This window comes from Procambarus clarkii, chromosome 85, assembly GCF_040958095.1.
Source record: "Procambarus clarkii isolate CNS0578487 chromosome 85, FALCON_Pclarkii_2.0, whole genome shotgun sequence".
Taxonomy (NCBI): domain Eukaryota; kingdom Metazoa; phylum Arthropoda; class Malacostraca; order Decapoda; family Cambaridae; genus Procambarus; species Procambarus clarkii.
This window is the reverse complement of record NC_091234.1, coordinates 532,505-676,683: the sequence shown is the minus strand read 5'-3', so window position 1 is coordinate 676,683 and position 144,179 is coordinate 532,505.

Here is a 144,179-nt window from a genome sequence, read left to right as displayed (position 1 = left end):
ACATATGACAATGTTGTTTCCAATAGAAATGATAAAAAACAATGTGTTTTCATCAGAATTACCTATAATGTTCTTGATTTTCCGTTTATATTAACGAGGGAAGATGTACACGTAAAACCACTCTAATCCTGCTGAAACGTCGATATATGCAATAAAAACCGAACTTCTCCCCTTTTCAATATCTTACTCTGTATTTTAACGAGAAACAAATAGATGATTGAAAATGAAGTATTTAAGGTTATTATCTAATCAATTATGTGTTTGCATCATTTTTATCGTATATATATATGAAGTAATGCCCATGGACTGAAAATTCACAAAAACGTGGAAAACGGCAAAATATTGCCTAATTCGATGATATTTTGTTTAAATCACATGAAGGAATAAGAGATGATAATCGTCAAAATATTGCAAAATTCGATGATTTTTCGTACGAAACAAAATGCAAGAAAGCTTTCTTAAAATGCAATATTATGCGAAATTCTGAGATTTGAAGGTCAAATCACATATCGTGATACAACATAAAATAGTATCGAAATATTGGTAAAAATGAATATATTTACGTAATATCAAATTACATGAAAAACGTGAAAAAGTCACTATTTAACCATATTTGAGGATTTTAACTTCAAATCATAGAACAAGGTTTCGTATTATTTAGATCCAAGAAAAGACATATGACAATGTTGTTTCCAATACAAATGATAAAAATCAATGTGTTTTTATTAGAATTAACTAAAATGTTCCTGATTTTCCGTTTATATTACCGATGGAAGATGTATACGTAAAACCGCTCTATTCCGGCTGAAACGTCGATATATGCAATAAAAACCGAACTTCTCCCCTTTTCAATATCTTACTCAGTATTTTAACGAGAAACAAATAGTTGATTGAAAATGAAGTATTTAAGGTTATTATCTAATCAATTATATGTTTGCATCATTTTTATCGTATAAATATCAATTAATACCCTTGGACTGAAAATTCACAAAAACGTGGAAAACGGCAAAATATTGCCTAATTCGATGATATTTTATTTAAATCACATGAAGGAAAAGGGGATGATAAACGTCAAAATATTGGTAAATTCGATGATTTTTCGTACGAAACAAAATGGAAGAAAACTTGCTTAAAATGCAATATTATGCAAAATTCTGAGATTTGAAGGCCAAATCACATATCGTGATACTACATGAAATAGTATCTGTTGTGTTTTCATATTGGTAAAAATGAATATATTTACGTAATATCAAACTACATGAAAAACGTGAAAAAAGTCACTATTTTACCATATTTGAGGATTTTACCTTCAAATCATAGAGCGAGGTTTCGAATTATTTAGTTCCAAGAAAAGACATATGACAATGTTGTTTCCAATACAAATGATAAAAAACAATGTGTTTTCATTAGAATTAACTATAATGTTCTTGATTTTCCGTTTATATTAACGAGGGAAGATGTACACGTAAAACCGCTCTAATCCAGATGAAACGTCGATATATGCAATAAAAACCGAACTTCTCCCCTTTTCAATATCTTACTTAGTATTTTAACGAGAAACAAATAGATGATATAAAATGAAGTATGTAAGGTTATTATCTAATCAATTATGTGTTTGCATCATTTTTATCGTATATATATATGAAGTAATACCTATGGACTGAAAATTCACAAAAACGTGGAAAACTGCAAAATATTGCCTAATTCGATGATATTTTGTTTAAATCACATGAAGGAAAAGGGGATGATAAACGTCAAAATATTGCTAAATTCGATGATTTTTCGTACGAAACAAAATGCAAGAAAACTTTCTTAAAATGCAATATTTTGCGAAATTCTGAGATTTGAAGGCCAAATCACATATCGTGATACTACATAAAATAGTATCGGAATATTGGTAAAAATTAATATATTTACGTAATATCAAACTACACGAAAAACGTGAAAAAAGTCACTATTTAACCATATTTGAGGATTTTAACTTCAAATCATAAAGCGAGGTTTCGTATTATTTAGATCCAAGAAAAGACATATGACAATGTTGTTTCCAATACAAATGATAAAAATCAATGTGTCTCCATTAGAATTAACTAAAATGTTCCTGATTTTCCGTTTATATTACCGATGGAAGATGTACACGTAAAACCGCTCTAATCCGGCTGAAACGTCAATATATGCAATAAAAACCGAACTTCTCCCCTTTTCAATATCTTACTCAGTATTTTAACGAGAAACAAATAGTTGATTGAAAATGAAGTATTTAAGGTTATTGTCTAATCAATTATGTGTTTGCATCATTTTTATCGTATATATATGAATTAATACCCATGGACTGAAAATTCACAAAATCGTGGAAAACGGCAAAATATTGCCTAATTCGATGATATTTTATTTAAATCACATGAAGGAAAAGGGGATGATAAACGTTTAAATATTGCTAAATTCGATGATTTTTCGAACGAAACAAAATGCAACAAAACTTGCTTAAAATGCAATATTATGCTAAATTCTGAGATTTGAAGGCCAAATCACATATCGTGATACTACATGAAATAGTATCGAAATATTGGTAAAAATGAATATATTTACGTAATATCAAACTACATGAAAAACGTGAAAAAAGTCACTATTTTACCATATTTGAGGATTTTACCTTTAACATAGAGCGAGGTTTCGAATTATTTAGTTCCAAGAAAAGACATATGACAATGTTGGTTCCAATACAATTGATAAAAAACAATGTGTTTTCATTAGAATTAACTATAATGTTCTTGATTTTCCGTTTATATTAACGAGGGAAGATGTACACGTAAAACCGCTCTAATCCGGCTGAAACGTCGATATATGCAATAAAAACCGAACCTCTCCCCTTTTCAATATCTTACTCAGTATTTTAACGAGAAACAAATAGATGATTGAAAATGAAGTATTTAAGGTTATTATCTAATCAATTATGTGTTTGCATCATTTTTATCGTATATATATGAAGTAATACCCATGGACTGAAAATTCACAAAAACGTGGAAAACGGCAAAATATTGCCTAATTCGATGATATTTTGTTTAAATCACATGAAGGAAAAGATGATAAACGTCAAAATATTGCAAAATTCGAAGATTTTTCGTACGAAACAAATTGCAAGAAAGCTTTCTTAAAATGCAATATTATGCGAAATTCTGAGATTTGAAGGTCAAATCACATATCGTGATACTACATAAAATAGTATCGAAATATTGGTAAAAATGAATATATTTACGTAATATCAAACTACATGAAAAACGTGAAAAAAGTCACTATTTAACCATATTTGAGGATTTTAACTTCAAATCATGGAACAAGGTTTCGTATTATTTAGATCCAAGAAAAGACATATGACAATGTTGTTTCCAATACAAATGATAAAAATCAATGTGTTTTCATTAGAATTAACTAAAATGTTCCTGATTTTCCGTTTATATTACCGATGGAAGATGTATACGTAAAACCGCTCTATTCCGGCTGAAACGTCGATATATGCAATACAAACCGAACTTCTCCCCTTTTCAATATCTTACTCAGTATTTTAACGAGAAACAAATAGATGATTGAAAATGAAGTATTTAAGGTTATTATCTAATCAATTATGTGTTTGCATCATTTTTATCGTATATATATCAATTAATACCCATGGACTGAAAATTCACAAAAACGTGGAAAACGGCAAAATATTGCCTAATTCGATGATATTTTATTTAAATCACATGAAGGAAAAGGGGATGATAAAGGTCAAAATATTGGTAAATTCGATGATTTTTCGTACGAAACAAAATGCAAGAAAACTTGCTTAAAATGCAATATTATGCAAAATTCTGAGATTTGTAGGCCAAATCACATATCGTGATACTAGATGAAATAGTATCGAAATATTGGTAAAAATGAATATATTTACGTAATATCAAACTACATGAAAAACGTGAAAAAAGTCACTATTTTACCATATTTGAGGATTTTACCTTCAAATCATAGAGCGAGGTTTCGAATTATTTAGTTCCAAGAAAAGACATATGACAATGTTGTTTCCAATACAAATGATAAAAAACAATGTGTTTTCATTAGAATTAACTATAATGTTCTTGATTTTCCGTTTATATTAACGAGGGAAGATGTACACGTAAAACCGCTCTAATCCAGCTGAAACGTCGATATATGCAATAAAAACCGAACTTCTCCCCTTTTCAATATCTTACTTAGTATTTTAACGAGAAACAAATAGATGATATAAAATGAAGTATGTAAGGTTATTATCTAATCAATTATGTGTTTGCATCATTTTTATCGTATATATATATGAAGTAATACCTATGGACTGAAAATTCACAAAAACGTGGAAAACTGCAAAATATTGCCTAATTCGATGATATTTTATTTAAATCACATGAAGGAAAAGGGGATGATAAACGTCAAAATATTGCTAAATTCGATGATTTTTCGTACGAAACAAAATGCAAGAAAACTTGCTTAAAATGCAATATTTTGCGAAATTCTGAGATTTGAAGGCCAAATCACATATCGTGATACTACATAAAATAGTATCGAAATATTGGTAAAAATGAATATATATCAAACTACATGAAAAACGGTAAAAAAGTCAGTATTTAACCATATTTGAGGATTTTAACTTCAAATCATAGAGCGAGGTTTCGTATTATTTAGATCCAAGAAAAGACATATGACAATGTTGTTTCCAATACAAATGATAAAAATCAATGTGTTTTCATTAGAATTAACTAAAATGTTCCTGATTTTCCGTTTATATTACCGATGGAAGATGTACACGTAAAACCGCTCTATTCCGGCTGAAACGTCGAAATATGCAATAAAAACAAAACTTCTCCCCTTTTCAATATATTACTCAGTATTTTAGCGAGAAACAAATAGTTGATTGAAAATGAAGTATTTAGGGTTATTATCTAATCAATTATGTGTTTGTATCATTTTTATCGTATATATATTGAATTAATACCCATAGAATGAAAATTCACAAAAACGTGGAAAAACGGCAAAATATTGCCTAATTCGATGATATTTTGTTTAAATCAAATAAAGGAAAGGGATGATAAACGTCAAAATATTGCTAAATTCGATGATTTTTCGTACGAAACAAAATGCAAGAAAACTTGCTTAAATGCAATATTATGCGAAATTCTGAGATTTAAAGGCCAAATCACATATCGTGATACTACATGAAATAGTATCGGAATATTGGTAAAAATGAATATATTTGCGTAATATCAAACTACATGATTAACGTGAAAAAGTCACTTTTTTACCATATTTGAGGATTTTACCTTCAAATCATAGAGCGAGGTTTCGAATTATTTAGTTCCAGGAAAAGACATATGACAATGTTGTTTCCAATAGAAATGATAAAAAACAATGTGTTTTCATCAGAATTACCTATAATGTTCTTGATTTTCCGTTTATATTAACGAGGGAAGATGTACACGTAAAACCACTCTAATCCTGCTGAAACGTCGATATATGCAATAAAAACCGAACTTCTCCCCTTTTCAATATCTTACTCAGTATTTTAACGAGAAACAAATAGATGATTGAAAATGAAGTATTTAAGGTTATTATCTAATCAATTATGTGTTTGCATCATTTTTATCGTATATATATATGAAGTAATGCCCATGGACTGAAAATTCACAAAAACGTGGAAAACGGCAAAATATTGCCTAATTCGATGATATTTTGTTTAAATCACATGAAGGAATAAGAGATGATAATCGTCAAAATATTGCAAAATTCGATGATTTTTCGTACGAAACAAAATGCAAGAAAGCTTTCTTAAAATGCAATATTATGCGAAATTCTGAGATTTGAAGGTCAAATCACATATCGTGATACAACATAAAATAGTATCGAAATATTGGTAAAAATGAATATATTTACGTAATATCAAATTACATGAAAAACGTGAAAAAGTCACTATTTAACCATATTTGAGGATTTTAACTTCAAATCATAGAACAAGGTTTCGTATTATTTAGATCCAAGAAAAGACATATGACAATGTTGTTTCCAATACAAATGATAAAAATCAATGTGTTTTTATTAGAATTAACTAAAATGTTCCTGATTTTCCGTTTATATTACCGATGGAAGATGTATACGTAAAACCGCTCTATTCCGGCTGAAACGTCGATATATGCAATAAAAACCGAACTTCTCCCCTTTTCAATATCTTACTCAGTATTTTAACGAGAAACAAATAGTTGATTGAAAATGAAGTATTTAAGGTTATTATCTAATCAATTATATGTTTGCATCATTTTTATCGTATAAATATCAATTAATACCCTTGGACTGAAAATTCACAAAAACGTGGAAAACGGCAAAATATTGCCTAATTCGATGATATTTTATTTAAATCACATGAAGGAAAAGGGGATGATAAACGTCAAAATATTGGTAAATTCGATGATTTTTCGTACGAAACAAAATGCAAGAAAACTTGCTTAAAATGCAATATTATGCAAAATTCTGAGATTTGAAGGCCAAATCACATATCGTGATACTACATGAAATAGTATCGAAATATTGGTAAAAATGAATATATTTTCGTAATATCAAACTACATGAAAAACGTGAAAAAAGTCACTATTTAACCATATTTGAGGATTTTAACTTCAAATCATAGAGCGAGGTTTCGTATTATTTAGATCCAAAAAAAGACATATGACAATGTTGTTTCCAATACAAATGATAAAAAACAATGTGTTTTCATTAGAATTAACTATAGTGTTCTTGATTTTCCGTTTATATTAACGAGGGAAGATGTACACGTAAAACCGCTCTAATCAGGCTGAAACGTCGATATATGCAATAAAAACCGAACTTCTCCCCTTTTCAATATCTTACTCAGTATTTTAACGAGAAACAAATAGATGATTGAAAATGAAGTATTTAAGGTTATTATCTAATCAATTATGTGTTTGCATCATTTTTATCGTATATATATGAATTAATAGCCATGGACTGAAAATTCACAAAAACTTGGAAAACGGCAAAATATTGCCTAATTCGATGACATTTTATTTAAATCACATGAAGGAAAAAGGGATGATAAACGTCGAAATATTGCTAAATTCGATGATTTTTCGTACGAAACAAAATGCAAGAAAACTTGCTTAAAATGCAATATTATGCGAAATTCTGTGATTTCAAGGCCAAATCACATATCGTGATACTACATGAAATAGTATCGGAATATTGGTAAAAATGAATATATTTACGTAATATCAAACTACACGAAAAACGTGAAAAAAGTCACTATTTAACCATATTTGAGGATTTTAACTTCAAATCATTAAGCGAGGTTTCGTATTATTTAGATCCAAGAAACGACATATAACAATGTTGTTTCCAATACAAATGATAAAAATCAATGTGTTTTCATTAGAATTAACTAAAATGTTCATGATTTTCCGTTTATATTACCGATGGAAGATGTACACGTAAAACCGCTCTAATCCGGCTGAAACGTCGATATATGCAATAAAAACCGAACTTCTCCCCTTTTCAGTATCTTACTCAGTATTTTAACGAGAAACAAATAGTTGATTGAAAATGAAGTATTTAAGGTTATTGTCTAATCAATTATGTGTTTGCATCATTTTTATCGTATATATATGAATTAATACCCATGGACTGAAAATTCACAAAATCGTGGAAAACGGCAAAATATTGCCTAATTCGATGATATTTTATTTCAATCACATGAAGGAAAAGGAAAAGGAAAAGGGGATGATAAACGTTTAAATATTGCTAAATTCGATGATTTTTCGAACGAAACAAAATGCAACAAAACTTGCTTAAAATGCAATATTATGCTAAATTCTGAGATTTGAAGGCCAAATCACATATCGTGATACTACATGAAATAGTATCGAAATATTGGTAAAAATGAATATATTTACGTAATATCAAACTACATGAAAAACGTGAAAAAAGTCACTATTTTACCATATTTGAGGATTTTACCTTTAACATAGAGCGAGGTTTCGAATTATTTAGTTCCAATAAAAGACATATGACAATGTTGGTTCCAATACAATTGATAAAAAACAATGTGTTTTCATTAGAATTAACTATAATGTTCTTAATTTTCCGTTTATATTAACGAGGGAAGATGTACACGTAAAACCGCTCTAATCCGGCTGAAACGTCGATATATGCAATAAAAATCGAATTTCTCCCCTTTTCAATATCTTACTCAGTATTTTAACGAGAAACAAACAGATGATTGAAAATGAAGTATTTAAGGTTATTATCTAATCAATTATGTGTTTGCATCCTTATTTATCGTATATATATGAAGTAATACCCATGGACTGAAAATTCACAAAAACGTGGAAAACGGCAAAATATTGCCTAATTCGATGATATTTTGTTTAAATCACATGAAGGAAAAGGAGATGATAAACGTCAAAATATTGCAAAATTCGAAGATTTTTCGTACGAAACAAAATGCAAGAAAGCTTTCTTAAAATGCAATATTATGCGAAATTCTGAGATTTGAAGGTCAAATCACATATCGTGATACTACATAAAATAGTATCGAAATATTGGTAAAAATGAATATATTTACGTAATATCAAACTACATGAAAAACGTGAAAAAAGTCACTATTTAACCATATTTGAGGATTTTAACTTCAAATCATAGAACAAGGTTTCGTATTATTTAGATCCAAGAAAAGACATATGACAATGTTGTTTCCAATATAAATGATAAAAATCAATGTGTTTTCATTAGAATTAACTAAAATGTTCCTGATTTTCCGTTTATATTACCGATGGAAGATGTATACGTAAAACCGCTCTATTCCGGCTGAAACGTCGATATATGCAATATAAACCGAACTTCTCCCCTTTTCAATATCTTACTCAGTATTTTAACGAGAAACAAATAGTTGATTGAAAATGAAGTATTTAAGGTTATTATCTAATCAATTATGTGTTTGCATCATTTTTATCGTATATATATCAATTAATACCCATGGACTGAAAATTCACAAAAACGTGGAAAACGGCAAAATATTGCCTAATTCGATGATATTTTATTTAAATCACATGAAGGAAAAGAGGATGATAGAGGTCAAAATATTGGTAAATTCGATGATTTTTCGTACGAAACAAAATGCAAGAAAACTTGCTTAAAATGCAATATTATGCAAAATTCTGAGATTTGTAGGCCAAATCACATATCGTGATACTAGATGAAATAGTATCGAAATATTGGTAAAAATGAATATATTTACGTAATATCAAACTACATGAAAAACGTGAAAAAAGTCACTATTTTACCATATTTGAGGATTTTACCTTCAAATCATAGAGCGAGGTTTCGAATTATTTAGTTCCAAGAAAAGACATATGACAATGTTGTTTCCAATACAAATGATAAAAATCAATAAGTTTTCATTAGAATTAACTAAAATGTTCCTGATTTTCCGTTTATATTACCGATGGAAGATGTACACGTAAAACCGCTCTATTCCGGCTGAAACGTCGATATATGCAATAAAAACAGAACTTCTCCCCTTTTCAATATATTACTCAGTATTTTAGCGAGAAACAAATAGTTGATTGAAAATGAAGTATTTAGGGTTATTTTCTAATCAATTATGTGTTTGTATCATTTTTATCGTATATATATTGAATTAATACCCATAGAATGAAAATTCACAAAAACGTGGAAAAACGGCAAAATATTGCCTAATTCGATGATATTTTGTTTAAATCAAATAAAGGAAAGGGGATGATAAACGTCAAAATATTGCTAAATTCGATGATTTTTCGTACGAAACAAAATGCAAGAAAACTTGCTTAAAATGCAATATTATGCGAAATTCTGAGATTTAAAGGCCAAATCACATATCGTGATACTACATGAAATAGTATCGGAATATTGGTAAAAATGAATATATTTGCGTAATATCAAACTACATGATTAACGTGAAAAAGTCACTTTTTTACCATATTTGAGGATTTTACCTTCAAATTAAAGAGCGAGGTTTCGAATTATTTAGTTCCAGGAAAAGACATATGACAATGTTGTTTCCAATAGAAATGATAAAAAACAATGTGTTTTCATCAGAATTACCTATAATGTTCTTGATTTTCCGTTTATATTAACGAGGGAAGATGTACACGTAAAACCAATCTAATCCTGCTGAAACGTCGATATATGCAATAAAAACCGAACTTCTCCCCTTTTCAATATCTTACTCAGTATTTTAACGAGAAACAAATAGATGATTGAAAATGAAGAATTTAAGGTTATTATCTAATCAATTATGTGTTTGCATCATTTTTATCGTATATATATGAATTAATAGCCATGGACTGAAAATTCACAAAAACTTGGAAAACGGCAAAATATTGCCTAATTCGATGACATTTTATTTTAATCACATGAAGGAAAAAGGGATGATAAACGTCGAAATATTGCTAAATTCGATGATTTTTCGTACGAAACAAAATGCAAGAAAACTTGCTTAAAATGCAATATTATGCGAAATTCTGTGATTTCAAGGCCAAATCACATATCGTGATACTACATGAAATAGTATCGGAATATTGGTAAAAATGAATATATTTACGTAATATCAAACTACACGAAAAACGTGAAAAAAGTCACTATTTAACCATATTTGAGGATTTTAACTTCAAATCATAGAGCGAGGTTTCGTATTATTTAGATCCAAGAAAAGACATGACAATGTTGTTTCCAATACAAATGATAAAAATCAATGTTTTCATTAGAATTAACTAAAATGTTCCTGATTTTCGGTTTATATTACCAATGGAAGATATATACGTAAAACCGCTCTATTCCGGCTGAAACGTCGATATGTGCAATACAAACCGAACTTCTCCCCTTTTCAATATCTTACTCAGTATTTTAACGAGAAACAAATAGTTGATTGAAAATGAAGTATTTAAGGTTATTATCTAATCAATTATGTGTTTGCATCATTTTTATCGTATATATATCAATTAATACCCATGGACTGAAAATTCACAAAAACGTGGAAAACGGCAAAATATTGCCTAATTCGATGATATTTTATTTAAATCACATGAAGGAAAAGGGGATGATAAAGGTCAAAATATTGGTAAATTCGATGATTTTTCGTACGAAACAAAATGCAAGAAAACTTGCTTAAAATGCAATATTATGCAAAATTCTGAGATTTGTAGGCCAAATCACATATCGTGATACTAGATGAAATAGTATCGAAATATTGGTAAAAATGAATATATTTACGTAATATCAAACTACATGAAAAACGTGAAAAAAGTCACTATTTTACCATATTTGAGGATTTTACCTTCAAATCATAGAGCGAGGTTTCGAATTATTTAGTTCCAAGAAAAGACATATGACAATGTTGTTTCCAATACAAATGATAAAAAACAATGTGTTTTCATTAGAATTAACTAAAATGTTCCTGATTTTCCGTTTATATTACCGATGGAAGATGTACACGTAAAACCGCTCTATTCCGGCTGAAACGTCGATATATGCAATAAAAACCGAACTTCTCCCCTTTTCAATATCTTACTCAGTATTTTAACGAGAAACAAATAGATGATTGAAAATGAAGTATTTAAGGTTATTATCTAATCAATTATATGTTTGCAACCTTATTTATCGTATATATATATGAAGTAATACCCATTGACTGAAAATTCACGAAAACGTGGAAAACGGCAAAATATTGCTTAATTCGATGATATTTTGTTTAAATCACATGAAGGAAAAGGGGATGATAAACGTCAAAATATTGCTAAATTCGATGATTTTTCGTACGAAACAAAATGCAAGAAAGCTTTCTTAAAATGCAATATTATGCGAAATTCTGAGATTTGAAGGTCAAATCACATATCGTGATACTACATAAAATAGTATCGAAATATTGGTAAAAATGAATATATTTAAGTAATATCAAACTATATGAAAAACGTGAAAAAAGTCACTATTTAACCATATTTGAGGATTTTAACTTCAAATCATAGAACAAGGTTTCGTATTATTTAGATCCAAGAAAAGACATATGACAATGTTGTTTCCAATACAAATGATAAAAATCAATGTGTTTTCATTAGAATTAACTAAAATGTTCCTGATTTTCCGTTTATATTACCGATGGAAGATGTACACGTAAAACCGCTCTATTCCGGCTGAAACGTCGATATATGCAATAAAAACCGAACTTCTCCCCTTTTCAATATCTTACTCAGTATTTTAACGAGAAACAAATAGTTGATTGAAAATGAAGTATTTAAGGTTATTATCTAATCAATTATGTGTTTGCATCATTTTTATCGTATATATATCAATTAATACCCATGGACTGAAAATTCACAAAAACGTGGAAAACGGCAAAATATTGCCAAATTCGATGATATTTTATTTAAATCACATGAAGGAAAAGGGGATGATAAACGTCAAAATATTGCTAAATTCGATGATTTTTCGTACGAAACGAAATGCAAGAAAACTTGCTTAAAATGCAATATTATGCGAAATTCTGAGATTTGAAGGCCAAATCACATATCGTGATACTACATGAAATAGTATCGAAATATTGGTAAAAATGAATATATTTACGTAATATCAAACTACATGAAAAACGTAAAAAAAGTCACTATATAACCATATTTGAGGATTTTAACTTCAAATCATAGAGCGAGGTTTCGTATTATTTAGATCCAAAAAAAGACATATGACAATGTTGTTTCCAATACAAATGATAAAAAACAATGTGTTTTCATTAAAATTAACTATAGTGTTCTTGATTTTCCGTTTATATTAACGAGGGAAGATGTACACGTAAAACCGCTCTAATCAGGCTGAAACGTCGATATATGCAATAAAAACCGAACTTCTCCCCTTTTCAATATCTTACTCAGTATTTTAACGAGAAACAAATAGATGATTGAAAATGAAGTATTTAAGGTTATTATCTAATCAATTATGTGTTTGCATCATTTTTATCGTATATATATGAATTAATAGCCATGGACTGAAAATTCACAAAAACTTGGAAAACGGCAAAATATTGCCTAATTCGATGACATTTTATTTAAATCACATGAAGGAAAAAGGGATGATAAACGTCGAAATATTGCTAAATTCGATGATTTTTCGTACGAAACAAAATGCAAGAAAACTTGCTTAAAATGCAATATTATGCGAAATTCTGTGATTTCAAGGCCAAATCACATATCGTGATACTACATGAAATAGTATCGGAATATTGGTAAAAATGAATATATTTACGTAATATCAAACTACACGAAAAACGTGAAAAAAGTCACTATTTAACCATAATTGAGGATTTTAACTTCAAATCATAAAGCGAGGTTTCGTATTATTTAGATCCAAGAAAAGACATATGACAATGTTGTTTCCAATACAAATGATAAAAATCAATGTGTTTTCATTAGAATTAACTAAAATGTTCCTGATTTTCCGTTTATATTACCGATGGAAGATGTACACGTAAAACCGCTCTAATCCGGCTGAAACGTCGATATATGCAATAAAAACCGAACTTCTCCCCATTTCAATATCTTACTCAGTATTTTAACGAGAAACAAATAGTTGATTGAAAATGAAGTATTTAAGGTTATTGTCTAATCAATTATGTGTTTGCATCATTTTTATCGTATATATATGAATTAATACCCATGGACTGAAAATTCACAAAATCGTGGAAAACGGCAAAATATTGCCTAATTCGATGATATTTTATTTAAATCACATGAAGGAAAAGGGGATGATAAACGTTTAAATATTGCTAAATTCGATGATTTTTCGAACAAAACAAAATGCAAGAAAACTTGCTTAAAATGCAATATTATGCTAAATTCTGAGATTTGAAGGCCAAATCACATATCGTGATACTACATGAAATAGTATCGAAATATTGGTAAAAATGAATATATTTTCGTAATATCAAACTACATGAAAAACGTGAAAAAAGTCACTATTTAACCATATTTGAGGATTTTAACTTCAAATCATAGAGCGAGGTTTCGTATTATTTAGATCCAAAAAAAGACATATGACAATGTTGTTTCCAATACAAATGATAAAAAACAATGTGTTTTCATTAGAATTAACTATAGTGTTCTTGATTTTCCGTTTATATTAACGAGGGAAAATGTACACGTAAAACCGCTCTAATCAGGCTGAAACGTCGATATATGCAATAAAAACCGAACTTCTCCCCTTTTCAATATCTTACTCAGTATTTTAACGAGAAACAAATAGATGATTGAAAATGAAGAATTTAAGGTTATTATCTAATCAATTATGTGTTTGCATCATTTTTATCGTATATATATGAATTAATAGCCATGGACTGAAAATTCACAAAAACTTGGAAAACGGCAAAATATTGCCTAATTCGATGACATTTTATTTAAATCACATGAAGGAAAAAGGGATGATAAACGTCGAAATATTGCTAAATTCGATGATTTTTCGTACGAAACAAAATGCAAGAAAACTTGCTTAAAATGCAATATTATGCGAAATTCTGTGATTTCAAGGCCAAATCACATATCGTGATACTACATGAAATAGTATCGGAATATTGGTAAAAATGAATATATTTACGTAATATCAAACTACACGAAAAACGTGAAAAAAGTCACTATTTAACCATATTTGAGGATTTTAACTTCAAATCATAAAGCGAGGTTTCGTATTATTTAGATCCAAGAAAAGACATGACAATGTTGTTTCCAATACAAATGATAAAAATCAATGTTTTCATTAGAATTAACTAAAATGTTCCTGATTTTCGGTTTATATTACCGATGGAAGATGTATACGTAAAACCGCTCTATTCCGGCTGAAACGTCGATATGTGCAATACAAACCGAACTTCTCCCCTTTTCAATATCTTACTCAGTATTTTAACGAGAAACAAATAGTTGATTGAAAATGAAGTATTTAAGGTTATTATCTAATCAATTATGTGTTTGCATCATTTTTATCGTATATATATCAATTAATACCCATGGACTGAAAATTCACAAAAACGTGGAAAACGGCAAAATATTGCCTAATTCGATGATATTTTATTTAAATCACATGAAGGAAAAGGGGATGATAAAGGTCAAAATATTGGTAAATTCGATGATTTTTCGTACGAAACAAAATGCAAGAAAACTTGCTTAAAATGCAATATTATGCAAAATTCTGAGATTTGTAGGCCAAATCACATATCGTGATACTAGATGAAATAGTATCGAAATATTGGTAAAAATGAATATATTTACGTGATATCAAACTACATGAAAAACGTGAAAAAAGTCACTATTTTACCATATTTGAGGATTTTACCTTCAAATCATAGAGCGAGGTTTCGAATTATTTAGTTCCAAGAAAAGACATATGACAATGTTGTTTCCAATACAAATGATAAAAAACAATGTGTTTTCATTAGAATTAACTAAAATGTTCCTGATTTTCCGTTTATATTACCGATGGAAGATGTACACGTAAAACCGCTCTATTCCGGCTGAAACGTCGATATATGCAATAAAAACCGAACTTCTCCCCTTTTCAATATCTTACTCAGTATTTTAACGAGAAACAAATAGATGATTGAAAATGAAGTATTTAAGGTTATTATCTAATCAATTATATGTTTGCAACCTTATTTATCGTATATATATGAAGTAATACCCATTGACTGAAAATTCACGAAAACGTGGAAAACGGCAAAATATTGCTTAATTCGATGATATTTTGTTTAAATCACATGAAGGAAAAGGGGATGATAAACGTCAAAATATTGCTAAATTCGATGATTTTTCGTACGAAACAAAATGCAAGAAAGCTTTCTTAAAATGCAATATTATGCGAAATTCTGAGATTTGAAGGTCAAATCACATATCGTTATACTACATAAAATAGTATCGAAATATTGGTAAAAATGAATATATTTAAGTAATATCAAACTACATGAAAAACGTGAAAAAAGTCACTATTTTACCATATTTGAGGATTTTACCTTCAAATCATAGAGCGAGGTTTCGAATTATTTAGTTCCAAGAAAAGACATATGACAATGTTGGTTCCAATACAATTGATAAAAAACAATGTGTTTTCATTAGAATTAACTATAATGTTCTTGATTTTCCGTTTATATTAACGAGGGAAGATGTACACGTAAAACCGCTCTAATCCGGCTGAAACGTCGATATATGCAATAAAAACCGAACTTCTCCCCTTTTCAATATCTTACTCAGTATTTTAACGAGAAACAAATAGATGATTGAAAATGAAGTATTTAAGGTTATTATCTAATCAATTATGAGTTTGCATCATTTTTATCGTATATATATGAATTAATAGCCATGGACTGAAAATTCACAAAAACTTGGAAAACGGCAAAATATTGCCTAATTCGATGACATTTTATTTAAATCACATAAAGGAAAAAGGGATGATAAACGTCGAAATATTGCTAAATTCGATGATTTTTCGTACGAAACAAAATGCAAGAAAACTTGCTTAAAATGCAATATTTTGCGAAATTCTGTGATTTCAAGGCCAAATCACATATCGTGATACTACATGAAATAGTATCGGAATATTGGTAAAAATGAATATATTTACGTAATATCAAACTACACGAAAAACGTGAAAAAAGTCACTATTTAACCATATTTGAGGATTTTAACTTCAAATCATAAAGCGAGGTTTCGTATTATTTAGATCCAAGAAAAGACATGACAATGTTGTTTCCAATACAAATGATAAAAATCAATGTTTTCATTAGAATTAACTAAAATGTTCCTGATTTTCGGTTTATATTACCGATGGAAGATGTACACGTAAAACCGCTCTATTCCGGCTGAAACGTCGATATATGCAATAAAAACAGAACTTCTCCCCTTTTCAATATCTTACTAAGTATTTTGACGAGAAGCAAATAGTTGATTGAAAATGAAGTATTTTAGGTTATTATCTAATCAATTATGTGTTTGCATCATTTTAATCGTATATATAATGAATTATTACCCATAGACTGAAAATTCACAAAAACGTGGAAAAACGGCAAAATATTGCCTAATACGATGATATTTTGTTTAAATCAAATAAAGGAAAAGGGGATGATAAACGTCAAAATATTGCTAAATTCGATGATTTTTCGTACGAAACAAAATGCAAGAAAACTTGCTTAAAATGCAATATTATGCGAAATTCTGAGATTTGAAGGCCAAATCACAGATCGTGATACTACATGAAATAGTATTGAAATATTGGTAAAAATGAATATATTTGCGTAATATCAAACTACACGATTAACGTGAAAAAGTCACTATTTTACCATATTTGAGGATTTTACCTTCAAATCATAGAGCGAGGTTTCGTATTATTTAGTTCCAAGAAAAGACATGACAATGTTGTTTCCAATACAAATGATAAAAAACAATGTGTTTTCATTCGTATTAACTATAATGTTCTTGATTTTCCGTTTATATTAACGAGGGAAGATGTACTTGTAAAACCGCTCTAATCCGGCTGAAACGTCGATATATGCAATAAAAACCGAACTTCTCCCCTTTTCAATATCTTAATCAGTATTTTAACGAGAAACAAATATATGAAAATATATGAAATATATGAAACATATATTTTCAAATAGATTGAAAATGAAGTATTTAAGGTTATTATCTAATCAATTATGTGTTTGTATCATTTTTATCGTATATATAATGAATTATTACCCATAGATTGAAAATTCACAAAAACGTTGAAAAACGGCAAAATATTGCCTAATTCGATGATATTTTGTTTAAATCAAATAAAGGAAAAGGGATGATAAACGTCAAAATATTGCTAAATTCGATGATTTTTCGTACGAAACAAAATGCAAGAAAACTTGCTTAAAATGCAATATTATGCGAAATTCTGAGATTTGAAGGCCAAATCACATATCGTGATACTACATGAAATAGTATCGAAATATTGGTAAAAATGAATATATTTGCGTAATATCAAACTACATGATTAACGTGAAAAAGTCACTATTTAACCATATTTGAGGATTTTACCTTCAAATCATAGAGCGAGGTTTCGTATTATTTAGTTCCAGGAAAAGACATATGACAATGTTTTTTCCAATACAAATGATAAAAAACAATGTGTTTTCATCAGAATTACCTATAATGTTCTTGATTTTCCGTTTATATTAACGAGGGAAGATGTACACGTAAAACCGCTCTAATCCGGCTGAAACGTCGATATATGCAATAAAAATCGAATTTCTCCCCTTTTCAATATCTTACTCAGTATTTTAACGAGAAACAAACAGATGATTGAAAATGAAGTATTTAAGGTTATTATCTAATCAATTATGTGTTTGCATCCTTATTTATCGTATATATATGAAGTAATACCCATGGACTGAAAATTCACAAAAACGTGGAAAACGGCAAAATATTGCCTAATTCGATGATATTTTGTTTAAATCACATGAAGGAAAAGGGGATGATAAACGTCAAAATATTGCTAAATTCGATGATTTTTCGTACGAAACAAAATGCAAGAAAGCTTTCTTAAAATGCAATATTATGCGAAATTCTGAGATTTGAAGGTCAAATCACATATCGTGATACTACATAAAATAGTATCGAAATATTGGTAAAAATGAATATATTTAAGTAATATCAAACTATATGAAAAACGTGAAAAAGTCACTATTTAACCATATTTGAGGATTTTAACTTCAAATCATAGAACAAGGTTTCGTATTATTTAGATCCAAGAAAAGACATATGACAATGTTGTTTCCAATACAAATGATAAAAATCAATGTGTTTTCATTACAATTAACTAAAATGTTCCTGATTTTCCGTTTATATTACCGATGGAAGATGTATACGTAAAACCGCTCTATTCCGGCTGAAACGTCGATATATGCAATAAAAACCGAACTTCTCCCCTTTTCAATATCTTACGCAGTATTTTAACGAGAAACAAATAGTTGATTGAAAATGAAGTATTTAAGGTTATTATCTAATCAATTATGTGTTTGCATCATTTTTATCGTATATATATCAATTAATACCCATGGACTGAAAATTCACAAAAACGTGGAAAACGGCAAAATATTGCCAAATTCGATGATATTTTATTTAAATCACATGAAGGAAAAGGGGATGATAAACGTCAAAATATTGCTAAATTTGATGATTTTTCGTACGAAACGAAATGCAAGAAAACTTGCTTAAAATGCAATATTATGCGAAATTCTGAGATTTGAAGGCCAAATCACATATCGTGATACTACATGAAATAGTATCGAAATATTGGTAAAAATGAATATATTTACGTAATATCAAACTACATGAAAAACGTGAAAAAAGTCACTATATAACCATATTTGAGGATTTTAACTTCAAATCATAGAGCGAGGTTTCGTATTATTTAGATCCAAAAAAAGACATATGACAATGTTGTTTCCAATACAAATGATAAAAAACAATGTGTTTTCATTAGAATTAACTATAGTGTTCTTGATTTTCCGTTTATATTAACGAGGGAAGATGTACACGTAAAACCGCTCTAATCAGGCTGAAACGTCGATATATGCAATAAAAACCGAACTTCTCCCCTTTTCAATATCTTACTCAGTATTTTAACGAGAAACAAATAGATGATTGAAAATGAAGTATTTAAGGTTATTATCTAATCAATTATGTGTTTGCATCATTTTTATCGTATATATATGAATTAATAGCCATGGACTGAAAATTCACAAAAACTTGGAAAACGGCAAAATATTGCCTAATTCGATGACATTTTATTTAAATCACATGAAGGAAAAAGGGATGATAAACGTCGAAATATTGCTAAATTCGATGATTTTTCGTACGAAACAAAATGCAAGAAAACTTGCTTAAAATGCAATATTATGCGAAATTCTGTGATTTCAAGGCCAAATCACATATCGTGATACTACATGAAATAGTATCGGAATATTGGTAAAAATGAATATATTTACGTAATATCAAACTACACGAAAAACGTGAAAAAAGTCACTATTTAACCATAATTGAGGATTTTAACTTCAAATCATAAAGCGAGGTTTCGTATTATTTAGATCCAAGAAAAGACATATGACAATGTTGTTTCCAATACAAATGATAAAAATCAATGTGTTTTCATTAGAATTAACTAAAATGTTCCTGATTTTCCGTTTATATTACCGATGGAAGATGTACACGTAAAACCGCTCTAATCCGGCTGAAACGTCGATATATGCAAAAAAACCGAACTTCTCCCCATTTCAATATCTTACTCAGTATTTTAACGAGAAACAAATAGTTGATTGAAAATGAAGTATTTAAGGTTATTGTCTAATCAATTATGTGTTTGCATCATTTTTATCGTATATATATGAATTAATACCCATGGACTGAAAATTCACAAAATCGTGGAAAACGGCAAAATATTGCCTAATTCGATGATATTTTATTTAAATCACATGAAGGAAAAGGGGATGATAAACGTTTAAATATTGCTAAATTCGATGATTTTTCGAACGAAACAAAATGCAAGAAAACTTGCTTAAAATGCAATATTATGCTAAATTCTGAGATTTGAAGGCCAAATCACATATCGTGATACTACATGAAATAGTATCGAAATATTGGTAAAAATGAATATATTTACGTAATATCAAACTACATGAAAAACGTGAAAAAAGTCACTATTTTACCATATTTGAGGATTTTACCTTCAAATCATAGAGCGAGGTTTCGAATTATTTAGTTCCAAGAAAAGACATATGACAATGTTGGTTCCAATACAATTGATAAAAAACAATGTGTTTTCATTAGAATTACCTATAATGTTCTTGATTTTCCGTTTATATTAACGAGGGAAGATGTACACGTAAAACCGCTCTAATCCGGCTGAAACGTCGATATATGCAATAAAAACCGAACTTCTCCCCTTTTCAATATCTTACTCAGTATTTTAACGAGAAACAAATAGATGATTGAAAATGAAGTATTTAAGGTTATTATCTAATCAATTATGAGTTTGCATCATTTTTATCGTATATATATGAATTAATAGCCATGGACTGAAAATTCACAAAAACTTGGAAAACGGCAAAATATTGCCTAATTCGATGACATTTTATTTAAATCACATAAAGGAAAAAGGGATGATAAACGTCGAAATATTGCTAAATTCGATGATTTTTCGTACGAAACAAAATGCAAGAAAACTTGCTTAAAATGCAATATTTTGCGAAATTCTGTGATTTCAAGGCCAAATCACATATCGTGATACTACATGAAATAGTATCGGAATATTGGTAAAAATGAATATATTTACGTAATATCAAACTACACGAAAAACGTGAAAAAAGTCACTATTTAACCATATTTGAGGATTTTAACTTCAAATCATAAAGCGAGGTTTCGTATTATTTAGATCCAAGAAAAGACATGACAATGTTGTTTCCAATACAAATGATAAAAATCAATGTTTTCATTAGAATTAACTAAAATGTTCCTGATTTTCGGTTTATATTACCGATGGAAGATGTACACGTAAAACCGCTCTATTCCGGCTGAAACGTCGATATATGCAATAAAAACAGAACTTCTCCCCTTTTCAATATCTTACTAAGTATTTTGACGAGAAGCAAATAGTTGATTGAAAATGAAGTATTTTAGGTTATTATCTAATCAATTATGTGTTTGCATCATTTTAATCGTATATATAATGAATTATTACCCATAGACTGAAAATTCACAAAAACGTGGAAAAACGGCAGAATATTGCCTAATACGATGATATTTTGTTTAAATCAAATAAAGGAAAAGGGGATGATAAACGTCAAAATATTGCTAAATTCGATGATTTTTCGTACGAAACAAAATGCAAGAAAACTTGCTTAAAATGCAATATTATGCGAAATTCTGAGATTTGAAGGCCAAATCACAGATCGTGATACTACATGAAATAGTATTGAAATATTGGTAAAAATGAATATATTTGCGTAATATCAAACTACACGATTAACGTGAAAAAGTCACTATTTTACCATATTTGAGGATTTTACCTTCAAATCATAGAGCGAGGTTTCGTATTATTTAGTTCCAAGAAAAGACATGACAATGTTGTTTCCAATACAAATGATAAAAAACAATGTGTTTTCATTCGTATTAACTATAATGTTCTTGATTTTCCGTTTATATTAACGAGGGAAAATGTACACGTAAAACCGCTCTAATCAGGCTGAAACGTCGATATATGCAATAAAAACCGAACTTCTCCCCTTTTCAATATCTTACTCAGTATTTTAACGAGAAACAAATAGATGATTGAAAATGAAGAATTTAAGGTTATTATCTAATCAATTATGTGTTTGCATCATTTTTATCGTATATATATGAATTAATAGCCATGGACTGAAAATTCACAAAAACTTGGAAAACGGCAAAATATTGCCTAATTCGATGACATTTTATTTAAATCACATGAAGGAAAAAGGGATGATAAACGTCGAAATATTGCTAAATTCGATGATTTTTCGTACGAAACAAAATGCAAGAAAACTTGCTTAAAATGCAATATTATGCGAAATTCTGTGATTTCAAGGCCAAATCACATATCGTGATACTACATGAAATAGTATCGGAATATTGGTAAAAATGAATATATTTACGTAATATCAAACTACACGAAAAACGTGAAAAAAGTCACTATTTAACCATATTTGAGGATTTTAACTTCAAATCATAAAGCGAGGTTTCGAATTATTTAGTTCCAAGAAAAGACATATGACAATGTTGTTTCCAATACAAATGATAAAAAACAATGTGTTTTCATTAGAATTAACTAAAATGTTCCTGATTTTCCGTTTATATTACCGATGGAAGATGTACACGTAAAACCGCTCTATTCCGGCTGAAACGTCGATATATGCAATAAAAACCGAACTTCTCCCCTTTTCAATATCTTACTCAGTATTTTAACGAGAAACAAATAGATGATTGAAAATGAAGTATTTAAGGTTATTATCTAATCAATTATATGTTTGCAACCTTATTTATCGTATATATATGAAGTAATACCCATTGACTGAAAATTCACGAAAACGTGGAAAACGGCAAAATATTGCTTAATTCGATGATATTTTGTTTAAATCACATGAAGGAAAAGGGGATGATAAACGTCAAAATATTGCTAAATTCGATGATTTTTCGTACGAAACAAAATGCAAGAAAGCTTTCTTAAAATGCAATATTATGCGAAATTCTGAGATTTGAAGGTCAAATCACATATCGTGATACTACATAAAATAGTATCGAAATATTGGTAAAAATGAATATATTTAAGTAATATCAAACTATATGAAAAACGTGAAAAAAGTCACTATTTAACCATATTTGAGGATTTTAACTTCAAATCATAGAACAAGGTTTCGTATTATTTAGATCCAAGAAAAGACATATGACAATGTTGTTTCCAATACAAATGATAAAAATCAATGTGTTTTCATTAGAATTAACTAAAATGTTCCTGATTTTCCGTTTATATTACCGATGGAAGATGTATACGTAAAACCGCTCTATTCCGGCTAAACGTCGATATATGCAATAAAAACCGAACTTCTCCCCTTTTCAATATCTTACTCAGTATTTTAACGAGAAACAAATAGTTGATTGAAAATGAAGTATTTAAGGTTATTATCTAATCAATTATGTGTTTGCATCATTTTTATCGTATATATATCAATTAATACCCATGGACTGAAAATTCACAAAAACGTGGAAAACGGCAAAATATTGCCAAATTCGATGATATTTTATTTAAATCACATGAAGGAAAAGGGGATGATAAACGTCAAAATATTGCTAAATTCGATGATTTTTCGTACGAAACGAAATGCAAGAAAACTTGCTTAAAATGCAATATTATGCGAAATTCTGAGATTTGAAGGCCAAATCACATATCGTGATACTACATGAAATAGTATCGAAATATTGGTAAAAATGAATATATTTACGTAATATCAAACTACATGAAAAACGTGAAAAAAGTCACTATATAACCATATTTGAGGATTTTAACTTCAAATCATAGAGCGAGGTTTCGTATTATTTAGATCCAAAAAAAGACATATGACAATGTAGTTTCCAATACAAATGATAAAAAACAATGTGTTTTCATTAGAATTAACTATAGTGTTCTTGATTTTCCGTTTATATTAACGAGGGAAGATGTACACGTAAAACCGCTCTAATCAGGCTGAAACGTCGATATATGCAATAAAAACCGAACTTCTCCCCTTTTCAATATCTTACTCAGTATTTTAACGAGAAACAAATAGATGATTGAAAATGAAGTATTTAAAATTATTATTATCTAATCAATTATGTGTTTGCATCATTTTTATCGTATATATATGAATTAATAGCCATGGACTGAAAATTCACAAAAACTTGGAAAACGGCAAAATATTGCCTAATTGTTGACATTTTATTTAAGTCACATGAAGGAAAAAGGGATGATAAACGTCGAAATATTGCTAAATTCGATGATTTTTCGTACGAAACAAAATGCAAGAAAACTTGCTTAAAATGCAATATTATGCGAAATTCTGTGATTTCAAGGCCAAATCACATATCGTGATACTACATGAAATAGTATCGGAATATTGGTAAAAATGAATATATTTACGTAATATCAAACTACACGAAAAACGTGAAAAAAGTCACTATTTAACCATAATTGAGGATTTTAACTTCAAATCATAAAGCGAGGTTTCGTATTATTTAGATCCAAGAAAAGACATATGACAATGTTGTTTCCAATACAAATGATAAAAATCAATGTGTTTTCATTAGAATTAACTAAAATGTTCCTGATTTTCCGTTTATATTACCGATGGAAGATGTACACGTAAAACCGCTCTAATCCGGCTGAAACGTCGATATATGCAATAAAAACCGAACTTCTCCCCATTTCAATATCTTACTCAGTATTTTAACGAGAAACAAATAGTTAATTGAAAATGAAGTATTTAAGGTTATTGTCTAATCAATTATGTGTTTGCATCATTTTTATCGTATATATATGAATTAATACCCATGGACTGAAAATTCACAAAATCGTGGAAAACGGCAAAATATTGCCTAATTCGATGATATTTTATTTAAATCACATGAAGGAAAAGGGGATGATAAACGTTTAAATATTGCTAAATTCGATGATTTTTCGAACGAAACAAAATGCAAGAAAACTTGCTTAAAATGCAATATTATGCTAAATTCTGAGATTTGTAGGCCAAATCACATATCGTGATACTACATGAAATAGTATCGAAATATTGGTAAAAATGAATATATTTACGTAATATCAAACTACATGAAAAACGTGAAAAAAGTCCCTATTTTACCATATTTGAGGATTTTACCTTCAAATCATAGAGCGAGGTTTCGAATTATTTAGTTCCAAGAAAAGACATATGACAATGTTGGTTCCAATACAATTGATAAAAAACAATGTGTTTTCATTAGAATTAACTATAATGTTCTTGATTTTCCGTTTATATTAACGAGGGAAGATGTACACGTAAAACCGCTCTAATCCGGCTGAAACGTCGATATATGCAATAAAAACCGAACTTCTCCCCTTTTCAATATCTTACTCAGTATTTTAACGAGAAACAAATAGATGATTGAAAATGAAGTATTTAAGGTTATTATCTAATCAATTATGAGTTTGCATCATTTTTATCGTATATATATGAATTAATAGCCATGGACTGAAAATTCACAAAAACTTGGAAAACCGCAAAATATTGCCTAATTCGATGACATTTTATTTAAATCACATAAAGGAAAAAGGGATGATAAACGTCGAAATATTGCTAAATTCGATGATTTTTCGTACGAAACAAAATGCAAGAAAACTTGCTTAAAATGCAATATTTTGCGAAATTCTGTGATTTCAAGGCCAAATCACATATCGTGATACTACATGAAATAGTATCGGAATATTGGTAAAAATGAATATATTTACGTAATATCAAACTACACGAAAAACGTGAAAAAAGTCACTATTTAACCATATTTGAGGATTTTAACTTCAAATCACAAAGCGAGGTTTCGTATTATTTAGATCCAAGAAAAGACATGACAATGTTGTTTCCAATACAAATGATAAAAATCAATGTTTTCATTAGAATTAACTAAAATGTTCCTGATTTTCGGTTTATATTACCGATGGAAGATGTACACGTAAAACCGCTCTATTCCGGCTGAAACGTCGATATATGCAATAAAAACAGAACTTCTCCCCTTTTCAATATCTTACTAAGTATTTTGACGAGAAGCAAATAGTTGATTGAAAATGAAGTATTTTAGGTTATTATCTAATCAATTATGTGTTTGCATCATTTTTATCGTATATATATGAATTAATACCCATGGACTGAAAATTCACAAAATCGTGGAAAACGGCAAAATATTGCCTAATTCGATGATATTTTATTTAAATCACATGAAGGAAAAGGGGATGATAAACGTTTAAATATTGCTAAATTCGATGATTTTTCGAACGAAACAAAATGCAAGAAAACTTGCTTAAAATGCAATATTATGCTAAATTCTGAGATTTGAAGGCCAAATCACATATCGTGATACTACATGAAATAGTATCGAAATATTGGTAAAAATGAATATATTTACGTAATATCAAACTACATGAAAAACGTGAAAAAAGTCACTATTTTACCATATTTGAGGATTTTACCTTCAAATCATAGAGCGAGGTTTCGAATTATTTAGTTCCAAGAAAAGACATATGACAATGTTGGTTCCAATACAATTGATAAAAAACAATGTGTTTTCATTAGAATTAACTATAATGTTCTTGATTTTCCGTTTATATTAACGAGGGAAGATGTACACGTAAAACCGCTCTAATCCGGCTGAAACGTCGATATATGCAATAAAAACCGAACTTCTCCCCTTTTCAATATCTTACTCAGTATTTTAACGAGAAACAAATAGATGATTGAAAATGAAGTATTTAAGGTTATTATCTAATCAATTATGAGTTTGCATCATTTTTATCGTATATATATGAATTAATAGCCATGGACTGAAAATTCACAAAAACTTGGAAAACCGCAAAATATTGCCTAATTCGATGACATTTTATTTAAATCACATAAAGGAAAAAGGGATGATAAACGTCGAAATATTGCTAAATTCGATGATTTTTCGTACGAAACAAAATGCAAGAAAACTTGCTTAAAATGCAATATTTTGCGAAATTCTGTGATTTCAAGGCCAAATCACATATCGTGATACTACATGAAATAGTATCGGAATATTGGTAAAAATGAATATATTTACGTAATATCAAACTACACGAAAAACGTGAAAAAAGTCACTATTTAACCATATTTGAGGATTTTAACTTCAAATCATAAAGCGAGGTTTCGTATTATTTAGATCCAAGAAAAGACATGACAATGTTGTTTCCAATACAAATGATAAAAATCAATGTTTTCATTAGAATTAACTAAAATGTTCCTGATTTTCGGTTTATATTACCGATGGAAGATGTACACGTAAAACCGCTCTATTCCGGCTGAAACGTCGATATATGCAATAAAAACAGAACTTCTCCCCTTTTCAATATCTTACTAAGTATTTTGACGAGAAGCAAATAGTTGATTGAAAATGAAGTATTTTAGGTTATTATCTAATCAATTATGTGTTTGCATCATTTTAATCGTATATATAATGAATTATTACCCATAGACTGAAAATTCACAAAAACGTGGAAAAACGGCAAAATATTGCCTAATACGATGATATTTTGTTTAAATCAAATAAAGGAAAAGGGGATGATAAACGTCAAAATATTGCTAAATTCGATGATTTTTCGTACGAAACAAAATGCAAGAAAACTTGCTTAAAATGCAATATTATGCGAAATTCTGAGATTTGAAGGCCAAATCACAGATCGTGATACTACATGAAATAGTATTGAAATATTGGTAAAAATGAATATATTTGCGTAATATCAAACTACACGATTAACGTGAAAAAGTCACTATTTTACCATATTTGAGGATTTTACCTTCAAATCATAGAGCGAGGTTTCGTATTATTTAGTTCCAAGAAAAGACATGACAATGTTGTTTCCAATACAAATGATAAAAAACAATGTGTTTTCATTCGTATTAACTATAATGTTCTTGATTTTCCGTTTATATTAACGAGGGAAGATGTACTTGTAAAACCGCTCTAATCCGGCTGAAACGTCGATATATGCAATAAAAACCGAACTTCTCCCCTTTTCAATATCTTAATCAGTATTTTAACGAGAAACAAATATATGAAAATATATGAAATATATGAAACATATATTTTCAAATAGATTGAAAATGAAGTATTTAAGGTTATTATCTAATCAATTATGTGTTTGTATCATTTTTATCGTATATATAATGAATTATTACCCATAGATTGAAAATTCACAAAAACGTTGAAAAACGGCAAAATATTGCCTAATTCGATGATATTTTGTTTAAATCAAATAAAGGAAAAGGGATGATAAACGTCAAAATATTGCTAAATTCGATGATTTTTCGTACGAAACAAAATGCAAGAAAACTTGCTTAAAATGCAATATTATGCGAAATTCTGAGATTTGAAGGCCAAATCACATATCGTGATACTACATGAAATAGTATCGAAATATTGGTAAAAATGAATATATTTGCGTAATATCAAACTACATGATTAACGTGAAAAAGTCACTATTTAACCATATTTGAGGATTTTACCTTCAAATCATAGAGCGAGGTTTCGTATTATTTAGTTCCAGGAAAAGACATATGACAATGTTTTTTCCAATACAAATGATAAAAAACAATGTGTTTTCATCAGAATTACCTATAATGTTCTTGATTTTCCGTTTATATTAACGAGGGAAGATGTACACGTAAAACCGCTCTAATCCGGCTGAAACGTCGATATATGCAATAAAAATCGAATTTCTCCCCTTTTCAATATCTTACTCAGTATTTTAACGAGAAACAAACAGATGATTGAAAATGAAGTATTTAAGGTTATTATCTAATCAATTATGTGTTTGCATCCTTATTTATCGTATATATATGAAGTAATACCCATGGACTGAAAATTCACAAAAACGTGGAAAACGGCAAAATATTGCCTAATTCGATGATATTTTGTTTAAATCACATGAAGGAAAAGGGGATGATAAACGTCAAAATATTGCTAAATTCGATGATTTTTCGTACGAAACAAAATGCAAGAAAACTTGCTTAAAATGCAATATTAAGCGAAATTCTGATATTTGAAGGCCAAATCACATATCGTGATACTACATGAAATAGTATCGAAATATTGGTAAAAATGAATATATTTACGTAATATCAAACTACATGAATAACGTGAAAAAAGTCACTATTTAACCATATTTGAGGATTTAAACTTCAAATCATAGAGCGAGGTTTCGTATTATTTAGTTCCAAGAAAAGACATATGACAATGTTGTTTCCAATACATATGATAAAAAACAATGTGTTTTCATTAGAATTAACTAAAATGTTCCTGATTTTCCGTTTATATTACCGATGGAAGATGTACACGTAAAACCGCTCTAATCCGGCTGAAACGTCGATATATGCAATAAAAACCGAACTTCTCCCCTTTTCAATATCTTACTCAGTATTTTAACGTGAAAAAAATAGATGATTGAAAATGAAGTATTTAAGGTTATTATCTAATCAATTATGTGTTTGCATCATTTTTATCGTATATATATGAATTAATACCCATGGACTGAAAATTCACAAAAACGTGGAAAACGGCAAAATATTGCCTAATTCGATGATATTTTGTTTAAATCACATGAAGGAAAAGGGGATGATAAACGTCAAAATATTGCTAAATTCGATGATTTTTCGTACGAAACAAAATGCAAGAAAACTTGCTTAAAATGCAATATTATGCGAAATTCTGTGATTTCAAGGCCAAATCACATATCGTGATACTACATGAAATAGTATCGGAATATTGGTAAAAATGAATATATTTACGTAATATCAAACTACATGAAAAACGGTAAAAAAGTCACTATTTAACCATATTTTAGGATTTTAACTTCAAATCATAGAGCGAGGTTTCGTATTATTTAGATCCAAGAAAAGACATATGACAATGTTGTTTCCAATACAAATGATAAAAATCAATGTGTTTTCATTAGAATTAACTAAAATGTTCCTGATTTTCCGTTGATATTACCGATGGAAAATGTACACGTAAAACCGCTCTATTCCGGCTGAAACTTCGATATATGCAATAAAAACAGAACTTCTCCCCTTTTCAATATCTTACTCAGTATTTTAACGAGAAACAAATAGTTGATTGAAAATGAAGTATTTAAGGTTATTATCTAATCAATTATGTGTTTGCATCATTTTTATCGTATATATATGAAGTAATACCCATGGACTGAAAATTCACAAAAACGTGGAAAACGGCAAAATATTGCCTAATTCGATGATATTTTGTTTAAATCACATGAAGGAAAAGGAGATGATAAACGTCAAAATATTGCTAAATTCGATAATTTTTCGTACGAAACAAAATGCAAGAAAACTTGCTTAAAATGCAATATTATGCGAAATTCTAAGATTTGAAGGCCAAATCACATATCGTGATACTACATGAAATAGTATCGAAATATTGGTAAAAATGAATATATTTGCGTAATATCAAACTAAATGATTAACGTGAAAAAGTCACTTTTTTACCATATTTGAGGATTTTACCTTCAAATCATTGAGCGAGGTTTAGTATTATTTAGTTCCAGGAAAAGACATATGACAATGTTGTTTCCAATACAAATGATAAAAAAACAATGTGTTTTCATTAGAATTACCTATAATGTTCTTGATTTTCCGTTTATATTAACGAGGGAAGATGTACACGTAAAACCGCTCTAATCCGGCTGAAACGTCGATATATGCAATAAAAATCGAATTTCTCCCCTTTTCAATATCTTACTCAGTATTTTAACGAGAAACAAACAGATGATTGAAAATGAAGTATTTAAGGTTATTATCTAATCAATTATGTGTTTGCATCCTTATTTATCGTATATATATTAATTAATACCATGGACTGAAAATTCACAAAATCGTGGAAAACGGCAAAATATTGCCTAATTCGATGATATTTTATTTAAATCACATGAAGGAAAAGGAAAAGGAAAAGGGGATGATAAACGTTTAAATATTGCTAAATTCGATGATTTTTCGAACGAAACAAAATGCAACAAAACTTGCTTAAAATGCAATATTATGCTAAATTCTGAGATTTGAAGGCCAAATCACATATCGTGATACTACATGAAATAGTATCGAAATATTGGTAAAAATGAATATATTTACGTAATATCAAACTACATGAAAAACGTGAAAAAAGTCACTATTTTACCATATTTGAGGATTTTACCTTTAACATAGAGCGAGGTTTCGAATTATTTAGTTCCAAGAAAAGACATATGACAATGTTGGTTCCAATACAATTGATAAAAAACAATGTGTTTTCATTAGAATTAACTATAATGTTCTTGATTTTCCGTTTATATTAACGAGGGAAGATGTACACGTAAAACCGCTCTAATCCGGCTGAAACGTCGATATATGCAATAAAAACCGAACCTCTCCCCTTTTCAATATCTTACTCAGTATTTTAACGAGAAACAAATAGATGATTGAAAATGAAGTATTTAAGGTTATTATCTAATCAATTATGTGTTTGCATCATTTTTATCGTATATATATGAAGTAATACCCATGGACTGAAAATTCACAAAAACGTGGAAAACGGCAAAATATTGCCTAATTCGATGATATTTTGTTTAAATCACATGAAGGAAAAGGAGATGATAAACGTCAAAATATTGCAAAATTCGAAGATTTTTCGTACGAAACAAAATGCAAGAAAGCTTTCTTAAAATGCAATATTATGCGAAATTCTGAGATTTGAAGGTCAAATCACATATCGTGATACTACATAAAATAGTATCGAAATATTGGTAAAAATGAATATATTTACGTAATATCAAACTACATGAAAAACGTGAAAAAAGTCACTATTTAACCATATTTGAGGATTTTAACTTCAAATCATAGAACAAGGTTTCGTATTATTTAGATCCAAGAAAAGACATATGACAATGTTGTTTCCAATACAAATGATAAAAATCAATGTGTTTTCATTAGAATTAACTAAAATGTTCCTGATTTTCCGTTTATATTACCGATGGAAGATGTATACGTAAAACCGCTCTATTCCGGCTGAAACGTCGATATATGCAATATAAACCGAACTTCTCCCCTTTTCAATATCTTACTCAGTATTTTAACGAGAAACAAATAGTTGATTGAAAATGAAGTATTTAAGGTTATTATCTAATCAATTATGTGTTTGCATCATTTTTATCGTATATATATCAATTAATACCCATGGACTGAAAATTCACAAAAACGTGGAAAACGGCAAAATATTGCCTAATTCGATGATATTTTATTTAAATCACATGAAGGAAAAGGGGATGATAAAGGTCAAAATATTGGTAAATTCGATGATTTTTCGTACGAAACAAAATGCAAGAAAACTTGCTTAAAATGCAATATTATGCAAAATTCTGAGATTTGTAGGCCAAATCACATATCGTGATACTAGATGAAATAGTATCGAAATATTGGTAAAAATGAATATATTTACGTAATATCAAACTACATGAAAAACGTGAAAAAAGTCACTATTTTACCATATTTGAGGATTTTACCTTCAAATCATAGAGCGAGGTTTCGAATTATTTAGTTCCAAGAAAAGACATATGACAATGTTGTTTCCAATACAAATGATAAAAATCAATGTGTTTTCATTAGAATTAACTAAAATGTTCCTGATTTTCCGTTTATATTACCGATGGAAGATGTACACGTAAAACCGCTCTATTCCGGCTGAAACGTCGATATATGCAATAAAAACAGAACTTCTCCCCTTTTCAATATATTACTCAGTATTTTAGCGAGAAACAAATAGTTGATTGAAAATGAAGTATTTAGGGTTATTATCTAATCAATTATGTGTTTGTATCATTTTTATCGTATATATATTGAATTAATACCCATAGAATGAAAATTCACAAAAACGTGGAAAAACGGCAAAATATTGCCCAATTCGATGATATTTTGTTTAAATCAAATTAAGGAAAGGGGATGATAAACGTCAAAATATTGCTAAATTCGATGATTTTTCGTACGAAACAAAATGCAAGAAAACTTGCTTAAAATGCAATATTATGCGAAATTCTGAGATTTAAAGGCCAAATCACATATCGTGATACTACATGAAATAGTATCGGAATATTGGTAAAAATGAATATATTTGCGTAATATCAAACTACATGATTAACGTGAAAAAGTCACTTTTTTACCATATTTGAGGATTTTACCTTCAAATCATAGAGCGAGGTTTCGAATTATTTAGTTCCAGGAAAAGACATATGACAATGTTGTTTCCAATAGAAATGATAAAAAACAATGTGTTTTCATCAGAATTACCTATAATGTTCTTGATTTTCCGTTTATATTAACGAGGGAAGATGTACACGTAAAACCACTCTAATCCTGCTGAAACGTCGATATATGCAATAAAAACCGAACTTCTCCCCTTTTCAATATCTTACTCAGTATTTTAACGAGAAACAAATAGATGATTGAAAATGAAGTATTTAAGGTTATTATCTAATCAATTATGTGTTTGCATCATTTTTATCGTATATATATATGAAGTAATGCCCATGGACTGAAAATTCACAAAAACGTGGAAAACGGCAAAATATTGCCTAATTCGATGATATTTTGTTTATATCACATGAAGGAATAGGAGATGATAAACGTCAAAATATTGTAAAATTCGATGATTTTTCGTACGAAACAAAATGCAAGAAAGCTTTCTTAAAATGCAATATTATGCGAAATTCTGAGATTTGAAGGTCAAATCACATATCGTGATACTACATAAAATAGTATCGAAATATTGGTAAAAATGAATATATTTACGTAATATCAAACTACATGAAAAACGTAAAAAAAGTCACTATTTAACCATATTTGAGGATTTTAACTTCAAATCATAGAACAAGGTTTCGTATTATTTAGATCCAAGAAAAGACATATGACAATGTTGTTTCCAATACAAATGATAAAAATCAATGTGTTTTTATTAGAATTAACTAAAATGTTCCTGATTTTCCGTTTATATTACCGATGGAAGATGTATACGTAAAACCGCTCTATTCCGGCTGAAACGTCGATATATGCAATAAAAACCGAACTTCTCCCCTTTTCAATATCTTACTCAGTATTTTAACGAGAAACAAATAGTTGATTGAAAATGAAGAATTTAAGGTTATTATCTAATCAATTATATGTTTGCATCATTTTTATCGTATATATATCAATTAATACCCTTGGACTGAAAATTCACAAAAACGTGGAAAACGGCAAAATATTGCCTAATTCGATGATATTTTATTTAAATCACATGAAGGAAAAGGGGATGATAAACGTCAAAATATTGGTAAATTCGATGATTTTTCGTACGAAACAAAATGCAAGAAAACTTGCTTAAAATGCAATATTATGCAAAATTCTGAGATTTGAAGGCCAAATCACATATCGTGATACTACATGAAATAGTATCGAAATATTGGTAAAAATGAATATATTTACGTAATATCAAACTACATGAAAAACGTGAAAAAAGTCACAATTTTACCATATTTGAGGATTTTACCTTCAAATCATAGAGCGAGGTTTCGAATTATTTAGTTCCAAGAAAAGACATATGACAATGTTGTTTCCAATACAAATGATAAAAAACAATGTGTTTTCATTAGAATTAACTATAATGTTCTTGATTTTCCGTTTATATTAACGAGGGAAGATGTACACGTAAAACCGCTCTAATCCAGCTGAAACGTCGATATATGCAATAAAAACCGAACTTCTCCCCTTTTCAATATCTTACTCAGTATTTTAACGAGAAACAAATAGATGATTGAAAATGAAGTATTTAGGGTTATTATCTAATCAATTATGTGTTTGCAACCTTATTTATCGAATATATATGAAGTAATACCCATTGACTGAAAATTCACAAAAACGTGGAAAACGGCAAAATATTGTCTAATTCGATGATATTTTGTTTAAATCACATGAAGGAAAAGGGGATGATAAACGTCAAAATATTGCTAAATTCGATGATTTTTCGTACGAAACAAAATGCAAGAAAACTTGCTTAAAATGCAATATTATGCGAAATTCTGAGATTTGAAGGCCAAATCACATATCGTGATACTACATGAAATAGTATCGAAATATTGGTAAAAATGAATATATTTTCGTAATATCAAACTACATGAAAAACGTGAAAAAAGTCACTATTTAACCATATTTGAGGATTTTAACTTCAAATCATAGAGCGAGGTTTCGTATTATTTAGATCCAAAAAAAGACATATGACAATGTTGTTTCCAATACAAATGATAAAAAACAATGTGTTTTCATTAGAATTAACTATAGTGTTCTTGATTTTCCGTTTATATTAACGAGGGAAAATGTAGACGTAAAACCGCTCTAATCAGGCTGAAACGTCGATATATGCAATAAAAACCGAACTTCTCCCCTTTTCAATATCTTACTCAGTATTTTAACGAGAAACAAATAGATGATTGAAAATGAAGAATTAAAGGTTGTTATCTAATCAATTATGTGTTTGCATCATTTTTATCGTATATATATGAATTAATAGCCATGGACTGAAAATTCACAAAAACTTGGAAAACGGCAAAATATTGCCTAATTCGATGACATTTTATTTAAATCACATGAAGGAAAAAGGGATGATAAACGTCAAAATATTGCAAAATTCGAAGATTTTTCGTACGAAACAAAATGCAAGAAAGCTTTCTTAAAATGCAATATTATGCGAAATTCTGAGATTTGAAGGTCAAATCACATATCGTGATACTACATAAAATAGTATCGAAATATTGGTAAAAATGAATATATTTACGTAATATCAAACTACATGAAAAACGTGAAAAAAGTCACTATTTAACCATATTTGAGGATTTTAACTTCAAATCATAGAACAAGGTTTCGTATTATTTAGATCCAAGAAAAGACATATGACAATGTTGTTTCCAATACAAATGATAAAAATCAATGTGTTTTCATTAGAATTAACTAAAATGTTCCTGATTTTCCGTTTATATTACCGATGGAAGATGTATACGTAAAACCGCTCTATTCCGGCTGAAACGTCGATATATGCAATACAAACCGAACTTCTCCCCTTTTCAATATCTTACTCAGTATTTTAACGAGAAACAAATAGTTGATTGAAAATGAAGTATTTAAGGTTATTATCTAATCAATTATGTGTTTGCATCATTTTTATCGTATATATATCAATTAATACCCATGGACTGAAAATTCACAAAAACGTGGAAAACGGCAAAATATTGCCTAATTCGATGATATTTTATTTAAATCACATGAAGGAAACGGGGATGATAAAGGTCAAAATATTGGTAAATTCGATGATTTTTCGTACGAAACAAAATGCAAGAAAACTTGCTTAAAATGCAATATTATGCAAAATTCTGAGATTTGTAGGCCAAATCACATATCGTGATACTAGATGAAATAGTATCGAAATATTGGTAAAAATGAATATATTTACGTAATATCAAACTACATGAAAAACGTGAAAAAAGTCACTATTTTACCATATTTGAGGATTTTACCTTCAAATCATAGAGCGAGGTTTCGAATTATTTAGTTCCAAGAAAAGACATATGACAATGTTGTTTCCAATACAAATGATAAAAAACAATGTGTTTTCATTAGAATTAACTAAAATGTTCCTGATTTTCCGTTTATATTACCGATGGAAGATGTACACGTAAAACCGCTCTATTCCGGCTGAAACGTCGATATATGCAATAAAAACCGAACTTCTCCCCTTTTCAATATCTTACTCAGTATTTTAACGAGAAACAAATAGATGATTGAAAATGAAGTATTTAAGGTTATTATCTAATCAATTATATGTTTGCAACCTTATTTATCGTATATATATGAAGTAATACCCATTGACTGAAAATTCACGAAAACGTGGAAAACGGCAAAATATTGCTTAATTCGATGATATTTTGTTTAAATCACATGAAGGAAAAGGGGATGATAAACGTCAAAATATTGCTAAATTCGATGATTTTTCGTACGAAACAAAATGCAAGAAAGCTTTCTTAAAATGCAATATTATGCGAAATTCTGAGATTTGAAGGTCAAATCACATATCGTGATACTACATAAAATAGTATCGAAATATTGGTAAAAATGAATATATTTAAGTAATATCAAACTATATGAAAAACGTGAAAAAAGTCACTATTTAAACATATTTGAGGATTTTAACTTCAAATCATAGAACAAGGTTTCGTATTATTTAGATCCAAGAAAAGACATATGACAATGTTGTTTCCAATACAAATGATAAAAATCAATGTGTTTTCATTAGAATTAACTAAAATGTTCCTGATTTTCCGTTTATATTAACGAGGGAAGATGTACATGTAAAACCGCTCGAATCCAGCTGAAACGTCGATATATGCAATAAAAACCGAACTTCTCCCCTTTCAATATCTTACTCAGTATTTTAACGAGAAACAAATAGATGATTGAAAATGAAGTATTTAAGGTTATTATCTAATCAATTATGTGTTTGCAACCTTATTTATCGTATATATATGAAGTAATACCCATTGACTGAAAATTCACAAAAACGTGGAAAACGGCAAAATATTGTCTAATTCGATGATATTTTGTTTAAATCACATGAAGGAAAAGGGGGATGATAAACGTCAAAATATTGCTAAATTCGATGATTTTTCGTACGAAACGAAATGCAAGAAAACTTGCTTAAAATGCAATATTATGCGAAATTCTGAGATTTGAAGGCCAAATCACATATCGTGATACTACATGAAATAGTATCGAAATATTGGTAAAAATGAATATATTTACGTAATATCAAACTACATGAAAAACGTGAAAAAAGTCACTATATAACCATATTTGAGGATTTTAACTTCAAATCATAGAGCGAGGTTTCGTATTATTTAGATCCAAAAAAAGACATATGACAATGTTGTTTCCAATACAAATGATAAAAAACAATGTGTTTTCATTAGAATTAACTATAGTGTTCTTGATTTTCCGTTTATATTAACGAGGGAAGATGTACACGTAAAACCGCTCTAATCAGGCTGAAACGTCGATATATGCAATAAAAACCGAACTACTCCCCTTTTCAATATCTTACTCAGTATTTTAACGAGAAACAAATAGATGATTGAAAATGAAGTATTTAAGGTTATTATCTAATCAATTATGTGTTTGCATCATTTTTATCGTATATATATGAATTAATAGCCATGGACTGAAAATTCACAAAAACTTGGAAAACGGCAAAATATTGCCTAATTCGATGACATTTTATTTAAATCACATGAAGGAAAAAGGGATGATAAACGTCGAAATATTGCTAAATTCGATGATTTTTCGAACGAAACAAAATGCAAGAAAACTTGCTTAAAATGCAATATTATGCGAAATTCTGTGATTTCAAGGCCAAATCACATATCGTGATACTACATGAAATAGTATCGGAATATTGGTAAAAATGAATATATTTACGTAATATCAAACTACACGAAAAACGTGAAAAAAGTCACTATTTAACCATATTTGAGGATTTTAACTTCAAATCATAAAGCGAGGTTTCGTATTATTTAGATCCAAGAAAAGACATATGACAATGTGGTTTCCAATACAAATGATAAAAATCAATGTGTTTTCATTAGAATTAACTAAAATGTTCCTGATTTTCCGTTTATATTACCGATGGAAGATGTACACGTAAAACCGCTCTAATCCGGCTGAAACGTCGATATATGCAATAAAAACCGAACTTCTCCCCATTTCAATATCTTACTCAGTATTTTAACGAGAAACAAATAGTTGATTGAAAATGAAGTATTTAAGGTTATTGTCTAATCAATTATGTGTTTGCATCATTTTTATCGTATATATATGAATTAATACCCATGGACTGAAAATTCACAAAATCGTGGAAAACGGCAAAATATTGCCTAATTCGATGATATTTTATTTAAATCACATGAAGGAAAAGGGGATGATAAACGTTTAAATATTGCTAAATTCGATGATTTTTCGAACGAAACAAAATGCAAGAAAACTTGCTTAAAATGCAATATTATGCTAAATTCTGAGATTTGAAGGCCAAATCACATATCGTGATACTACATGAAATAGTATCGAAATATTGGTAAAAATGAATATATTTACGTAATATCAAACTACATGAAAAACGTGAAAAAAGTCACTATTTTACCATATTTGAGGATTTTACCTTCAAATCATAGAGCGAGGTTTCGAATTATTTAGTTCCAAGAAAAGACATATGACAATGTTGGTTCCAATACAATTGATAAAAAACAATGTGTTTTCATTAGAATTAACTATAATGTTCTTGATTTTCCGTTTATATTAACGAGGGAAGATGTACACGTAAATCCGCTCTAATCCAGCTGAAACGTCGATATATGCAATAAAAACCGAACTTCTCCCCTTTTCAATATCTTACTCAGTATTTTAACGAGAAACAAATAGATGATTGAAAATGAAGTATTTAAGGTTATTATCTAATCAATTATGAGTTTGCATCATTTTTATCGTATATATATGAATTAATAGCCATGGACTGAAAATTCACAAAAACTTGGAAAACGGCAAAATATTGCCTAATTCGATGACATTTTATTTAAATCACATGAAGGAAAAAGGGATGATAAACGTCGAAATATTGCTAAATTCGATGATTTTTCGTACGAAACAAAATGCAAGAAAACTTGCTTAAAATGCAATATTTTGCGAAATTCTGTGATTTCAAGGCCAAATCACATATCGTGATACTACATGAAATAGTATCGGAATATTGGTAAAAATGAATATATTTACGTAATATCAAACTACACGAAAAACGTGAAAAAAGTCACTATTTAACCATATTTGAGGATTTTAACTTCAAATCATAAAGCGAGGTTTCGTATTATTTAGATCCAAGAAAAGACATGACAATGTTGTTTCCAATACAAATGATAAAAATCAATGTTTCATTAGAATTAACTAAAATGTTCCTGATTTTCGGTTTATATTACCGATGGAAGATGTACACGTAAAACCGCTCTATTCCGGCTGAAACGTCGATATATGCAATAAAAACAGAACTTCTCCCCTTTTCAATATCTTACTAAGTATTTTGACGAGAAGCAAATAGTTGATTGAAAATGAAGTATTTTAGGTTATTATCTAATCAATTATGTGTTTGCATCATTTTAATCGTATATATAATGAATTATTACCCATAGACTGAAAATTCACAAAAACGTGGAAAAACGGCAAAATATTGCCTAATACGATGATATTTTGTTTAAATCAAATAAAGGAAAAGGGGATGATAAACGTCAAAATATTGCTAAATTCGATGATTTTTCGTACGAAACAAAATGCAAGAAAACTTGCTTAAAATGCAATATTATGCGAAATTCTGAGATTTGAAGGCTAAATCACAGATCGTGATACTACATGAAATAGTATTGAAATATTGGTAAAAATGAATATATTTGCGTAATATCAAACTACACGATTAACGTGAAAAAGTCACTATTTTACCATATTTGAGGATTTTACCTTCAAATCATAGAGCGAGGTTTCGTATTATTTAGTTCCAAGAAAAGACATGACAATGTTGTTTCCAATACAAATGATAAAAAACAATGTGTTTTCATTCGTATTAACTATAATGTTCTTGATTTTCCGTTTATATTAACGAGGGAAGATGTACATGTAAAACCGCTCTAATCCGGCTGAAACGTCGATATATGCAATAAAAACCGAACTTCTCCCCTTTTCAATATCTTACTCAGTATTTTAACGTGAAAAAAATAGATGATTGAAAATGAAGTATTTAAGGTTATTATCTAATCAATTATGTGTTTGCATCATTTTTATCGTATATATATGAATTAATACCCATGGACTGAAAATTCACAAAAACGTGGAAAACGGCAAAATATTGCCTAATTCGATGATATTTTGTTTAAATCACATGAAGGAAAAGGGGATGATAAACGTCAAAATATTGCTAAATTCGATGATTTTTCGTACGAAACAAAATGCAAGAAAACTTGCTTAAAATGCAATATTATGCGAAATTCTGTGATTTCAGGCCAAATCACATATCGTGATACTACATGAAATAGTATCGGAATATTGGTAAAAATGAATATATTTACGTAATATCAAACTACATGAAAAACGGTAAAAAAGTCACTATTTAACCATATTTTAGGATTTTAACTTCAAATCATAGAGCGAGGTTTCGTATTATTTAGATCCAAGAAAAGACATATGACAATGTTGTTTCCAATACAAATGATAAAAATCAATGTGTTTTCATTAGAATTAACTAAATGTTCCTGATTTTCCGTTGATATTACCGATGGAAAATGTACACGTAAAACCGCTCTATTCCGGCTGAAACGTCGATATATGCAATAAAAACAGAACTTCTCCCCTTTTCAATATCTTACTCAGTATTTTAACGAGAAACAAATAGTTGATTGAAAATGAAGTATTTAAGGTTATTATCTAATCAATTATGTGTTTGCATCATTTTTATCGTATATATATGAAGTAATACCCATGGACTGAAAATTCACAAAAACGTGGAAAACGGCAAAATATTGCCTAATTCGATGATATTTTGTTTAAATCACATGAAGGAAAAGGAGATGATAAACGTCAAAATATTGCTAAATTCGATAATTTTTCGTACGAAACAAAATGCAAGAAAACTTGCTTAAAATGCAATATTATGCGAAATTCTAAGATTTGAAGGCCAAATCACATATCGTGATACTACATGAAATAGTATCGAAATATTGGTAAAAATGAATATATTTGCGTAATATCAAACTAAATGAATTAACGTGAAAAAGTCACTTTTTACCATATTTGAGGATTTTACCTTCAAATCATAGAGCGAGGTTTAGTATTATTTAGTTCCAGGAAAAGACATATGACAATGTTGTTTCCAATACAAATGATAAAAAAACAATGTGTTTTCATTAGAATTACCTATAATGTTCTTGATTTTCCGTTTATATTAACGAGGGAAGATGTACACGTAAAACCGCTCTAATCCGGCTGAAACGTCGATATATGCAATAAAAATCGAATTTCTCCCCTTTTCAATATCTTACTCAGTATTTTAACGAGAAACAAACAGATGATTGAAAATGAAGTATTTAAGGTTATTATCTAATCAATTATGTGTTTGCATCATTTTTATCGTATATATATGAATTAATACCCATGGACTGAAAATTCACAAATCGTGGAAAACGGCAAAATATTGCCTAATTCGATGATATTTTATTTAAATCACATGAAGGAAAAGGAAAAGGAAAGGGGATGATAAACGTTTAAATATTGCTAAATTCGATGATTTTTCGAACGAAACAAAATGCAACAAAACTTGCTTAAAATGCAATATTATGCTAAATTCTGAGATTTGAAGGCCAAATCACATATCGTGATACTACATGAAATAGTATCGAAATATTGGTAAAAATGAATATATTTACGTAATATCAAACTACATGAAAAACGTGAAAAAAGTCACTATTTTACCATATTTGAGGATTTTACCTTAACATAGAGCGAGGTTTCGAATTATTTAGTTCCAAGAAAAGACATATGACAATGTTGGTTCCAATACAATTGATAAAAAACAATGTGTTTTCATTAGAATTAACTATAATGTTCTTGATTTTCCGTTTATATTAACGAGGGAAGATGTACACGTAAAACCGCTCTAATCCGGCTGAAACGTCGATATATGCAATAAAAACCGAACCTCTCCCCTTTTCAATATCTACTCAGTATTTTAACGAGAAACAAATAGATGATTGAAAATGAAGTATTTAAGGTTATTATCTAATCAATTATGTGTTTGCATCATTTTATCGTATATATATGAAGTAATACCCATGGACTGAAAATTCACAAAAACGTGGAAAACGGCAAAATATTGCCTAATTCGATGATATTTTGTTTAAATCACATGAAGGAAAAGGAGATGATAAACGTCAAAATATTGCAAAATTCGAAGATTTTTCGTACGAAACAAAATGCAAGAAAGCTTTCTTAAAATGCAATATTATGCGAAATTCTGAGATTTGAAGGTCAAATCACATATCGTGATACTACATAAAATAGTATCGAAATATTGGTAAAAATGAATATATTTACGTAATATCAAACTACATGAAAAACGTGAAAAAAGTCACTATTTAACCATATTTGAGGATTTTAACTTCAAATCATAGAACAAGGTTCGTATTATTTAGATCCAAGAAAAGACATATGACAATGTTGTTTCCAATACAAATGATAAAAATCAATGTGTTTTCATTAGAATTAACTAAAATGTTCCTGATTTTCCGTTTATATTACCGATGGAAGATGTATACGTAAAACCGCTCTATTCCGGCTGAAACGTCGATATATGCAATATAAACCGAACTTCTCCCCTTTTCAATATCTTACTCAGTATTTTAACGAGAAACAAATAGTTGATTGAAAATGAAGTATTTAAGGTTATTATCTAATCAATTATGTGTTTGCATCATTTTTATCGTATATATATCAATTAATACCCATGGACTGAAAATTCACAAAAACGTGGAAAACGGCAAAATATTGCCTAATTCGATGATATTTTATTTAAATCACATGAAGGAAAAGGGGATGATAAAGGTCAAAATATTGGTAAATTCGATGATTTTTCGTACGAAACAAATGCAAGAAAACTTGCTTAAAATGCAATATTATGCAAATTCTGAGATTTGTAGGCCAAATCACATATCGTGATACTAGATGAAATAGTATCGAAATATTGGTAAAAATGAATATATTTACGTAATATCAAACTACATGAAAACGTGAAAAAAGTCACTATTTTACCATATTTGAGGATTTTACCTTCAAATCATAGAGCGAGGTTTCGAATTATTTAGTTCCAAGAAAAGACATATGACAATGTTGTTTCCAATACAAATGATAAAAATCAATGTGTTTTCATTAGAATTAACTAAATGTTCCTGATTTTCCGTTTATATTACCGATGGAAGATGTACACGTAAAACCGCTCTAATTCCGGCTGAAACGTCGATATATGCAATAAAAACAGAACTTCTCCCCTTTTCAATATATTACTCAGTATTTTAGCGAGAAACAAATAGTTGATTGAAAATGAAGTATTTAGGGTTATTATCTAATCAATTATGTGTTTGTATCATTTTTATCGTATATATATTGAATTAATACCCATAGAATGAAAATTCACAAAACGTGGAAAAACGGCAAAATATTGCCTAATTCGATGATATTTGTTTAAATCAAATTAAGGAAAGGGGATGATAAACGTCAAAATATTGCTAAATTCGATGATTTTTCGTACGAAACAAAATGCAAGAAACTTGCTTAAAATGCAATATTATGCGAAATTCTGAGATTTAAAGGCCAAATCACATATCGTGATACTACATGAAATAGTATCGAATATTGGTAAAAATGAATATATTTGCGTAATATCAAACTACATGATTAACGTGAAAAAGTCACTTTTTTACCATATTTGAGGATTTTACCTTCAAATCATAGAGCGAGGTTTCGAATTATTTAGTTCCAGGAAAAGACATATGACAATGTTGTTTCCAATAGAAATGATAAAAAACAATGTGTTTTCATCAGAATTACCTATAATGTTCTTGATTTTCCGTTTATATTAACGATGGAAGATGTACACGTAAAACCACTCTAATCCTGCTGAAACGTCGATATATGCAATAAAAACCGAACTTCTCCCCTTTTCAATATCTTACTCAGTATTTTAACGAGAAACAAATAGATGATTGAAAATGAAGTATTTAAGGTTATTATCTAATCAATTATGTGTTTGCATCATTTTTATCGTATATATATATGAAGTAATGCCCATGGACTGAAAATTCACAAAAAACGTGGAAAACGGCCAAATATTGCCTAATTCGATGATATTTTGTTTAAATCACATGAAGGAATAGGAGATGATAAACGTCAAAATATTGTAAAATTCGATGATTTTTCGTACGAAACAAAATGCAAGAAAGCTTGCTTAAAATGCAATATTATGCGAAATTCTGAGATTTGAAGGTCAAATCACATATCGTGATACTACATAAAATAGTATCGAAATATTGGTAAAAATGAATATATTTACGTAATATCAAACTACATGAAAAACGTAAAAAAAGTCACTATTTAACCATATTTGAGGATTTTAACTTCAAATCATAGAACAAGGTTTCGTATTATTTAGATCCAAGAAAAGACATATGACAATGTTGTTTCCAATACAAATGATAAAAATCAATGTGTTTTTATTAGAATTAACTAAAATGTTCTGATTTTCCGTTTATATTACCGATGGAAGATGTATACGTAAAACCGCTCTATTCCGGCTGAAACGTCGATATATGCAATAAAAACCGAACTTCTCCCCTTTTCAATATCTTACTCAGTATTTTAACGAGAAAACAAATAGTTGATTGAAAATGAAGAATTTAAGGTTATTATCTAATCAATTATATGTTTGCATCATTTTTATCGTATATATATCAATTAATACCCTTGACTGAAAATTCACAAAAACGTGGAAAACGGCAAAATATTGCCTAATTCGATGATATTTTATTTAAATCACATGAAGGAAAAGGGGATGATAAACGTCAAAATATTGGTAAATTCGATGATTTTTCGTACGAACAAAATGCAAGAAAACTTGCTTAAAATGCAATATTATGCAAATTCTGAGATTTGAAGGCCAAATCACATATCGTGATACTACATGAAATAGTATCGAAATATTGGTAAAAATGAATATATTTACGTAATATCAAACTACATGAAAAACGTGAAAAAAGTCACAATTTTACCATATTTGAGGATTTTACCTTCAAATCATAGAGCGAGGTTTCGAATTATTTAGTTCCAAGAAAAGACATATGACAATGTTGTTTCCAATACAAATGATAAAAACAATGTGTTTTCATTAGAATTAACTATAATGTTCTTGATTTTCCGTTTATATTAACGAGGGAAGATGTACACGTAAAACCGCTCTAATCCAGCTGAAACGTCGATATATGCAATAAAAACCGAACTTCTCCCCTTTTCAATATCTTACTCAGTATTTTAACGAGAAACAAATAGATGATTGAAAATGAAGTATTTAGGGTTATTATCTAATCAATTATGTGTTTGCAACCTTATTTATCGAATATATATGAAGTAATACCCATTGACTGAAAATTCACAAAAACGTGGAAAACGGCAAAATATTGTCTAATTCGATGATATTTTGTTTAATCACATGAAGGAAAAGGGATGATAAACGTCAAAATATTGCTAAATTCGATGATTTTTCGTACGAAACAAAATGCAAGAAAACTTGCTTAAAATGCAATATTATGCGAAATTCTGTGATTTCAAGGCCAAATCACATATCGTGATACTACATGAAATAGTATCGGAATATTGGTAAAAATGAATATATTTACGTAATATCAAACTACATGAAAAACGGTAAAAAAGTCACTATTTAACCATATTTTAGGATTTTAACTTCAAATCATAGAGCGAGGTTTCGTATTATTTAGATCCAAGAAAAGACATATGACAATGTTGTTTCCAATACAAATGATAAAAATCAATGTGTTTTCATTAGAATTAACTAAAATGTTCCTGATTTTCCGTTGATATTACCGATGGAAATGTACACGTAAAACCGCTCTATTCCGGCTGAAACGTCGATATATGCAATAAAAACAGAACTTCTCCCCTTTTCAATATCTTACTCAGTATTTTAACGAGAAACAAATAGTTGATTGAAAATGAAGTATTTAAGGTTATTATCTAATCAATTATGTGTTTGCATCATTTTTATCGTATATATATGAAGTAATACCCATGGACTGAAAATTCACAAAAACGTGGAAAACGGCAAAATATTGCCTAATTCGATGATATTTTGTTTAAATCACATGAAGGAAAAGGAGATGATAAACGTCAAAATATTGCTAAATTCGATAATTTTTCGTACGAAACAAAATGCAAGAAAACTTGCTTAAAATGCAATATTATGCGAAATTCTAAGATTTGAAGGCCAAATCACATATCGTGATACTACATGAAATAGTATCGAAATATTGGTAAAAATGAATATATTTGCCGTAATATCAAACTACATGATTAACGTGAAAAAGTCACTATTTTACCATATTTGAGGATTTTACCTTCAAATCATAGAGCGAGGTTTAGTATTATTTAGTTCCAGGAAAAGACATATGACAATGTTGTTTCCAATACAAATGATAAAAAAACAATGTGTTTTCATTAGAATTACCTATAATGTTCTTGATTTTCCGTTTATATTAACGAGGGAAGATGTACACGTAAAACCGCTCTAATCCGGCTGAAACGTCGATATATGCAATAAAAATCGAATTTCTCCCCTTTTCAATATCTTACTCAGTATTTTAACGAGAAACAAACAGATGATTGAAAATGAAGTATTTAAGGTTATTATCTAATCAATTATGTGTTTGCATCATTTTATCGTATATATATGAATTAATACCCATGGACTGAAAATTCACAAAATCGTGGAAAACGGCAAAATATTGCCTAATTCGATGATATTTTATTTAAATCACATGAAGGAAAAGGAAAGGAAAGGGATGATAAACGTTTAAATATTGCTAAATTCGATGATTTTTCGTACGAAACAAAATGCAACAAAACTTGCTTAAAATGCAATATTATGCTAAATTCTGAGATTTGAAGGCCAAATCACATATCGTGATACTACATGAAATAGTATCGAAATATTGGTAAAAATGAATATATTTACGTAATATCAAACTACATGAAAAACGTGAAAAAAGTCACTATTTTAACCATATTTGAGGATTTTACCTTTCAATCATAGAGCGAGGTTTCGATTATTTAGTTCCAAGAAAAGACATATGACAATGTTGGTTCCAATACAATGATAAAAACAATGTGTTTTCATTAGAATTAACTATAATGTTCTTGATTTTCCGTTTATATTAACGAGGGAAGATGTACACGTAAAACCGCTCTAATCCGGCTGAAACGTCGATATATGCAATAAAAACCGAACTTCTCCCCTTTTCAATATCTTACTCAGTATTTTAACGAGAAACAAATAGATGATTGAAAATGAAGTATTTAAGGTTATTATCTAATCAATTATGTGTTTGCATCATTTTTATCGTATATATATGAAGTAAATACCCATGGACTGAAAATTCACAAAAACGTGGAAAACGGCAAAATATTGCCTAATTCGATGATATTTTGTTTAAAATCACATGAAGGAAAAGGAGATGATAAACGTCAAAATATTGCATAAATTCGAGATTTTTCGTACGAAACAAAATGCAAGAAAGCTTTCTTAAAATGCAATATTATGCGAAATTCTGAGATTTGAAGGTCAAATCACATATCGTGATACTACATAAAATAGTATCGAAATATTGGTAAAAATGAATATATTTACGTAATATCAAACTACATGAAAAACGTGAAAAAAGTCACTATTTAACCATATTTGAGGATTTTAACTTCAAATCATAGAACAAGGTTTCGTATTATTTAGATCCAAGAAAAGACATATGACAATGTTGTTTCCAATACAATGATAAAAATCAATGTGTTTTCATTAGAATTAACTAATAATGTTCCTGATTTTCCGTTTATATTACCGATGGAAGATTGTATACGTAAAACCGCTCTATTCCGGCTGAAACGTCGATATATGCAATATAAACCGAACTTCTCCCCTTTTCAATATCTTACTCAGTATTTTAACGAGAAACAAATAGTTGATTGAAAATGAAGTATTTAAGGTTATTATCTAATCAATTATGTGTTTGCATCATTTTTATCGTATATATATCTAATTAATACCCATGGACTGAAAATTCACAAAAAACGTGGAAACGGCAAAATATTGCCTAATTCGATGATATTTTATTTAAATCACATGAAGGAAAAGGGGATGATAAAGGTCAAAATATTGCTAAATTCGATGATTTTTCGTACGAAACAAAATGCAAGAAAACTTGCTTAAAATGCAATATTATGCGAAATTCTGAGATTTGTAAGGCCAAATCACATATCGTGATACTAGATGAAATAGTATCGAAATATTGGTAAAAATGAATATATTTACGTAATATCAAACTACATGAAAAACGTGAAAAAAGTCACTATATTTACCATATTTGAGGATTTTACCTTCAAATCATAGAGCGAGGTTTCGAATTATTTAGTTCCAAGAAAAGACATATGACAATGTTGTTTCCAATACAAATGATAAAAAATCAATGTGTTTTCATTAGAATTAACTATAATGTTCCTGATTTTCCGTTTATATTACCGATGGAAGATGTACACGTAAAACCGCTCTAATCCGGCTGAAACGTCGATATATGCAATAAAAACAGAACTTCTCCCCTTTTCAATATATTACTCAGTATTTTAGCGAGAAACAAATAGTTGATTGAAAATGAAGTATTTAAGGGTTATTATCTAATCAATTATGTGTTTGCTATCATTTTTATCGTATATATATGAATTAATACCCATAGACTGAAAATTCACAAAAACGTGGAAAAACGGCAAAATATTGCCTAATTCGATGATATTTTGTTTAAATCAAATTAAGGAAAAGGGATGATAAACGTCAAAATATTGCTAAATTCGATGATTTTTCGTACGAAACAAAATGCAAGAAAACTTGCTTAAAATGCAATATTATGCGAAATTCTGAGATTTAAAGGCCAAATCACATATCGTGATACTACATGAAATAGTATCGGAATATTGGTAAAAATGAATATATTTGCGTAATATCAAACTACATGATTAACGTGAAAAAGTCACTTTTTACCATATTTGAGGATTTACCTTCAAATCATAGAGCGAGGTTTCGAATTATTTAGTTCCAGGAAAAGACATATGACAATGTTGTTTCCAATAGAAATGATAAAAAACAATGTGTTTTCATCAGAATTACCTATAATGTTCTTGATTTTCCGTTTATATTAACGAGGGAAGATGTACACGTAAAACCACTCTAATCCTGCTGAAACGTCGATATATGCAATAAAAACCGAACTTCTCCCCTTTTCAATATCTTACTCAGTATTTTAACGAGAAACAAATAGATTGATTGAAAATGAAGTATTTAAGGTTATTATCTAATCAATTATGTGTTGCATCATTTTTATCGTATATATATGAAGTAATGCCCATGGACTGAAAATTCACAAAAACGTGGAAAACGGCCAAATATTGCCTAATTCGATGATATTTTGTTTAAATCACATGAAGGAAATAGGAGATGATAAACGTCAAAATATTGTAAATTCGATGATTTTTCGTACGAAACAAAATGCAAGAAAGCTTTCTTAAAATGCAATATTATGCGAAATTCTGAGATTTGAAGGTCAAATCACATATCGTGATACTACATGAAATAGTATCGAAATATTGGTAAAAATGAATATATTTACGTAATATCAAACTACATGAAAAACGTGAAAAAAGTCACTATTTAACCATATTTGAGGATTTTAACTTCAAATCATAGAGCGAAGGTTTCGTATTATTTAGATCCAAGAAAAGACATATGACAATGTTGTTTCCAATACAAATGATAAAAAATCAATGTGTTTTCATTAGAATTAACTAAAATGTTCCTGATTTTCCGTTTATATTACCGATGGAAGATGTACACGTAAAACCGCTCTATTCCGGCTGAAACGTCGATATATGCAATAAAAAACCGAACTTCTCCCCTTTTCAATATCTTACTCAGTATTTTAACGAGAAACAAATAGATGATTGAAAATGAAGTATTTAAGGTTATTATCTAATCAATTATGTGTTTGCATCATTTTTATCGTATATATATGAATTAATACCCATGGACTGAAAATTCACAAAAACGTGGAAAACGGCAAAATATTGCCTAATTCGATGATATTTTAGTTTAAATCACATGAAGGAAAAGGGGATGATAAACGTCAAAATATTGCTAAATTCGATGATTTTTCGTACGAAACAAAATGCAAGAAAACTTGCTTAAAATGCAATATTATGCGAAATTCTGAGATTTGAAGGCCAAATCACATATCGTGATACTACATGAAATAGTATCGAAATATTGGTAAAAATGAATATATTTACGTAATATCAAACTACATGAAAAACGTGAAAAAAGTCACTAATTTAACCATATTTGAGGATTTTAACTTCAAATCATAGAGCGAGGTTTCGTAATTATTTAGTTCCAAGAAAAGACATATGACAATGTTGTTTCCAATACAAATGATAAAAAACAATGTGTTTTCATTAGAATTAACTATAATGTTCTGATTTTCCGTTTATATTAACGATGGAAGATGTACACGTAAAACCGCTCTAATCCGGCTGAAACGTCGATATATGCAATAAAAACCGAACTTCTCCCCTTTTCAATATCTTACTCAGTATTTTAACGAGAAAAAAATAGATGATTGAAAATGAAGTATTTAAGGTTATTATCTAATCAATTATGTGTTTGCATCATTTTTATCGTATATATATGAATTAAAACCCATGGACTGAAAATTCACAAAAACGTGGAAACGGCAAAATATTGCCTAATTCGATGATATTTTGTTTAAATCACATGAAGGAAAAGGGGATGATAAACGTCAAATATTGCTAAATTCGATGATTTTTCGTACGAAACAAAATGCAAGAAAACTTGCTTAAAATGCAATATTATGCGAAATTCTGTGATTTCAAGGCCAAATCACATATCGTGATACTACATGAAATAGTATCGGAAATATTGGTAAAAATGAATATATTTACGTAATATCAAACTACATGAAAAACGGTAAAAAAGTCACTATTTAACCATATTTTAGGATTTTAACTTCAAATCATAGAGCGAGGTTTCGTATTATTTAGATCCAAGAAAAGACATATGACAATGTTGTTTCCAATACAAATGATAAAAATCAATGTGTTTTCATTAGAATTAACTAAAATGTTCCTGATTTTCCGTTGATATTACCGATGGAAAATGTACACGTAAAACCGCTCTATTCCGGCTGAAACGTCGATATATGCAATAAAAACAGAACTTCTCCCCTTTTCAATATCTTACTCAGTATTTTAACGAGAAACAAATAGTTGATTGAAAATGAAGTATTTAAGGTTATTATCTAATCAATTATGTGTTTGCATCATTTTTTATCGTATATATATGAAGTAATACCCATGGACTGAAAATTCACAAAAACGTGGAAAACGGCAAAATATTGCCTAATTCGATGATATTTTGTTTAAATCACATGAAGGAAAAGGAGATGATAAACGTCAAAATATTGCTAAATTCGATAATTTTTCGTACGAAACAAAATGCAAGAAAACTTGCTTAAAATGCAATATTATGCGAAATTCTAAGATTTGAAGGCCAAATCACATATCGTGATACTACATGAAATAGTATCGAAATATTGGTAAAAATGAATATATTTGCGTAATATCAAACTAAATGATTAAACGTGAAAAAGTCACTATTTTACCATATTTGAGGATTTTACCTTCAAATCATAGAGCGAGGTTTAGTATTATTTAGTTCCAAGGAAAAGACATATGACAATGTTGTTTCCAATACAAATGATAAAAAAACAATGTGTTTTCATTAGAATTACCTATAATGTTCTTGATTTTCCGTTTATATTAACGAGGGAAGATGTACACGTAAAACCGCTCTAATCCGGCTGAAACGTCGATATATGCAATAAAAATCGAACTTCTCCCCTTTTCAATATCTTACTCAGTATTTTAACGAGAAACAAACAGATGATTGAAAATGAAGTATTTAAGGTTATTATCTAATCAATTATGTGTTTGCATCATTATTTATCGTATATATATGAATTAATACCCATGGACTGAAAATTCACAAAATCGTGGAAAACGGCAAAATATTGCCTAATTCGATGATATTTTATTTAAATCACATGAAGGAAAAGGAAAAGGAAAAGGGGATGATAAACGTTTAAATATTGCTAAATTCGATGATTTTTCGAACGAAACAAAATGCAACAAAACTTGCTTAAAATGCAATATTATGCTAAATTCTGAGATTTGAAGGCCAAATCACATATCGTGATACTACATGAAATAGTATCGAAATATTGGTAAAAATGAATATATTTACGTAATATCAAACTACATGAAAAACGTGAAAAAAGTCACTATTTTACCATATTTGAGGATTTTACCTTTAACATAGAGCGAGGTTTCGAATTATTTAGTTCCAAGAAAAGACATATGACAATGTTGGTTCCAATACAATTGATAAAAAACAATGTGTTTTCATTAGAATTAACTATAATGTTCTTGATTTTCCGTTTATATTAACGAGGGAAGATGTACACGTAAAACCGCTCTAATCCGGCTGAAACGTCGATATATGCAATAAAAACCGAACCTCTCCCCTTTTCAATATCTTACTCAGTATTTTAACGAGAAACAAATAGATGATTGAAAATGAAGTATTTAAGGTTATTATCTAATCAATTATGTGTTTGCATCATTTTTATCGTATATATATGAAGTAATACCCATGGACTGAAAATTCACAAAAACGTGGAAACGGCAAAATATTGCCTAATTCGATGATATTTTGTTTAAATCACATGAAGGAAAAGGAGATGATAAACGTCAAAATATTGCAAAATTCGAAGATTTTTCGTACGAAACAAAATGCAAGAAAGCTTTCTTAAAATGCAATATTATGCGAAATTCTGAGATTTGAAGGTCAAATCACATATCGTGATACTACATAAAATAGTATCGAAATATTGGTAAAAATGAATATATTTACGTAATATCAAACTACATGAAAAACGTGAAAAAAGTCACTATTTAACCATATTTGAGGATTTTAACTTCAAATCATAGAACAAGGTTTCGTATTATTTAGATCCAAGAAAAGACATATGACAATGTTGTTTCCAATACAAATGATAAAAATCAATGTGTTTTCATTAGAATTAACTAAAATGTTCCTGATTTTCCGTTTATATTACCGATGGAAGATGTATACGTAAAACCGCTCTATTCCGGCTGAAACGTCGATATATGCAATATAAACCGAACTTCTCCCCTTTTCAATATCTTACTCAGTATTTTAACGAGAAACAAATAGTTGATTGAAAATGAAGTATTTAAGGTTATTATCTAATCAATTATGTGTTTGCATCATTTTTATCGTATATATATCAATTAATACCCATGGACTGAAAATTCACAAAAACGTGGAAAACGGCAAAATATTGCCTAATTCGATGATATTTTATTTAAATCACATGAAGGAAAAGGGGATGATAAAGGTCAAAATATTGGTAAATTCGATGATTTTTCGTACGAAACAAAATGCAAGAAAACTTGCTTAAAATGCAATATTATGCAAAATTCTGAGATTTGTAAGGCCAAATCACATATCGTGATACTAGATGAAATAGTATCGAAATATTGGTAAAAATGAATATATTTACGTAATATCAAACTACATGAAAAACGTGAAAAAAGTCACTATTTTACCATATTTGAGGATTTTACCTTCAAATCATAGAGCGAGGTTTCGAATTATTTAGTTCCAAGAAAAGACATATGACAATGTTGTTTCCAATACAAATGATAAAAATCAATGTGTTTTCATTAGAATTAACTAAAATGTTCCTGATTTTCCGTTTATATTACCGATGGAAGATGTACACGTAAAACCGCTCTATTCCGGCTGAAACGTCGATATATGCAATAAAAACAGAACTTCTCCCCTTTTCAATATATTACTCAGTATTTTAGCGAGAAACAAATAGTTGATTGAAAATGAAGTATTTAGGGTTATTATCTAATCAATTATGTGTTTGTATCATTTTTATCGTATATATATTGAATTAATACCCATAGAATGAAAATTCACAAAAACGTGAAAAACGGCAAAATATTGCCTAATTCGATGATATTTTGTTTAAATCAAATTAAGGAAAGGGGATGATAAACGTCAAAATATTGCTAAATTCGATGATTTTTCGTACGAAACAAAATGCAAGAAAACTTGCTTAAAATGCAATATTATGCGAAATTCTGAGATTTAAAGGCCAAATCACATATCGTGATACTACATGAAATAGTATCGGAAATATTGGTAAAAATGAATATATTTGCGTAATATCAAACTACATGATTAACGTGAAAAAAGTCACTATTTTACCATATTTGAGGATTTTACCTTCAAATCATAGAGCGAGGTTTCGAATTATTTAGTTCCAGGAAAAGACATATGACAATGTTGTTTCCAATACAAATGATAAAAATCAATGTGTTTTTATTAGAATTAACTAATAATGTTCCTGATTTTCCGTTTATATTACCGATGGAAGATGTATACGTAAAACCGACTCTAATTCCGGCTGAAACGTCGATATATGCAATAAAAACCGAACTTCTCCCCTTTTCAATATCTTACTCAGTATTTTAACGAGAAACAAATAGTATGATTGAAAATGAAGAATTTAAGGTTATTATCTAATCAATTATATGTTTGCATCATTTTTATCGTATATATATCAATTAATACCCTTGGACTGAAAATTCACAAAAACGTGGAAAACGGCAAAATATTGCCTAATTCGATGATATTTTATTTAAATCACATGAAGGAAAAGGGATGATAAACGTCAAAATATTGGTAAATTCGATGATTTTTCGTACGAAACAAAATGCAAGAAAACTTGCTTAAAATGCAATATTATGCAAATTCTGAGATTTGAAGGCCAAATCACATATCGTGATACTACATGAAATAGTATCGAAATATTGGTAAAAATGAATATATTTACGTAATATCAAACTACATGAAAAACGTGAAAAAAGTCACAATTTTACCATATTTGAGGATTTTACCTTCAAATCATAGAGCGAGGTTTCGAATTATTTAGTTCCAAGAAAAGACATATGACAATGTTGTTTCCAATACAAATGATAAAAAACAATGTGTTTTCATTAGAATTAACTATAATGTTCTTGATTTTCCGTTTATATTAACGAGGGAAGATGTACACGTAAAACCGCTCTAATCCAGCTGAAACGTCGATATATGCAATAAAAACCGAACTTCTCCCCTTTTCAATATCTTACTCAGTATTTTAACGAGAAACAAATAGATGATTGAAAATGAAGTATTTAGGGTTATTATCTAATCAATTATGTGTTTGCAACCTTATTTATCGAATATATATGAAGTAATACCCATTGACTGAAAATTCACAAAAACGTGGAAAACGGCAAAATATTGTCTAATTCGATGATATTTTGTTTAAATCACATGAAGGAAAAGGGGATGATAAACGTCAAAATATTGCTAAATTCGATGATTTTTCGTACGAAACAAAATGCAAGAAAACTTGCTTAAAATGCAATATTATGCGAAATTCTGAGATTTGAAGGCCAAATCACATATCGTGATACTACATGAAATAGTATCGAAATATTGGTAAAAATGAATATATTTTCGTAATATCAAACTACATGAAAAACGTGAAAAAAGTCACTATTTAACCATATTTGAGGATTTTAACTTCAAATCATAGAGCGAGGTTTCGTATTATTTAGATCCAAAAAAAGACATATGACAATGTTGTTTCCAATACAAATGATAAAAAAACAATGTGTTTTCATTAGAATTAACTATAGTGTTCTTGATTTTCCGTTTATATTAACGAGGGAAAATGTAGACGTAAAACCGCTCTAATCAGGCTGAAACGTCGATATATGCAATAAAAACCGAACTTCTCCCCTTTTCAATATCTTACTCAGTATTTTAACGAGAAACAAATAGATGATTGAAAATGAAGAATTAAAGGTTGTTATCTAATCAATTATGTGTTTGCATCATTTTTATCGTATATATATGAATTAATAGCCATGGACTGAAAATTCACAAAAACTTGGAAAACGGCAAAATATTGCCTAATTCGATGACATTTTATTTAAATCACATGAAGGAAAAAGGGATGATAAACGTCAAAATATTGCAAAATTCGAAGATTTTTCGTACGAAACAAAATGCAAGAAAGCTTTCTTAAAATGCAATATTATGCGAAATTCTGAGATTTGAAGGTCAAATCACATATCGTGATACTACATAAAATAGTATCGAAATATTGGTAAAAATGAATATATTTACGTAATATCAAACTACATGAAAAACGTGAAAAAAGTCACTATTTAACCATATTTGAGGATTTTAACTTCAAATCATAGAACAAGGTTTCGTATTATTTAGATCCAAGAAAAGACATATGACAATGTTGTTTCCAATACAAATGATAAAAATCAATGTGTTTTCATTAGAATTAACTAAAATGTTCCTGATTTTCCGTTTATATTACCGATGGAAGATGTATACGTAAAACCGCTCTATTCCGGCTGAAACGTCGATATATGCAATACAAACCGAACTTCTCCCCTTTTCAATATCTTACTCAGTATTTTAACGAGAAACAAATAGTTGATTGAAAATGAAGTATTTAAGGTTATTATCTAATCAATTATGTGTTTGCATCATTTTTATCGTATATATATCAATTAATACCCATGGACTGAAAATTCACAAAAACGTGGAAAACGGCAAAATATTGCCTAATTCGATGATATTTTATTTAAATCACATGAAGGAAACGGGGATGATAAAGGTCAAAATATTGGTAAATTCGATGATTTTTCGTACGAAACAAAATGCAAGAAAACTTGCTTAAAATGCAATATTATGCAAAATTCTGAGATTTGTAGGCCAAATCACATATCGTGATACTAGATGAAATAGTATCGAAATATTGGTAAAAATGAATATATTTACGTAATATCAAACTACATGAAAAACGTGAAAAAAGTCACTATTTTACCATATTTGAGGATTTTACCTTCAAATCATAGAGCGAGGTTTCGAATTATTTAGTTCCAAGAAAAGACATATGACAATGTTGTTTCCAATACAAATGATAAAAAACAATGTGTTTTCATTAGAATTAACTAAAATGTTCCTGATTTTCCGTTTATATTACCGATGGAAGATGTACACGTAAAACCGCTCTATTCCGGCTGAAACGTCGATATATGCAATAAAAACCGAACTTCTCCCCTTTTCAATATCTTACTCAGTATTTTAACGAGAAACAAATAGATGATTGAAAATGAAGTATTTAAGGTTATTATCTAATCAATTATATGTTTGCAACCTTATTTATCGTATATATATGAAGTAATACCCATTGACTGAAAATTCACGAAAACGTGGAAAACGGCAAAATATTGCTTAATTCGATGATATTTTGTTTAAATCACATGAAGGAAAAGGGGATGATAAACGTCAAAATATTGCTAAATTCGATGATTTTTCGTACGAAACAAAATGCAAGAAAGCTTTCTTAAAATGCAATATTATGCGAAATTCTGAGATTTGAAGGTCAAATCACATATCGTGATACTACATAAAATAGTATCGAAATATTGGTAAAAATGAATATATTTAAGTAATATCAAACTATATGAAAAACGTGAAAAAAGTCACTATTTAAACATATTTGAGGATTTTAACTTCAAATCATAGAACAAGGTTTCGTATTATTTAGATCCAAGAAAAGACATATGACAATGTTGTTTCCAATACAAATGATAAAAATCAATGTGTTTTCATTAGAATTAACTAAAATGTTCCTGATTTTCCGTTTATATTAACGAGGGAAGATGTACATGTAAAACCGCTCGAATCCAGCTGAAACGTCGATATATGCAATAAAAACCGAACTTCTCCCCTTTCAATATCTTACTCAGTATTTTAACGAGAAACAAATAGATGATTGAAAATGAAGTATTTAAGGTTATTATCTAATCAATTATGTGTTTGCAACCTTATTTATCGTATATATATGAAGTAATACCCATTGACTGAAAATTCACAAAAACGTGGAAAACGGCAAAATATTGTCTAATTCGATGATATTTTGTTTAAATCACATGAAGGAAAAGGGGGATGATAAACGTCAAAATATTGCTAAATTCGATGATTTTTCGTACGAAACGAAATGCAAGAAAACTTGCTTAAAATGCAATATTATGCGAAATTCTGAGATTTGAAGGCCAAATCACATATCGTGATACTACATGAAATAGTATCGAAATATTGGTAAAAATGAATATATTTACGTAATATCAAACTACATGAAAAACGTGAAAAAAGTCACTATATAACCATATTTGAGGATTTTAACTTCAAATCATAGAGCGAGGTTTCGTATTATTTAGATCCAAAAAAAGACATATGACAATGTTGTTTCCAATACAAATGATAAAAAACAATGTGTTTTCATTAGAATTAACTATAGTGTTCTTGATTTTCCGTTTATATTAACGAGGGAAGATGTACACGTAAAACCGCTCTAATCAGGCTGAAACGTCGATATATGCAATAAAAACCGAACTACTCCCCTTTTCAATATCTTACTCAGTATTTTAACGAGAAACAAATAGATGATTGAAAATGAAGTATTTAAGGTTATTATCTAATCAATTATGTGTTTGCATCATTTTTATCGTATATATATGAATTAATAGCCATGGACTGAAAATTCACAAAAACTTGGAAAACGGCAAAATATTGCCTAATTCGATGACATTTTATTTAAATCACATGAAGGAAAAAGGGATGATAAACGTCGAAATATTGCTAAATTCGATGATTTTTCGAACGAAACAAAATGCAAGAAAACTTGCTTAAAATGCAATATTATGCGAAATTCTGTGATTTCAAGGCCAAATCACATATCGTGATACTACATGAAATAGTATCGGAATATTGGTAAAAATGAATATATTTACGTAATATCAAACTACACGAAAAACGTGAAAAAAGTCACTATTTAACCATATTTGAGGATTTTAACTTCAAATCATAAAGCGAGGTTTCGTATTATTTAGATCCAAGAAAAGACATATGACAATGTGGTTTCCAATACAAATGATAAAAATCAATGTGTTTTCATTAGAATTAACTAAAATGTTCCTGATTTTCCGTTTATATTACCGATGGAAGATGTACACGTAAAACCGCTCTAATCCGGCTGAAACGTCGATATATGCAATAAAAACCGAACTTCTCCCCATTTCAATATCTTACTCAGTATTTTAACGAGAAACAAATAGTTGATTGAAAATGAAGTATTTAAGGTTATTGTCTAATCAATTATGTGTTTGCATCATTTTTATCGTATATATATGAATTAATACCCATGGACTGAAAATTCACAAAATCGTGGAAAACGGCAAAATATTGCCTAATTCGATGATATTTTATTTAAATCACATGAAGGAAAAGGGGATGATAAACGTTTAAATATTGCTAAATTCGATGATTTTTCGAACGAAACAAAATGCAAGAAAACTTGCTTAAAATGCAATATTATGCTAAATTCTGAGATTTGAAGGCCAAATCACATATCGTGATACTACATGAAATAGTATCGAAATATTGGTAAAAATGAATATATTTACGTAATATCAAACTACATGAAAAACGTGAAAAAAGTCACTATTTTACCATATTTGAGGATTTTACCTTCAAATCATAGAGCGAGGTTTCGAATTATTTAGTTCCAAGAAAAGACATATGACAATGTTGGTTCCAATACAATTGATAAAAAACAATGTGTTTTCATTAGAATTAACTATAATGTTCTTGATTTTCCGTTTATATTAACGAGGGAAGATGTACACGTAAATCCGCTCTAATCCAGCTGAAACGTCGATATATGCAATAAAAACCGAACTTCTCCCCTTTTCAATATCTTACTCAGTATTTTAACGAGAAACAAATAGATGATTGAAAATGAAGTATTTAAGGTTATTATCTAATCAATTATGAGTTTGCATCATTTTTATCGTATATATATGAATTAATAGCCATGGACTGAAAATTCACAAAAACTTGGAAAACGGCAAAATATTGCCTAATTCGATGACATTTTATTTAAATCACATGAAGGAAAAAGGGATGATAAACGTCGAAATATTGCTAAATTCGATGATTTTTCGTACGAAACAAAATGCAAGAAAACTTGCTTAAAATGCAATATTTTGCGAAATTCTGTGATTTCAAGGCCAAATCACATATCGTGATACTACATGAAATAGTATCGGAATATTGGTAAAAATGAATATATTTACGTAATATCAAACTACACGAAAAACGTGAAAAAAGTCACTATTTAACCATATTTGAGGATTTTAACTTCAAATCATAAAGCGAGGTTTCGTATTATTTAGATCCAAGAAAAGACATGACAATGTTGTTTCCAATACAAATGATAAAAATCAATGTTTTCATTAGAATTAACTAAAATGTTCCTGATTTTCGGTTTATATTACCGATGGAAGATGTACACGTAAAACCGCTCTATTCCGGCTGAAACGTCGATATATGCAATAAAAACAGAACTTCTCCCCTTTTCAATATCTTACTAAGTATTTTGACGAGAAGCAAATAGTTGATTGAAAATGAAGTATTTTAGGTTATTATCTAATCAATTATGTGTTTGCATCATTTTAATCGTATATATAATGAATTATTACCCATAGACTGAAAATTCACAAAAACGTGGAAAAACGGCAAAATATTGCCTAATACGATGATATTTTGTTTAAATCAAATAAAGGAAAAGGGGATGATAAACGTCAAAATATTGCTAAATTCGATGATTTTTCGTACGAAACAAAATGCAAGAAAACTTGCTTAAAATGCAATATTATGCGAAATTCTGAGATTTGAAGGCTAAATCACAGATCGTGATACTACATGAAATAGTATTGAAATATTGGTAAAAATGAATATATTTGCGTAATATCAAACTACACGATTAACGTGAAAAAGTCACTATTTTACCATATTTGAGGATTTTACCTTCAAATCATAGAGCGAGGTTTCGTATTATTTAGTTCCAAGAAAAGACATGACAATGTTGTTTCCAATACAAATGATAAAAAACAATGTGTTTTCATTCGTATTAACTATAATGTTCTTGATTTTCCGTTTATATTAACGAGGGAAGATGTACATGTAAAACCGCTCTAATCCGGCTGAAACGTCGATATATGCAATAAAAACCGAACTTCTCCCCTTTTCAATATCTTACTCAGTATTTTAACGTGAAAAAAATAGATGATTGAAAATGAAGTATTTAAGGTTATTATCTAATCAATTATGTGTTTGCATCATTTTTATCGTATATATATGAATTAATACCCATGGACTGAAAATTCACAAAAACGTGGAAAACGGCAAAATATTGCCTAATTCGATGATATTTTGTTTAAATCACATGAAGGAAAAGGGGATGATAAACGTCAAAATATTGCTAAATTCGATGATTTTTCGTACGAAACAAAATGCAAGAAAACTTGCTTAAAATGCAATATTATGCGAAATTCTGTGATTTCAAGGCCAAATCACATATCGTGATACTACATGAAATAGTATCGGAATATTGGTAAAAATGAATATATTTACGTAATATCAAACTACATGAAAAACGGTAAAAAAGTCACTATTTAACCATATTTTAGGATTTTAACTTCAAATCATAGAGCGAGGTTTCGTATTATTTAGATCCAAGAAAAGACATATGACAATGTTGTTTCCAATACAAATGATAAAAATCAATGTGTTTTCATTAGAATTAACTAAAATGTTCCTGATTTTCCGTTGATATTACCGATGGAAAATGTACACGTAAAACCGCTCTATTCCGGCTGAAACGTCGATATATGCAATAAAAACAGAACTTCTCCCCTTTTCAATATCTTACTCAGTATTTTAACGAGAAACAAATAGTTGATTGAAAATGAAGTATTTAAGGTTATTATCTAATCAATTATGTGTTTGCATCATTTTTATCGTATATATATGAAGTAATACCCATGGACTGAAAATTCACAAAAACGTGGAAAACGGCAAAATATTGCCTAATTCGATGATATTTTGTTTAAATCACATGAAGGAAAAGGAGATGATAAACGTCAAAATATTGCTAAATTCGATAATTTTTCGTACGAAACAAAATGCAAGAAAACTTGCTTAAAATGCAATATTATGCGAAATTCTAAGATTTGAAGGCCAAATCACATATCGTGATACTACATGAAATAGTATCGAAATATTGGTAAAAATGAATATATTTGCGTAATATCAAACTAAATGATTAACGTGAAAAAGTCACTTTTTTACCATATTTGAGGATTTTACCTTCAAATCATAGAGCGAGGTTTAGTATTATTTAGTTCCAGGAAAAGACATATGACAATGTTGTTTCCAATACAAATGATAAAAAAACAATGTGTTTTCATTAGAATTACCTATAATGTTCTTGATTTTCCGTTTATATTAACGAGGGAAGATGTACACGTAAAACCGCTCTAATCCGGCTGAAACGTCGATATATGCAATAAAAATCGAATTTCTCCCCTTTTCAATATCTTACTCAGTATTTTAACGAGAAACAAACAGATGATTGAAAATGAAGTATTTAAGGTTATTATCTAATCAATTATGTGTTTGCATCATTTTTATCGTATATATATGAATTAATACCCATGGACTGAAAATTCACAAAATCGTGGAAAACGGCAAAATATTGCCTAATTCGATGATATTTTATTTAAATCACATGAAGGAAAAGGAAAAGGAAAAGGGGATGATAAACGTTTAAATATTGCTAAATTCGATGATTTTTCGAACGAAACAAAATGCAACAAAACTTGCTTAAAATGCAATATTATGCTAAATTCTGAGATTTGAAGGCCAAATCACATATCGTGATACTACATGAAATAGTATCGAAATATTGGTAAAAATGAATATATTTACGTAATATCAAACTACATGAAAAACGTGAAAAAAGTCACTATTTTACCATATTTGAGGATTTTACCTTTAACATAGAGCGAGGTTTCGAATTATTTAGTTCCAAGAAAAGACATATGACAATGTTGGTTCCAATACAATTGATAAAAAACAATGTGTTTTCATTAGAATTAACTATAATGTTCTTGATTTTCCGTTTATATTAACGAGGGAAGATGTACACGTAAAACCGCTCTAATCCGGCTGAAACGTCGATATATGCAATAAAAACCGAACCTCTCCCCTTTTCAATATCTTACTCAGTATTTTAACGAGAAACAAATAGATGATTGAAAATGAAGTATTTAAGGTTATTATCTAATCAATTATGTGTTTGCATCATTTTTATCGTATATATATGAAGTAATACCCATGGACTGAAAATTCACAAAAACGTGGAAAACGGCAAAATATTGCCTAATTCGATGATATTTTGTTTAAATCACATGAAGGAAAAGGAGATGATAAACGTCAAAATATTGCAAAATTCGAAGATTTTTCGTACGAAACAAAATGCAAGAAAGCTTTCTTAAAATGCAATATTATGCGAAATTCTGAGATTTGAAGGTCAAATCACATATCGTGATACTACATAAAATAGTATCGAAATATTGGTAAAAATGAATATATTTACGTAATATCAAACTACATGAAAAACGTGAAAAAAGTCACTATTTAACCATATTTGAGGATTTTAACTTCAAATCATAGAACAAGGTTTCGTATTATTTAGATCCAAGAAAAGACATATGACAATGTTGTTTCCAATACAAATGATAAAAATCAATGTGTTTTCATTAGAATTAACTAAAATGTTCCTGATTTTCCGTTTATATTACCGATGGAAGATGTATACGTAAAACCGCTCTATTCCGGCTGAAACGTCGATATATGCAATATAAACCGAACTTCTCCCCTTTTCAATATCTTACTCAGTATTTTAACGAGAAACAAATAGTTGATTGAAAATGAAGTATTTAAGGTTATTATCTAATCAATTATGTGTTTGCATCATTTTTATCGTATATATATCAATTAATACCCATGGACTGAAAATTCACAAAAACGTGGAAAACGGCAAAATATTGCCTAATTCGATGATATTTTATTTAAATCACATGAAGGAAAAGGGGATGATAAAGGTCAAAATATTGGTAAATTCGATGATTTTTCGTACGAAACAAAATGCAAGAAAACTTGCTTAAAATGCAATATTATGCAAAATTCTGAGATTTGTAGGCCAAATCACATATCGTGATACTAGATGAAATAGTATCGAAATATTGGTAAAAATGAATATATTTACGTAATATCAAACTACATGAAAAACGTGAAAAAAGTCACTATTTTACCATATTTGAGGATTTTACCTTCAAATCATAGAGCGAGGTTTCGAATTATTTAGTTCCAAGAAAAGACATATGACAATGTTGTTTCCAATACAAATGATAAAAATCAATGTGTTTTCATTAGAATTAACTAAAATGTTCCTGATTTTCCGTTTATATTACCGATGGAAGATGTACACGTAAAACCGCTCTATTCCGGCTGAAACGTCGATATATGCAATAAAAACAGAACTTCTCCCCTTTTCAATATATTACTCAGTATTTTAGCGAGAAACAAATAGTTGATTGAAAATGAAGTATTTAGGGTTATTATCTAATCAATTATGTGTTTGTATCATTTTTATCGTATATATATTGAATTAATACCCATAGAATGAAAATTCACAAAAACGTGGAAAAACGGCAAAATATTGCCTAATTCGATGATATTTTGTTTAAATCAAATTAAGGAAAGGGGATGATAAACGTCAAAATATTGCTAAATTCGATGATTTTTCGTACGAAACAAAATGCAAGAAAACTTGCTTAAAATGCAATATTATGCGAAATTCTGAGATTTAAAGGCCAAATCACATATCGTGATACTACATGAAATAGTATCGGAATATTGGTAAAAATGAATATATTTGCGTAATATCAAACTACATGATTAACGTGAAAAAGTCACTTTTTTACCATATTTGAGGATTTTACCTTCAAATCATAGAGCGAGGTTTCGAATTATTTAGTTCCAGGAAAAGACATATGACAATGTTGTTTCCAATAGAAATGATAAAAAACAATGTGTTTTCATCAGAATTACCTATAATGTTCTTGATTTTCCGTTTATATTAACGAGGGAAGATGTACACGTAAAACCACTCTAATCCTGCTGAAACGTCGATATATGCAATAAAAACCGAACTTCTCCCCTTTTCAATATCTTACTCAGTATTTTAACGAGAAACAAATAGATGATTGAAAATGAAGTATTTAAGGTTATTATCTAATCAATTATGTGTTTGCATCATTTTTATCGTATATATATATGAAGTAATGCCCATGGACTGAAAATTCACAAAAACGTGGAAAACGGCCAAATATTGCCTAATTCGATGATATTTTGTTTAAATCACATGAAGGAATAGGAGATGATAAACGTCAAAATATTGTAAAATTCGATGATTTTTCGTACGAAACAAAATGCAAGAAAGCTTTCTTAAAATGCAATATTATGCGAAATTCTGAGATTTGAAGGTCAAATCACATATCGTGATACTACATAAAATAGTATCGAAATATTGGTAAAAATGAATATATTTACGTAATATCAAACTACATGAAAAACGTAAAAAAAGTCACTATTTAACCATATTTGAGGATTTTAACTTCAAATCATAGAACAAGGTTTCGTATTATTTAGATCCAAGAAAAGACATATGACAATGTTGTTTCCAATACAAATGATAAAAATCAATGTGTTTTTATTAGAATTAACTAAAATGTTCCTGATTTTCCGTTTATATTACCGATGGAAGATGTATACGTAAAACCGCTCTATTCCGGCTGAAACGTCGATATATGCAATAAAAACCGAACTTCTCCCCTTTTCAATATCTTACTCAGTATTTTAACGAGAAACAAATAGTTGATTGAAAATGAAGAATTTAAGGTTATTATCTAATCAATTATATGTTTGCATCATTTTTATCGTATATATATCAATTAATACCCTTGGACTGAAAATTCACAAAAACGTGGAAAACGGCAAAATATTGCCTAATTCGATGATATTTTATTTAAATCACATGAAGGAAAAGGGGATGATAAACGTCAAAATATTGGTAAATTCGATGATTTTTCGTACGAAACAAAATGCAAGAAAACTTGCTTAAAATGCAATATTATGCAAAATTCTGAGATTTGAAGGCCAAATCACATATCGTGATACTACATGAAATAGTATCGAAATATTGGTAAAAATGAATATATTTACGTAATATCAAACTACATGAAAAACGTGAAAAAAGTCACAATTTTACCATATTTGAGGATTTTACCTTCAAATCATAGAGCGAGGTTTCGAATTATTTAGTTCCAAGAAAAGACATATGACAATGTTGTTTCCAATACAAATGATAAAAAACAATGTGTTTTCATTAGAATTAACTATAATGTTCTTGATTTTCCGTTTATATTAACGAGGGAAGATGTACACGTAAAACCGCTCTAATCCAGCTGAAACGTCGATATATGCAATAAAAACCGAACTTCTCCCCTTTTCAATATCTTACTCAGTATTTTAACGAGAAACAAATAGATGATTGAAAATGAAGTATTTAGGGTTATTATCTAATCAATTATGTGTTTGCAACCTTATTTATCGAATATATATGAAGTAATACCCATTGACTGAAAATTCACAAAAACGTGGAAAACGGCAAAATATTGTCTAATTCGATGATATTTTGTTTAAATCACATGAAGGAAAAGGGGATGATAAACGTCAAAATATTGCTAAATTCGATGATTTTTCGTACGAAACAAAATGCAAGAAAACTTGCTTAAAATGCAATATTATGCGAAATTCTGTGATTTCAAGGCCAAATCACATATCGTGATACTACATGAAATAGTATCGGAATATTGGTAAAAATGAATATATTTACGTAATATCAAACTACATGAAAAACGGTAAAAAAGTCACTATTTAACCATATTTTAGGATTTTAACTTCAAATCATAGAGCGAGGTTTCGTATTATTTAGATCCAAGAAAAGACATATGACAATGTTGTTTCCAATACAAATGATAAAAATCAATGTGTTTTCATTAGAATTAACTAAAATGTTCCTGATTTTCCGTTGATATTACCGATGGAAAATGTACACGTAAAACCGCTCTATTCCGGCTGAAACGTCGATATATGCAATAAAAACAGAACTTCTCCCCTTTTCAATATCTTACTCAGTATTTTAACGAGAAACAAATAGTTGATTGAAAATGAAGTATTTAAGGTTATTATCTAATCAATTATGTGTTTGCATCATTTTTATCGTATATATATGAAGTAATACCCATGGACTGAAAATTCACAAAAACGTGGAAAACGGCAAAATATTGCCTAATTCGATGATATTTTGTTTAAATCACATGAAGGAAAAGGAGATGATAAACGTCAAAATATTGCTAAATTCGATAATTTTTCGTACGAAACAAAATGCAAGAAAACTTGCTTAAAATGCAATATTATGCGAAATTCTAAGATTTGAAGGCCAAATCACATATCGTGATACTACATGAAATAGTATCGAAATATTGGTAAAAATGAATATATTTGCGTAATATCAAACTAAATGATTAACGTGAAAAAGTCACTTTTTTACCATATTTGAGGATTTTACCTTCAAATCATAGAGCGAGGTTTAGTATTATTTAGTTCCAGGAAAAGACATATGACAATGTTGTTTCCAATACAAATGATAAAAAAACAATGTGTTTTCATTAGAATTACCTATAATGTTCTTGATTTTCCGTTTATATTAACGAGGGAAGATGTACACGTAAAACCGCTCTAATCCGGCTGAAACGTCGATATATGCAATAAAAATCGAATTTCTCCCCTTTTCAATATCTTACTCAGTATTTTAACGAGAAACAAACAGATGATTGAAAATGAAGTATTTAAGGTTATTATCTAATCAATTATGTGTTTGCATCATTTTTATCGTATATATATGAATTAATACCCATGGACTGAAAATTCACAAAATCGTGGAAAACGGCAAAATATTGCCTAATTCGATGATATTTTATTTAAATCACATGAAGGAAAAGGAAAAGGAAAAGGGGATGATAAACGTTTAAATATTGCTAAATTCGATGATTTTTCGAACGAAACAAAATGCAACAAAACTTGCTTAAAATGCAATATTATGCTAAATTCTGAGATTTGAAGGCCAAATCACATATCGTGATACTACATGAAATAGTATCGAAATATTGGTAAAAATGAATATATTTACGTAATATCAAACTACATGAAAAACGTGAAAAAAGTCACTATTTTACCATATTTGAGGATTTTACCTTTAACATAGAGCGAGGTTTCGAATTATTTAGTTCCAAGAAAAGACATATGACAATGTTGGTTCCAATACAATTGATAAAAAACAATGTGTTTTCATTAGAATTAACTATAATGTTCTTGATTTTCCGTTTATATTAACGAGGGAAGATGTACACGTAAAACCGCTCTAATCCGGCTGAAACGTCGATATATGCAATAAAAACCGAACCTCTCCCCTTTTCAATATCTTACTCAGTATTTTAACGAGAAACAAATAGATGATTGAAAATGAAGTATTTAAGGTTATTATCTAATCAATTATGTGTTTGCATCATTTTTATCGTATATATATGAAGTAATACCCATGGACTGAAAATTCACAAAAACGTGGAAAACGGCAAAATATTGCCTAATTCGATGATATTTTGTTTAAATCACATGAAGGAAAAGGAGATGATAAACGTCAAAATATTGCAAAATTCGAAGATTTTTCGTACGAAACAAAATGCAAGAAAGCTTTCTTAAAATGCAATATTATGCGAAATTCTGAGATTTGAAGGTCAAATCACATATCGTGATACTACATAAAATAGTATCGAAATATTGGTAAAAATGAATATATTTACGTAATATCAAACTACATGAAAAACGTGAAAAAAGTCACTATTTAACCATATTTGAGGATTTTAACTTCAAATCATAGAACAAGGTTTCGTATTATTTAGATCCAAGAAAAGACATATGACAATGTTGTTTCCAATACAAATGATAAAAATCAATGTGTTTTCATTAGAATTAACTAAAATGTTCCTGATTTTCCGTTTATATTACCGATGGAAGATGTATACGTAAAACCGCTCTATTCCGGCTGAAACGTCGATATATGCAATATAAACCGAACTTCTCCCCTTTTCAATATCTTACTCAGTATTTTAACGAGAAACAAATAGTTGATTGAAAATGAAGTATTTAAGGTTATTATCTAATCAATTATGTGTTTGCATCATTTTTATCGTATATATATCAATTAATACCCATGGACTGAAAATTCACAAAAACGTGGAAAACGGCAAAATATTGCCTAATTCGATGATATTTTATTTAAATCACATGAAGGAAAAGGGGATGATAAAGGTCAAAATATTGGTAAATTCGATGATTTTTCGTACGAAACAAAATGCAAGAAAACTTGCTTAAAATGCAATATTATGCAAAATTCTGAGATTTGTAGGCCAAATCACATATCGTGATACTAGATGAAATAGTATCGAAATATTGGTAAAAATGAATATATTTACGTAATATCAAACTACATGAAAAACGTGAAAAAAGTCACTATTTTACCATATTTGAGGATTTTACCTTCAAATCATAGAGCGAGGTTTCGAATTATTTAGTTCCAAGAAAAGACATATGACAATGTTGTTTCCAATACAAATGATAAAAATCAATGTGTTTTCATTAGAATTAACTAAAATGTTCCTGATTTTCCGTTTATATTACCGATGGAAGATGTACACGTAAAACCGCTCTATTCCGGCTGAAACGTCGATATATGCAATAAAAACAGAACTTCTCCCCTTTTCAATATATTACTCAGTATTTTAGCGAGAAACAAATAGTTGATTGAAAATGAAGTATTTAGGGTTATTATCTAATCAATTATGTGTTTGTATCATTTTTATCGTATATATATTGAATTAATACCCATAGAATGAAAATTCACAAAAACGTGGAAAAACGGCAAAATATTGCCTAATTCGATGATATTTTGTTTAAATCAAATTAAGGAAAGGGGATGATAAACGTCAAAATATTGCTAAATTCGATGATTTTTCGTACGAAACAAAATGCAAGAAAACTTGCTTAAAATGCAATATTATGCGAAATTCTGAGATTTAAAGGCCAAATCACATATCGTGATACTACATGAAATAGTATCGGAATATTGGTAAAAATGAATATATTTGCGTAATATCAAACTACATGATTAACGTGAAAAAGTCACTTTTTTACCATATTTGAGGATTTTACCTTCAAATCATAGAGCGAGGTTTCGAATTATTTAGTTCCAGGAAAAGACATATGACAATGTTGTTTCCAATAGAAATGATAAAAAACAATGTGTTTTCATCAGAATTACCTATAATGTTCTTGATTTTCCGTTTATATTAACGAGGGAAGATGTACACGTAAAACCACTCTAATCCTGCTGAAACGTCGATATATGCAATAAAAACCGAACTTCTCCCCTTTTCAATATCTTACTCAGTATTTTAACGAGAAACAAATAGATGATTGAAAATGAAGTATTTAAGGTTATTATCTAATCAATTATGTGTTTGCATCATTTTTATCGTATATATATATGAAGTAATGCCCATGGACTGAAAATTCACAAAAACGTGGAAAACGGCCAAATATTGCCTAATTCGATGATATTTTGTTTAAATCACATGAAGGAATAGGAGATGATAAACGTCAAAATATTGTAAAATTCGATGATTTTTCGTACGAAACAAAATGCAAGAAAGCTTTCTTAAAATGCAATATTATGCGAAATTCTGAGATTTGAAGGTCAAATCACATATCGTGATACTACATAAAATAGTATCGAAATATTGGTAAAAATGAATATATTTACGTAATATCAAACTACATGAAAAACGTAAAAAAAGTCACTATTTAACCATATTTGAGGATTTTAACTTCAAATCATAGAACAAGGTTTCGTATTATTTAGATCCAAGAAAAGACATATGACAATGTTGTTTCCAATACAAATGATAAAAATCAATGTGTTTTTATTAGAATTAACTAAAATGTTCCTGATTTTCCGTTTATATTACCGATGGAAGATGTATACGTAAAACCGCTCTATTCCGGCTGAAACGTCGATATATGCAATAAAAACCGAACTTCTCCCCTTTTCAATATCTTACTCAGTATTTTAACGAGAAACAAATAGTTGATTGAAAATGAAGAATTTAAGGTTATTATCTAATCAATTATATGTTTGCATCATTTTTATCGTATATATATCAATTAATACCCTTGGACTGAAAATTCACAAAAACGTGGAAAACGGCAAAATATTGCCTAATTCGATGATATTTTATTTAAATCACATGAAGGAAAAGGGGATGATAAACGTCAAAATATTGGTAAATTCGATGATTTTTCGTACGAAACAAAATGCAAGAAAACTTGCTTAAAATGCAATATTATGCAAAATTCTGAGATTTGAAGGCCAAATCACATATCGTGATACTACATGAAATAGTATCGAAATATTGGTAAAAATGAATATATTTACGTAATATCAAACTACATGAAAAACGTGAAAAAAGTCACAATTTTACCATATTTGAGGATTTTACCTTCAAATCATAGAGCGAGGTTTCGAATTATTTAGTTCCAAGAAAAGACATATGACAATGTTGTTTCCAATACAAATGATAAAAAACAATGTGTTTTCATTAGAATTAACTATAATGTTCTTGATTTTCCGTTTATATTAACGAGGGAAGATGTACACGTAAAACCGCTCTAATCCAGCTGAAACGTCGATATATGCAATAAAAACCGAACTTCTCCCCTTTTCAATATCTTACTCAGTATTTTAACGAGAAACAAATAGATGATTGAAAATGAAGTATTTAGGGTTATTATCTAATCAATTATGTGTTTGCAACCTTATTTATCGAATATATATGAAGTAATACCCATTGACTGAAAATTCACAAAAACGTGGAAAACGGCAAAATATTGTCTAATTCGATGATATTTTGTTTAAATCACATGAAGGAAAAGGGGATGATAAACGTCAAAATATTGCTAAATTCGATGATTTTTCGTACGAAACAAAATGCAAGAAAACTTGCTTAAAATGCAATATTATGCGAAATTCTGTGATTTCAAGGCCAAATCACATATCGTGATACTACATGAAATAGTATCGGAATATTGGTAAAAATGAATATATTTACGTAATATCAAACTACATGAAAAACGGTAAAAAAGTCACTATTTAACCATATTTTAGGATTTTAACTTCAAATCATAGAGCGAGGTTTCGTATTATTTAGATCCAAGAAAAGACATATGACAATGTTGTTTCCAATACAAATGATAAAAATCAATGTGTTTTCATTAGAATTAACTAAAATGTTCCTGATTTTCCGTTGATATTACCGATGGAAAATGTACACGTAAAACCGCTCTATTCCGGCTGAAACGTCGATATATGCAATAAAAACAGAACTTCTCCCCTTTTCAATATCTTACTCAGTATTTTAACGAGAAACAAATAGTTGATTGAAAATGAAGTATTTAAGGTTATTATCTAATCAATTATGTGTTTGCATCATTTTTATCGTATATATATGAAGTAATACCCATGGACTGAAAATTCACAAAAACGTGGAAAACGGCAAAATATTGCCTAATTCGATGATATTTTGTTTAAATCACATGAAGGAAAAGGAGATGATAAACGTCAAAATATTGCTAAATTCGATAATTTTTCGTACGAAACAAAATGCAAGAAAACTTGCTTAAAATGCAATATTATGCGAAATTCTAAGATTTGAAGGCCAAATCACATATCGTGATACTACATGAAATAGTATCGAAATATTGGTAAAAATGAATATATTTGCGTAATATCAAACTAAATGATTAACGTGAAAAAGTCACTTTTTTACCATATTTGAGGATTTTACCTTCAAATCATAGAGCGAGGTTTAGTATTATTTAGTTCCAGGAAAAGACATATGACAATGTTGTTTCCAATACAAATGATAAAAAAACAATGTGTTTTCATTAGAATTACCTATAATGTTCTTGATTTTCCGTTTATATTAACGAGGGAAGATGTACACGTAAAACCGCTCTAATCCGGCTGAAACGTCGATATATGCAATAAAAATCGAATTTCTCCCCTTTTCAATATCTTACTCAGTATTTTAACGAGAAACAAACAGATGATTGAAAATGAAGTATTTAAGGTTATTATCTAATCAATTATGTGTTTGCATCATTTTTATCGTATATATATGAATTAATACCCATGGACTGAAAATTCACAAAATCGTGGAAAACGGCAAAATATTGCCTAATTCGATGATATTTTATTTAAATCACATGAAGGAAAAGGAAAAGGAAAAGGGGATGATAAACGTTTAAATATTGCTAAATTCGATGATTTTTCGAACGAAACAAAATGCAACAAAACTTGCTTAAAATGCAATATTATGCTAAATTCTGAGATTTGAAGGCCAAATCACATATCGTGATACTACATGAAATAGTATCGAAATATTGGTAAAAATGAATATATTTACGTAATATCAAACTACATGAAAAACGTGAAAAAAGTCACTATTTTACCATATTTGAGGATTTTACCTTTAACATAGAGCGAGGTTTCGAATTATTTAGTTCCAAGAAAAGACATATGACAATGTTGGTTCCAATACAATTGATAAAAAACAATGTGTTTTCATTAGAATTAACTATAATGTTCTTGATTTTCCGTTTATATTAACGAGGGAAGATGTACACGTAAAACCGCTCTAATCCGGCTGAAACGTCGATATATGCAATAAAAACCGAACCTCTCCCCTTTTCAATATCTTACTCAGTATTTTAACGAGAAACAAATAGATGATTGAAAATGAAGTATTTAAGGTTATTATCTAATCAATTATGTGTTTGCATCATTTTTATCGTATATATATGAAGTAATACCCATGGACTGAAAATTCACAAAAACGTGGAAAACGGCAAAATATTGCCTAATTCGATGATATTTTGTTTAAATCACATGAAGGAAAAGGAGATGATAAACGTCAAAATATTGCAAAATTCGAAGATTTTTCGTACGAAACAAAATGCAAGAAAGCTTTCTTAAAATGCAATATTATGCGAAATTCTGAGATTTGAAGGTCAAATCACATATCGTGATACTACATAAAATAGTATCGAAATATTGGTAAAAATGAATATATTTACGTAATATCAAACTACATGAAAAACGTGAAAAAAGTCACTATTTAACCATATTTGAGGATTTTAACTTCAAATCATAGAACAAGGTTTCGTATTATTTAGATCCAAGAAAAGACATATGACAATGTTGTTTCCAATACAAATGATAAAAATCAATGTGTTTTCATTAGAATTAACTAAAATGTTCCTGATTTTCCGTTTATATTACCGATGGAAGATGTATACGTAAAACCGCTCTATTCCGGCTGAAACGTCGATATATGCAATATAAACCGAACTTCTCCCCTTTTCAATATCTTACTCAGTATTTTAACGAGAAACAAATAGTTGATTGAAAATGAAGTATTTAAGGTTATTATCTAATCAATTATGTGTTTGCATCATTTTTATCGTATATATATCAATTAATACCCATGGACTGAAAATTCACAAAAACGTGGAAAACGGCAAAATATTGCCTAATTCGATGATATTTTATTTAAATCACATGAAGGAAAAGGGGATGATAAAGGTCAAAATATTGGTAAATTCGATGATTTTTCGTACGAAACAAAATGCAAGAAAACTTGCTTAAAATGCAATATTATGCAAAATTCTGAGATTTGTAGGCCAAATCACATATCGTGATACTAGATGAAATAGTATCGAAATATTGGTAAAAATGAATATATTTACGTAATATCAAACTACATGAAAAACGTGAAAAAAGTCACTATTTTACCATATTTGAGGATTTTACCTTCAAATCATAGAGCGAGGTTTCGAATTATTTAGTTCCAAGATAAGACATATGACAATGTTGTTTCCAATACAAATGATAAAAATCAATGTGTTTTCATTAGAATTAACTAAAATGTTCCTGATTTTCCGTTTATATTACCGATGGAAGATGTACACGTAAAACCGCTCTATTCCGGCTGAAACGTCGATATATGCAATAAAAACAGAACTTCTCCCCTTTTCAATATATTACTCAGTATTTTAGCGAGAAACAAATAGTTGATTGAAAATGAAGTATTTAGGGTTATTATCTAATCAATTATGTGTTTGTATCATTTTTATCGTATATATATTGAATTAATACCCATAGAATGAAAATTCACAAAAACGTGGAAAAACGGCAAAATATTGCCTAATTCGATGATATTTTGTTTAAATCAAATTAAGGAAAGGGGATGATAAACGTCAAAATATTGCTAAATTCAATGATTTTTCGTACGAAACAAAATGCAAGAAAACTTGCTTAAAATGCAATATTATGCGAAATTCTGAGATTTAAAGGCCAAATCACATATCGTGATACTACATGAAATAGTATCGGAATATTGGTAAAAATGAATATATTTGCGTAATATCAAACTACATGATTAACGTGAAAAAGTCACTTTTTTACCATATTTGAGGATTTTACCTTCAAATCATAGAGCGAGGTTTCGAATTATTTAGTTCCAGGAAAAGACATATGACAATGTTGTTTCCAATAGAAATGATAAAAAACAATGTGTTTTCATCAGAATTACCTATAATGTTCTTGATTTTCCGTTTATATTAACGAGGGAAGATGTACACGTAAAACCACTCTAATCCTGCTGAAACGTCGATATATGCAATAAAAACCGAACTTCTCCCCTTTTCAATATCTTACTCAGTATTTTAACGAGAAACAAATAGATGATTGAAAATGAAGTATTTAAGGTTATTATCTAATCAATTATGTGTTTGCATCATTTTTATCGTATATATATATGAAGTAATGCCCATGGACTGAAAATTCACAAAAACGTGGAAAACGGCCAAATATTGCCTAATTCGATGATATTTTGTTTAAATCACATGAAGGAATAGGAGATGATAAACGTCAAAATATTGTAAAATTCGATGATTTTTCGTACGAAACAAAATGCAAGAAAGCTTTCTTAAAATGCAATATTATGCGAAATTCTGAGATTTGAAGGTCAAATCACATATCGTGATACTACATAAAATAGTATCGAAATATTGGTAAAAATGAATATATTTACGTAATATCAAACTACATGAAAAACGTAAAAAAAGTCACTATTTAACCATATTTGAGGATTTTAACTTCAAATCATAGAACAAGGTTTCGTATTATTTAGATCCAAGAAAAGACATATGACAATGTTGTTTCCAATACAAATGATAAAAATCAATGTGTTTTTATTAGAATTAACTAAAATGTTCCTGATTTTCCGTTTATATTACCGATGGAAGATGTATACGTAAAACCGCTCTATTCCGGCTGAAACGTCGATATATGCAATAAAAACCGAACTTCTCCCCTTTTCAATATCTTACTCAGTATTTTAACGAGAAACAAATAGTTGATTGAAAATGAAGAATTTAAGGTTATTATCTAATCAATTATATGTTTGCATCATTTTTATCGTATATATATCAATTAATACCCTTGGACTGAAAATTCACAAAAACGTGGAAAACGGCAAAATATTGCCTAATTCGATGATATTTTATTTAAATCACATGAAGGAAAAGGGGATGATAAACGTCAAAATATTGGTAAATTCGATGATTTTTCGTACGAAACAAAATGCAAGAAAACTTGCTTAAAATGCAATATTATGCAAAATTCTGAGATTTGAAGGCCAAATCACATATCGTGATACTACATGAAATAGTATCGAAATATTGGTAAAAATGAATATATTTACGTAATATCAAACTACATGAAAAACGTGAAAAAAGTCACAATTTTACCATATTTGAGGATTTTACCTTCAAATCATAGAGCGAGGTTTCGAATTATTTAGTTCCAAGAAAAGACATATGACAATGTTGTTTCCAATACAAATGATAAAAAACAATGTGTTTTCATTAGAATTAACTATAATGTTCTTGATTTTCCGTTTATATTAACGAGGGAAGATGTACACGTAAAACCGCTCTAATCCAGCTGAAACGTCGATATATGCAATAAAAACCGAACTTCTCCCCTTTTCAATATCTTACTCAGTATTTTAACGAGAAACAAATAGATGATTGAAAATGAAGTATTTAGGGTTATTATCTAATCAATTATGTGTTTGCAACCTTATTTATCGAATATATATGAAGTAATACCCATTGACTGAAAATTCACAAAAACGTGGAAAACGGCAAAATATTGTCTAATTCGATGATATTTTGTTTAAATCACATGAAGGAAAAGGGGATGATAAACGTCAAAATATTGCTAAATTCGATGATTTTTCGTACGAAACAAAATGCAAGAAAACTTGCTTAAAATGCAATATTATGCGAAATTCTGAGATTTGAAGGCCAAATCACATATCGTGATACTACATGAAATAGTATCGAAATATTGGTAAAAATGAATATATTTTCGTAATATCAAACTACATGAAAAACGTGAAAAAAGTCACTATTTAACCATATTTGAGGATTTTAACTTCAAATCATAGAGCGAGGTTTCGTATTATTTAGATCCAAAAAAAGACATATGACAATGTTGTTTCCAATACAAATGATAAAAAACAATGTGTTTTCATTAGAATTAACTATAGTGTTCTTGATTTTCCGTTTATATTAACGAGGGAAAATGTAGACGTAAAACCGCTCTAATCAGGCTGAAACGTCGATATATGCAATAAAAACCGAACTTCTCCCCTTTTCAATATCTTACTCAGTATTTTAACGAGAAACAAATAGATGATTGAAAATGAAGAATTAAAGGTTGTTATCTAATCAATTATGTGTTTGCATCATTTTTATCGTATATATATGAATTAATAGCCATGGACTGAAAATTCACAAAAACTTGGAAAACGGCAAAATATTGCCTAATTCGATGACATTTTATTTAAATCACATGAAGGAAAAAGGGATGATAAACGTCGAAATATTGCTAAATTCGATGATTTTTCGTACGAAACAAAATGCAAGAAAACTTGCTTAAAATGCAATATTATGCGAAATTCTGTGATTTCAAGGCCAAATCACATATCGTGATACTACATGAAATAGTATCGGAATATTGGTAAAAATGAATATATTTACGTAATATCAAACTTCACGAAAAACGTGAAAAAAGTCACTATTTAACCATATTTGAGGATTTTAACTTCAAATCATAAAGCGAGGTTTCGTATTATTTAGATCCAAGAAAAGACATATGACAATGTTGTTTCCAATACAAATGATAAAAAACAATGTGTTTTCATTAGAATTAACTAAAATGTTCCTGATTTTCCGTTTATATTACCGATGGAAGATGTACACGTAAAACCGCTCTAATCCGGCTGAAACGTCGATATATGCAATAAAAACCGAACCTCTCCCCTTTTCAATATCTTACTCAGTATTTTAACGAGAAACAAATAGATGATTGAAAATGAAGTATTTAAGGTTATTATTTAATCAATTATGTGTTTGCATCATTTTTATCGTATATATATGAAGTAATACCCATGGACTGAAAATTCACAAAAACGTGGAAAACGGCAAAATATTGCCTAATTCGATGATATTTTGTTTAAATCACATGAAGGAAAAGGAGATGATAAACGTCAAAATATTGCAAAATTCGAAGATTTTTCGTACGAAACAAAATGCAAGAAAGCTTTCTTAAAATGCAATATTATGCGAAATTCTGAGATTTGAAGGTCAAATCACATATCGTGATACTACATAAAATAGTATCGAAATATTGGTAAAAATGAATATATTTAAGTAATATCAAACTATATGAAAAACGTGAAAAAAGTCACTATTTAACCATATTTGAGGATTTTAACTTCAAATCATAGAACAAGGTTTCGTATTATTTAGATCCAAGAAAAGACATATGACAATGTTGTTTCCAATACAAATGATAAAAATCAATGTGTTTTCATTAGAATTAACTAAAATGTTCCTGATTTTCCGTTTATATTAACGAGGGAAGATGTACATGTAAAACCGCTCGAATCCAGCTGAAACGTCGATATATGCAATAAAAACCGAACTTCTCCCCTTTCAATATCTTACTCAGTATTTTAACGAGAAACAAATAGATGATTGAAAATGAAGTATTTAAGGTTATTATCTAATCAATTATGTGTTTGCAACCTTATTTATCGTATATATATGAAGTAATACCCATTGACTGAAAATTCACAAAAACGTGGAAAACGGCAAAATATTGTCTAATTCGATGATATTTTGTTTAAATCACATGAAGGAAAAGGGGATGATAAACGTCAAAATATTGCTAAATTCGATGATTTTTCGTACGAAACGAAATGCAAGAAAACTTGCTTAAAATGCAATATTATGCGAAATTCTGAGATTTGAAGGCCAAATCACATATCGTGATACTACATGAAATAGTATCGAAATATTGGTAAAAATGAATATATTTACGTAATATCAAACTACATGAAAAACGTGAAAAAAGTCACTATATAACCATATTTGAGGATTTTAACTTCAAATCATAGAGCGAGGTTTCGTATTATTTAGATCCAAAAAAGACATATGACAATGTTGTTTCCAATACAAATGATAAAAAACAATGTGTTTTCATTAGAATTAACTATAGTGTTCTTGATTTTCCGTTTATATTAACGAGGGAAGATGTACACGTAAAACCGCTCTAATCAGGCTGAAACGTCGATATATGCAATAAAAACCGAACTACTCCCCTTTTCAATATCTTACTCAGTATTTTAACGAGAAACAAATAGATGATTGAAAATGAAGTATTTAAGGTTATTATCTAATCAATTATGTGTTTGCATCATTTTTATCGTATATATATGAATTAATAGCCATGGACTGAAAATTCACAAAAACTTGGAAAACGGCAAAATATTGCCTAATTCGATGACATTTTATTTAAATCACATGAAGGAAAAAGGGATGATAAACGTCGAAATATTGCTAAATTCGATGATTTTTCGTACGAAACAAAATGCAAGAAAACTTGCTTAAAATGCAATATTATGCGAAATTCTGTGATTTCAAGGCCAAATCACATATCGTGATACTACATGAAATAGTATCGGAATATTGGTAAAAATGAATATATTTACGTAATATCAAACTACAGGAAAAACGTGAAAAAAGTCACTATTTAACCATATTTGAGGATTTTAACTTCAAATCATAAAGCGAGGTTTCGTATTATTTAGATCCAAGAAAAGACATATGACAATGTTGTTTCCAATACAAATGATAAAAATCAATGTGTTTTCATTAGAATTATCTAAAATGTTCCTGATATTCCGTTTATATTACCGATGGAAGATGTACACGTAAAACCGCTCTAATCCGGCTGAAACGTCGATATATGCAATAAAAACCGAACTTCTCCCCATTTCAATATCTTACTCAGTATTTTAACGAGAAACAAATAGTTGATTGAAAATGAAGTATTTAAGGTTATTGTCTAATCAATTATGTGTTTGCATCATTTTTATCGTATATATATGAATTAATACCCATGGACTGAAAATTCACAAAATCGTGGAAAACGGCAAAATATTGCCTAATTCGATGATATTTTATTTAAATCACATGAAGGAAAAGGGGATGATAAACGTTTAAATATTGCTAAATTCGATGATTTTTCGAACGAAACAAAATGCAAGAAAACTTGCTTAAAATGCAATATTATGCTAAATTCTGAGATTTGAAGGCCAAATCACATATCGTGATACTACATGAAATAGTATCGAAATATTGGTAAAAATGAATATATTTACGTAATATCAAACTACATGAAAAACGTGAAAAAAGTCACTATTTTACCATATTTGAGGATTTTACCTTCAAATCATAGAGCGAGGTTTCGAATTATTTAGTTCCAAGAAAAGACATATGACAATGTTGGTTCCAATACAATTGATAAAAAACAATGTGTTTTCATTAGAATTAACTATAATGTTCTTGATTTTCCGTTTATATTAACGAGGGAAGATGTACACGTAAATCCGCTCTAATCCAGCTGAAACGTCGATATATGCAATAAAAACCGAACTTCTCCCCTTTTCAATATCTTACTCAGTATTTTAACGAGAAACAAATAGATGATTGAAAATGAAGTATTTAAGGTTATTATCTAATCAATTATGAGTTTGCATCATTTTTATCGTATATATATGAATTAATAGCCATGGACTGAAAATTCACAAAAACTTGGAAAACGGCAAAATATTGCCTAATTCGATGACATTTTATTTAAATCACATGAAGGAAAAAGGGATGATAAACGTCGAAATATTGCTAAATTCGATGATTTTTCGTACGAAACAAAATGCAAGAAAACTTGCTTAAAATGCAATATTTTGCGAAATTCTGTGATTTCAAGGCCAAATCACATATCGTGATACTACATGAAATAGTATCGGAATATTGGTAAAAATGAATATATTTACGTAATATCAAACTACACGAAAAACGTGAAAAAAGTCACTATTTAACCATATTTGAGGATTTTAACTTCAAATCATAAAGCGAGGTTTCGTATTATTTAGATCCAAGAAAAGACATGACAATGTTGTTTCCAATACAAATGATAAAAATCAATGTTTTCATTAGAATTAACTAAAATGTTCCTGATTTTCGGTTTATATTACCGATGGAAGATGTACACGTAAAACCGCTCTATTCCGGCTGAAACGTCGATATATGCAATAAAAACAGAACTTCTCCCCTTTTCAATATCTTACTAAGTATTTTGACGAGAAGCAAATAGTTGATTGAAAATGAAGTATTTTAGGTTATTATCTAATCAATTATGTGTTTGCATCATTTTAATCGTATATATAATGAATTATTACCCATAGACTGAAAATTCACAAAAACGTGGAAAAACGGCAAAATATTGCCTAATACGATGATATTTTGTTTAAATCAAATAAAGGAAAAGGGGATGATAAACGTCAAAATATTGCTAAATTCGATGATTTTTCGTACGAAACAAAATGCAAGAAAACTTGCTTAAAATGCAATATTATGCGAAATTCTGAGATTTGAAGGCTAAATCACAGATCGTGATACTACATGAAATAGTATTGAAATATTGGTAAAAATGAATATATTTGCGTAATATCAAACTACACGATTAACGTGAAAAAGTCACTATTTTACCATATTTGAGGATTTTACCTTCAAATCATAGAGCGAGGTTTCGTATTATTTAGTTCCAAGAAAAGACATGACAATGTTGTTTCCAATACAAATGATAAAAAACAATGTGTTTTCATTCGTATTAACTATAATGTTCTTGATTTTCCGTTTATATTAACGAGGGAAGATGTACATGTAAAACCGCTCTAATCCGGCTGAAACGTCGATATATGCAATAAAAACCGAACTTCTCCCCTTTTCAATATCTTAATCAGTATTTTAACGAGAAACAAATATATGAAAATATATGAAATATATGAAACATATATTTTCAAATAGATTGAAAATGAAGTATTTAAGGTTATTATCTAATCAATTATGTGTTTGTATCATTTTTATCGTATATATAATGAATTATTACCCATAGATTGAAAATTCACAAAAACGTTGAAAAACGGCAAAATATTGCCTAATTCGATGATATTTTGTTTAAATCAAATAAAGGAAAAGGGATGATAAACGTCAAAATATTGCTAAATTCGATGATTTTTCGTACGAAACAAAATGCAAGAAAACTTGCTTAAAATGCAATATTATGCGAAATTCTGAGATTTGAAGGCCAAATCACATATCGTGATACTACATGAAATAGTATCGAAATATTGGTAAAAATGAATATATTTGCGTAATATCAAACTACATGAAAAACGTGAAAAAAATCACTATTTAACCATATTTGAGGATTTTAACTTCAAATCATAGAGCGAGGTTTCGTATTATTTAGATCCAAAAAAAGACATATGACAATGTTGTTTCCAATACAAATGATAAAAAACAATGTGTTTTCATTAGAATTAACTATAGTGTTCTTGATTTTCCGTTTATATTAACGAGGGAAGATGTACACGTAAAACCGCTCTAATCAGGCTGAAACGTCGATATATGCAATAAAAACCGAACTACTCCCCTTTTCAATATCTTACTCAGTATTTTAACGAGAAACAAATAGATGATTGAAAATGAAGTATTTAAGGTTATTATCTAATCAATTATGTGTTTGCATCATTTTTATCGTATATATATGAATTAATAGCCATGGACTGAAAATTCACAAAAACTTGGAAAACGGCAAAATATTGCCTAATTCGATGACATTTTATTTAAATCACATGAAGGAAAAAGGGATGATAAACGTCGAAATATTGCTAAATTCGATGATTTTTCGTACGAAACAAAATGCAAGAAAACTTGCTTAAAATGCAATATTATGCGAAATTCTGTGATTTCAAGGCCAAATCACATATCGTGATACTACATGAAATAGTATCGGAATATTGGTAAAAATGAATATATTTACGTAATATCAAACTACACGAAAAACGTGAAAAAAGTCACTATTTAACCATATTTGAGGATTTTAACTTCAAATCATAAAGCGAGGTTTCGTATTATTTAGATCCAAGAAAAGACATATGACAATGTTGTTTCCAATACAAATGATAAAAATCAATGTGTTTTCATTAGAATTAACTAAAATGTTCCTGATTTTCCGTTTATATTACCGATGGAAGATGTACACGTAAAACCGCTCTAATCCGGCTGAAACGTCGATATATGCAATAAAAACCGAACTTCTCCCCATTTCAATATCTTACTCAGTATTTTAACGAGAAACAAATAGTTGATTGAAAATGAAGTATTTAAGGTTATTGTCTAATCAATTATGTGTTTGCATCATTTTTATCGTATATATATGAATTAATACCCATGGACTGAAAATTCACAAAATCGTGGAAAACGGCAAAATATTGCCTAATTCGATGATATTTTATTTAAATCACATGAAGGAAAAGGGGATGATAAACGTTTAAATATTGCTAAATTCGATGATTTTTCGAACGAAACAAAATGCAAGAAAACTTGCTTAAAATGCAATATTATGCTAAATTCTGAGATTTGAAGGCCAAATCACATATCGTGATACTACATGAAATAGTATCGAAATATTGGTAAAAATGAATATATTTACGTAATATCAAACTACATGAAAAACGTGAAAAAAGTCACTATTTTACCATATTTGAGGATTTTACCTTCAAATCATAGAGCGAGGTTTCGAATTATTTAGTTCCAAGAAAAGACATATGACAATGTTGGTTCCAATACAATTGATAAAAAACAATGTGTTTTCATTAGAATTAACTATAATGTTCTTGATTTTCCGTTTATATTAACGAGGGAAGATGTACACGTAAATCCGCTCTAATCCAGCTGAAACGTCGATATATGCAATAAAAACCGAACTTCTCCCCTTTTCAATATCTTACTCAGTATTTTAACGAGAAACAAATAGATGATTGAAAATGAAGTATTTAAGGTTATTATCTAATCAATTATGAGTTTGCATCATTTTTATCGTATATATATGAATTAATAGCCATGGACTGAAAATTCACAAAAACTTGGAAAACGGCAAAATATTGCCTAATTCGATGACATTTTATTTAAATCACATGAAGGAAAAAGGGATGATAAACGTCGAAATATTGCTAAATTCGATGATTTTTCGTACGAAACAAAATGCAAGAAAACTTGCTTAAAATGCAATATTTTGCGAAATTCTGTGATTTCAAGGCCAAATCACATATCGTGATACTACATGAAATAGTATCGGAATATTGGTAAAAATGAATATATTTACGTAATATCAAACTACACGAAAAACGTGAAAAAAGTCACTATTTAACCATATTTGAGGATTTTAACTTCAAATCATAAAGCGAGGTTTCGTATTATTTAGATCCAAGAAAAGACATGACAATGTTGTTTCCAATACAAATGATAAAAATCAATGTTTTCATTAGAATTAACTAAAATGTTCCTGATTTTCGGTTTATATTACCGATGGAAGATGTACACGTAAAACCGCTCTATTCCGGCTGAAACGTCGATATATGCAATAAAAACAGAACTTCTCCCCTTTTCAATATCTTACTAAGTATTTTGACGAGAAGCAAATAGTTGATTGAAAATGAAGTATTTTAGGTTATTATCTAATCAATTATGTGTTTGCATCATTTTAATCGTATATATAATGAATTATTACCCATAGACTGAAAATTCACAAAAACGTGGAAAAACGGCAAAATATTGCCTAATACGATGATATTTTGTTTAAATCAAATAAAGGAAAAGGGGATGATAAACGTCAAAATATTGCTAAATTCGATGATTTTTCGTACGAAACAAAATGCAAGAAAACTTGCTTAAAATGCAATATTATGCGAAATTCTGAGATTTGAAGGCCAAATCACAGATCGTGATACTACATGAAATAGTATTGAAATATTGGTAAAAATGAATATATTTGCGTAATATCAAACTACACGATTAACGTGAAAAAGTCACTATTTTACCATATTTGAGGATTTTACCTCCAAATCATAGAGCGAGGTTTCGTATTATTTAGTTCCAAGAAAAGACATGACAATGTTGTTTCCAATACAAATGATAAAAAACAATGTGTTTTCATTCGTATTAACTATAATGTTCTTGATTTTCCGTTTATATTAACGAGGGAAGATGTACATGTAAAACCGCTCTAATCCGGCTGAAACGTCGATATATGCAATAAAAACCGAACTTCTCCCCTTTTCAATATCTTAATCAGTATTTTAACGAGAAACAAATATATGAAAATATATGAAATATATGAAACATATATTTTCAAATAGATTGAAAATGAAGTATTTAAGGTTATTATCTAATCAATTATGTGTTTGTATCATTTTTATCGTATATATAATGAATTATTACCCATAGATTGAAAATTCACAAAAACGTTGAAAAACGGCAAAATATTGCCTAATTCGATGATATTTTGTTTAAATCAAATAAAGGAAAAGGGATGATAAACGTCAAAATATTGCTAAATTCGATGATTTTTCGTACGAAACAAAATGCAAGAAAACTTGCTTAAAATGCAATATTATGCGAAATTCTGAGATTTGAAGGCCAAATCACATATCGTGATACTACATGAAATAGTATCGAAATATTGGTAAAAATGAATATATTTGCGTAATATCAAACTACATGAAAAACGTGAAAAAAGTCACTATTTAACCATATTTGAGGATTTTAACTTCAAATCATAGAGCGAGGTTTCGTATTATTTAGATCCAAAAAAAGACATATGACAATGTTGTTTCCAATACAAATGATAAAAAACAATGTGTTTTCATTAGAATTAACTATAGTGTTCTTGATTTTCCGTTTATATTAACGAGGGAAGATGTACACGTAAAACCGCTCTAATCAGGCTGAAACGTCGATATATGCAATAAAAACCGAACTTCTCCCCTTTTCAATATCTTACTCAGTATTTTAACGAGAAACAAATAGATGATTGAAAATGAAGTATTTAAGGTTATTATCTAATCAATTATGTGTTTGCATCATTTTTATCGTATATATATGAATTAATAGCCATGGACTGAAAATTCACAAAAACGTGGAAAACGGCAAAATATTGCCTAATTCGATGATATTTTATTTAAATCACATGAAGGAAAAGGGGATGATAAACGTCAAAATATTGCTAAATTTGATGATTTTCGTACGAAACAAAATGCAAGAAAACTTGCATAAAATGCAATATTATGCGAAATTCTGTGATTTCAAGGCCAAATCACATATCGTGATACTATATGAAATAGTATCGGAATATTGGTAAAAATGAATATATTTACGTAATATCAAACTACACGAAAAACGTGAAAAAAGTCACTATTTAACCATATTTGAGGATTTTAACTTCAAATCATAAAGCGAGGTTTCGTATTATTTAGATCCAAGAAAAGACATGACAATGTTGTTTCCAATACAAATGATAAAAATCAATGTTTTCATTAGAATTAACTAAAATGTTCCTGATTTTCGGTTTATATTACCGATGGAAGATGTACACGTAAAACCGCTCTATTCCGGCTGAAACGTCGATATATGCAATAAAAACAGAACTTCTCCCCTTTTCAATATCTTACTAAGTATTTTGACGAGAAGCAAATAGTTGATTGAAAATGAAGTATTTTAGGTTATTATCTAATCAATTATGTGTTTGCATCATTTTAATCGTATATATAATGAATTATTACCCATAGACTGAAAATTCACAAAAACGTGGAAAAACGGCAAAATATTGCCTAATACGATGATATTTTGTTTAAATCAAATAAAGGAAAAGGGGATGATAAACGTCAAAATATTGCTAAATTCGATGATTTTTCGTACGAAACAAAATGCAAGAAAACTTGCTTAAAATGCAATATTATGCGAAATTCTGAGATTTGAAGGCCAAATCACAGATCGTGATACTACATGAAATAGTATTGAAATATTGGTAAAAATGAATATATTTGCGTAATATCAAACTACACGATTAACGTGAAAAAGTCACTATTTTACCATATTTGAGGATTTTACCTTCAAATCATAGAGCGAGGTTTCGTATTATTTAGTTCCAAGAAAAGACATGACAATGTTGTTTCCAATACAAATGATAAAAAACAATGTGTTTTCATTCGTATTAACTATAATGTTCTTGATTTTCCGTTTATATTAACGAGGGAAGATGTACATGTAAAACCGCTCTAATCCGGCTGAAACGTCGATATATGCAATAAAAACCGAACTTCTCCCCTTTTCAATATCTTAATCAGTATTTTAACGAGAAACAAATATATGAAAATATATGAAATATATGAAACATATATTTTCAAATAGATTGAAAATGAAGTATTTAAGGTTATTATCTAATCAATTATGTGTTTGTATCATTTTTATCGTATATATAATGAATTATTACCCATAGATTGAAAATTCACAAAAACGTTGAAAAACGGCAAAATATTGCCTAATTCGATGATATTTTGTTTAAATCAAATAAAGGAAAAGGGACGATAAACGTCAAAATATTGCTAAATTCGATGATTTTTCGTACGAAACAAAATGCAAGAAAACTTGCTTAAAATGCAATATTATGCGAAATTCTGAGATTTGAAGGCCAAATCACATATCGTGATACTACATGAAATAGTATCGAAATATTGGTAAAAATGAATATATTTGCGTAATATCAAACTACATGATTAACGTGAAAAAGTCACTATTTAACCATATTTGAGGATTTTACCTTCAAATCATAGAGCGAGGTTTCGTATTATTTAGTTCCAGGAAAAGACATATGACAATGTTTTTTCCAATACAAATGATAAAAAACAATGTGTTTTCATCAGAATTACCTATAATGTTCTTGATTTTCCGTTTATATTAACGAGGGAAGATGTACACGTAAAACCGCTCTAATCCGGCTGAAACGTCGATATATGCAATAAAAATCGAATTTCTCCCCTTTTCAATATCTTACTCAGTATTTTAACGAGAAACAAACAGATGATTGAAAATGAAGTATTTAAGGTTATTATCTAATCAATTATGTGTTTGCATCCTTATTTATCGTATATATATGAAGTAATACCCATGGACTGAAAATTCACAAAAACGTGGAAAACGGCAAAATATTGCCTAATTCAATGATATTTTGTTTAAATCACATGAAGGAAAAGGGGATGATAAACGTCAAAATATTGCTAAATTCGATGATTTTTCGTACGAAACAAAATGCAAGAAAACTTGCTTAAAATGCAATATTAAGCGAAATTCTGATATTTGAAGGCCAAATCACATATCGTGATACTACATGAAATAGTATCGAAATATTGGTAAAAATGAATATATTTACGTAATATCAAACTACATGAAAAACGTGAAAAAAGTCACTATATTTGAGGATTTAAACTTCAAATCATAGAGCGAGGTTTCGTATTATTTAGTTCCAAGAAAAGACATATGACAATGTTGTTTCCAATACATATGATAAAAAACAATGTGTTTTCATTAGAATTAACTAAAATGTTCCTGATTTTCCGTTTATATTACCGATGGAAGATGTACACGTAAAACCGCTCTAATCCGGCTGAAACGTCGATATATGCAATAAAAACCGAACTTCTCCCCTTTTCAATATCTTACTCAGTATTTTAACGTGAAAAAAATAGATGATTGAAAATGAAGTATTTAAGGTTATTATCTAATCAATTATGTGTTTGCATCATTTTTATCGTATATATATGAATTAATACCCATGGACTGAAAATTCACAAAAACGTGGAAAACGGCAAAATATTGCCTAATTCGATGATATTTTGTTTAAATCACATGAAGGAAAAGGAGATGATAAACGTCAAAATATTGCTAAATTCGATAATTTTTCGTACGAAACAAAATGCAAGAAAACTTGCTTAAAATGCAATATTATGCGAAATTCTAAGATTTGAAGGCCAAATCACATATCGTGATACTACATGAAATAGTATCGAAATATTGGTAAAAATGAATATATTTGCGTAATATCAAACTACATGAAAAACGTGAAAAAAGTCACTATTTAACCATATTTGAGGATTTTAACTTCAAATCATAGAGCGAGGTTTCGTATTATTTAGATCCAAAAAAAGACATATGACAATGTTGTTTCCAATACAAATGATAAAAAACAATGTGTTTTCATTAGAATTAACTATAGTGTTCTTGATTTTCCGTTTATATTAACGAGGGAAGATGTACACGTAAAACCGCTCTAATCAGGCTGAAACGTCGATATATGCAATAAAAACCGAACTTCTCCCCTTTTCAATATCTTACTCAGTATTTTAACGAGAAACAAATAGATGATTGAAAATGAAGTATTTAAGGTTATTATCTAATCAATTATGTGTTTGCATCATTTTTATCGTATATATATGAATTAATAGCCATGGACTGAAAATTCACAAAAACGTGGAAAACGGCAAAATATTGCCTAATTCGATGATATTTTATTTAAATCACATGAAGGAAAAGGGGATGATAAACGTCAAAATATTGCTAAATTTGATGATTTTTCGTACGAAACAAAATGCAAGAAAACTTGCATAAAATGCAATATTATGCGAAATTCTGTGATTTCAAGGCCAAATCACATATCGTGATACTACATGAAATAGTATCGGAATATTGGTAAAAATGAATATATTTACGTAATATCAAACTACACGAAAAACGTGAAAAAAGTCACTATTTAACCATATTTGAGGATTTTAACTTCAAATCATAAAGCGAGGTTTCGTATTATTTAGATCCAAGAAAAGACATGACAATGTTGTTTCCAATACAAATGATAAAAATCAATGTTTTCATTAGAATTAACTAAAATGTTCCTGATTTTCGGTTTATATTACCGATGGAAGATGTACACGTAAAACCGCTCTATTCCGGCTGAAACGTCGATATATGCAATAAAAACAGAACTTCTCCCCTTTTCAATATCTTACTAAGTATTTTGACGAGAAGCAAATAGTTGATTGAAAATGAAGTATTTTAGGTTATTATCTAATCAATTATGTGTTTGCATCATTTTAATCGTATATATAATGAATTATTACCCATAGACTGAAAATTCACAAAAACGTGGAAAAACGGCAAAATATTGCCTAATACGATGATATTTTGTTTAAATCAAATAAAGGAAAAGGGGATGATAAACGTCAAAATATTGCTAAATTCGATGATTTTTCGTACGAAACAAAATGCAAGAAAACTTGCTTAAAATGCAATATTATGCGAAATTCTGAGATTTGAAGGCCAAATCACAGATCGTGATACTACATGAAATAGTATTGAAATATTGGTAAAAATGAATATATTTGCGTAATATCAAACTACACGATTAACGTGAAAAAGTCACTATTTTACCATATTTGAGGATTTTACCTTCAAATCATAGAGCGAGGTTTCGTATTATTTAGTTCCAAGAAAAGACATGACAATGTTGTTTCCAATACAAATGATAAAAAACAATGTGTTTTCATTCGTATTAACTATAATGTTCTTGATTTACGTTTATATTAACGAGGGAAGATGTACATGTAAAACCGCTCTAATCCGGCTGAAACGTCGATATATGCAATAAAAACCGAACTTCTCCCCTTTTCAATATCTTAATCAGTATTTTAACGAGAAACAAATATATGAAAATATATGAAATATATGAAACATATATTTTCAAATAGATTGAAAATGAAGTATTTAAGGTTATTATCTAATCAATTATGTGTTTGTATCATTTTTATCGTATATATAATGAATTATTACCCATAGATTGAAAATTCACAAAAACGTTGAAAAACGGCAAAATATTGCCTAATTCGATGATATTTTGTTTAAATCAAATAAAGGAAAAGGGATGATAAACGTCAAAATATTGCTAAATTCGATGATTTTTCGTACGAAACAAAATGCAAGAAAACTTGCTTAAAATGCAATATTATGCGAAATTCTGAGATTTGAAGGCCAAATCACATATCGTGATACTACATGAAATAGTATCGAAATATTGGTAAAAATGAATATATTTGCGTAATATCAAACTACATGATTAACGTGAAAAGTCACTATTTAACCATATTTGAGGATTTTACCTTCAAATCATAGAGCGAGGTTTCGTATTATTTAGTTCCAGGAAAAGACACATGACAATGTTGTTTCCAATACAAATGATAAAAAACAATGTGTTTTCATTCGTATTAACTATAATGTTCTTGATTTACGTTTATATTAACGAGGGAAGATGTACATGTAAAACCGCTCTAATCCGGCTGAAACGTCGATATATGCAATAAAAACCGAACTTCTCCCCTTTTCAATATCTTAATCAGTATTTTAACGAGAAACAAATATATGAAAATATATGAAATATATGAAACATATATTTTCAAATAGATTGAAAATGAAGTATTTAAGGTTATTATCTAATCAATTATGTGTTTGCATCATTTTTATCGTATATATATGAATTAATACCCATGGACTGAAAATTCACAAAAACGTGGAAAACGGCAAAATATTGCCTAATTCGATGATATTTTGTTTAAATCACATGAAGGAAAAGGGGATGATAAACGTCAAAATATTGCTAAATTCGATGATTTTTCGTACGAAACAAAATGCAAGAAAACTTGCTTAAAATGCAATATTATGCGAAATTCTGTGATTTCAAGGCCAAATCACATATCGTGATACTACATGAAATAGTATCGGAATATTGGTAAAAATGAATATATTTACGTAATATCAAACTACATGAAAAACGGTAAAAAAGTCACTATTTAACCATATTTTAGGATTTTAACTTCAAATCATAGAGCGAGGTTTCGTATTATTTAGATCCAAGAAAAGACATATGACAATGTTGTTTCCAATACAAATGATAAAAATCAATGTGTTTTCATTAGAATTAACTAAAATGTTCCTGATTTTCCGTTGATATTACCGATGGAAAATGTACACGTAAAACCGCTCTATTCCGGCTGAAACGTCGATATATGCAATAAAAACAGAACTTCTCCCCTTTTCAATATCTTACTCAGTATTTTAACGAGAAACAAATAGTTGATTGAAAATGAAGTATTTAAGGTTATTATCTAATCAATTATATGTTTGCAACCTTATTTATCGTATATATATGAAGTAATACCCATTGACTGAAAATTCACGAAAACGTGGAAAACGGCAAAATATTGCTTAATTCGATGATATTTTGTTTAAATCACATGAAGGAAAAGGGGATGATAAACGTCAAAATATTGCTAAATTCGATGATTTTTCGTACGAAACAAAATGCAAGAAAGCTTTCTTAAAATGCAATATTATGCGAAATTCTGAGATTTGAAGGTCAAATCACATATCGTGATACTACATAAAATAGTATCGAAATATTGGTAAAAATGAATATATTTAAGTAATATCAAACTATATGAAAAACGTGAAAAAAGTCACTATTTAACCATATTTGAGGATTTTAACTTCAAATCATAGAACAAGGTTTCGTATTATTTAGATCCAAGAAAAGACATATGACAATGTTGTTTCCAATACAAATGATAAAAATCAATGTGTTTTCATTAGAATTAACTAAAATGTTCCTGATTTTCCGTTTATATTAACGAGGGAAGATGTACATGTAAAACCGCTCGAATCCAGCTGAAACGTCGATATATGCAATAAAAACCGAACTTCTCCCCTTTCAATATCTTACTCAGTATTTTAACGAGAAACAAATAGATGATTGAAAATGAAGTATTTAAGGTTATTATCTAATCAATTATGTGTTTGCAACTTTATTTATCGTATATATATGAAGTAATACCCATTGACTGAAAATTCACAAAAACGTGGAAAACGGCAAAATATTGTCTAATTCGATGATATTTTGTTTAAATCACATGAAGGAAAAGGGGATGATAAACGTCAAAATATTGCTAAATTCGATGATTTTTCGTACGAAACGAAATGCAAGAAAACTTGCTTAAAATGCAATATTATGCGAAATTCTGAGATTTGAAGGCCAAATCACATATCGTGATACTACATGAAATAGTATCGAAATATTGGTAAAAATGAATATATTTACGTAATATCAAACTACATGAAAAACGTGAAAAAAGTCACTATATAACCATATTTGAGGATTTTAACTTCAAATCATAGAGCGAGGTTTCGTATTATTTAGATCCAAAAAAAGACATATGACAATGTTGTTTCCAATACAAATGATAAAAAACAATGTGTTTTCATTAGAATTAACTATAGTGTTCTTGATTTTCCGTTTATATTAACGAGGGAAGATGTACACGTAAAACCGCTCTAATCAGGCTGAAACGTCGATATATGCAATAAAAACCGAACTACTCCCCTTTTCAATATCTTACTCAGTATTTTAACGAGAAACAAATAGATGATTGAAAATGAAGTATTTAAGGTTATTATCTAATCAATTATGTGTTTGCATCATTTTTATCGTATATATATGAATTAATAGCCATGGACTGAAAATTCACAAAAACTTGGAAAACGGCAAAATATTGCCTAATTCGATGACATTTTATTTAAATCACATGAAGGAAAAAGGGATGATAAACGTCGAAATATTGCTAAATTCGATGATTTTTCGTACGAAACAAAATGCAAGAAAACTTGCTTAAAATGCAATATTATGCGAAATTCTGTGATTTCAAGGCCAAATCACATATCGTGATACTACATGAAATAGTATCGGAATATTGGTAAAAATGAATATATTTACGTAATATCAAACTACACGAAAAACGTGAAAAAAGTCACTATTTAACCATATTTGAGGATTTTAACTTCAAATCATAAAGCGAGGTTTCGTATTATTTAGATCCAAGAAAAGACATATGACAATGTTGTTTCCAATACAAATGATAAAAATCAATGTGTTTTCATTAGAATTAACTAAAATGTTCCTGATTTTCCGTTTATATTACCGATGGAAGATGTACACGTAAAACCGCTCTAATCCGGCTGAAACGTCGATATATGCAATAAAAACCGAACTTCTCCCCATTTCAATATCTTACTCAGTATTTTAACGAGAAACAAATAGTTGATTGAAAATGAAGTATTTAAGGTTATTGTCTAATCAATTATGTGTTTGCATCATTTTTATCGTATATATATGAATTAATACCCATGGACTGAAAATTCACAAAATCGTGGAAAACGGCAAAATATTGCCTAATTCGATGATATTTTATTTAAATCACATGAAGGAAAAGGGGATGATAAACGTTTAAATATTGCTAAATTCGATGATTTTTCGAACGAAACAAAATGCAAGAAAACTTGCTTAAAATGCAATATTATGCTAAATTCTGAGATTTGAAGGCCAAATCACATATCGTGATACTACATGAAATAGTATCGAAATATTGGTAAAAATGAATATATTTACGTAATATCAAACTACATGAAAAACGTGAAAAAAGTCACTATTTTACCATATTTGAGGATTTTACCTTCAAATCATAGAGCGAGGTTTCGAATTATTTAGTTCCAAGAAAAGACATATGACAATGTTGGTTCCAATACAATTGATAAAAAACAATGTGTTTTCATTAGAATTAACTATAATGTTCTTGATTTTCCGTTTATATTAACGAGGGAAGATGTACACGTAAATCCGCTCTAATCCAGCTGAAACGTCGATATATGCAATAAAAACCGAACTTCTCCCCTTTTCAATATCTTACTCAGTATTTTAACGAGAAACAAATAGATGATTGAAAATGAAGTATTTAAGGTTATTATCTAATCAATTATGAGTTTGCATCATTTTTATCGTATATATATGAATTAATAGCCATGGACTGAAAATTCACAAAAACTTGGAAAACGGCAAAATATTGCCTAATTCGATGACATTTTATTTAAATCACATGAAGGAAAAAGGGATGATAAACGTCGAAATATTGCTAAATTCGATGATTTTTCGTACGAAACAAAATGCAAGAAAACTTGCTTAAAATGCAATATTTTGCGAAATTCTGTGATTTCAAGGCCAAATCACATATCGTGATACTACATGAAATAGTATCGGAATATTGGTAAAAATGAATATATTTACGTAATATCAAACTACACGAAAAACGTGAAAAAAGTCACTATTTAACCATATTTGAGGATTTTAACTTCAAATCATAAAGCGAGGTTTCGTATTATTTAGATCCAAGAAAAGACATGACAATGTTGTTTCCAATACAAATGATAAAAATCAATGTTTTCATTAGAATTAACTAAAATGTTCCTGATTTTCTGTTTATATTACCGATGGAAGATGTACACGTAAAACCGCTCTATTCCGGCTGGAACGTCGATATATGCAATAAAAACAGAACTTCTCCCCTTTTCAATATCTTACTAAGTATTTTGACGAGAAGCAAATAGTTGATTGAAAATGAAGTATTTTAGGTTATTATCTAATCAATTATGTGTTTGCATCATTTTAATCGTATATATAATGAATTATTACCCATAGACTGAAAATTCACAAAAACGTGGAAAAACGGCAAAATATTGCCTAATACGATGATATTTTGTTTAAATCAAATAAAGGAAAAGGGGATGATAAACGTCAAAATATTGCTAAATTCGATGATTTTTCGTACGAAACAAAATGCAAGAAAACTTGCTTAAAATGCAATATTATGCGAAATTCTGAGATTTGAAGGCTAAATCACAGATCGTGATACTACATGAAATAGTATTGAAATATTGGTAAAAATGAATATATTTGCGTAATATCAAACTACACGATTAACGTGAAAAAGTCACTATTTTACCATATTTGAGGATTTTACCTTCAAATCATAGAGCGAGGTTTCGTATTATTTAGTTCCAAGAAAAGACATGACAATGTTGTTTCCAATACAAATGATAAAAAACAATGTGTTTTCATTCGTATTAACTATAATGTTCTTGATTTTCCGTTTATATTAACGAGGGAAGATGTACATGTAAAACCGCTCTAATCCGGCTGAAACGTCGATATATGCAATAAAAACCGAACTTCTCCCCTTTTCAATATCTTAATCAGTATTTTAACGAGAAACAAATATATGAAAATATATGAAATATATGAAACATATATTTTCAAATAGATTGAAAATGAAGTATTTAAGGTTATTATCTAATCAATTATGTGTTTGTATCATTTTTATCGTATATATAATGAATTATTACCCATAGATTGAAAATTCACAAAAACGTTGAAAAACGGCAAAATATTGCCTAATTCGATGATATTTTGTTTAAATCAAATAAAGGAAAAGGGATGATAAACGTCAAAATATTGCTAAATTCGATGATTTTTCGTACGAAACAAAATGCAAGAAAACTTGCTTAAAATGCAATATTATGCGAAATTCTGAGATTTGAAGGCCAAATCACATATCGTGATACTACATGAAATAGTATCGAAATATTGGTAAAAATGAATATATTTGCGTAATATCAAACTACATGAAAAACGTGAAAAAAATCACTATTTAACCATATTTGAGGATTTTAACTTCAAATCATAGAGCGAGGTTTCGTATTATTTAGATCCAAAAAAAGACATATGACAATGTTGTTTCCAATACAAATGATAAAAAACAATGTGTTTTCATTAGAATTAACTATAGTGTTCTTGATTTTCCGTTTATATTAAAGAGGGAAGATGTACACGTAAAACCGCTCTAATCAGGCTGAAACGTCGATATATGCAATAAAAACCGAACTTCTCCCCTTTTCAATATCTTACTCAGTATTTTAACGAGAAACAAATAGATGATTGAAAATGAAGTATTTAAGGTTATTATCTAATCAATTATGTGTTTGCATCATTTTTATCGTATATATATGAATTAATAGCCATGGACTGATAATTCACAAAAACTTGGAAAACGGCAAAATATTGCCTAATTCGATGACATTTTATTTAAATCACATAAAGGAAAAAGGGATGATAAACGTCGAAATATTGCTAAATTCGATGATTTTTCGTACGAAACAAAATGCAAGAAAACTTGCTTAAAATGCAATATTTTGCGAAATTCTCTGATTTCAAGGCCAAATCACATATCGTGATACTACATGAAATAGTATCGGAATATTGGTAAAAATGAATATATTTACGTAATATCAAACTACACGAAAAACGTGAAAAAAGTCACTATTTAACCATATTTGAGGATTTTAACTTCAAATCATAAAGCGAGGTTTCGTATTATTTAGATCCAAGAAAAGACATGACAATGTAGTTTCCAATACAAATGATAAAAATCAATGTTTTCATTAGAATTAACTAAAATGTTCCTGATTTTCGGTTTATATTACCGATGGAAGATGTACACGTAAAACCGCTCTATTCCGGCTGAAACGTCGATATATGCAATAAAAACAGAACTTCTCCCCTTTTCAATATCTTACTAAGTATTTTGACGAGAAGCAAATAGTTGATTGAAAATGAAGTATTTTAGGTTATTATCTAATCAATTATGTGTTTGCATCATTTTAATCGTATATATAATGAATTATTACCCATAGACTGAAAATTCACAAAAACGTGGAAAAACGGCAAAATATTGCCTAATACGATGATATTTTGTTTAAATCAAATAAAGGAAAAGGGGATGATAAACGTCAAAATATTGCTAAATTCGATGATTTTTCGTACGAAACAAAATGCAAGAAAACTTGCTTAAAATGCAATATTATGCAAAATTCTGAGATTTGAAGGCCAAATCACAGATCGTGATACTACATGAAATAGTATTGAAATATTGGTAAAAATGAATATATTTGCGTAATATCAAACTACACGATTAACGTGAAAAAGTCACTATTTTACCATATTTGAGGATTTTACCTTCAAATCATAGAGCGAGGTTTCGTATTATTTAGTTCCAAGAAAAGACATGACAATGTTGTTTCCAATACAAATGATAAAAAACAATGTGTTTTCATTCGTATTAACTATAATGTTCTTGATTTTCCGTTTATATTAACGAGGGAAGATGTACATGTAAAACCGCTCTAATCCGGCTGAAACGTCGATATATGCAATAAAAACCGAACTTCTCCCCTTTTCAATATCTTAATCAGTATTTTAACGAGAAACAAATATATGAAAATATATGAAATATATGAAACATATATTTTCAAATAGATTGAAAATGAAGTATTTAAGGTTATTATCTAATCAATTATGTGTTTGTATCATTTTTATCGTATATATAATGAATTATTACCCATAGATTGAAAATTCACAAAAACGTTGAAAAACGGCAAAATATTGCCTAATTCGATGATATTTTGTTTAAATCAAATAAAGGAAAAGGGATGATAAACGTCAAAATATTGCTAAATTCGATGATTTTTCGTACGAAACAAAATGCAAGAAAACTTGCTTAAAATGCAATATTATGCGAAATTCTGAGATTTGAAGGCCAAATCACATATCGTGATACTACATGAAATAGTATCGAAATATTGGTAAAAATGAATATATTTGCGTAATATCAAACTACATGAAAAACGTGAAAAAAGTCACTATTTAACCATATTTGAGGATTTTAACTTCAAATCATAGAGCGAGGTTTCGTATTATTTAGATCCAAAAAAAGACATATGACAATGTTGTTTCCAATACAAATGATAAAAAACAATGTGTTTTCATTAGAATTAACTATAGTGTTCTTGATTTTCCGTTTATATTAACGAGGGAAGATGTACACGTAAAACCGCTCTAATCAGGCTGAAACGTCGATATATGCAATAAAAACCGAACTTCTCCCCTTTTCAATATCTTACTCAGTATTTTAACGAGAAACAAACAGATGATTGAAAATGAAGTATTTAAGGTTATTATCTAATCAATTATGTGTTTGCATCATTTTTATCGTATATATATGAATTAATAGCCATGGACTGAAAATTCACAAAAACGTGGAAAACGGCAAAATATTGCCTAATTCGATGATATTTTATTTAAATCACATGAAGGAAAAGGGGATGATAAACGTCAAAATATTGCTAAATTTGATGATTTTTCGTACGAAACAAAATGCAAGAAAACTTGCATAAAATGCAATATTATGCGAAATTCTGTGATTTCAAGGCCAAATCACATATCGTGATACTATATGAAATAGTATCGGAATATTGGTAAAAATGAATATATTTACGTAATATCAAACTACACGAAAAACGTGAAAAAAGTCACTATTTAACCATATTTGAGGATTTTAACTTCAAATCATAAAGCGAGGTTTCGTATTATTTAGATCCAAGAAAAGACATGACAATGTTGTTTCCAATACAAATGATAAAAATCAATGTTTTCATTAGAATTAACTAAAATGTTCCTGATTTTCGGTTTATATTACCGATGGAAGATGTACACGTAAAACCGCTCTATTCCGGCTGAAACGTCGATATATGCAATAAAAACAGAACTTCTCCCCTTTTCAATATCTTACTAAGTATTTTGACGAGAAGCAAATAGTTGATTGAAAATGAAGTATTTTAGGTTATTATCTAATCAATTATGTGTTTGCATCATTTTAATCGTATATATAATGAATTATTACCCATAGACTGAAAATTCACAAAAACGTGGAAAAACGGCAAAATATTGCCTAATACGATGATATTTTGTTTAAATCAAATAAAGGAAAAGGGGATGATAAACGTCAAAATATTGCTAAATTCGATGATTTTTCGTACGAAACAAAATGCAAGAAAACTTGCTTAAAATGCAATATTATGCGAAATTCTGAGATTTGAAGGCCAAATCACAGATCGTGATACTACATGAAATAGTATTGAAATATTGGTAAAAATGAATATATTTGCGTAATATCAAACTACACGATTAACGTGAAAAAGTCACTATTTTACCATATTTGAGGATTTTACCTTCAAATCATAGAGCGAGGTTTCGTATTATTTAGTTCCAAGAAAAGACATGACAATGTTGTTTCCAATACAAATGATAAAAAACAATGTGTTTTCATTCGTATTAACTATAATGTTCTTGATTTTCCGTTTATATTAACGAGGGAAGATGTACATGTAAAACCGCTCTAATCCGGCTGAAACGTCGATATATGCAATAAAAACCGAACTTCTCCCCTTTTCAATATCTTAATCAGTATTTTAACGAGAAACAAATATATGAAAATATATGAAATATATGAAACATATATTTTCAAATAGATTGAAAATGAAGTATTTAAGGTTATTATCTAATCAATTATGTGTTTGTATCATTTTTATCGTATATATAATGAATTATTACCCATAGATTGAAAGAAAACTTGACTTAAAATGCAATATTATGCGAAATTCTGTGATTTCAAGGCCAAATCACATATCGTGATACAACATGAAATAGTATCGGAATATTGGTAAAAATGAATATATTTACGTAATATCAAACTACATGAAAAACGGTAAAAAAGTCACTATTTAACCATATTTTAGGATTTTAACTTCAAATCATAGAGCGAGGTTTCGTATTATTTAGATCCAAGAAAAGACATATGACAATGTTGTTTCCAATACAAATGATAAAAATCAATGTGTTTTCATTAGAATTAACTAAAATGTTCCTGATTTTCCGTTGATATTACCGATGGAAAATGTACACGTAAAACCGCTCTATTCCGGCTGAAACGTCGATATATGCAATAAAAACAGAACTTCTCCCCTTTTCAATATCTTACTCAGTATTTTAACGAGAAACAAATAGTTGATTGAAAATGAAGTATTTAAGGTTATTATCTAATCAATTATGTGTTTGCATCATTTTTATCGTATATATATGAAGTAATACCCATGGACTGAAAATTCACAAAAACGTGGAAAACGGCAAAATATTGCCTAATTCGATGATATTTTGTTTAAATCACATGAAGGAAAAGGAGATGATAAACGTCAAAATATTGCAAAATTCGAAGATTTTTCGTACGAAACAAAATGCAAGAAAGCTTTCTTAAAATGCAATATTATGCGAAATTCTGAGATTTGAAGGTCAAATCACATATCGTGATACTACATAAAATAGTATCGAAATATTGGTAAAAATGAATATATTTACGTAATATCAAACTACATGAAAAACGTGAAAAAAGTCACTATTTAACCATATTTGAGGATTTTAACTTCAAATCATAGAACAAGGTTTCGTATTATTTAGATCCAAGAAAAGACATATGACAATGTTGTTTCCAATACAAATGATAAAAATCAATGTGTTTTCATTAGAATTAACTAAAATGTTCCTGATTTTCCGTTTATATTACCGATGGAAGATGTATACGTAAAACCGCTCTATTCCGGCTGAAACGTCGATATATGCAATACAAACCGAACTTCTCCCCTTTTCAATATCTTACTCAGTATTTTAACGAGAAACAAATAGTTGATTGAAAATGAAGTATTTAAGGTTATTATCTAATCAATTATGTGTTTGCATCATTTTTATCGTATATATATCAATTAATACCCATGGACTGAAAATTCACAAAAACGTGGAAAACGGCAAAATATTGCCTAATTCGATGATATTTTATTTAAATCACATGAAGGAAACGGGGATGATAAAGGTCAAAATATTGGTAAATTCGATGATTTTTCGTACGAAACAAAATGCAAGAAAACTTGCTTAAAATGCAATATTATGCAAAATTCTGAGATTTGTAGGCCAAATCACATATCGTGATACTAGATGAAATAGTATCGAAATATTGGTAAAAATGAATATATTTACGTAATATCAAACTACATGAAAAACGTGAAAAAAGTCACTATTTTACCATATTTGAGGATTTTACCTTCAAATCATAGAGCGAGGTTTCGAATTATTTAGTTCCAAGAAAAGACATATGACAATGTTGTTTCCAATACAAATGATAAAAAACAATGTGTTTTCATTAGAATTAACTAAAATGTTCCTGATTTTCCGTTTATATTACCGATGGAAGATGTACACGTAAAACCGCTCTATTCCGGCTGAAACGTCGATATATGCAATAAAAACCGAACTTCTCCCCTTTTCAATATCTTACTCAGTATTTTAACGAGAAACAAATAGATGATTGAAAATGAAGTATTTAAGGTTATTATCTAATCAATTATATGTTTGCAACCTTATTTATCGTATATATATGAAGTAATACCCATTGACTGAAAATTCACGAAAACGTGGAAAACGGCAAAATATTGCTTAATTCGATGATATTTTGTTTAAATCACATGAAGGAAAAGGGGATGATAAACGTCAAAATATTGCTAAATTCGATGATTTTTCGTACGAAACAAAATGCAAGAAAGCTTTCTTAAAATGCAATATTATGCGAAATTCTGAGATTTGAAGGTCAAATCACATATCGTGATACTACATAAAATAGTATCGAAATATTGGTAAAAATGAATATATTTAAGTAATATCAAACTATATGAAAAACGTGAAAAAAGTCACTATTTAACCATATTTGAGGATTTTAACTTCAAATCATAGAACAAGGCTTCGTATTATTTAGATCCAAGAAAAGACATATGACAATGTTGTTTCCAATACAAATGATAAAAATCAATGTGTTTTCATTAAAATTAACTAAAATGTTCCTGATTTTCCGTTTATATTAACGAGGGAAGATGTACATGTAAAACCGCTCGAATCCAGCTGAAACGTCGATATATGCAATAAAAACCGAACTTCTCCCCTTTCAATATCTTACTCAGTATTTTAACGAGAAACAAATAGATGATTGAAAATGAAGTATTTAAGGTTATTATCTAATCAATTATGTGTTTGCATCATTTTTATCGTATATATATCAATTAATACCCATGGACTGAAAATTCACAAAAACGTGGAAAACGGCAAAATATTGCCTAATTCGATGATATTTTATTTAAATCACATGAAGGAAAAGGGGATGATAAAGGTCAAAATATTGGTAAATTCGATGATTTTTCGTACGAAACGAAATGCAAGAAAACTTGCTTAAAATGCAATATTATGCAAAATTCTGAGATTTGTAGGCCAAATCACATATCGTGATACTAGATGAAATAGTATCGAAATATTGGTAAAAATGAATATATTTACGTAATATCAAACTACATGAAAAACGTGAAAAAAATCACTATTTTACCATATTTGAGGATTTTACCTTCAAATCATAGAGCGAGGTTTCGAATTATTTAGTTCCAAGAAAAGACATATGACAATGTTGTTTCCAATACAAATGATAAAAATCAATGTGTTTTCATTAGAATTAACTAAAATGTTCCTGATTTTCCGTTTATATTACCGATGGAAGATGTACACGTAAAACCGCTCTATTCCGGCTGAAACGTCGATATATGCAATAAAAACAGAACTTCTCCCCTTTTCAATATATTACTCAGTATTTTAGCGAGAAACAAATAGTTGATTGAAAATGAAGTATTTAGGGTTATTATCTAATCAATTATGTGTTTGTATCATTTTTATCGTATCTATATTGAATTAATACCCATAGAATGAAAATACACAAAAACGTGGAAAAACGGCAAAATATTGCCTAATTCGATGATATTTTGTTTAAATCAAATTAAGGAAAGGGGATGATAAACGTCAAAATATTGCTAAATTCGATGATTTTTCGTACGAAACAAAATGCAAGAAAACTTGCTTAAAATGCAATATTATGCGAAATTCTGAGATTTAAAGGCCAAATCACATATCGTGATACTACATGAAATAGTATCGGAATATTGGTAAAAATGAATATATTTGCGTAATATCAAACTACATGATTAACGTGAAAAAGTCACTTTTTTACCATATTTGAGGATTTTACCTTCAAATCATAGAGCGAGGTTTCGAATTATTTAGTTCCAGGAAAAGACATATGACAATGTTGTTTCCAATAGAAATGATAAAAAACAATGTGTTTTCATCAGAATTACCTATAATGTTCTTGATTTTCCGTTTATATTAACGAGGGAAGATGTACACGTAAAACCACTCTAATCCTGCTGAAACGTCGATATATGCAATAAAAACCGAACTTCTCCCCTTTTCAATATCTTACTCAGTATTTTAACGAGAAACAAATAGATGATTGAAAATGAAGTATTTAAGGTTATTATCTAATCAATTATGTGTTTGCATCATTTTTATCGTATATATATATGAAGTAATGCCCATGGACTGAAAATTCACAAAAACGTGGAAAACGGCAAAATATTGCCTAATTCGATGATATTTTGTTTAAATCACATGAAGGAATAGGAGATGATAAACGTCAAAATATTGTAAAATTCGATGATTTTTCGTACGAAACAAAATGCAAGAAAGCTTTCTTAAAATGCAATATTATGCGAAATTCTGAGATTTGAAGGTCAAATCACATATCGTGATACTACATAAAATAGTATCGAAATATTGGTAAAAATGAATATATTTACGTAATATCAAACTACATGAAAAACGTAAAAAAAGTCACTATTTAACCATATTTGAGGATTTTAACTTCAAATCATAGAACAAGGTTTCGTATTATTTAGATCCAATAAAAGACATATGACAATGTTGTTTCCAATACAAATGATAAAAATCAATGTGTTTTTATTAGAATTAACTAAAATGTTCCTGATTTTCCGTTTATATTACCGATGGAAGATGTATACGTAAAACCGCTCTATTCCGGCTGAAACGTCGATATATGCAATAAAAACCGAACTTCTCCCCTTTTCAATATCTTACTCAGTATTTTAACGAGAAACAAATAGTTGATTGAAAATGAAGAATTTAAGGTTATTATCTAATCAATTATATGTTTGCATCATTTTTATCGTATATATATCAATTAATACCCTTGGACTGAAAATTCACAAAAACGTGGAAAACGGCAAAATATTGCCTAATTCGATGATATTTTATTTAAATCACATGAAGGAAAAGGGGATGATAAACGTCAAAATATTGGTAAATTCGATGATTTTTCGTACGAAACAAAATGCAAGAAAACTTGCTTAAAATGCAATATTATGCAAAATTCTGAGATTTGAAGGCCAAATCACATATCGTGATACTACATGAAATAGTATCGAAATATTGGTAAAAATGAATATATTTACGTAATATCAAACTACATGAAAAACGTGAAAAAAGTCACAATTTTACCATATTTGAGGATTTTACCTTCAAATCATAGAGCGAGGTTTCGAATTATTTAGTTCCAAGAAAAGACATATGACAATGTTGTTTCCAATACAAATGATAAAAAACAATGTGTTTTCATTAGAATTAACTATAATGTTCTTGATTTTCCGTTTATATTAACGAGGGAAGATGTACACGTAAAACCGCTCTAATCCAGCTGAAACGTCGATATATGCAATAAAAACCGAACTTCTCCCCTTTTCAATATCTTACTCAGTATTTTAACGAGAAACAAATAGATGATTGAAAATGAAGTATTTAGGGTTATTATCTAATCAATTATGTGTTTGCAACCTTATTTATCGAATATATATGAAGTAATACCCATTGACTGAAAATTCACAAAAACGTGGAAAACGGCAAAATATTGTCTAATTCGATGATATTTTGTTTAAATCACATGAAGGAAAAGGGGATGATAAACGTCAAAATATTGCTAAATTCGATGATTTTTCGTACGAAACAAAATGCAAGAAAACTTGCTTAAAATGCAATATTATGCGAAATTCTGAGATTTGAAGGCTAAATCACAGATCGTGATACTACATGAAATAGTATTGAAATATTGGTAAAAATGAATATATTTGCGTAATATCAAACTACACGATTAACGTGAAAAAGTCACTATTTTACCATATTTGAGGATTTTACCTTCAAATCATAGAGCGAGGTTTCGTATTATTTAGTTCCAAGAAAAGACATGACAATGTTGTTTCCAATACAAATGATAAAAAACAATGTGTTTTCATTCGTATTAACTATAATGTTCTTGATTTTCCGTTTATATTAACGAGGGAAGATGTACATGTAAAACCGCTCTAATCCGGCTGAAACGTCGATATATGCAATAAAAACCGAACTTCTCCCCTTTTCAATATCTTAATCAGTATTTTAACGAGAAACAAATATATGAAAATATATGAAATATATGAAACATATATTTTCAAATAGATTGAAAATGAAGTATTTAAGGTTATTATCTAATCAATTATGTGTTTGTATCATTTTTATCGTATATATAATGAATTATTACCCATAGATTGAAAATTCACAAAAACGTTGAAAAACGGCAAAATATTGCCTAATTCGATGATATTTTGTTTAAATCAAATAAAGGAAAAGGGATGATAAACGTCAAAATATTGCTAAATTCGATGATTTTTCGTACGAAACAAAATGCAAGAAAACTTGCTTAAAATGCAATATTATGCGAAATTCTGAGATTTGAAGGCCAAATCACATATCGTGATACTACATGAAATAGTATCGAAATATTGGTAAAAATGAATATATTTGCGTAATATCAAACTACATGAAAAACGTGAAAAAAGTCACTATTTAACCATATTTGAGGATTTTAACTTCAAATCATAGAGCGAGGTTTCGTATTATTTAGATCCAAAAAAAGACATATGACAATGTTGTTTCCAATACAAATGATAAAAAACAATGTGTTTTCATTAGAATTAACTATAGTGTTCTTGATTTTCCGTTTATATTAACGAGGGAAGATGTACACGTAAAACCGCTCTAATCAGGCTGAAACGTCGATATATGCAATAAAAACCGAACTTCTCCCCTTTTCAATATCTTACTCAGTATTTTAACGAGAAACAAACAGATGATTGAAAATGAAGTATTTAAGGTTATTATCTAATCAATTATGTGTTTGCATCATTTTTATCGTATATATATGAATTAATAGCCATGGACTGAAAATTCACAAAAACGTGGAAAACGGCAAAATATTGCCTAATTCGATGATATTTTATTTAAATCACATGAAGGAAAAGGGGATGATAAACGTCAAAATATTGCTAAATTTGATGATTTTTCGTACGAAACAAAATGCAAGAAAACTTGCATAAAATGCAATATTATGCGAAATTCTGTGATTTCAAGGCCAAATCACATATCGTGATACTATATGAAATAGTATCGGAATATTGGTAAAAATGAATATATTTACGTAATATCAAACTACACGAAAAACGTGAAAAAAGTCACTATTTAACCATATTTGAGGATTTTAACTTCAAATCATAAAGCGAGGTTTCGTATTATTTAGATCCAAGAAAAGACATGACAATGTTGTTTCCAATACAAATGATAAAAATCAATGTTTTCATTAGAATTAACTAAAATGTTCCTGATTTTCGGTTTATATTACCGATGGAAGATGTACACGTAAAACCGCTCTATTCCGGCTGAAACGTCGATATATGCAATAAAAACAGAACTTCTCCCCTTTTCAATATCTTACTAAGTATTTTGACGAGAAGCAAATAGTTGATTGAAAATGAAGTATTTTAGGTTATTATCTAATCAATTATGTGTTTGCATCATTTTAATCGTATATATAATGAATTATTACCCATAGACTGAAAATTCACAAAAACGTGGAAAAAACGGCAAAATATTGCCTAATACGATGATATTTTGTTTAAATCAAATAAAGGAAAAGGGGATGATAAACGTCAAAATATTGCTAAATTCGATGATTTTTCGTACGAAACAAAATGCAAGAAAACTTGCTTAAAATGCAATATTATGCGAAATTCTGAGATTTGAAGGCCAAATCACAGATCGTGATACTACATGAAATAGTATTGAAATATTGGTAAAAATGAATATATTTGCGTAATATCAAACTACACGATTAACGTGAAAAAGTCACTATTTTACCATATTTGAGGATTTTACCTTCAAATCATAGAGCGAGGTTTCGTATTATTTAGTTCCAAGAAAAGACATGACAATGTTGTTTCCAATACAAATGATAAAAAACAATGTGTTTTCATTCGTATTAACTATAATGTTCTTGATTTTCCGTTTATATTAACGAGGGAAGATGTACATGTAAAACCGCTCTAATCCGGCTGAAACGTCGATATATGCAATAAAAACCGAACTTCTCCCCTTTTCAATATCTTAATCAGTATTTTAACGAGAAACAAATATATGAAAATATATGAAATATATGAAACATATATTTTCAAATAGATTGAAAATGAAGTATTTAAGGTTATTATCTAATCAATTATGTGTTTGTATCATTTTTATCGTATATATAATGAATTATTACCCATAGATTGAAAGAAAACTTGACTTAAAATGCAATATTATGCGAAATTCTGTGATTTCAAGGCCAAATCACATATCGTGATACAACATGAAATAGTATCGGAATATTGGTAAAAATGAATATATTTACGTAATATCAAACTACATGAAAAACGGTAAAAAAGTCACTATTTAACCATATTTTAGGATTTTAACTTCAAATCATAGAGCGAGGTTTCGTATTATTTAGATCCAAGAAAAGACATATGACAATGTTGTTTCCAATACAAATGATAAAAATCAATGTGTTTTCATTAGAATTAACTAAAATGTTCCTGATTTTCCGTTGATATTACCGATGGAAAATGTACACGTAAAACCGCTCTATTCCGGCTGAAACGTCGATATATGCAATAAAAACAGAACTTCTCCCCTTTTCAATATCTTACTCAGTATTTTAACGAGAAACAAATAGTTGATTGAAAATGAAGTATTTAAGGTTATTATCTAATCAATTATGTGTTTGCATCATTTTTATCGTATATATATGAAGTAATACCCATGGACTGAAAATTCACAAAAACGTGGAAAACGGCAAAATATTGCCTAATTCGATGATATTTTGTTTAAATCACATGAAGGAAAAGGAGATGATAAACGTCAAAATATTGCAAAATTCGAAGATTTTTCGTACGAAACAAAATGCAAGAAAGCTTTCTTAAAATGCAATATTATGCGAAATTCTGAGATTTGAAGGTCAAATCACATATCGTGATACTACATAAAATAGTATCGAAATATTGGTAAAAATGAATATATTTACGTAATATCAAACTACATGAAAAACGTGAAAAAAGTCACTATTTAACCATATTTGAGGATTTTAACTTCAAATCATAGAACAAGGTTTCGTATTATTTAGATCCAAGAAAAGACATATGACAATGTTGTTTCCAATACAAATGATAAAAATCAATGTGTTTTCATTAGAATTAACTAAAATGTTCCTGATTTTCCGTTTATATTACCGATGGAAGATGTATACGTAAAACCGCTCTATTCCGGCTGAAACGTCGATATATGCAATACAAACCGAACTTCTCCCCTTTTCAATATCTTACTCAGTATTTTAACGAGAAACAAATAGTTGATTGAAAATGAAGTATTTAAGGTTATTATCTAATCAATTATGTGTTTGCATCATTTTTATCGTATATATATCAATTAATACCCATGGACTGAAAATTCACAAAAACGTGGAAAACGGCAAAATATTGCCTAATTCGATGATATTTTATTTAAATCACATGAAGGAAACGGGGATGATAAAGGTCAAAATATTGGTAAATTCGATGATTTTTCGTACGAAACAAAATGCAAGAAAACTTGCTTAAAATGCAATATTATGCAAAATTCTGAGATTTGTAGGCCAAATCACATATCGTGATACTAGATGAAATAGTATCGAAATATTGGTAAAAATGAATATATTTACGTAATATCAAACTACATGAAAAACGTGAAAAAAGTCACTATTTTACCATATTTGAGGATTTTACCTTCAAATCATAGAGCGAGGTTTCGAATTATTTAGTTCCAAGAAAAGACATATGACAATGTTGTTTCCAATACAAATGATAAAAAACAATGTGTTTTCATTAGAATTAACTAAAATGTTCCTGATTTTCCGTTTATATTACCGATGGAAGATGTACACGTAAAACCGCTCTATTCCGGCTGAAACGTCGATATATGCAATAAAAACCGAACTTCTCCCCTTTTCAATATCTTACTCAGTATTTTAACGAGAAACAAATAGATGATTGAAAATGAAGTATTTAAGGTTATTATCTAATCAATTATATGTTTGCAACCTTATTTATCGTATATATATGAAGTAATACCCATTGACTGAAAATTCACGAAAACGTGGAAAACGGCAAAATATTGCTTAATTCGATGATATTTTGTTTAAATCACATGAAGGAAAAGGGGATGATAAACGTCAAAATATTGCTAAATTCGATGATTTTTCGTACGAAACAAAATGCAAGAAAGCTTTCTTAAAATGCAATATTATGCGAAATTCTGAGATTTGAAGGTCAAATCACATATCGTGATACTACATAAAATAGTATCGAAATATTGGTAAAAATGAATATATTTAAGTAATATCAAACTATATGAAAAACGTGAAAAAAGTCACTATTTAACCATATTTGAGGATTTTAACTTCAAATCATAGAACAAGGCTTCGTATTATTTAGATCCAAGAAAAGACATATGACAATGTTGTTTCCAATACAAATGATAAAAATCAATGTGTTTTCATTAAAATTAACTAAAATGTTCCTGATTTTCCGTTTATATTAACGAGGGAAGATGTACATGTAAAACCGCTCGAATCCAGCTGAAACGTCGATATATGCAATAAAAACCGAACTTCTCCCCTTTCAATATCTTACTCAGTATTTTAACGAGAAACAAATAGATGATTGAAAATGAAGTATTTAAGGTTATTATCTAATCAATTATGTGTTTGCATCATTTTTATCGTATATATATCAATTAATACCCATGGACTGAAAATTCACAAAAACGTGGAAAACGGCAAAATATTGCCTAATTCGATGATATTTTATTTAAATCACATGAAGGAAAAGGGGATGATAAAGGTCAAAATATTGGTAAATTCGATGATTTTTCGTACGAAACGAAATGCAAGAAAACTTGCTTAAAATGCAATATTATGCAAAATTCTGAGATTTGTAGGCCAAATCACATATCGTGATACTAGATGAAATAGTATCGAAATATTGGTAAAAATGAATATATTTACGTAATATCAAACTACATGAAAAACGTGAAAAAAATCACTATTTTACCATATTTGAGGATTTTACCTTCAAATCATAGAGCGAGGTTTCGAATTATTTAGTTCCAAGAAAAGACATATGACAATGTTGTTTCCAATACAAATGATAAAAATCAATGTGTTTTCATTAGAATTAACTAAAATGTTCCTGATTTTCCGTTTATATTACCGATGGAAGATGTACACGTAAAACCGCTCTATTCCGGCTGAAACGTCGATATATGCAATAAAAACAGAACTTCTCCCCTTTTCAATATATTACTCAGTATTTTAGCGAGAAACAAATAGTTGATTGAAAATGAAGTATTTAGGGTTATTATCTAATCAATTATGTGTTTGTATCATTTTTATCGTATCTATATTGAATTAATACCCATAGAATGAAAATACACAAAAACGTGGAAAAACGGCAAAATATTGCCTAATTCGATGATATTTTGTTTAAATCAAATTAAGGAAAGGGGATGATAAACGTCAAAATATTGCTAAATTCGATGATTTTTCGTACGAAACAAAATGCAAGAAAACTTGCTTAAAATGCAATATTATGCGAAATTCTGAGATTTAAAGGCCAAATCACATATCGTGATACTACATGAAATAGTATCGGAATATTGGTAAAAATGAATATATTTGCGTAATATCAAACTACATGATTAACGTGAAAAAGTCACTTTTTTACCATATTTGAGGATTTTACCTTCAAATCATAGAGCGAGGTTTCGAATTATTTAGTTCCAGGAAAAGACATATGACAATGTTGTTTCCAATAGAAATGATAAAAAACAATGTGTTTTCATCAGAATTACCTATAATGTTCTTGATTTTCCGTTTATATTAACGAGGGAAGATGTACACGTAAAACCACTCTAATCCTGCTGAAACGTCGATATATGCAATAAAAACCGAACTTCTCCCCTTTTCAATATCTTACTCAGTATTTTAACGAGAAACAAATAGATGATTGAAAATGAAGTATTTAAGGTTATTATCTAATCAATTATGTGTTTGCATCATTTTTATCGTATATATATATGAAGTAATGCCCATGGACTGAAAATTCACAAAAACGTGGAAAACGGCAAAATATTGCCTAATTCGATGATATTTTGTTTAAATCACATGAAGGAATAGGAGATGATAAACGTCAAAATATTGTAAAATTCGATGATTTTTCGTACGAAACAAAATGCAAGAAAGCTTTCTTAAAATGCAATATTATGCGAAATTCTGAGATTTGAAGGTCAAATCACATATCGTGATACTACATAAAATAGTATCGAAATATTGGTAAAAATGAATATATTTACGTAATATCAAACTACATGAAAAACGTAAAAAAAGTCACTATTTAACCATATTTGAGGATTTTAACTTCAAATCATAGAACAAGGTTTCGTATTATTTAGATCCAATAAAAGACATATGACAATGTTGTTTCCAATACAAATGATAAAAATCAATGTGTTTTTATTAGAATTAACTAAAATGTTCCTGATTTTCCGTTTATATTACCGATGGAAGATGTATACGTAAAACCGCTCTATTCCGGCTGAAACGTCGATATATGCAATAAAAACCGAACTTCTCCCCTTTTCAATATCTTACTCAGTATTTTAACGAGAAACAAATAGTTGATTGAAAATGAAGAATTTAAGGTTATTATCTAATCAATTATATGTTTGCATCATTTTTATCGTATATATATCAATTAATACCCTTGGACTGAAAATTCACAAAAACGTGGAAAACGGCAAAATATTGCCTAATTCGATGATATTTTATTTAAATCACATGAAGGAAAAGGGGATGATAAACGTCAAAATATTGGTAAATTCGATGATTTTTCGTACGAAACAAAATGCAAGAAAACTTGCTTAAAATGCAATATTATGCAAAATTCTGAGATTTGAAGGCCAAATCACATATCGTGATACTACATGAAATAGTATCGAAATATTGGTAAAAATGAATATATTTACGTAATATCAAACTACATGAAAAACGTGAAAAAAGTCACAATTTTACCATATTTGAGGATTTTACCTTCAAATCATAGAGCGAGGTTTCGAATTATTTAGTTCCAAGAAAAGACATATGACAATGTTGTTTCCAATACAAATGATAAAAAACAATGTGTTTTCATTAGAATTAACTATAATGTTCTTGATTTTCCGTTTATATTAACGAGGGAAGATGTACACGTAAAACCGCTCTAATCCAGCTGAAACGTCGATATATGCAATAAAAACCGAACTTCTCCCCTTTTCAATATCTTACTCAGTATTTTAACGAGAAACAAATAGATGATTGAAAATGAAGTATTTAGGGTTATTATCTAATCAATTATGTGTTTGCAACCTTATTTATCGAATATATATGAAGTAATACCCATTGACTGAAAATTCACAAAAACGTGGAAAACGGCAAAATATTGTCTAATTCGATGATATTTTGTTTAAATCACATGAAGGAAAAGGGGATGATAAACGTCAAAATATTGCTAAATTCGATGATTTTTCGTACGAAACAAAATGCAAGAAAACTTGCTTAAAATGCAATATTATGCGAAATTCTGAGATTTGAAGGCTAAATCACAGATCGTGATACTACATGAAATAGTATTGAAATATTGGTAAAAATGAATATATTTGCGTAATATCAAACTACACGATTAACGTGAAAAAGTCACTATTTTACCATATTTGAGGATTTTACCTTCAAATCATAGAGCGAGGTTTCGTATTATTTAGTTCCAAGAAAAGACATGACAATGTTGTTTCCAATACAAATGATAAAAAACAATGTGTTTTCATTCGTATTAACTATAATGTTCTTGATTTTCCGTTTATATTAACGAGGGAAGATGTACATGTAAAACCGCTCTAATCCGGCTGAAACGTCGATATATGCAATAAAAACCGAACTTCTCCCCTTTTCAATATCTTAATCAGTATTTTAACGAGAAACAAATATATGAAAATATATGAAATATATGAAACATATATTTTCAAATAGATTGAAAATGAAGTATTTAAGGTTATTATCTAATCAATTATGTGTTTGTATCATTTTTATCGTATATATAATGAATTATTACCCATAGATTGAAAATTCACAAAAACGTTGAAAAACGGCAAAATATTGCCTAATTCGATGATATTTTGTTTAAATCAAATAAAGGAAAAGGGATGATAAACGTCAAAATATTGCTAAATTCGATGATTTTTCGTACGAAACAAAATGCAAGAAAACTTGCTTAAAATGCAATATTATGCGAAATTCTGAGATTTGAAGGCCAAATCACATATCGTGATACTACATGAAATAGTATCGAAATATTGGTAAAAATGAATATATTTGCGTAATATCAAACTACATGAAAAACGTGAAAAAAATCACTATTTAACCATATTTGAGGATTTTAACTTCAAATCATAGAGCGAGGTTTCGTATTATTTAGATCCAAAAAAAGACATATGACAATGTTGTTTCCAATACAAATGATAAAAAACAATGTGTTTTCATTAGAATTAACTATAGTGTTCTTGATTTTCCGTTTATATTAAAGAGGGAAGATGTACACGTAAAACCGCTCTAATCAGGCTGAAACGTCGATATATGCAATAAAAACCGAACTTCTCCCCTTTTCAATATCTTACTCAGTATTTTAACGAGAAACAAATAGATGATTGAAAATGAAGTATTTAAGGTTATTATCTAATCAATTATGTGTTTGCATCATTTTTATCGTATATATATGAATTATTAGCCATGGACTGATAATTCACAAAAACTTGGAAAACGGCAAAATATTGCCTAATTCGATGACATTTTATTTAAATCACATAAAGGAAAAAGGGATGATAAACGTCGAAATATTGCTAAATTCGATGATTTTTCGTACGAAACAAAATGCAAGAAAACTTGCATAAAATGCAATATTTTGCGAAATTCTGTGATTTCAAGGCCAAATCACATATCGTGATACTACATGAAATAGTATCGGAATATTGGTAAAAATGAATATATTTACGTAATATCAAACTACACGAAAAACGTGAAAAAAGTCACTATTTAACCATATTTGAGGATTTTAACTTCAAATCATAAAGCGAGGTTTCGTATTATTTAGATCCAAGAAAAGACATGACAATGTAGTTTCCAATACAAATGATAAAAATCAATGTTTTCATTAGAATTAACTAAAATGTTCCTGATTTTCGGTTTATATTTCCGATGGAAGATGTACACGTAAAACCGCTCTATTCCGGCTGAAACGTCGATATATGCAATAAAAACAGAACTTCTCCCCTTTTCAATATCTTACTAAGTATTTTGACGAGAAGCAAATAGTTGATTGAAAATGAAGTATTTTAGGTTATTATCTAATCAATTATGTGTTTGCATCATTTTAATCGTATATATAATGAATTATTACCCATAGACTGAAAATTCACAAAAACGTGGAAAAACGGCAAAATATTGCCTAATACGATGATATTTTGTTTAAATCAAATAAAGGAAAAGGGGATGATAAACGTCAAAATATTGCTAAATTCGATGATTTTTCGTACGAAACAAAATGCAAGAAAACTTGCTTAAAATGCAATATTATGCAAAATTCTGAGATTTGAAGGCCAAATCACAGATCGTGATACTACATGAAATAGTATTGAAATATTGGTAAAAATGAATATATTTGCGTAATATCAAACTACACGATTAACGTGAAAAAGTCACTATTTTACCATATTTGAGGATTTTACCTTCAAATCATAGAGCGAGGTTTCGTATTATTTAGTTCCAAGAAAAGACATGACAATGTTGTTTCCAATACAAATGATAAAAAACAATGTGTTTTCATTCGTATTAACTATAATGTTCTTGATTTTCCGTTTATATTAACGAGGGAAGATGTACATGTAAAACCGCTCTAATCCGGCTGAAACGTCGATATATGCAATAAAAACCGAACTTCTCCCCTTTTCAATATCTTAATCAGTATTTTAACGAGAAACAAATATATGAAAATATATGAAATATATGAAACATATATTTTCAAATAGATTGAAAATGAAGTATTTAAGGTTATTATCTAATCAATTATGTGTTTGTATCATTTTTATCGTATATATAATGAATTATTACCCATAGATTGAAAATTCACAAAAACGTTGAAAAACGGCAAAATATTGCCTAATTCGATGATATTTTGTTTAAATCAAATAAAGGAAAAGGGATGATAAACGTCAAAATATTGCTAAATTCGATGATTTTTCGTACGAAACAAAATGCAAGAAAACTTGCTTAAAATGCAATATTATGCGAAATTCTGAGATTTGAAGGCCAAATCACATATCGTGATACTACATGAAATAGTATCGAAATATTGGTAAAAATGAATATATTTGCGTAATATCAAACTACATGAAAAACGTGAAAAAAGTCACTATTTAACCATATTTGAGGATTTTAACTTCAAATCATAGAGCGAGGTTTCGTATTATTTAGATCCAAAAAAAGACATATGACAATGTTGTTTCCAATACAAATGATAAAAAACAATGTGTTTTCATTAGAATTAACTATAGTGTTCTTGATTTTCCGTTTATATTAACGAGGGAAGATGTACACGTAAAACCGCTCTAATCAGGCTGAAACGTCGATATATGCAATAAAAACCGAACTTCTCCCCTTTTCAATATCTTACTCAGTATTTTAACGAGAAACAAATAGATGATTGAAAATGAAGTATTTAAGGTTATTATCTAATCAATTATGTGTTTGCATCATTTTTATCGTATATATATGAATTAATAGCCATGGACTGAAAATTCACAAAAACGTGGAAAACGGCAAAATATTGCCTAATTCGATGATATTTTATTTAAATCACATGAAGGAAAAGGGGATGATAAACGTCAAAATATTGCTAAATTTGATGATTTTTCGTACGAAACAAAATGCAAGAAAACTTGCATAAAATGCAATATTATGCGAAATTCTGTGATTTCAAGGCCAAATCACATATCGCGATACTATATGAAATAGTATCGGAATATTGGTAAAAATGAATATATTTACGTAATATCAAACTACACGAAAAACGTGAAAAAAGTCACTATTTAACCATATTTGAGGATTTTAACTTCAAATCATAAAGCGAGGTTTCGTATTATTTAGATCCAAGAAAAGACATGACAATGTTGTTTCCAATACAAATGATAAAAATCAATGTTTTCATTAGAATTAACTAAAATGTTCCTGATTTTCGGTTTATATTACCGATGGAAGATGTACACGTAAAACCGCTCTATTCCGGCTGAAACGTCGATATATGCAATAAAAACAGAACTTCTCCCCTTTTCAATATCTTACTAAGTATTTTGACGAGAAGCAAATAGTTGATTGAAAATGAAGTATTTTAGGTTATTATCTAATCAATTATGTGTTTGCATCATTTTAATCGTATATATAATGAATTATTACCCATAGACTGAATATTCACAAAAACGTGGAAAAACGGCAAAATATTGCCTAATACGATGATATTTTGTTTAAATCAAATAAAGGAAAAGGGGATGATAAACGTCAAAATATTGCTAAATTCGATGATTTTTCGTACGAAACAAAATGCAAGAAAACTTGCTTAAAATGCAATATTATGCGAAATTCTGAGATTTGAAGGCCAAATCACAGATCGTGATACTACATGAAATAGTATTGAAATATTGGTAAAAATGAATATATTTGCGTAATATCAAACTACACGATTAACGTGAAAAAGTCACTATTTTACCATATTTGAGGATTTTACCTTCAAATCATAGAGCGAGGTTTCGTATTATTTAGTTCCAAGAAAAGACATGACAATGTTGTTTCCAATACAAATGATAAAAAACAATGTGTTTTCATTCGTATTAACTATAATGTTCTTGATTTTCCGTTTATATTAACGAGGGAAGATGTACATGTAAAACCGCTCTAATCCGGCTGAAACGTCGATATATGCAATAAAAACCGAACTTCTCCCCTTTTCAATATCTTAATCAGTATTTTAACGAGAAACAAATATATGAAAATATATGAAATATATGAAACATATATTTTCAAATAGATTGAAAATGAAGTATTTAAGGTTATTATCTAATCAATTATGTGTTTGTATCATTTTTATCGTATATATAATGAATTATTACCCATAGATTGAAAGAAAACTTGACTTAAAATGCAATATTATGCGAAATTCTGTGATTTCAAGGCCAAATCACATATCGTGATACAACATGAAATAGTATCGGAATATTGGTAAAAATGAATATATTTACGTAATATCAAACTACATGAAAAACGGTAAAAAAGTCACTATTTAACCATATTTTAGGATTTTAACTTCAAATCATAGAGCGAGGTTTCGTATTATTTAGATCCAAGAAAAGACATATGACAATGTTGTTTCCAATACAAATGATAAAAATCAATGTGTTTTCATTAGAATTAACTAAAATGTTCCTGATTTTCCGTTGATATTACCGATGGAAAATGTACACGTAAAACCGCTCTATTCCGGCTGAAACGTCGATATATGCAATAAAAACAGAACTTCTCCCCTTTTCAATATCTTACTCAGTATTTTAACGAGAAACAAATAGTTGATTGAAAATGAAGTATTTAAGGTTATTATCTAATCAATTATGTGTTTGCATCATTTTTATCGTATATATATGAAGTAATACCCATGGACTGAAAATTCACAAAAACGTGGAAAACGGCAAAATATTGCCTAATTCGATGATATTTTGTTTAAATCACATGAAGGAAAAGGAGATGATAAACGTCAAAATATTGCAAAATTCGAAGATTTTTCGTACGAAACAAAATGCAAGAAAGCTTTCTTAAAATGCAATATTATGCGAAATTCTGAGATTTGAAGGTCAAATCACATATCGTGATACTACATAAAATAGTATCGAAATATTGGTAAAAATGAATATATTTACGTAATATCAAACTACATGAAAAACGTGAAAAAAGTCACTATTTAACCATATTTGAGGATTTTAACTTCAAATCATAGAACAAGGTTTCGTATTATTTAGATCCAAGAAAAGACATATGACAATGTTGTTTCCAATACAAATGATAAAAATCAATGTGTTTTCATTAGAATTAACTAAAATGTTCCTGATTTTCCGTTTATATTACCGATGGAAGATGTATACGTAAAACCGCTCTATTCCGGCTGAAACGTCGATATATGCAATACAAACCGAACTTCTCCCCTTTTCAATATCTTACTCAGTATTTTAACGAGAAACAAATAGTTGATTGAAAATGAAGTATTTAAGGTTATTATCTAATCAATTATGTGTTTGCATCATTTTTATCGTATATATATCAATTAATACCCATGGACTGAAAATTCACAAAAACGTGGAAAACGGCAAAATATTGCCTAATTCGATGATATTTTATTTAAATCACATGAAGGAAACGGGGATGATAAAGGTCAAAATATTGGTAAATTCGATGATTTTTCGTACGAAACAAAATGCAAGAAAACTTGCTTAAAATGCAATATTATGCAAAATTCTGAGATTTGTAGGCCAAATCACATATCGTGATACTAGATGAAATAGTATCGAAATATTGGTAAAAATGAATATATTTACGTAATATCAAACTACATGAAAAACGTGAAAAAAGTCACTATTTTACCATATTTGAGGATTTTACCTTCAAATCATAGAGCGAGGTTTCGAATTATTTAGTTCCAAGAAAAGACATATGACAATGTTGTTTCCAATACAAATGATAAAAAACAATGTGTTTTCATTAGAATTAACTAAAATGTTCCTGATTTTCCGTTTATATTACCGATGGAAGATGTACACGTAAAACCGCTCTATTCCGGCTGAAACGTCGATATATGCAATAAAAACCGAACTTCTCCCCTTTTCAATATCTTACTCAGTATTTTAACGAGAAACAAATAGATGATTGAAAATGAAGTATTTAAGGTTATTATCTAATCAATTATATGTTTGCAACCTTATTTATCGTATATATATGAAGTAATACCCATTGACTGAAAATTCACGAAAAGTGGAAAACGGCAAAATATTGCTTAATTCGATGATATTTTGTTTAAATCACATGAAGGAAAAGGGGATGATAAACGTCAAAATATTGCTAAATTCGATGATTTTTCGTACGAAACAAAATGCAAGAAAGCTTTCTTAAAATGCAATATTATGCGAAATTCTGAGATTTGAAGGTCAAATCACATATCGTGATACTACATAAAATAGTATCGAAATATTGGTAAAAATGAATATATTTAAGTAATATCAAACTATATGAAAAACGTGAAAAAAGTCACTATTTAACCATATTTGAGGATTTTAACTTCAAATCATAGAACAAGGCTTCGTATTATTTAGATCCAAGAAAAGACATATGACAATGTTGTTTCCAATACAAATGATAAAAATCAATGTGTTTTCATTAAAATTAACTAAAATGTTCCTGATTTTCCGTTTATATTAACGAGGGAAGATGTACATGTAAAACCGCTCGAATCCAGCTGAAACGTCGATATATGCAATAAAAACCGAACTTCTCCCCTTTCAATATCTTACTCAGTATTTTAACGAGAAACAAATAGATGATTGAAAATGAAGTATTTAAGGTTATTATCTAATCAATTATGTGTTTGCATCATTTTTATCGTATATATATCAATTAATACCCATGGACTGAAAATTCACAAAAACGTGGAAAACGGCAAAATATTGCCTAATTCGATGATATTTTATTTAAATCACATGAAGGAAAAGGGGATGATAAAGGTCAAAATATTGGTAAATTCGATGATTTTTCGTACGAAACGAAATGCAAGAAAACTTGCTTAAAATGCAATATTATGCAAAATTCTGAGATTTGTAGGCCAAATCACATATCGTGATACTAGATGAAATAGTATCGAAATATTGGTAAAAATGAATATATTTACGTAATATCAAACTACATGAAAAACGTGAAAAAAGTCACTATTTTACCATATTTGAGGATTTTACCTTCAAATCATAGAGCGAGGTTTCGAATTATTTAGTTCCAAGAAAAGACATATGACAATGTTGTTTCCAATACAAATGATAAAAATCAATGTGTTTTCATTAGAATTAACTAAAATGTTCCTGATTTTCCGTTTATATTACCGATGGAAGATGTACACGTAAAACCGCTCTATTCCGGCTGAAACGTCGATATATGCAATAAAAACAGAACTTCTCCCCTTTTCAATATATTACTCAGTATTTTAGCGAGAAACAAATAGTTGATTGAAAATGAAGTATTTAGGGTTATTATCTAATCAATTATGTGTTTGTATCATTTTTATCGTATATATATTGAATTAATACCCATAGAATGAAAATTCACAAAAACGTGGAAAAACGGCAAAATATTGCCTAATTCGATGATATTTTGTTTAAATCAAATTGAGGAAAGGGGATGATAAACGTCAAAATATTGCTAAATTCGATGATTTTTCGTACGAAACAAAATGCAAGAAAACTTGCTTAAAATGCAATATTATGCGAAATTCTGAGATTTAAAGGCCAAATCACATATCGTGATACTACATGAAATAGTATCGGAATATTGGTAAAAATGAATATATTTGCGTAATATCAAACTACATGATTAACGTGAAAAAGTCACTTTTTTACCATATTTGAGGATTTTACCTTCAAATCATAGAGCGAGGTTTCGAATTATTTAGTTCCAGGAAAAGACATATGACAATGTTGTTTCCAATAGAAATGATAAAAAACAATGTGTTTTCATCAGAATTACCTATAATGTTCTTGATTTTCCGTTTATATTAACGAGGGAAGATGTACACGTAAAACCACTCTAATCCTGCTGAAACGTCGATATATGCAATAAAAACCGAACTTCTCCCCTTTTCAATATCTTACTCAGTATTTTAACGAGAAACAAATAGATGATTGAAAATGAAGTATTTAAGGTTATTATCTAATCAATTATGTGTTTGCATCATTTTTATCGTATATATATATGAAGTAATGCCCATGGACTGAAAATTCACAAAAACGTGGAAAACGGCAAAATATTGCCTAATTCGATGATATTTTGTTTAAATCACATGAAGGAATAGGAGATGATAAACGTCAAAATATTGTAAAATTCGATGATTTTTCGTACGAAACAAAATGCAAGAAAGCTTTCTTAAAATGCAATATTATGCGAAATTCTGAGATTTGAAGGTCAAATCACATATCGTGATACTACATAAAATAGTATCGAAATATTGGTAAAAATGAATATATTTACGTAATATCAAACTACATGAAAAACGTAAAAAAAGTCACTATTTAACCATATTTGAGGATTTTAACTTCAAATCATAGAACAAGGTTTCGTATTATTTAGATCCAAGAAAAGACATATGACAATGTTGTTTCCAATACAAATGATAAAAATCAATGTGTTTTTATTAGAATTAACTAAAATGTTCCTGATTTTCCGTTTATATTACCGATGGAAGATGTATACGTAAAACCGCTCTATTCCGGCTGAAACGTCGATATATGCAATAAAAACCGAACTTCTCCCCTTTTCAATATCTTACTCAGTATTTTAACGAGAAACAAATAGTTGATTGAAAATGAAGAATTTAAGGTTATTATCTAATCAATTATATGTTTGCATCATTTTTATCGTATATATATCAATTAATACCCTTGGACTGAAAATTCACAAAAACGTGGAAAACGGCAAAATATTGCCTAATTCGATGATATTTTATTTAAATCACATGAAGGAAAAGGGGATGATAAACGTCAAAATATTGGTAAATTCGATGATTTTTCGTACGAAACAAAATGCAAGAAAACTTGCTTAAAATGCAATATTATGCAAAATTCTGAGATTTGAAGGCCAAATCACATATCGTGATACTACATGAAATAGTATCGAAATATTGGTAAAAATGAATATATTTACGTAATATCAAACTACATGAAAAACGTGAAAAAAGTCACAATTTTACCATATTTGAGGATTTTACCTTCAAATCATAGAGCGAGGTTTCGAATTATTTAGTTCCAAGAAAAGACATATGACAATGTTGTTTCCAATACAAATGATAAAAAACAATGTGTTTTCATTAGAATTAACTATAATGTTCTTGATTTTCCGTTTATATTAACGAGGGAAGATGTACACGTAAAACCGCTCTAATCCAGCTGAAACGTCGATATATGCAATAAAAACCGAACTTCTCCCCTTTTCAATATCTTACTCAGTATTTTAACGAGAAACAAATAGATGATTGAAAATGAAGTATTTAGGGTTATTATCTAATCAATTATGTGTTTGCAACCTTATTTATCGAATATATATGAAGTAATACCCATTGACTGAAAATTCACAAAAACGTGGAAAACGGCAAAATATTGTCTAATTCGATGATATTTTGTTTAAATCACATGAAGGAAAAGGGGATGATAAACGTCAAAATATTGCTAAATTCGATGATTTTTCGTACGAAACAAAATGCAAGAAAACTTGCTTAAAATGCAATATTATGCGAAATTCTGAGATTTGAAGGCCAAATCACATATCGTGATACTACATGAAATAGTATCGAAATATTGGTAAAAATGAATATATTTTCGTAATATCAAACTACATGAAAAACGTGAAAAAAGTCACTATTTAACCATATTTGAGGATTTTAACTTCAAATCATAGAGCGAGGTTTCGTATTATTTAGATCCAAAAAAAGACATATGACAATGTTGTTTCCAATACAAATGATAAAAAAACAATGTGTTTTCATTAGAATTAACTATAGTGTTCTTGATTTTCCGTTTATATTAACGAGGGAAAATGTAGACGTAAAACCGCTCTAATCAGGCTGAAACGTCGATATATGCAATAAAAACCGAACTTCTCCCCTTTTCAATATCTTACTCAGTATTTTAACGAGAAACAAATAGATGATTGAAAATGAAGAATTAAAGGTTGTTATCTAATCAATTATGTGTTTGCATCATTTTTATCGTATATATATGAATTAACAGCCATGGACTGAAAATTCACAAAAACTTGGAAAACGGCAAAATATTGCCTAATTCGATGACATTTTATTTAAATCACATGAAGGAAAAAGGGATGATAAACGTCGAAATATTGCTAAATTCGATGATTTTTCGTACGAAACAAAATGCAAGAAAACTTGCTTAAAATGCAATATTATGCGAAATTCTGTGATTTCAAGGCCAAATCACATATCGTGATACTACATGAAATAGTATCGGAATATTGGTAAAAATGAATATATTTACGTAATATCAAACTACACGAAAAACGTGAAAAAAGTCACTATTTAACCATATTTGAGGATATTAACTTCAAATCATAAAGCGAGGTTTCGTATTATTTAGATCCAAGAAAGACATATGACAATGTTGTTTCCAATACAAATGATAAAAAACAATGTGTTTTCATTAGAATTAACTAAAATGTTCCTGATTTTCCGTTTATATTACCGATGGAAGATGTACACGTAAAACCGCTCTAATCCGGCTGAAACGTCGATATATGCAATAAAAACCGAACCTCTCCCCTTTTCAATATCTTACTCAGTATTTTAACGAGAAACAAATAGATGATTGAAAATGAAGTATTTAAGGTTATTATCTAATCAATTATGTGTTTGCATCATTTTTATCGTATATATATGAAGTAATACCCATGGACTGAAAATTCACAAAAACGTGGAAAACGGCAAAATATTGCCTAATTCGATGATATTTTGTTTAAATCACATGAAGGAAAAGGAGATGATAAACGTCAAAATATTGCAAAATTCGAAGATTTTTCGTACGAAACAAAATGCAAGAAAGCTTTCTTAAAATGCAATATTATGCGAAATTCTGAGATTTGAAGGTCAAATCACATATCGTGATACTACATAAAATAGTATCGAAATATTGGTAAAAATGAATATATTTACGTAATATCAAACTACATGAAAAACGTGAAAAAAGTCACTATTTAACCATATTTGAGGATTTTAACTTCAAATCATAGAACAAGGTTTCGTATTATTTAGATCCAAGAAAAGACATATGACAATGTTGTTTCCAATACAAATGATAAAAATCAATGTGTTTTCATTAGAATTAACTAAAATGTTCCTGATTTTCCGTTTATATTACCGATGGAAGATGTATACGTAAAACCGCTCTATTCCGGCTGAAACGTCGATATATGCAATACAAACCGAACTTCTCCCCTTTTCAATATCTTACTCAGTATTTTAACGAGAAACAAATAGTTGATTGAAAATGAAGTATTTAAGGTTATTATCTAATCAATTATGTGTTTGCATCATTTTTATCGTATATATATCAATTAATACCCATGGACTGAAAATTCACAAAAACGTGGAAAACGGCAAAATATTGCCTAATTCGATGATATTTTATTTAAATCACATGAAGGAAACGGGGATGATAAAGGTCAAAATATTGGTAAATTCGATGATTTTTCGTACGAAACAAAATGCAAGAAAACTTGCTTAAAATGCAATATTATGCAAAATTCTGAGATTTGTAGGCCAAATCACATATCGTGATACTAGATGAAATAGTATCGAAATATTGGTAAAAATGAATATATTTACGTAATATCAAACTACATGAAAAACGTGAAAAAAGTCACTATTTTACCATATTTGAGGATTTTACCTTCAAATCATAGAGCGAGGTTTCGAATTATTTAGTTCCAAGAAAAGACATATGACAATGTTGTTTCCAATACAAATGATAAAAAACAATGTGTTTTCATTAGAATTAACTAAAATGTTCCTGATTTTCCGTTTATATTACCGATGGAAGATGTACACGTAAAACCGCTCTATTCCGGCTGAAACGTCGATATATGCAATAAAAACCGAACTTCTCCCCTTTTCAATATCTTACTCAGTATTTTAACGAGAAACAAATAGATGATTGAAAATGAAGTATTTAAGGTTTTTATCTAATCAATTATATGTTTGCAACCTTATTTATCGTATATATATGAAGTAATACCCATTGACTGAAAATTCACGAAAACGTGGAAAACGGCAAAATATTGCTTAATTCGATGATATTTTGTTTAAATCACATGAAGGAAAAGGGGATGATAAACGTCAAAATATTGCTAAATTCGATGATTTTTCGTACGAAACAAAATGCAAGAAAGCTTTCTTAAAATGCAATATTATGCGAAATTCTGAGATTTGAAGGTCAAATCACATATCGTGATACTACATAAAATAGTATCGAAATATTGGTACAAATGAATATATTTAAGTAATATCAAACTATATGAAAAACGTGAAAAAAGTCACTATTTAACCATATTTGAGGATTTTAACTTCAAATCATAGAACAAGGTTTCGTATTATTTAGATCCAAGAAAAGACATATGACAATGTTGTTTCCAATACAAATGATAAAAATCAATGTGTTTTCATTAAAATTAACTAAAATGTTCCTGATTTTCCGTTTATATTAACGAGGGAAGATGTACATGTAAAACCGCTCGAATCCAGCTGAAACGTCGATATATGCAATAAAAACCGAACTTCTCCCCATTCAATATCTTACTCAGTATTTTAAAGAGAAACAAATAGATGATTGAAAATGAAGTATTTAAGGTTATTATCTAATCAATTATGTGTTTGCAACCTTATTTATCGTATATATATGAAGTAATACCCATTGACTGAAAATTCACAAAAACGTGGAAAACGGCAAAATATTGTCTAATTCGATGATATTTTGTTTAAATCACATGAAGGAAAAGGGGATGATAAACGTCAAAATATTGCTAAATTCGATGATTTTTCGTACGAAACGAAATGCAAGAAAACTTGCTTAAAATGCAATATTATGCGAAATTCTGAGATTTGAAGGCCAAATCACATATCGTGATACTACATGAAATAGTATCGAAATATTGGTAAAAATGAATATATTTACGTAATATCAAACTACATGAAAAACGTGAAAAAAGTCACTATATAACCATATTTGAGGATTTTAACTTCAAATCATAGAGCGAGGTTTCGTATTATTTAGATCCAAAAAAAGACATATGACAATGTTGTTTCCAATACAAATGATAAAAAACAATGTGTTTTCATTAGAATTAACTATAGTGTTCTTGATTTTCCGTTTATATTAACGAGGGAAGATGTACACGTAAAACCGCTCTAATCAGGCTGAAACGTCGATATATGCAATAAAAACCGAACTACTCCCCTTTTCAATATCTTACTCAGTATTTTAACGAGAAACAAATAGATGATTGAAAATGAAGTATTTAAGGTTATTATCTAATCAATTATGTGTTTGCATCATTTTTATCGTATATATATGAATTAATAGCCATGGACTGAAAATTCACAAAAACTTGGAAAACGGCAAAATATTGCCTAATTCGATGACATTTTATTTAAATCACATGAAGGAAAAAGGGATGATAAACGTCGAAATATTGCTAAATTCGATGATTTTTCGTACGAAACAAAATGCAAGAAAACTTGCTTAAAATGCAATATTATGCGAAATTCTGTGATTTCAAGGCCAAATCACATATCGTGATACTACATGAAATAGTATCGGAATATTGGTAAAAATGAATATATTTACGTAATATCAAACTACACGAAAAACGTGAAAAAAGTCACTATTTAACCATATTTGAGGATTTTAACTTCAAATCATAAAGCGAGGTTTCGTATTATTTAGATCCAAGAAAAGACATATGACAATGTTGTTTCCAATACAAATGATAAAAATCAATGTGTTTTCATTAGAATTAACTAAAATGTTCCTGATTTTCCGTTTATATTACCGATGGAAGATGTACACGTAAAACCGCTCTAATCCGGCTGAAACGTCGATATATGCAATAAAAACCGAACTTCTCCCCATTTCAATATCTTACTCAGTATTTTAACGAGAAACAAATAGTTGATTGAAAATGAAGTATTTAAGGTTATTGTCTAATCAATTATGTGTTTGCATCATTTTTATCGTATATATATGAATTAATACCCATGGACTGAAAATTCACAAAATCGTGGAAAACGGCAAAATATTGCCTAATTCGATGATATTTTATTTAAATCACATGAAGGAAAAGGGGATGATAAACGTTTAAATATTGCTAAATTCGATGATTTTTCGAACGAAACAAAATGCAAGAAAACTTGCTTAAAATGCAATATTATGCTAAATTCTGAGATTTGAAGGCCAAATCACATATCGTGATACTACATGAAATAGTATCGAAATATTGGTAAAAATGAATATATTTACGTAATATCAAACTACATGAAAAACGTGAAAAAAGTCACTATTTTACCATATTTGAGGATTTTACCTTCAAATCATAGAGCGAGGTTTCGAATTATTTAGTTCCAAGAAAAGACATATGACAATGTTGGTTCCAATACAATTGATAAAAAACAATGTGTTTTCATTAGAATTAACTATAATGTTCTTGATTTTCCGTTTATATTAACGAGGGAAGATGTACACGTAAATCCGCTCTAATCCAGCTGAAACGTCGATATATGCAATAAAAACCGAACTTCTCCCCTTTTCAATATCTTACTCAGTATTTTAACGAGAAACAAATAGATGATTGAAAATGAAGTATTTAAGGTTATTATCTAATCAATTATGAGTTTGCATCATTTTTATCGTATATATATGAATTAATAGCCATGGACTGAAAATTCACAAAAACTTGGAAAACGGCAAAATATTGCCTAATTCGATGACATTTTATTTAAATCACATGAAGGAAAAAGGGATGATAAACGTCGAAATATTGCTAAATTCGATGATTTTTCGTACGAAACAAAATGCAAGAAAACTTGCTTAAAATGCAATATTTTGCGAAATTCTGTGATTTCAAGGCCAAATCACATATCGTGATACTACATGAAATAGTATCGGAATATTGGTAAAAATGAATATATTTACGTAATATCAAACTACACGAAAAACGTGAAAAAAGTCACTATTTAACCATATTTGAGGATTTTAACTTCAAATCATAAAGCGAGGTTTCGTATTATTTAGATCCAAGAAAAGACATGACAATGTTGTTTCCAATACAAATGATAAAAATCAATGTTTTCATTAGAATTAACTAAAATGTTCCTGATTTTCGGTTTATATTACCGATGGAAGATGTACACGTAAAACCGCTCTATTCCGGCTGAAACGTCGATATATGCAATAAAAACAGAACTTCTCCCCTTTTCAATATCTTACTAAGTATTTTGACGAGAAGCAAATAGTTGATTGAAAATGAAGTATTTTAGGTTATTATCTAATCAATTATGTGTTTGCATCATTTTAATCGTATATATAATGAATTATTACCCATAGACTGAAAATTCACAAAAACGTGGAAAAACGGCAAAATATTGCCTAATACGATGATATTTTGTTTAAATCAAATAAAGGAAAAGGGGATGATAAACGTCAAAATATTGCTAAATTCGATGATTTTTCGTACGAAACAAAATGCAAGAAAACTTGCTTAAAATGCAATATTATGCGAAATTCTGAGATTTGAAGGCTAAATCACAGATCGTGATACTACATGAAATAGTATTGAAATATTGGTAAAAATGAATATATTTGCGTAATATCAAACTACACGATTAACGTGAAAAAGTCACTATTTTACCATATTTGAGGATTTTACCTTCAAATCATAGAGCGAGGTTTCGTATTATTTAGTTCCAAGAAAAGACATGACAATGTTGTTTCCAATACAAATGATAAAAAACAATGTGTTTTCATTCGTATTAACTATAATGTTCTTGATTTTCCGTTTATATTAACGAGGGAAGATGTACATGTAAAACCGCTCTAATCCGGCTGAAACGTCGATATATGCAATAAAAACCGAACTTCTCCCCTTTTCAATATCTTAATCAGTATTTTAACGAGAAACAAATATATGAAAATATATGAAATATATGAAACATATATTTTCAAATAGATTGAAAATGAAGTATTTAAGGTTATTATCTAATCAATTATGTGTTTGTATCATTTTTATCGTATATATAATGAATTATTACCCATAGATTGAAAATTCACAAAAACGTTGAAAAACGGCAAAATATTGCCTAATTCGATGATATTTTGTTTAAATCAAATAAAGGAAAAGGGATGATAAACGTCAAAATATTGCTAAATTCGATGATTTTTCGTACGAAACAAAATGCAAGAAAACTTGCTTAAAATGCAATATTATGCGAAATTCTGAGATTTGAAGGCCAAATCACATATCGTGATACTACATGAAATAGTATCGAAATATTGGTAAAAATGAATATATTTGCGTAATATCAAACTACATGAAAAACGTGAAAAAAATCACTATTTAACCATATTTGAGGATTTTAACTTCAAATCATAGAGCGAGGTTTCGTATTATTTAGATCCAAAAAAAGACATATGACAATGTTGTTTCCAATACAAATGATAAAAAACAATGTGTTTTCATTAGAATTAACTATAGTGTTCTTGATTTTCCGTTTATATTAAAGAGGGAAGATGTACACGTAAAACCGCTCTAATCAGGCTGAAACGTCGATATATGCAATAAAAACCGAACTTCTCCCCTTTTCAATATCTTACTCAGTATTTTAACGAGAAACAAATAGATGATTGAAAATGAAGTATTTAAGGTTATTATCTAATCAATTATGTGTTTGCATCATTTTTATCGTATATATATGAATTAATAGCCATGGACTGATAATTCACAAAAACTTGGAAAACGGCAAAATATTGCCTAATTCGATGACATTTTATTTAAATCACATAAAGGAAAAAGGGATGATAAACGTCGAAATATTGCTAAATTCGATGATTTTTCGTACGAAACAAAATGCAAGAAAACTTGCTTAAAATGCAATATTTTGCGAAATTCTGTGATTTCAAGGCCAAATCACATATCGTGATACTACATGAAATAGTATCGGAATATTGGTAAAAATGAATATATTTACGTAATATCAAACTACACGAAAAACGTGAAAAAAGTCACTATTTAACCATATTTGAGGATTTTAACTTCAAATCATAAAGCGAGGTTTCGTATTATTTAGATCCAAGAAAAGACATGACAATGTAGTTTCCAATACAAATGATAAAAATCAATGTTTTCATTAGAATTAACTAAAATGTTCCTGATTTTCGGTTTATATTACCGATGGAAGATGTACACGTAAAACCGCTCTATTCCGGCTGAAACGTCGATATATGCAATAAAAAAAGAACTTCTCCCCTTTTCAATATCTTACTAAGTATTTTGACGAGAAGCAAACAGTTGATTGAAAATGAAGTATTTTAGGTTATTATCTAATCAATTATGTGTTTGCATCATTTTAATCGTATATATAATGAATTATTACCCATAGACTGAAAATTCACAAAAACGTGGAAAAACGGCAAAATATTGCCTAATACGATGATATTTTGTTTAAATCAAATAAAGGAAAAGGGGATGATAAACGTCAAAATATTGCTAAATTCGATGATTTTTCGTACGAAACAAAATGCAAGAAAACTTGCTTAAAATGCAATATTATGCGAAATTCTGAGATTTGAAGGCCAAATCACAGATCGTGATACTACATGAAATAGTATTGAAATATTGGTAAAAATGAATATATTTGCGTAATATCAAACTACACGATTAACGTGAAAAAGTCACTATTTTACCATATTTGAGGATTTCACCTTCAAATCATAGAGCGAGGTTTCGTATTATTTAGTTCCAAGAAAAGACATGACAATGTTGTTTCCAATACAAATGATAAAAAACAATGTGTTTTCATTCGTATTAACTATAATGTTCTTGATTTTCCGTTTATATTAACGAGGGAAGATGTACATGTAAAACCGCTCTAATCCGGCTGAAACGTCGATATATGCAATAAAAACCGAACTTCTCCCCTTTTCAATATCTTAATCAGTATTTTAACGAGAAACAAATATATGAAAATATATGAAATATATGAAACATATATTTTCAAATAGATTGAAAATGAAGTATTTAAGGTTATTATCTAATCAATTATGTGTTTGTATCATTTTTATCGTATATATAATGAATTATTACCCATAGATTGAAAATTCACAAAAACGTTGAAAAACGGCAAAATATTGCCTAATTCGATGATATTTTGTTTAAATCAAATAAAGGAAAAGGGATGATAAACGTCAAAATATTGCTAAATTCGATGATTTTTCGTACGAAACAAAATGCAAGAAAACTTGCTTAAAATGCAATATTATGCGAAATTCTGAGATTTGAAGGCCAAATCACATATCGTGATACTACATGAAATAGTATCGAAATATTGGTAAAAATGAATATATTTGCGTAATATCAAACTACATGAAAAACGTGAAAAAAGTCACTATTTAACCATATTTGAGGATTTTAACTTCAAATCATAGAGCGAGGTTTCGTATTATTTAGATCCAAAAAAAGACATATGACAATGTTGTTTCCAATACAAATGATAAAAAACAATGTGTTTTCATTAGAATTAACTATAGTGTTCTTGATTTTCCGTTTATATTAACGAGGGAAGATGTACACGTAAAACCGCTCTAATCAGGCTGAAACGTCGATATATGCAATAAAAACCGAACTTCTCCCCTTTTCAATATCTTACTCAGTATTTTAACGAGAAACAAATAGATGATTGAAAATGAAGTATTTAAGGTTATTATCTAATCAATTATGTGTTTGCATCATTTTTATCGTATATATATGAATTAATAGCCATGGACTGAAAATTCACAAAAACGTGGAAAACGGCAAAATATTGCCTAATTCGATGATATTTTATTTAAATCACATGAAGGAAAAGGGGATGATAAACGTCAAAATATTGCTAAATTTGATGATTTTTCGTACGAAACAAAATGCAAGAAAACTTGCATAAAATGCAATATTATGCGAAATTCTGTGATTTCAAGGCCAAATCACATATCGTGATACTATATGAAATAGTATCGGAATATTGGTAAAAATGAATACATTTACGTAATATCAAACTACACGAAAAACGTGAAAAAAGTCACTATTTAACCATATTTGAGGATTTTAACTTCAAATCATAAAGCGAGGTTTCGTATTATTTAGATCCAAGAAAAGACATGACAATGTTGTTTCCAATACAAATGATAAAAATCAATGTTTTCATTAGAATTAACTAAAATGTTCCTGATTTTCGGTTTATATTACCGATGGAAGATGTACACGTAAAACCGCTCTATTCCGGCTGAAACGTCGATATATGCAATAAAAACAGAACTTCTCCCCTTTTCAATATCTTACTAAGTATTTTGACGAGAAGCAAATAGTTGATTGAAAATGAAGTATTTTAGGTTATTATCTAATCAATTATGTGTTTGCATCATTTTAATCGTATATATAATGAATTATTACCCATAGACTGAAAATTCACAAAAACGTGGAAAAACGGCAAAATATTGCCTAATACGATGATATTTTGTTTAAATCAAATAAAGGAAAAGGGGATGATAAACGTCAAAATATTGCTAAATTCGATGATTTTTCGTACGAAACAAAATGCAAGAAAACTTGCTTAAAATGCAATATTATGCGAAATTCTGAGATTTGAAGGCCAAATCACAGATCGTGATACTACATGAAATAGTATTGAAATATTGGTAAAAATGAATATATTTGCGTAATATCAAACTACACGATTAACGTGAAAAAGTCACTATTTTACCATATTTGAGGATTTTACCTTCAAATCATAGAGCGAGGTTTCGTATTATTTAGTTCCAAGAAAAGACATGACAATGTTGTTTCCAATACAAATGATAAAAAGCAATGTGTTTTCATTCGTATTAACTATAATGTTCTTGATTTTCCGTTTATATTAACGAGGGAAGATGTACATGTAAAACCGCTCTAATCCGGCTGAAACGTCGATATATGCAATAAAAACCGAACTTCTCCCCTTTTCAATATCTTAACGAGAAACAAATATATGAAAATATATGAAATATATGAAACATATATTTTCAAATAGATTGAAAATGAAGTATTTAAGGTTATTATCTAATCAATTATGTGTTTGTATCATTTTTATCGTATATATAATGAATTATTACCCATAGATTGAAAATTCACAAAAACGTTGAAAAACGGCAAAATATTACCTAATTCGATGATATTTTGTTTAAATCAAATAAAGGAAAAGGGATGATAAACGTCAAAATATTGCTAAATTCGATGATTTTTCGTACGAAACAAAATGCAAGAAAACTTGCTTAAAATGCAATATTATGCGAAATTCTGAGATTTGAAGGCCAAATCACATATCGTGATACTACATGAAATAGTATCGAAATATTGGTAAAAATGAATATATTTGCGTAATATCAAACTACATGATTAACGTGAAAAAGTCACTATTTAACCATATTTGAGGATTTTACCTTCAAATCATAGAGCGAGGTTTCGTATTATTTAGTTCCAGGAAAAGACATGACAATGTTTTTTCCAATACAAATGATAAAAAACAATGTGTTTTCATCAGAATTACCTATAATGTTCTTGATTTTCCGTTTATATTAACGAGGGAAGATGTACACGTAAAACCGCTCTAATCCGGCTGAAACGTCGATATATGCAATAAAAATCGAATTTCTCCCCTTTTCAATATCTTACTCAGTATTTTAACGAGAAACAAACAGATGATTGAAAATGAAGTATTTAAGGTTATTATCTAATCAATTATGTGTTTGCATCCTTATTTATCGTATATATATGAAGTAATACCCATGGACTGAAAATTCACAAAAACGTGGAAAACGGCAAAATATTGCCTAATTCAATGATATTTTGTTTAAATCACATGAAGGAAAAGGGGATGATAAACGTCAAAATATTGCTAAATTCGATGATTTTTCGTACGAAACAAAATGCAAGAAAACTTGCTTAAAATGCAATATTAAGCGAAATTCTGATATTTGAAGGCCAAATCACATATCGTGATACTACATGAAATAGTATCGAAATATTGGTAAAAATGAATATATTTACGTAATATCAAACTACATGAAAAACGTGAAAAAAGTCACTATATAACCATATTTGAGGATTTAAACTTCAAATCATAGAGCGAGGTTTCGTATTATTTAGTTCCAAGAAAAGACATATGACAATGTTGTTTCCATTACATATGATAAAAAACAATGTGTTTTCATTAGAATTAACTAAAATGTTCCTGATTTTCCGTTTATATTACCGATGGAAGATGTACACGTAAAACCGCTCTAATCCGGCTGAAACGTCGATATATGCAATAAAAACCGAACTTCTCCCCCTTTTCAATATCTTACTCAGTATTTTAACGTGAAAAAAATAGATGATTGAAAATGAAGTATTTAAGGTTATTATCTAATCAATTATGTGTTTGCATCATTTTTATCGTATATATATGAATTAATACCCATGGACTGAAAATTCACAAAAACGTGGAAAACGGCAAAATATTGCCTAATTCGATGATATTTTGTTTAAATCACATGAAGGAAAAGGGGATGATAAACGTCAAAATATTGCTAAATTCGATGATTTTTCGTACGAAACAAAATGCAAGAAAACTTGCTTAAAATGCAATATTATGCGAAATTCTGTGATTTCAAGGCCAAATCACATATCGTGATACTACATGAAATAGTATCGGAATATTGGTAAAAATGAATATATTTACGTAATATCAAACTACATGAAAAACGGTAAAAAAGTCACTATTTAACCATATTTTAGGATTTTAACTTCAAATCATAGAGCGAGGTTTCGTATTATTTAGATCCAAGAAAAGACATATGACAATGTTGTTTCCAATACAAATGATAAAAATCAATGTGTTTTCATTAGAATTAACTAAAATGTTCCTGATTTTCCGTTGATATTACCGATGGAAAATGTACACGTAAAACCGCTCTAATCCGGCTGAAACGTCGATATATGCAATAAAAACAGAACTTCTCCCCTTTTCAATATCTTACTCAGTATTTTAACGAGAAACAAATAGTTGATTGAAAATGAAGTATTTAAGGTTATTATCTAATCAATTATGTGTTTGCATCATTTTTATCGTATACATATGAAGTAATACCCATGGACTGAAAATTCACAAAAACGTGGAAAACGGCAAAATATTGCCTAATTCGATGATATTTTGTTTAAATCACATGAAGGAAAAGGAGATGATAAACGTCAAAATATTGCTAAATTCGATAATTTTTCGTACGAAACAAAATGCAAGAAAACTTGCTTAAAATGCAATATTATGCGAAATTCTAAGATTTGAAGGCCAAATCACATATCGTGATACTACATGAAATAGTATCGAAATATTGGTAAAAATGAATATATTTGCGTAATATCAAACTACATGAAAAACGTGAAAAAAGTCACTATTTAACCATATTTGAGGATTTTAACTTCAAATCATAGAGCGAGGTTTCGTATTATTTAGATCCAAAAAAAGACATATGACAATGTTGTTTCCAATACAAATGATAAAAAACAATGTGTTTTCATTAGAATTAACTATAGTGTTCTTGATTTTCCGTTTATATTAACGAGGGAAGATGTACACGTAAAACCGCTCTAATCAGGCTGAAACGTCGATATATGCAATAAAAACCGAACTTCTCCCCTTTTCAATATCTTACTCAGTATTTTAACGAGAAACAAATAGATGATTGAAAATTAAGTATTTAAGGTTATTATCTAATCAATTATGTGTTTGCATCATTTTTATCGTATATATATGAATTAATAGCCATGGACTGAAAATTCACAAAAACGTGGAAAACGGCAAAATATTGCCTAATTCGATGATATTTTATTTAAATCACATGAAGGAAAAGGGGATGATAAACGTCAAAATATTGCTAAATTTGATGATTTTTCGTACGAAACAAAATGCAAGAAAACTTGCATAAAATGCAATATTATGCGAAATTCTGTGATTTCAAGGCCAAATCACATATCGTGATACTACATGAAATAGTATCGGAATATTGGTAAAAATGAATATATTTACGTAATATCAAACTACACGAAAAACGTGAAAAAAGTCACTATTTAACCATATTTGAGGATTTTAACTTCAAATCATAAAGCGAGGTTTCGTATTATTTAGATCCAAGAAAAGACATGACAATGTTGTTTCCAATACAAATGATAAAAATCAATGTTTTCATTAGAATTAACTAAAATGTTCCTGATTTTCGGTTTATATTACCGATGGAAGATGTACACGTAAAACCGCTCTATTCCGGCTGAAACGTCGATATATGCAATAAAAACAGAACTTCTCCCCTTTTCAATATCTTACTAAGTATTTTGACGAGAAGCAAATAGTTGATTGAAAATGAAGTATTTTAGGTTATTATCTAATCAATTATGTGTTTGCATCATTTTAATCGTATATATAATGAATTATTACCCATAGACTGAAAATTCACAAAAACGTGGAAAAACGGCAAAATATTGCCTAATACGATGATATTTTGTTTAAATCAAATAAAGGAAAAGGGGATGATAAACGTCAAAATATTGCTAAATTCGATGATTTTTCGTACGAAACAAAATGCAAGAAAACTTGCTTAAAATGCAATATTATGCGAAATTCTGAGATTTGAAGGCCAAATCACAGATCGTGATACTACATGAAATAGTATTGAAATATTGGTAAAAATGAATATATTTGCGTAATATCAAACTACACGATTAACGTGAAAAAGTCACTATTTTACCATATTTGAGGATTTTACCTTCAAATCATAGAGCGAGGTTTCGTATTATTTAGTTCCAAGAAAAGACATGACAATGTTGTTTCCAATACAAATGATAAAAAACAATGTGTTTTCATTCGTATTAACTATAATGTTCTTGATTTACGTTTATATTAACATGGGAAGGTGTACATGTAAAACCGCTCTAATCCGGCTGAAACGTCGATATATGCAATAAAAACCGAACTTCTCCCCTTTTCAATATCTTAATCAGTATTTTAACGAGAAACAAATATATGAAAATATATGAAATATATGAAACATATATTTTCAAATAGATTGAAAATGAAGTATTTAAGGTTATTATCTAATCAATTATGTGTTTGTATCATTTTTATCGTTTATATAATGAATTATTACCCATAGATTGAAAATTCACAAAAACGTTGAAAAACGGCAAAATATTGCCTAATTCGATGATATTTTGTTTAAATCAAATAAAGGAAAAGGGATGATAAACGTCAAAATATTGCTAAATTCGATGATTTTTCGTACGAAACAAAATGCAAGAAAACTTGCTTAAAATGCAATATTATGCGAAATTCTGAGATTTGAAGGCCAAATCACATATCGTGATACTACATGAAATAGTATCGAAATATTGGTAAAAATGAATATATTTGCGTAATATCAAACTACATGATTAACGTGAAAAAGTCACTATTTAACCATATTTGAGGATTTTACCTTCAAATCATAGAGCGAGGTTTCGTATTATTTAGTTCCAGGAAAAGACATATGACAATGTTTTTTCCAATACAAATGATAAAAAACAATGTGTTTTCATCAGAATTACCTATAATGTTCTTGATTTTCCGTTTATATTAACGAGGGAAGATGTACACGTAAAACCGCTCTAATCCGGCTGAAACGTCGATATATGCAATAAAAATCGAATTTCTCCCCTTTTCAATATCTTACTCAGTATTTTAACGAGAAACAAACAGATGATTGAAAATGAAGTATTTAAGGTTATTATCTAATCAATTATGTGTTTGCATCCTTATTTATCGTATATATATGAAGTAATACCCATGGACTGAAAATTCACAAAAACGTGGAAAACGGCAAAATATTGCCTAATTCGATGATATTTTGTTTAAATCACATGAAGGAAAAGGGAATGATAAACGTCAAAATATTGCTAAATTCGATGATTTTTCGTACGAAACAAAATGCAAGAAAACTTGCTTAAAATGCAATATTAAGCGAAATTCTGATATTTGAAGGCCAAATCACATATCGTGATACTACATGAAATAGTATCGAAATATTGGTAAAAATGAATATATTTACGTAATATCAAACTACATGAAAAACGTGAAAAAAGTCACTATTTAACCATATTTGAGGATTTAAACTTCAAATCATAGAGCGAGGTTTCGTATTATTTAGTTCCAAGAAAAGACATATGACAATGTTGTTTCCAATACATATGATAAAAAACAATGTGTTTTCATTAGAATTAACTAAAATGTTCCTGATTTTCCGTTGATATTACCGATGGAAAATGTACACGTAAAACCGCTCTAATCCGGCTGAAACGTCGATATATGCAATAAAAACCGAACTTCTCCCCTTTTCAATATCTTACTCAGTATTTTAACGTGAAAAAAATAGATGATTGAAAATGAAGTATTTAAGGTTATTATCTAATCAATTATGTGTTTGCATCATTTTTATCGTATATATATGAATTAATACCCATGGACTGAAAATTCACAAAAACGTGGAAAACGGCAAAATATTGCCTAATTCGATGATATTTTGTTTAAATCACATGAAGGAAAAGGGGATGATAAACGTCAAAATATTGCTAAATTCGATGATTTTTCGTACGAAACAAAATGCAAGAAAACTTGCTTAAAATGCAATATTATGCGAAATTCTGTGATTTCAAGGCCAAATCACATATCGTGATACTACATGAAATAGTATCGGAATATTGGTAAAAATGAATATATTTACGTAATATCAAACTACATGAAAAACGGTAAAAAAGTCACTATTTAACCATATTTTAGGATTTTAACTTCAAATCATAGAGCGAGGTTTCGTATTATTTAGATCCAAGAAAAGACATATGACAATGTTGTTTCCAATACAAATGATAAAAATCAATGTGTTTTCATTAGAATTAACTAAAATGTTCCTGATTTTCCGTTGATATTACCGATGGAAAATGTACACGTAAAACCGCTCTATTCCGGCTGAAACGTCGATATATGCAATAAAAACAGAACTTCTCCCCTTTTCAATATCTTACTCAGTATTTTAACGAGAAACAAATAGTTGATTGAAAATGAAGTATTTAAGGTTATTATCTAATCAATTATGTGTTTGCATCATTTTTATCGTATATATATGAAGTAATACCCATGGACTGAAAATTCACAAAAACGTGGAAAACGGCAAAATATTGCCTAATTCGATGATATTTTGTTTAAATCACATGAAGGAAAAGGAGATGATAAACGTCAAAATATTGCTAAATTCGATAATTTTTCGTACGAAACAAAATGCAAGAAAACTTGCTTAAAATGCAATATTATGCGAAATTCTAAGATTTGAAGGCCAAATCACATATCGTGATACTACATGAAATAGTATCGAAATATTGGTAAAAATGAATATATTTGCGTAATATCAAACTAAATGATTAACGTGAAAAAGTCACTTTTTTACCATATTTGAGGATTTTACCTTCAAATCATAGAGCGAGGTTTAGTATTATTTAGTTCCAGGAAAAGACATATGACAATGTTGTTTCCAATACAAATGATAAAAAAACAATGTGTTTTCATTAGAATTACCTATAATGTTCTTGATTTTCCGTTTATATTAACGAGGGAAGATGTACACGTAAAACCGCTCTAATCCGGCTGAAACGTCGATATATGCAATAAAAATCGAATTTCTCCCCTTTTCAATATCTTACTCAGTATTTTAACGAGAAACAAACAGATGATTGAAAATGAAGTATTTAAGGTTATTATCTAATCAATTATGTGTTTGCATCCTTATTTATCGTATATATATGAAGTAATATCCATGGACTGAAAATTCACAAAAACGTGGAAAACGGCAAAATATTGCCTAATTCGATGATATTTTGTTTAAATCACATGAAGGAAAAGGGAATGATAAACGTCAAAATATTGCTAAATTCGATGATTTTTCGTACGAAACAAAATGCAAGAAAACTTGCTTAAAATGCAATATTAAGCGAAATTCTGATATTTGAAGGCCAAATCACATATCGTGATACTACATGAAATAGTATCGAAATATTGGTAAAAATGAATATATTTACGTAATATCAAACTACATGAAAAACGTGAAAAAAGTCACTATTTAACCATATTTGAGGATTTAAACTTCAAATCATAGAGCGAGGTTTCGTTATATTTAGTTCCAAGAAAAGACATATGACAATGTTGTTTCCAATACATATGATAAGAAACAATGTGTTT